We start from the raw sequence: 141,795 nt of genomic DNA on the forward strand, positions 1-141,795 counted from the left end.
TCTGGCTGAATTCATGGTGACCTTGAGCTTATGACCTTCCTTCTATAGTCTCCCAGCTGCCGGGATTACAGACCTATGTCATATGATGTCATCATGACGTCCTCATGCTTCATAAAACATTTCTGAAAGAACAGGAAAGAGACTTGGACAGCAGACATAGCGAAGCTGTGCTTTCTGAGGCACAACTGCTGTCACCAGAAAAGCCAGACACTCAGAGCTGGCTTGAAGAATGGTGTGACTAATCGTGAGCCAGCCACTCTAGCTAAGTGACATCTCTCCTCTCCTCCCTCTCCCCACCTCTCTCTGAAGAAGACAGGGACTCAGAGAGGGCCCTGCTCCGGGAAGGAGATTTGGCATCAGTCTTTTCTTTTTGGTTTTGGCTTTTCAAAACAGGGCTTCTCTGTGTAGCCTTGGCTGTCCTGGACTCATTCAGTAGACCAGGCTGGCCTCGAACTCAGAGATCTGCCTGCCTCTGCCTCCCAAGGGCTGGGATCACAGGCGTGTGCCACCACGCCTGGCTGGCATCAGTCTTATAAGAGAAGCTACCAAAGAGAAACAAGAGTCACAGAGATGCCAAGGACAGAAGGCTTGGGAGCACCTACAGCATACTCACATTCTAAAAGGAACATAACAAATAATTACTGAGTGTCAGCTCTACACAGTAATTGGCAATTTTGAAGCTTGCCTGTGTCGGACTTTAGTCCTCATTCTAATAATTACATGCCATTTTCCTGAGAGCTGAAAGAGACTGGCACTCCATCCGGACCTAGTGTTTTAATGTCAACCTCTTCATAGGGTTGTTTGGTACTAATAGTTAAGACATAAGTGAGCTAGCATGGACCAGAAGCGCTATGAGCCGGTAACCATGGCAACTGCAAAAGGTGATTCTGTGTATGGATCACAGGCTGTGGGACACACATGAGATTGGGAAGGTAGGATTGGCGTGTGTGAATCCATGGTACTTGCCTAAAAAACATGAAGCCTTGGGTTCAATCTGCAAAACTGAGGGGGGGGGAAGGAAAAAAATTAGGAAGACAACCAGGCATGCGTGTCACACCACACACTGATGATCTGAGTAGCCCCAACAGCTAGCCATGAAGCAAAGTCCCATTCATAGTCACATTCCAGAGTTTTAAGGTGACAGAAAGTGGGAGCAGGTCATGAGAGGTAGAGCTGTGGTCAGCATTCTGGTTTTTGCTGGGAGTCTCATATGTAGGAATGAAAAAAAGAGGCATAGAAAGAAAGGCACGCAACTCATGGGACTTACAGTTTAGAAGCACTTCATGGCGCTGGCCTCAGTGTTCACAGCCACTGTGACACCATCTGGTACAGAGCGACTTGATGGGAGGAGAAGAACAGTCTGACTTACCAAGGAGCTATTTTTGATATTTTCAGGAAGTCATCACTCAGTCATGGAGGTCCCCTGAGAACCAACAGAGACCTTGCTTGGACTGCATTAAGTTACAGTTCCAACAACTTTACAGGAAGAAAGGCTGTTCAGTTTGACTCATGGTTTCAGAGAGTTATAGTCCACCACAGCTGGAACAGGTGGAAAAGTCAGTGAGGCAACACAACCCTCGGCAGTCCACAGCCTGGCAAGACAGGAAACAGAGGGCAGCCATGATGAGCAGCCAGGATCGTCAATCCAGCCCTCATCAGAGGCCTAGTTTCTTCCGCCAAGCCCCGAAACTCCCAGAAATAGCACCACTTGTCAGGGAACAAGGCTTCCCAACACAAACCTGTGGGGACTTTCAGACTCACTAATACAGCTAAGACTCCTGACTCAGGAACAGCGTGTCTCTGGCCTGGAGCTAATTGATGGAAACAGAAGGATAGGGGCCTCGTATTGGGCCCAAGATCCTTCAGTATTTCTTACTAACTTCCCCCAAATAGTGGAGCCCAGCAGCCTCCAAGCCATACCATGCCCAGGCAACCCAGCTCACTGTCTGTCGGCTCTCACGTGTTTGTCCCTGGGTAAGCCTTCCTTGTTCTGTACTTTTCCGGACCAGACATCTTATATGCAAATGTGCACTTGACTAAATTGCATCCTTCTGTGATACAATAGCCTAGAGCTTAAATTTAAAATTACAGTGGTTACTAACAACAAACTTGATATGAACAAAATTCACTTAAGAGGTGCTTTAGAATGGAGAGGAACAAAATGCAAACACCCAGGAGTCTCCATCTTATTTATTTTTTTATTAGCATGAGGAAGCGTCTGAAGAAATAAGTTCTAAAATGCTTCATGAATAGATACGTTGACCAAAGTGAAATGAAAACAAACAGCATAAAACCATCTTTTAGGTCACCCCACGTGACAGTTCAAACCTATTCTCTTCCCTTACGACCCTGTGTACCTTCATCTCCCCTGTCTATTTCTCTGTAGTGATAAGAATATTGTGTAATTCAAATGTTGATTTCTGTACCCCCTCCCCTCCCATATCTGGTTGCAATCCTTGTTCTGAGAATCTCCTGTCTCAATGTTGTGTAAACATTGCTCCTCAGTTGTCTCCTAGTATGCCAATAAGGCAGCTTATAGCCAATCGCTGACCAGGACACAGAATATGGGCAGGACTTCCTGCCATGGAGGGGAGGAGGAGTTAGAAGAGGAAGTAGGGGATTGAGAGGTCCGAAAGACATCAGGAGAGGACCCAAACCAGAGAAAGCTACAAAGTGCAAGTATCTCTGGGATGTATGTTTAGAGGGTTAAGAATATAGTAATAACTTCTATTCTTAAGTCTTATACTTACTTGATCGTAAGTATTATGTTGTAAATCTTATTATTAAACAAATATAAAAGGGTCTCAATTATTTGTGTGACAGCTGGGTTAAGAGAGAAACTGAGAAACAAACACAGTTTTATATAAAAAAAAAACCTGTAGCATTTTGGTACCCAACACGGGGCTGAACTTACACAAATCTAGCCAGAACCTACATAGAATCTAAACTTAAGCAGAAAGCAGCTTCTTAATTCTATTCATTAAAAGAGAAGCTGCAGTTTTAAAGGCAGGAGCTCACAGCAGGAGCCCACCTCTCACACACATACCCCACAGAGCAACAAGGCCTCCAGCAGAAAGACAAAAACTGATGCATATCCCAGGGATGCAGTTTTTTTTAAATGATTTATTTATTTATTTATTTACTTACTTATTATGTATACAGTATTCTGCCTGCATGTACACCTAACACCAGAAGAGGGCACCAGATCTCACTATAGACTGCTGTGAGCCACCATGTGTTTGTTGGGAATTGAACTCAGGAGCCATCTCTCCAGCCCGAGATGCAGTTCTTTTAGGAAGCCTTTACTAAGGAAAAAGAAAAGTGGCTCTTAAACACCAGCAAGCTTCTTAAAGTCAGAGTTTCCTGCCATGGCTGGAAGCTAAACCCCCTTGCAAGGGCTCTTGCTGGCCTGACTTCTGCAGGCCAGAAGAGCAGACACTTATGGACCCAGTAACTTCCCAGAATGGGGGAGGTGTCAAAAAGCATTGAGGGAGGCAGGGAAAAAAAAAAAGCCTCTCTACTTGAAGTAGGAGCCAGAGACAGACTGAGAAGCCTCAAGCATCTGAACTGGCAAGGTCTAGAAGAGTAGCTGGGTCTAAACAGTAAAGTCCTTAGCAAGAGGTTTTAAGATTAAAGAAGATTATTTTCTATGTTGAAAATAGAGGAAGACACATGCAGGGCATGGTAGCGCACACCTTTAATCCCACCACTTGGGAGGCAAAGGCAGGCAGATTGCTGTGAGTTCGAGGCCAGCCTGGTATACAGAGAGAGCTCTAGGACAGCCAGGGCTATTATACAGAGAAACACTGTATTGAAGAAAAAAAAAAAACCAAGCCAATCAAGAGAAGAAGAGGAGAAAGGTGGAGGAGGAGGGGAGGGGGAGGAAGAGGAAAAGAAGAAGAAAATAGAGGACGACACAGACACAATGACAGTGCTTCTGGATTCCATTTGAGTTTGTTGCTCTTAACTTAAAAACTATTTTTTTCTTTTTTAAGATTTATTTATTTATGAAGTACACAGTGTACTTGAATGCATGTACACCTGCAGGCCAGAAGAGGGCAGAAGATCTCATTATAGATGGTTGTGAGCCACCATGTGGTTGCTGGGAATTGAGCTCAGAACCTCTGGAAGAGCAGGCAGTGCTCTTAACCTCTGAGCTATCTCTCCAGCCCAAAAAATTTTTTTTCAGTGATGATTTCAGTTTTGTATACTCTCTTTGGGAAAGATCAGAATAAGACAGACTTGGAGAAAGAAGAAACTAAGAAATTAAATGCTAACTTAAAGACCAGAGAAGAGAGGTTGGAGGAATCTTTGAATCAAAATAGGGAACCTTCAAAAAAAAAAATACAATCTGGAACTTACAATAACACCAAAAGGGGTAGTTCCAGGTAAGTAAATCCACAGAGGCTTGAAGGAACTGCATGACAACCCATTGAAATACTAGATAAGGGCCGGGCGTGGTGGCGCACGCCTTTAATCCCAGCACTCGGGAGGCAGAGGCAGGCGGATCACTGTGAGTTCGAGGCCAGCCTGGTCTACAAAGTGAGTCCAGGACAACCAAGGCTACACAGAGAAACCCTGTCTCAAAAAAAAAAAAAAAAACCAAAAAAAAAAAAAGAAATACTAGATAAAAATGTTTTGCCTATAGGCCAACACAGTCAAATGAGATACTATATGTGTGTGTTGCCAAGGCTCAATTAGGCTCATAAAGGTCTATATGCTGAAGTAGAAATGCAGATCCTGTTGTCAAGGTCATACAATGGCTTATGTACTCCATGTTACAGAGAATAGAGAGCTAAAATATATGCACCATGTCATAGGTTCATATTCAGAAGTTCAATGGACTTTTGCCTTGATTCCTGTATAGCATGATTCTAAGGTTGCACATTCGCTAGAAGTGGACGTGCCTTTGCAAACTGGGGTTGATGGTGCTTCGGAATGTATATCTATTGAAAGACAACAAGTTTTTAGACATTATGTCATGAAACCATTACAGATATAATTTATAACCCTATAGGTAAAACAATTATGAAAAGATCTACAATAATTTTTTAAAAGGTGGTCATAAAACAAAAGGTGAATGTAATATCTTCCCAAAATAGATTAAGTAGTGATTTATTGCGTTTAAGATTCTTAAAATGGGAGAAGTAGCCCACCTGCTAAGATACACTGGAAGTTAGAAAGGACTGCTGAATGAGATGAGCATGTAAAGGCCCTAATTCTAAAACGGAAGGCATGAAATGTGTTGTGCTGGGGAAGGGGTTATACGTATGTTTCTATAGGAGAAGGAAATTTGCGTATTCCATCCAAACTGATGGAAATCAGATTTGACAGGGGAAGACCTCCTGAAGATCTTGGATGCTACCCAAGGAGAGAAGTTAAGAAGACAAAACAGGACAGGTCACATAATCTACTGAGTCCTTCCACATGGGAACAGCTCTGAAACTGGCTGAGACATGAAACTATCTCCAGCCAGGAATTCAGCCAATAAATCTTTGGCTACAAAATCCTCAGGACTTACTATGCCATTCTTTTAAGTGGCATAGATGAAATTTATTTTAAAGTTTGGTTATACAGTCCAACTAACTTTTTTTAAATTTTTTAATTTAATTTTAACTTATGTGCATTGGTGTGAGAGTGTCAGATCTTGGCATTACAGACAGTTGTGAGCTGCCATGTGGGTGCTAGGAATCGAACCCAGGTCCTTTGGAAGAGCAGGCAGTGCTCTTAACCACTGAGCCATCTCTCCAGCCCCCCTAACTTTTTTATATAGAGAAACAAATGTCTTGGCTGCTTGAACAGAGAGCAGAGATGCATCTTTAACTGAACTCTGCTCAGTGCACAGCCCATACATATATTAATGCAAAAATGTATAGAACCTTTGAAAGTTAATATTTTGCAGAACAAGAGGACCAGATACCAAACAAGACAAGTAGCCCAGCTAATCCAACCTCACAGATGGCCTCAATAACTGTTTCCTTGAAAATCTGCATCCGGGACAATTTCAAAATGGCTCTCTAGATTGTCCAGCATCACAGATTGTTTCAGTCAGGACTTCGGTTAAGCCCTGAACTTTCTTAGCATTCAGCAAAAATTATAGCTAGCTTTCGTAGGACTGGACATATCCTAATATTCCTGGGCTCACCAAAAAGAAAAACTATATCGCAAATCAGCAGGAAGCAATTTAAGAGAACTATGCCATTTCCAAGAGGGGCTGGATGCTTTTTCGCTTATGGATGACATATTCATTATTGTTTTAAAGTGGTTGGTTATAAAATAATAGAAAGGTCACAGACTGACAGAAGCATCTGTCAAATATTTGGAGCCAGAAAGTTGAAGATGATGCTCCAATGTTATGGAAGAAGTTTGGGGGAACTGTCCAGGCAGCAAAACATCTCTGTCACTTTTATACTTTTGGAAGCTACTTGCTTGCACTTCCTACATATTAAGGTAATATTTATTCCTTCTTAAGTCTCTGATAGGGTTGAAAGACTAGGTAGTTATAGTCTCACTGTTAAATTATTCAGGATGATAGAAATTAATAGATAGTAGAATACTTTATTCAAAGGTACCAAAAATACAAATGTAAATTTATTTATTTATTTATTTTTGGTTTATCGAGACAGGATTTCTCTGTAACAGTCTTGGTTGTCCTGGACTCTCTTTGTAGACCAGGCTGGCCTTGAACTCACCGAGATCTGCCTGTGTCTGCCTCCCAAGCGCTAGGATTAAAGGTGTGCGCCACCATGCCTGGCTACAAATGTAAATCTTACCTAATAATTTTTGTAATTGTTATTATTACATAACATGTTACTGTAAAAGAAACAGCCTTTTATTAGACTAAAAGGGGGAGATGTTGGCATGAGTTATTGTGTGATTCAAATGCTGATTTCTGTACCCCCGCCCCCATATCTGGTTGCAATCCTTGTTTTGAGAATCTCCTGTCTCAATGTTGTATAAACACTGCTCCCTAATTGTCCCCTGATATGCCAATAAAGCAGCTTACAGCCAATTGCTGCACAGGCAAGAGAATAGGGCTGGACAGGGGATTGAGCCACCCGGGAGGTCCAAAAGACATCGGGGAGAAGAGCTGCATCAGGGAAAACTACAAAGTGCAAGTACCTCTGGGATGTATGCTGGGAGGAAACCAAATTAGCTTAAAGGATTAAGAACAAAGTAATAACTTCTCAATTATTATGTTGTGAATCTTATTAATCAAATGTAAAAGAGTCTCAATTATTTATGTGATAGCCAGGTTAGGAGAGAAATTGAGAAACAAACAGGGGTTTGTAAAGTAACTAACATTTCTCCTTCTGGCTCCTCCTTTGTCTTGGATAGCTAGATACCACAACACCCACTTACCTCTTATAGATACACTTCAGAAGAGATGGGGGGGTGGATAAATCTCTATGCTATGGTACAGTTATGTTTGGTTTCATTCTCAGTTAAAAGCCATTGCCAATTGTAGAGGGATTTAGAAATGTTTTGAGAATAGATGATAAACTCTCAAAGATACATATGTGTGTGAAAGATATATATGTGTGTATATATTTGATAGTATATATATATATATACCAATTAATTCATTTGATCTTGGTACTTCAGATTCAGAAAGTTCAATAAAAAACAAAGAAAGAGCTCCTTAAAAGACTTAAAAGACTTTGACTTAAAAGAAATTGAATTTTATTTAAAAAACAAAGTTTGGAAAGGCCAAGGATGTATTGTTAAGCTCTTTCAAAGGCCATCCTTCTATTTGGATGAGAGAGGAGTCCACGGGAGCCTTCAGGGAGAGGCCCTTGGAACCTGACACTGGTTTGTCAGGCAGGCCATGAAGCAGGTATGCTCCAGGCATGCTATTTTTGTGAGTAGATTCAAACCACAAAGTGATTTAATTTGCAAGTGTACACTACAGTGGGAAACAGCCCTACAGCCAGGCCTCCCACACTAGGCAGGATATGTGGAAGGGACCATAGGGCCCAGACACTGAACATGGGGATCGGGGACAGGCAAACCCCGAGTGAGGGTGTTCCAGCTCCCATTTTAGCCTTCAGCCCACAAGGAAACATGTTGCTGAAGATTAGAAGGTAATTCATGCTTGACATAGGTCTGCCACCGTCGGTAAGAGAATCACTCCCCGCTCCCCCAGCACACTCAACTCAGATGCTATTGTAAGGCCCAGAGCTTCACGGTTATTATGTGCATTGCTTTTTGGGGGTGTCTTTTAGAAGAAACAAAACAAAACAAAAATCCCTCAACACTGCATCCGGCTTTCCGTCTTGGACTTACTGAAGTACAATTCTCCTTTTCCCAATTGCCCAACCACAAACCCAAGGGCCACAGTGTTCTCTGGGGCTCTGTTCTTACTCAATATGTGGATGGCCTTTCCGCGAATCCCACAAAGGAGGCAAACTGCACAGCTGACTCTACTCCTTCACCTCAGAGAGAGCCACGCACAGGCTGTTAATTTGTAAGGAAAGGCGAGATTTGTTCCATAGAGACACCAGGTGCCCCAGAGGTTCCTGGGCAGACTAAAGATGATACAATTGTGGGGGTTCTGCCTCTTAGGGACATTGCAGCAGTTGATCCTAACTTTCTGGAAATTTCTGTGCCGTGAATCTGACTTAACCAAGTCCCGAGTGAGCTGTTGCCTGTGGATCCACGCAAGAATGTGCTTTCTGTTAGCATTAACTGTTCCACAGTGTGTGTTTCTGGGCCTATGTATCACAAACCTTTCAAGGTCCATGTATGTGAGAGATCACACAGAGCCCTTACCATCATAAATACCATCATACTGTTAAAGCCTTCATACAGTCCACAGACAGCAGCTAAGCAGGCACTCACACTGACTTTCAGGTCTGCTTTAAGCTTTATGCCTTCTGTTGCTCACTTAAAAAAAAAAAACACCACCATTGTGGTGGTGCAACAGTTAGTCACAGCACTCTGAATGCAACTCTCTGTGATTTTAAAGGCTGGCTTGGTCTACCCAGTAACTTCCAGGCCAGACAGGGCCACATAGTGAGACCTGTCTCAAACACAACGAAAACCAAACCCCGCACCCCCTCCCACGAACTTTATTTTCTCTCTTAGGAACACTAATAAGACTGTTAAGGTAAAAGCTGTTCCGCTCCACAATGAGCAATAAAATCAGGTTGGCAGATCACCACACTGTTAGGGCAGTAGCTCTGTTAAGTTGGAACGAGGGCAGCCTTGACCAGAATCAAGATTATTAATAAAAAAAAAAAAGGTACAAAGAAAACATCAATTTTTAGAAAAGGATCTTGCTATGTATTCCTAGCTGGCCTGGAACTCATTACCGTAGCCCAGGCTGGCCCTGAATTCTCAGCAATCCCCCTGCCTCTAGTTTCCAAAAGCAGCAACAGCAGGTGTGCACTGCCACATCCAAACACCACGTTGCTATTTGACTTTATCTCGGCAGAGGTTACTAATACAGTCACAGGTGCACTTTGCTCTTTTTCCTAAAGGTTTTCACTCTCTTGAAAAACGTGGGTCATTAAAAGATCGGGGACTCGGCTTTGCTGGAAAAGAGCTCAGATATGGTCAGGCACGTGAAGGAACACTTGCTATCAATCTGAAGCATAAACTCTCCCCCACGCCCACATACAAACTGATGACAGGGTCAGACAAGCAAGTATGCTCTCCGCAGCCAGTGCCCTAGTATCCCCCACCGTGGTTGGCAAAGGAGTGGGAAGGAAAGAGGGGGCTTCCTTTTTTCTGTCAGACTACTCCCCGCTCTGTCAATCATGCTGCTCGCTCTTGCCCCTGGGGTAACTTCCAGGAACAAGCTGGCTAGAGTGAATTGGCAGTGCATTCGCAGGCTCTCTCTGCCTTCCTGCCGTCGGTGAGACCTAGTTCTGCGGAACCCCAGGTGCTCCGCACACACACCGGAGGGGGGAATCTTGCCTTGCAGAAAGGAAAGGGGCTTGCAGTTAGACCCCACGGAAAATATCCACGGAGAAGCTGCGGTCTGGATAGGGGTTGGGCCTGTGATGATGACGTCAGGAGCCGGGCTCTGATAAACCCGAAAACTTCCCTGCCCTTCTGCCTGTCCTCAAACTTGTAGCGGCGAATTTCCCAACAATGAAGGGCAGGGAGAGGTAGAAAGCGGTCCGTTTCAAACTTCTGGGAGTCTACTGAAAAGCTTGCCTTCACCCTATCATCCTCGAAGGTTTTCGGACTGGGCCACACAAATGGGGTTTTTTTTGTTTGTTTGTTTTGTTTTGTTTTGTTTTTTCAGTGTTGGCTGTCGTTTGAGTGACACTCTCAACTCCGTTGCAGGACTTGACAACTCCAGTTTCATCCAGGGCTGAGTCACGAAACTAGCCTTCAAGCCCGGAGAGTCCTGGCTCCTCCTTCCAAGCTCCGCACCCCGGTCCTTTGAACTTGTGGGCACTACTTGCCTTAGAGCCAAACTGAGCGGAGTCAGTCTTTAGACGCCGAAATGTAGTGGCAGTAAGTGGAAACGCTGCTGAGATCCTCTTTTAGTACCCAGAGTAGGGACCCCAGTGGAAAGAGGAGTCCGATAGTTAAAACAAACAAATAAACCAAGCCCTCTTGGAGCTGGAGACCTCCGATGAGCCTAGGGACTCGGCCCTGCGGGCTCGTCCTCAGCCCCGGCGGGCGCAGCGCGCTGCTTCCAGCCAGGATGCCCAGGAGCTCCCGGCTAGTGCTGCCCTTGCCGGCCGCTCCTCGGATTTGTGACGTGCGGCAAGCTGTGGCAGTGACGGGGTCACCACACAAAGCCGGGCGGTCCGGGCGCAGGACCCCAGGCCGAGAGTCCCGACGGGATGGGGAGGGAACAGGGAACGAGGCGGCTCCGGGAGCCCGGGCTCCCCGCAGCATTAAAGTGAGCTCCCAGCCGGCGGCTGGGGGCCGGCGGAGGGCGGGCCGCGATCGCCCGGCGCGCGCTTGGCTGCTGTGGCCTCGCGGGCTGCCCGCGCGCCTGGCCCGGCGGGGGATAGCCACGCCCCATTGGGGGTGGAGCCGCGGCCCCGGGAGGCTCGGCAGCTGGAGACGCCCGGGCCCGGGGCGGGGGCTGTGGCAGCAGCTGCAGCAGCGGCGGCGGCAGCAGCGGCAGGAGCTGCTGCAGCAGCGGCGGAGGCTGCTTCAGGACGCCTTAGGGTCGAGCAGCCGCAGCCCGAGTCGAGAGGCTCTGGGCGGTGCGCCGGGCGCTGCCGGTGTTGCTGCTGCTGCGGACCACCAGCCGCCACCGGAGCCCTCACTGCCGCCGGGGCCCCGGATGCCGTCTACACTGCGGTCGACGCTGCCGGAGAGTGCGCCTCAGCCTGGACGCCGCCCCCGGCCTGGTCTCCACTTCCTCGCCGCACCTTCCATGACAGCTCCCGCTCGAAGATGGCTGCGAAGGGCGCGTACAGCTCCCACCTGAAGGTGGAGAGCGAGATGGAGCGCTGCCGCGCTGAGGGCCACTGGGACCGCATGTTCGAGCTAGTCCGGCATCTGCAGACGCTGGGCATTTCCGGCGGCGGCGGTAGCAACCGGCGAAGCAGCCCGAGCGGCAGGTTCATCTCTCTGGACACGGGTGAGTGAAGGAAGGCAGGTTCGCTGGCAGCAAGCGCGCGAAAGCACCGCCTCCTCCAGGAAGAGCGACTCGACCGACCTTCTCTCCGGAGCCGGCGCTGGGCGCTACCCTCCCGCTTGCCGTGGCAGTTAGGAAAGTCCTTCTGTCCCAAGAGAGAAATCGCGTGCAGATTGGGTGTTTGAATAGGAGAGGAAAAGCACGTGCTCTCTGTCTTTAAGGTCATGTGGGTAACCCTACGGTGAGATGGGGGTTTCCGTAGGTATCAGAGAAGTGCATTGGACCGGACTCTTGCCTCCCTAAACTGCCTAAAGTCCCTCATGCTGAGTTTGTGCCTCTAATTTTCCCCTCAAACTTGACCGCCAAGCTCTGCCCACAGCTGGCTTTGACCGAGGCATGTTGAGCACTGTGTAGGTCGGAAAAGAGGCGGGCGAGCCTCGGTTTCTTCACCAGTGGCGGACACTGGCCCCATCCAGTCCCGGCAGTCTGTGGCTTTAGCAGTAGGGCTGGTTTAGCTGGGCTTCGGCTCTTGTGCTGGGGCGGGGAAAACACCCTACTGGGGCGGAGGGAGAACCCCACCCAGTCTCCAGCCCCAGATCCTGTTTCGGGTGTCTTGCTCTGTGCCTTGAGAGAGGTTCAGAGCCCCCTCCTCCCGCGTACACACTCTCCTTTTTCGAGGCAGAGAGTAAGTTGATATATAAAGAGTTTCCCAAAAACCACCCAGGCCAGGACGCCTCTGTGGGAGAGATGAAATGATTCTAGTAATAGCAATATTGTGCTTACTGTGTGTCAGGCAAGTCCTCAGGACTGAAATCAAGTCCTTACAGCTTCTCCTGTTCGCTGTACTTTATAGGTAACCAACTTTAACATCTAGCCAATAAGTTGTGAAATCTTTTCGGTTGTGCCGTGCTCTCAAAGATGCATTCATGCCCTTGCAGCGCACCCACTGGGGTAGGAGGCAGGATGGTGGGCGCGGGGTAGCGCTCAGAAGAAGGCCAGGGGGCTTCGGAGAAGCGGCAGACCTTGCAACGGACCTGCCCTGCCCCAAGGGCAAACAAAGTGTTTGTTTGCTCAAGGAAAGTCCTGGATGCAGGGATCCCTAGAGGGCCAAGGGCCAAGAGGTCGGGCATGGCAGTGGGGTCAGTTGGCGGAACCCCGACAGACAATTTGCAGCAATCCCCTCCCGCGGGGCTGGTTCAGGTGGGACTGCGAATTGAAGCACACAGGTGTTCGTGTCTGGGGAAGGTGTGGGAATCTGAGGTTGGCTCCACAGAGCAAGGTGCCTGGCGGGACAGGAAGCAGGAAGCAGGACCTCCTTCCATCCGCACGGGGTCTGCTTTTCCTAAGCTGTTCTTTAGAGCTTCCAGCGAGGCCCATCCCTTGGCTAATCAGTATCCCAGGAGGAAAAGGTTCAGGGAGCCAAAAAGGAAAGGGAAGAATGGATTCAAAGGTGGACTTTAAAATCAGATGGCAGGCCTGCTGAGCACATCACGCCCCGTGCAAGTCCTGCCACCTGGGGGAGGCCAACCTGGGCTGTGTCTGTATTGGTGAAATTCTTTCTCAAAAAACCTCCACAAGTAGGGGGACAGAGCTAAGTGGTGGGGTCCCTGGGTCTGATAATCACCGCCAACAGAAAACTTGTAGGGCTTCTCCGATTCTCAATGTGCTCACCCAATGTGAGGTGACAGCGAAGGTAGAATATAAAGCCACGCTTCCCAAACCTGATCGGGCTCACCTTCTAGGGAACACCATTGGGAAACATGGGCACAGCGTCTATTAAGTTCCTATTAATAACCCAGGGAGGAGGGCAGGAGCTTTCGCCTCATCTTTGATGTGAGGAGACACCAAGGTGCAGAGGTCACATAATGGGCACATTGGAAGAGCTTCGGTTCATTCCTGCAAGCTGGCACTCGTGGTAGAGTACGGGCCTGGAGCTTGAGTTGTCTTTCATCAGGAGCTAACCCGTACAGACAGGGAGACTGACCAGTAAAACCAGACGGTCTCCTCCGCTTCGCTCTGTGGGTGATTTCTCTCTCGTTGTTAATCCAGTACACAATCCCAACTACACACACATATACACATGTGTACATGTGCATGTGCACACACACACACACACATACACACACACACACACATACACACACACAGCAACAAGAGGAAATAAAACAATAGTGCTCAGGGCTGCAAGAACGTTTTGGGATTGACTGCTGTTTCTTTTTCTCTGGATTCCATAGTTACTCAGAGAGTAGGAACCTCTTTTGGGAAAATATAGTGTTGGTGCTCATCCCCCTAACTGGAACCTAGGAAGGGGATTTTTTTTGGGGGGAGTGGGGTGGATGTGATGGCGCACACCTTTAGTCTCAGCGCCAGGGAGGAAGATAGAGACAGGCAGGTGGATCTCTATGAGTTCAAAGCCAGCCTGGTCTACATAGTGAGACTGACCAAAAAAAGAAAAAAGGATTTATCTTTTTTGTTTTCTCCTCCCCTCTGTGTTGCCCTGGCTGGCTTAGATTTGCTTTGTAGACCAGGCTGGCCTTGAACTCACAGAGATCCACCTGCCTCTGCCTCCCCAAGTGCTGGGATTAACAGGTGTGCGCAGCTCTGCCTGGCTTTATCTTTAATTATGTGTAAATGTGCATGCGGCTGAGTGTGCCTTAGTGAATGTGCCCACGGAGGCCAGAAGAAGCTGTTGGGTCTCCTAGTTACAGGGGATTGTGAGTTGTTTGACGTGGGTGCTGGGAAGTAAACACTGGGTCCCTGCAAACTCAGCACTATCTCCAGCCTAGAAGATTCTTCAACCCTCACCTGACCTGTCAGACTGTTACAATAGGTGAGTGACCTGGAGGTGACCTAATGTGGAAAAGGGCAGAAGGTACTAAGACTAAGAGAGGGGGGCTGAACCCCAGGGACCCTCATTTTCCAGAGGTCCTGAGGTCCTGCTGTGTCAGAGCTTTCTGTAGAGACTTAGGGTGGCCTCAGAACATAGACCCCAGGAGGTGCAGGGAGTGAGGAGCTGGCTCCTGGGCGGCTTGGTTGAAGGAACAGATGCTGACACAGAACAACCCCAGGCCTTTTTCCTGTCAGAATAGGCGCCTGTGTGTGTTCTTCAAACTCACATCCGGTGTTGAGTTGGTGAGCGTGGAAGAGGGGAAGTTCAGGGCACAGCCTGTGGCTATGAGGTTTGGTCCGTGTGAAAACAAAACTGGCCCGGTATTTTGATTTGATTTTTTAAACAGCTTTTCTCCTTTCTTTCTTTCTTTCTTTCTTTTTTCCTTTGGTTTTTGGTTTTCTGAAATAAGGTTTCTCTGTGTAGCCTTGGCTGTCCTGGACTCACTTTGTAGACCAGGCTGGCCTCGAACCCACAGTGATCTGCCTGCCTCTGCCTCCCCAAGAGCTGGGATTACAGGCGTGCACCACCTTGCCCAGCTCCATTACTTTTATTTTATTTGAAAGGCAGGTGTCCTTGAGCCAGAGCCTTCACGTGGAAGTCAAGAGACCAGCTTGCAAGAAGTCAGTTTTTCTTTCCACCGTTCAGGTTCAGATTGTGAGGCAAGGTGAAAAGTTTTTGCTTTAGCTGCCTGGAGGCCATCCAGTATTTTAATTCTGTTAACACTTCATTAGAAAACATTTACAGAATACTTTAAGAAAAAAAAAGAAGAAGAAAGCATATCTGTTATCAGTCAGCTTCAATGGTTATGAACTAATGAATAATCATTAAAAAATTAACTTCCATTTTCGTGTGTGTGTGTACAACTTGTAGGTGTCAGTTTTCTGCTCCCAACATGTGGGTGCTGGGGATCAGTTTGACAGGCTTGGGGACCAGTGCCTTTACTTGCTAAGCCTTCTTGATGAATCTGGCGAGCAATCTTTTTCAGGCTGTTCCTCAGCCCACTGCCCTCCCATGCTTTACTATTTCAGTATGCATTTATGAAATAAGAACCCATGAAAAGTATAACCACTACACCATAATTGTTGCTCAAACCCACCATCTTTTGGTTTTGTTTTGTTTTTTTTTTTTTCAGCTGAGTGGTTTGTTTCTTCAAGCGGGAAGATTGCCTTAAACATAGCTGCAGTTTAAGTGTCTGAGGCAGGGTAGTCTCCCTTACCTCTCCTCCCAAAGCCCATGCTTGGAAGGCTTCAGTCACTGCTAGCCTTTGGGGACAGAAGCCACAGAAATTCCTTTGCCAATTTGATGTGGAGGAGGGACAGGGCTGACTTGACCCACACTTCCTACCTTCAAATGGGCGCGTGGGTTTTCCAAATCAAAGGCTGGACAGAAGAGACGATGGGACCTGCCCCTTGAGAGCTCAAGAGGCCTGAGAGGAAAGTAGCTGCCACAGGCCTTCAGAGGAGGTCAGAAGTCAGGGGAGGAGATGTGATGGCCACGCAGGGAAACCTGCTTGCCTCTGCTAATTGCAGGTGCTGGGTGGGGCTGCCATGGGGCTGACTAGAAGACTTCTTCATAGCCCTGACAAGAGAGGCTGAATCCTCTGGCCCAGGCCTGGACAGGGGTGTGCTTATCCACCCAGACTCTTAACAACTGAACATTTAGGTCTTGGAATTCCCAGGTGCCCTTTAGTTTCATAGATTCATCAGTGGAGAACAGTGGGGGGGGGCAGGGGCGGAGTAAGAAGGAGGGGGATTGAACAAAGGAAATAAAATGATGGTCTGCTAAACCAACAGATTTGGTAGAGGGATATTGGGAGGGAGGAAGCCACCCTGAGAGGGACCGGAAGGAAGAGTAGGCAGGCAGCCAGAGGGGTTGGAGGTGTGACTCTGGTAGAAGCTTCTTGAGGATCAACCCTTAGCACCACACACAAAAGCAGTGCTGCCCACCCTTGCAGTGAAGGGAGAGCCGCTCACCCTGCTGTGGGGCTTACTGCTAGCTTTCCCCTTCATCGCAGACTGTAGACCATTTCTGAAACTATCAGAGGCCAGCAAGGTAGCTCAGGGGCTAAAGGTGCTTGCTGGCAAGCCTGCCAACCTAGGGTCCATCCTGTACCCACATGGTGAGAGGTGAGAATCAATAGACTCCTTACAGAGTGACCTTTGACCTCTAGAAGCCAGACATGGCCACTGGGGCACCCTGGCCCATGAGTAACACGTCAGTGTCAGTGTTTACATCTTGTTTTCTTTCCTTATCAAGAGCTCTGCTGTGAGAGAGATGCAGGAGAGGTATTCTTGTCTGCCTGGGTTGCAGTTGTTACCGCTCTTGGTCACTGCCCTAACAAGGTCACTAACCTTCATGACCTGTGATACGGGACTGCTATCTACCTTTCGTGGCTGTGAAGGTTAAATAAGACTACGTAATAAAATGCCTGGCACTTAGTAGGCCCACTACAAATATCAGTGTCACCTTCACAGTTCTGGTCCCTTGGAGCTTAGAGCAGTGCTCGTCAAACAGACTTCAGAGAAGGGAGAGGTTTTGGTTAAGTCTCTTCACCTGCTCTGATGCTTACTTACCCAAGAAAGGAAGGAAGGAAGGAAGGAAGGAAGGAAGGAAGGAAGGAAGGAAGGAAGGAAGAATATAGTTCTGCTTGCTCTTTCAGATTTTTTTTTTTAAAGCATCCGACTCAGCCAGCTCAACAGTGCTTTGTCTAGTATCCACACGTGCACTTAGTCTTCATGCACGTGGAGGAGGTGCCACAAGCCAAAACCTGCCCTGGTGCACACCACCCTGGCAGCATGGGTTCAGAGGGCGCTCAAGGAGCAAAGCAAGTTTCTTTTGGCATGAAAAGTAACTGGATGGTGTGGGGGCGGGGATGGGCAGGAGCTCTGGGAGGGCTAGGTAAACCCAACAAGCCTCCTGACACGTGGCCACTCAAGGGGCGAAGGGGCGGGACCCTGTGACCCTCCCACTGGAGGAGCCTTGGGAGGGACACTGGTCCCTAGTGCTGTCTTGGAACCCTGCTGTGGGTTTTACAAAGCAGAACCCTGAGCTAGAAACACAGCTCTGGGGAGAGCTGGTGGCGATGCATCCATCCCAGACATCCGCCTCTTTTCCCAGCTGAGATTTGGAAATGAAGGTCACTTTGCAGGCCTGGGTTGGTTTACATTTTATTTTTGAGCAGGTAGCATATTCATGTAGTTCAAACCTATATTGCCAAAGTACAAGAGTGGAAAGGCCTGCTGTGTTTCCAGCCTGTTCGGAGGGGTGTGTGGAGGGGATGGGGGTGGGGGGTGTGTGTGTGGCGTGTGTGTGCATGTGTGTGTCTCTGTGTGTATCTGTCTGTCTGTGTCTGTGTGTGTCCTCTGTCACGTGCATGAAGAAACATAATGGTTTATGACTGCAGGCACCATGGTGCACACTGCTTTTTTTCCTTCCTGCCTTCTCTTTTTCTTATATGCAACAAGGTCTCAGAAAGTAGCCCCAGCTGGTCTGAAACTGACTATTTTGATTAGGCTAGCCTGGACCTTGCAGAGATCTGATTCTGCCATTGGGGTTAAAGGGGTGTCACTACCATGACCAGCTGCTCACTCTGCTTCCTTCCTTCCTTCCTTCCTTCCTTCCTTCCTTCCTTCCAAGACAGGGGCTCACCATGTCACTCTGGCAGGTCTTGACCAGGGTGGTCTGTCTGTCTCTTCCTCTCTCTGCTTTGTTACCAATTTAACTTGAAGTTCCTTCCACAGCTACACATACAGAGCATCCTCAGCCCATTTTGTGGCTGCAGGGTGTCCCTCCTCGTGCACATACGGATATTTTTTTCTAGTATAAGTGTTGCTGAGTGAGGAATTAGAAGGTTGGTTTACACATGTGCAAGACCATCTGTAGGATGTTGCCAAGTAGCCCCTTCTAGAAGCTTTCTTCAACTTACCCGCCGTCACGGGATGAGAGTTTGAAAGGGGGCGCTTTTATAGGCAAGCCTTCCAAATGTTCATTTTCAAAATCCGGATCTTGGTAGCAAAGGGTCTGATGATGCTTCCTCAGGGCAAACCATCCCAGGCCTGTGTGGCTGTGGGGCCTGCTCCTGTTGTTAGGGAGGGAGCACCCTCCCTCTCGGGAGGAGTGCAGTGTAGGGGACCTGGCCCCAAGACTGAACAGAAACAGCTGCAAGGAGCGAGGAGCATTGTGAAAAGATGGGGCTACGTCAATTCTGTAGTATCCTAGAGATAGCTCTGTTGGCTTCCTCTCGGGGGAGCTAGGGTGTCCCACTCACCAGACATAGGCACTCTGCTGACTAGTTCCTCATAGGGTGATGAGGCAGGCGGTGAGGGCAGCCAGCGGAGTCTGTTAGACTTTAAGCTCTGCACACCAGACGCTTGCCTTCCCTGCAAGGTGGTGGTGGTGGTGGTGGTGGTGGTGGTGGTGGTGTCCCTCTGCCGCAGGTAGCAGGAATGTGGTAGTGACAAGGTTGGGATGTCATTGTGGTAGGGGGGGCACAATCAAGTAGTCTAAAGCTACTTGCCAGGTTATGAGGTTTGCAAATGAGCTCCTGTATGTGAGAGAACACTTGAAAAATAAAAGTGCTGGACAGAATCAGTGACTTGCCTTGTGACCCAAGAAACCATACATGAAACATCCACTCTTTGCTCTGACTCCTATGTCCCTCTGAGCCACACTAAGATGGACTCTGTCTCAAAAAACAAAAAACAAACAAAGATAGGACAAACACTAAGATGGACTCCCTCTCAAAAACCAAAAATACAAAGATGGAACAAATCGATTACACATGACCTTAGAAACTAGGAGGGTGTGAAATGGGCCATTGAGCCACACAATACAGTTTTCCTCTTTCATGGTTTGGCTGGGCGGTTTTATGTTTTTTGTTTTTTATTGTTTTTGGTTTTTCGAGACAGGGTTTCTCTTGTAGTCCTGGCTGTCCTGGGCTTGCTTTGTAGACCTGGCTGACCTCAAACTCACAGAGATCCATCCACCTGCCTCTGCCTCCCGAGTGCCGGGATTAAGACATGGGCCACCCAGCAGCAATTTCCCTTTTTAGGTGGGTTCTTGCTCCGTCACCCAGACTAGCTTAGAATTCCCTTCAGTCCTCAATGACTACTTATGTTTATGAAAATACATCCTTATCTTCTCAGACTTGAGCTGTTCGTGGGCTGCGTAGGGGCAGCTCTGGGCCCAGGATGGTAGGGCCCATACCATGTGTGTGTTCAAGGAGTCACGGGGTCCTCACCCTGTTTTTCAGATGATTTTGGGAAACTGCTGCTGGCGGAAGCTCTTCTGGAGCAGTGCTTGAAGGATAACCATGACAAAATAAAAGACTCCATCCCTTTGCTGGAGAAGAATGAGCACAGGCTGACAGAAGCCAGAGACCACCTGAGTAGCATCCTTAACAACGGGAAGCTGCCGGTGAGTCTCCAGGTTATCTCAGCTCCCCCCCCAAGGGTGGGGCGCAGCTGGCCTCTCCGGGCCCGCAGATGGATTCTTGTGTATCCCACGGGAGCTCTGATGGATGAGGAGACAGAGGTGGGGAAGGTAGTCCTGAGCTGCCTCCTCCTCTGATCCTGGCCCTGCGGTCTGGGTGATCCCTCAAGTCCAGCTAGCTCAGTTCTGAGGCGATCAGTCTGCCATCCGCTGGGCTCCGGAAGCGCAGCATCTCAATGATAATGTCTTTAGCCCCACTTGTGTGACCTGGGAGAGGCGACCACTAAACAAATGTGGCTCCATCTGCTGTGACATCTCACGGTCTGGTGGCCCCTGCTACTTCTTGGTGCAGATGCCTGAAGGACTGGAATGGGATGAAGGTTAGAGGAGAGCATCCACAGGCTCCACGCTCAGAGTGAAGTAGCTTCCTCTGTTCTTCCTTACGGGGCATCTCTGTGAACTCTTGGGACATAGGGGCAGACACACAGGTGGCTAAGAATCTGCACAGCAGGGGTGTCTTTATCTTAAGCTAAGGGATTCCTGTAGGCACCCTTCCCCTTGGCCAAGATGTGTGATTCTGACTGGTTAGGATGACGGATCGAAAAGACTTCAAATTCAGAGCCAGAGTAGCTGACTTTTTATTTTTTAAATAAATGCTTTTTTTTAATGTGCATTGGTATGAGAGTGTCAGATCCCTTGGAATTGGAGTTACAGACAGTTGTGAGCTGCCACGTGGGTGCTGGAAATTGAACCCCGGTCCTTCCGAAGAGCAGACAGTGCTCTTAGCCACTAAACCATCTCACCAGCCCATGACTCTTAATGTTACCAAGTGAAGACATTAGAAAAGCCACACTATTGCAGTGGGAAAATACGGTTACCTTTGCTCCATGAGAGAGAAAGACACTTTCACCATATGGTCCTTTGTGTCTCCCTCCCCCTCCCCCCAACTAATGGATTTCCTGTTGTAAACGGTCCTTAGTCCACTGGGATCTACCAGTGGCCACACCCATTCATCGTGCCCTGAATGTGCCCTTTCACCCTCACCTGTTCACGGTCTGTGTTTATTATACTTTTCTCAGGGGCAGTCCAGAGCTGTGTTCCCTTACCCTCTTGGTGTCTGTCCTTAGCCTGCTGGGATGGGAGGCAGGGATTGGGTGTTTTTATCTCTCCTTCATCCACAAGGAAGATGGAGCTGAGTATGGAGGACGTGAGCCTGTAGCTTGAGACCATGACATGGAATGGCAAAGGCCCCACACAGCTCGCAAGCACTGTGCGCTGGATCCCTCTGGCGGGGTCTTGCCTGTGGCCCTGACTGAGGAAGTAGGTGGCTGATTGGAGGAAGTTAGCCAATGGTGTTAAAGGTGGTCGGAGAGAGCAGGAGAGCTGTGTATGGGCCTCTGTGAGGCATTGTGGGAACTTCACAGAAGGGAGCTTCCTGGGGCCTAGGGAGGCTTCCAGGAAAAGGTGGGGCTGAGGGAACAGGTGACGGTCTGGCCAGGCATAGGGACCAGTTCTGAGGGAGGGATAATTCTCCAAGGCCAGGGAGTAGTGGGCAGGAGAAGGGAAGGATGGCTTCCCTGGGGCTTGGCCTGGCCTCACCGTTTCTCTTACTTGGCCGCTTAGAAGGCAGATGATGAGAGTGGTGGAAGCTCCCTCTGAGATCACAGAACCTTGACCTAGCTACTCACTTGCAGACTGGGAAATTACCTCCAGCTAGTGGGAGTGGCTAGGGTTGGAACCAGAACTTCTCTTCACCTCCAGGGAGCTTTACAGTCGGCTGCTCTGTGCCCTCACCCAAGGGCAAAGGCCAGAGCCTGGCTTGATAGGCCTGCTGTGCACAAGGCTACAGCGAGAGCCCTCCAGAGCTAGGCGGCTGAGGGGGTGGGTGGTGGTGGTGGTGAAACCTTAAAGTAAAATAGACACACTCCCTTGGCTAGAGCTCAGGGCTGCTGCCCAGCCTGTTTAGCTCTGCCTCCCTTGGGCAGCAGTACTGGTGATTTGCTAAGGGACCTGGGCCAGGGCCAGGCAGGAGCAGCTGAGCTCCTAAGGAGGCTGTGAGAGACCTGAGTGGGTGGAGATGAGAGCAGGGTTTGGATTAGGTATTTGGGGCCTCCCTGGGGCTCTGCATTTAACCCTACTTCTGATGGGGCCAGTGACCCAGCAGGCCCTCCCCTCCTGCCCTCTGTCCTGCAAGGCTAATGTGGCTGCTCCCCCTTGCAAAAGTCCTGCTGCAGGGGTGTGGGTGTCAGCTTCAGGGTGAGCTTTTTCTAAAGCCTTTCACCTCATTTCTTTAATTTCCCCTAACACACACACACACACACACACTATATACACATACACTATACATACACATAAAATATGTATAAAATAAATTTTGGACTCTATAAAATTTGGCTCACTCCCTTTCTCCAAGTATTCAGAATCAGTGCTGATTTGGGGGTGTCAGCCTGCCTCAGAGCCTCATGAAGGCTTCAGGAGAGAGAGAAGACAGGGCGCAACCCTACAGCTCCCTGAAGTCACGGCAAGAAGCAATGAGAGACATCCTAAGCCTTTCGCTCAGAGCCACGGTAGAGGCTGTGGGTGCAGCGATGGAGGCGGTGGAGCACAGGCATCATGGAAGACTTCCTGGAGGAGGAGCGAGAGTTTCGAGCAGGGTCCTAGGCAAATCATGGCTTATGGCTCAGTCGGAGAGGGATGGGAACTTCGGAGCGAGAGCCTGCTAACGCATCTTTGTCCTTTCAGCCACAGTACATGTGTGAGGCCATGCTGATCCTGGGCAAGCTGCATTATGTGGAGGGCTCCTACCGGGACGCCGTCAGCATGTATGCCCGGGCTGGGATCGATGACATATCCGTGGAAAACAAGCCCCTGTACCAGATGCGGTTGCTTGCAGAGGCGTTCGTCATCAAAGGTATTTGTGCACAACTCTTTGCCCCCACCCACTCTGGTCTCAGGTGTCTAGAACGGCATGGCATCACAGGGCAGGGAGCAGCGTGTTGGCGGTGGGGCCTGCGAGGCAGTGTCCAGATAGAAACCCCAGGCCACGGCTACACAGTGCTGTTCGGGGAGCCTGCACAGGGCAGCCTGGTGCTCAACGGACAGTGGGCTCAGGTTCCGTCACCTGGGTTTTGTTGACAACTAGTTATCAAACTGGATGCCCGTGGGCAAACTGCCTCTTCACCTTTCTTGGCTTCAGTTGACTTCTTTGTAAAAGGAGGTTGGGATGCCAGCCCTTCAAGGCTTCTCATGACCAGCTGCGCTGTATAACCAGGGCAAGCGAACCTTAGCGGGTGTGCCCGCTCTTGTCGGGCCTGCTCTACTGACTGACACTGCTAGGATCAATCTGTTACTCCCCAGCTGTGGGGGGCCCCTGTTGTGAGGAGAGAGGGGGCTGCTGAGATCCAGTGATGTGGATGACTTCCTGTCCTTGAGGAGTTCCCAACTCTCCCGAGACAAAGAATGCTTTAGAAGAAACTCAGAGGGACAGGGTCAGTGAGAAAAATTTCATGAAGGGGACTGTTTTCCAGTTGTGTTGATAAGTGCGCACAGAGAGAGAGAGAGAGAGAGAGAGAGAGAGAGAGAGAGAGGAGAGAGCTGTTTGAACATCTCTCTATTCCAGTAAAATCAACCCTCAGAGAAAAGTCTGGAAAAGCCACCTGTACTCGGATTGCGATTGGGTGCCCGGCCCTGGTAGAGGAGGTGGTACTCCACACTAGTAAATTGAGGCCTGGAGAAGAAATGCCCCTTGCACAAACGTACCCATTTGAAGCGAGGAACAGAACCCCCACTGTGTGGTGCTGGCACTGGAAAATGTGTGTGTTCCCTCCCTCTCTTAACACAGACACAGTCCTCTGTGGGCTGAGGTCCTCAAAGAGTGACAGTGACACCTGGGGAGGACCTGTGTCTGGCAGGCTGGGTCCTGACGTCCCTGAGTCCCCTCCCTATCAAGTCCACATTGCCAACCAAGTCAGTTTCCCTGGACAGGTGCCCACCTGGTAGGGTCCTCCTCTGCTTCCTCACCTCCCTCTACCCGTGGCGCAGGCCAGTCTTGGGAAGTGCTCATTTTTCAGGGCTCAGCTCTTTGGGGTCTCTGGGATATCTTGAGCTGAATGTCTTCTTTGGGGGGTTCCTTTTCAGTCCTCTCTCCTGTCAGCCTTGCTCAGTACATATTATTCTCTGTGTCCTGCTCTCCGCTCTCTCCAGCATGCCTCCAGCTGGTGGTCAGAGGTCCTGCCAGGGAGGTAAGGATCCGGCATTGCTCGTGCGTGGGCTGCTCGGCTGCAGGCTGTGCTGGCTCCCCCATCCCTCAGTGAGTGCACGTGTCCCACCCCAGCCTGTCACCTGACTCCTCTCTGCTTGTCCTCCCTGTCCTGTTGCAGTGACCATACCTGCTGCTTGGCATGCTGGGGTTTGCCTGAGCCTGAGTGTGCTTGAGGCTGCGCGCAAGGCATCGGTATGTGCATGCTCTGACTTAACTGCGTCAGTGGGATCTGGTGGGCTTCTTCCTTCACCCAGAGGGCACAAAAGGAGATGGGGGACAGTTGGTTTTGGGACTGGCTTCAGGTGAGAGCATGAGGGTAGTGACAGCAGGAGCCCCGAGCTCACAGAATAATGAAATAATAGCTGTTATAGCCTCACCTGAACCTGCAGACCCCTGAGTTAGTATTCTCTTCTTCCTATGTTACATATGAGGAGCTGAGGTTGCAGCAGGTAGCTCCTGCCTGAGCTCATAGCACGGGATTTGAACCTCTGGCTTAGTACTCAGAATTGTAAGTGGAAAGGAGTTACACCAGATCCCTGTGTTATAGATAAAACAAAACAAAACAAAACTGAGGCTTGTGGAAGGGAAGCCATTTACCCAGAATATTACTTAGCTTCTGTTGTGACTGGCATCCTCCATGTTCCAGGAGCCTCTAAAATTCTGCCTCTTTCTGCTTCAGGGTGACCTCTGAACAAGCCAGCCTGGTCCAGTTCCAGCGTTTCCTGATGTCAGGCTATAGCTTTCTTCTTTTTCCTTTGTGTGTGTGTGTGTGTGTGTGTGTGTGTGTGTGTGAGAGAGAGAGAGAGAGAGAGAGAGAGAGAGAGAGAGATGCGTGTATGTGGGTCGTCATCCCGCATGTATGTGGGGCTCTGAAGTTGATGTTGAGGCTCACCCTCAATTGCTCCTGCCTTATTCCTGGACGCAGAGGCACTTATGTGGGTTCTAGAGATCCAAACATTGGTCTTTGTGTTTGCACGGCAAGTCCTTCAACCACTGCAAATACCTCCCCAGCCCTAGACTTCACCTTGAAGCCCCTTTGGCAGTGGCGGTTCCGTTTGGTGCTACCCCGTGTACCCCTAGCTAAGAGGGAGAGGACAGAGCTGCTGTGTTAGTGGGAGCCTCAGCCTGGGAGACTTGATGGGGCCAAATGTGAGCTGCTGTTCTTTTCCTGGGGGGCAGGACAGGTTTCTGGTCCCTCCTTTCCCGTCTTCAAAGATGAGAGAGCATACCTAGCTAATCCTCTTTCCCTTTAGGGCAGAGGGACTTGCCAAGTGACCCTCAGAGCATCCCATAAGCACGTGAGCTACACTTCCTTCTCACACTGGGGCTCTTGTTCCCAGGGAGGCAGAGATGCTGACTTTAAACCTCAACTGGGAACATCGAGAGAGGGGTGGTTGTAATAGTTCTTGTTTCTGTTGTTTAAAGATCAGCATGTATGACACATACGTGTCTATAGGACACAGTACATGACCATTCGACTTCTCTAAGGGTAAAAAGAAGCGTTGTTCACGTCCGGCTCATTCAGAAACGAGAGGACCGGCAAGATGACCTTTTGTTTGGTGGTATTTCCAGTGGGTTGGGGCTCTTGCTGTCAGTCAGGCAAGAGGTCTTCCTCACTGTTCTGTTGCTGTGCAGAGACCCCATGGCCAAGGCCACTCTTAATAAAAGAAAGCATCTACCTGAGGACCTGCTTACAGTTGCAGAGACTTGTCAGCACAGTGGGGGAATATAGTAGCAGGCAGGTATGGTGCTGGAAAAGTAGCTAAGAGCTACATTGTTACCCACAAGTACAGAGAGAGGGGGGGGAGGGAGGGAGGAGGAGGGGGGAGGGGAGGGGAGAGGAAAGGAGAGGAGAGGAGAGAGAGAAACTGGGCCCAGCTTTGAAACCTCTAAGCCCACCCCCCAGTAACACACTTCCTCCAACAAGGCCACACCTTCTAATCCTTCTAATCCTACAAAAGAGTTCCGCTTCCTGGTGACCGGGATTTACATGTCTGAACCTATGGGTGCCAGGCTCGTTCACACCGCCACAGCTGGTGACCTGAGTTTAGTCCCTGGGGACTCACAAGGTGAAAGGGGAGAACTATCTTCTGAAAGTCGTTCTCACTGTGTATAAAGAAGCCAAGAAAAAAAACAAAACAAAACAAGGGGTTGAGAGATGGCTCAGAGGTTAAGAGTACTGCTTGCTCTTCCAGAGGTCCAGAGTTCAATTCCCAGCAACCACATGGTGGCTCACAACCATCTATAATGTCATCTAATGCCCTCTTTTGGCATGCATTAGTATGTATATGCATTAATAAATAAATCTTTTTAAAAAAACAGAAATACATTTCCTCCACTAAAATAGAAAAGTAAAACACCTCCGTGAGAAGACTTGCCATTTCTGGGTTCTGTCCCTTTGCTCTCTCTTGAGTCCATTGTCCTTGCTGGTCATACCCTTTTTCTTTTTAACTTTGTGCACAAACCCCAACATTGCATTTGAACAGGTTGGTAATCCCCGCACAAGCACCTCCCTGGGCTTATTCAGTTTATAGCGTCTCTTCTCCGCCAAGCTCACTTGGAACCTTCTGCAGTGTGTTCACCCTGATCTGTCCACTCCGTGCCCTCTTTCCTTCAGGGGTCTGGCCTCTAGTCTTGTTTCTTGAGGTCTCTGACCCACATCCCACTGAGAAAATATCACCTGCCAGCAGTTCATTAAGCTGGCACCTGTTAGTGATGCCAAGGGGGTGAACAGCTGCGTCTGTTCCCTCGTGGGGACAGTGAGCAGGTGAGCTAAGCCTGTCTTGTGTGCTGTGGCTCCAGGGGGAAGGAAGAATTGTCAGTCTGGTGGCATGAGCTCCCTGGTGCCATTCCTGCCTGTCCAATCTTTGGTTTGGTATGTCTTAGCATCACTGAAGTCTGCTGTTTCTAAAACAAACAAAAACAAGAAGTAGAAAGCCCCAGAGAAGGCTGGTCTGAGCTCTGACCTCAGGCCTGTTTCACGGGAAACGCTGTCCTGGCTCTCAGCCCTCTGGACATTTGAGGGGGCAGTTTGTAAAGAATGGCCTTCCTTCTGCCCACTGGACAGCTCCCTTCTTATGGCCTTATAGTCTAAACAGGTGGAGTTCTTATGTGCATCTTTGGGGTTCTGGTTTTGTGGCTCCCTAGGACTCTTGGTTATTGGCCTCTGGCAACTGGCATAGGATCCAGTGACGAGAAACCCTGGGCCACCGACTGTTCTTTAAGTCCTTGGGTCTATTTCAGGGCCCAGCACTTACAACCTCATGGGGAGAAAGCATCTGGGGGAAGGTTCTCGTCCATCTGGTGCAGTCCAGGGGTGCAATTCCCTTACCTGCTTGGTAGGGATGACTTCTCACAGAGAGGTTATAGGGGCTGCTACCAAAGGAGGTGAAAGGCACAGAAGGCAGGGCTCTGGAGCCCAGGCTGCAATGGCTCCTCCCACGCCACACTTGAAACAGCCCAGCTCTCTCTGACTCCAGCTGCGGTGGGGCCTTATGTTTAAGGAGTACCAGTACATTTGAGCCACTGTGGGAGAGGGAGGTGACAGGTCCTGCCTGACTGTAGAGCCTTTGCCAGTGAGCTAGCAAAGTGACCTCAACCCAGGGAAGTGGGGGGATGCCTCGCTGGGAAGTAGGGGAGGAAGGAACCACACCTCCTCGGAGCTCAGTGGCTGAGTCTTGGAGGGGTGAGACAAATGGGTGGGAGCCAGGTGTCCCACGGAGAGGGCATTGGGAGCAGAGGGCTGGCAGGGAGGCTCAGGTATCTTGGTTGGTGTCCTAGAGTTTTGGCCCAAGGTTGCCCTGCCATAAAGTCTTCCATAGTCCGTGTTCCCTTCACGAGTCTGAGTGCCATACCTCTGTGGGCCTCTGGTAACAAGCTGCCCTCTTTCCTGTGGGTCTAAGCCCTGGGGTTTTAACCAGCCCTATGATGCTTCAAGGCCTGGTCTCAACCTCTTGGGCCTGCGGTGTTTTGGCACCAGGATGCTACTATCATCTAACTCAGAGGGCCATTTGGCCTCCTTCCCTCTCTTCAGGCCTGTCACCTTCCATTTCTGTGGTCCATTCAGCATGAGGATGACATAGAGACCCCTGCTTCCCCAGGCCTTCGTTCTCCATGAGCCTTCCAGGCCTCACCTGTTGCTTCCTAATTTGAGCATCACCGGTGCTCCATCCATGGTGGGACTGGGGATGGGGGTGAAGGACCTTCAGGACCAGCGCTGCCTCTGTGTTTCAACCGAGCTGGCTCCATTTCTCCCTGAAGCTTTAGGTGTGGCGATGGTGGTTGTTTCTGTTCGCTTTCTGCCCACGTGATCCTAAGATTTTCTGTTCTCCTCAGGGATTGTATGGCTTATTAAGCTTGTTAAAAAATAAAAGAACACCAGCGGCTCCCGGGAGCGTATCTAGTTTTTGTTTTGCTGTATTTTGCCCTGGTATGGCAGGAATTAGGTGTGTTGGCTCTGGCATCTTTCCCAAGGTGTAGGCTGCCTGGCTTGTGGGGAGGCGCTGCTGCTGCTGCTGCCGTGGCCCCAGGCTGTGGGCCCCAGAGTTAAGAGGCTGGCTTCTAGTGAGAGAGGAGGCTAAGGCTGGGCGTGTTCGCTGCCTGGCCACCAAGTGTGCACTACATGCCAACTGGGGTGAGAGACACCAAACAGGCTCAAGACGCATCTTCTACTGGCTGCAGTAGTGAAGGCAAGATGGCATTGGTGTGAGGGTGTTAGCTCTTGGAGTTACATACAGTTGTGAGCTGCCATGTGGGTGCTGGGAATTGAACCTGGGCCCTTTGGAAGAGCAGTCAGTACTCTTAACCGTTAAGCATCTCTCCAGCTTCTTTCCCCCATAAACATTTTGAGATGTGTCCTTCTAGTCACTTTTCCTTACAGACTTATCTGGACATTTGGAAAGTGAAAATAATTCCATAAGCTATGCTTTGACACCCGTTGTAAAGAGCTAAAGTTTTACAAGGCCCAGGGGTGCTTAGCTGCAGTCTCAGCAGCTGGGGAGGCTGAAGCAGGCAGGAGCTTTGCAAATTTGGGCATCACAGAGGACCTGTCTGAAATTATTTCAAAAATGTTTTATGACGGCCTGGAGAGACTTAGAAGAATTTGGTGCAGAAGACCTCGGTTCTGCTCCAAACATTCACATGGTGGTTCACAGCCACCTGTAACTCTCCAGTCCCAGGTGATCTGATGTCCTCTCCTGGTGTCCACAGGCATGCATGCAGGCAAATCATTCATATACATAAAATAAAAATAATAAATATTTTTTAAAAAATAACATTAGGGCTGGGAATGTAACTCAATTGGCAGAATGTTTACTGTATAAGACGCACCCGGTTTTTAGAGCAGTAAAACAAGAAAAACAGTAAAAACGGCAATTGGATCATAAGGTGCATCCCAACCCCCCCCCTCAATTTGTGGGGAGAAGTGCATCTTATGGTCTGAAAATACAGTACTTAACACATACGAAGGCTTGGGTGTGTTCCCCAGCACCACAGAAGACTGGGTGTGTGGCACATGCTTCTAACCCCAGCCCTTGGAAGGTGAAACCAGGTGGCCCAGAAGCTTGTGGTCATCCTTGAGGCTAGCCTAGCCGACATGAGACCAAAAGACAATATAATAATTGTTAAAACATACACACAAATACACATGGCAGTTTGTGTATTTAGTGGTAGAGTCAGGCTTAGCAAGACCATGGGTTTAATCCCCAATATCAAATACACAGATATAATATCATAACAATTCTAAGATCTGAGCATGGCGGAGCTTTTGAGATGTCAGCATTTGGGTAGGAGAGGGAAGAGGATCAGGGGAGGACCAGGGGCTCAAGGCCATCCACAGCTGCATAGCAAGTTGGGGTACAGACACCTTGTCTCAAAACAAAACACAACAACAACAATAGCAAAAACCCCAATGAAAAATTAAGCATGCACTTCAGCCCTGGTTAGACAGTGTTGTGCAACCAGCCTCTAGAACTGCTTTTCTTATAAAACTGAAACCTGTGTTCACTAGGCAGTACCTTCCTCTTTTCTTCCCCTACCCTGGGTGACCATCCTTTTATTTTTTATTTCTATGAGCTTGAATTCGCTTACTTAGAATTACATAGTGTTATCTTTTTTCTGGCTGATAATGTTGTATAATTATTCCCCTTCGGACTGTTATAAATAATAGCGCTGCGAGTCTGTACATACAAAAACCTCTGCAGGACCCAGATTTCTGTTCAGTTCTTATGAATCTGTTCATAGCGGCAGATCATGTGCTCCTGGAGCTTGGAACGTTACTTGCTAACTAGCTGTGCCGTACTGTTTCCATTTGCTCTTCTCACAGTTGCCCACTTTGGAGTGTGATCTGTGACAACCGTTGCCACCAGACCTTTAGGTTAAAGAATGAATTGTGTTTCTTTTTCCCTCCCCCTGACACTCAGGGTGCCCAGGCTTGGTAAACCCAAGATCAAACATCTTTGGGTCATCTTTCACTGGAGGGTGGGTGAGTGGAGAGTGCTACAGTTTTGGAAAGGGAGTTTCCTAGCAGAGGAACCCTCTGGGCTCCATCTGTGTATCCCGGGCCCCAGGCTTGAAGGGCAGGCCTTGTTGGAAGACCTGCTGCAGTGATGTGCTGAGGCAGCTTGCGTAGAAGGAGCCGGGATCAGCCTGGTGCTGAGCCCAGGGATGGACCTGAGACACACAGAGCCCAGGAGTTCCTTTGAAAGGGGCCTTTCCCTGGCTTGTTGATTTGTGTGTTTTCACAGGAAGTCCCCATCTGCCGGTGTGACACAGGAAGCAGTGCCTGGCACTTCCTGGGAGCTATTGACTTCCTGGTCAGACCACAGGGTTGGTGCACAACCACCAGGAACCTCGGAGGCGGGCTCGAGAGCTGCATGTCTCCACTTGGACCTAGTGCTGAGCCCTGTTTGGCTGCTTGTGCAGAAGGACTCAGCCATAGGGGAGAACTGTCAGGGCTGGTGTCAGCTTCCAAACGCTGTGGGCAGGAAGTGGGCCTTCTGAGCAGTTAGATCCAAGGACGTCGGTCTCTGGGAATCTTCTTGGTTTTCATGATATTGAAAGTTATCTTACAGGGTCTGGAGAGAGATGGCTCAGTGGTTAAGAGCACAGACTGCTCTTCCAGAGGGTCTAGGTTCAATTCCCAGGACCCACATGGTGGTTCACAAGCATCTGTAACTCTAGTCCCAGGGGAGTCGACACCCTCTCTGGCTTCTCTGGACACGAGGCACACACATGATGTACAGGCATACATGTAGGCCAACCACCCACACACATAAAATTAAAATAAACTGAAAAAAGTTATCTTACAGAGGATCACCTCAATGAATATATCTGCTTGACTTCCATCTTTTGTTTCTTTTTAAAAAGACATCATCTCGATGTTTTCAAATAAAATTTCCTATTTGTGAGGGCATGCGGGTCGTAAATGTATAATTTGATGGTTTGCATTAGTGTGACTACCTACATAGCCAGCGTAGAAGCAGAGCATTCGCTCTGCCCTCACCCTTCCCAGCTGACGCTCACCACTTACCCCAGGGGACCCCTGATCCTCCTTCACTAGTATAGTGAACGCCAGAGAAGTGAAATTGTATGGTATGCACCTTCTGACAGACTGCTTCATTTGAATAGGATAATTTCTTTTTTAAAGATTTATTTATTCATCGCTTCTCGGCCTTTTGGCTAAGATCAAGTGTAGTATCTGTTCTTATCAGTTTAATACCTGATACGTCCTCTATCTGAGGACAGTATATTAAATGGATTTTTGGAAGTCTGAGTTGGAATAGGAGCTTGCTCCGTCCACTCCACGAATCGACCTGGTATTGCAGTATCCCCAGGAATGGTGCACCCCCTCGGAGGGGGGGGGCGATTTATTGATTCCGTATGCGTTGGTGTTTTACCTGCGTGTATGTCTGTGTGAAGGTGTCAGATCCCCTGGAACTGGAGTTAGACAGTTGGAGCTGCTGTGTGGGTGCTGGGATTTGAACCTGGGTTCTTTGGAAGAGCAGCCAGTGTTCTTAACTACTTGAGCCATCTGTGCAGCCCTGAATATTGTAATTTCTAAGAAATCAGTCTGAATATTGCATGTATCCATGTGTGTATGTTTGTGTGCATGTGTGCATGTGTGCATTTCATGTTCTGCAGATGCATGTGCATGCCAGAGGACAGTGTTGGGTCTTATTCCTCAGAAACTATCTACCGTTTTTTTGAGACTGGGGCTGGAACTCATAAATAGGCTTGGCTGGCTGAGAAGAAAGCCTCAGGGATGTGCCATAGTTTGTTAGTTAGTTCTTCAGTGAGTGTTGTTTTTTTTTTGTGTTTTGTTTTGTCTTGTTTTGTTTTTTAATGGAGGAGGAGCCTCTCCATGCAGGCATGCCTGACTTTGCTGGCTTCTGTTTGTTTGTTTCCACATACTTTCTAAACAACGGGCTTTGAGCTGCCACTGGGCTGGAAAGATCAATCAGAAACAGCTTGGTGACCATACAGGGTGAGGCATGGGGCTGGAGACTTAGAGCCTTGGTAGAGCTCTGCCTAGGATGTGCCAGTCTGCGGTCCACTGCAGAACCACCCAAACAAGCAGACACAAACGGGAAATGCAGTTAGCATTCTCTGCTGAGTCAGAGGGAAGGGAACTTAATGCTGGGAGAAGGGATTAGCTAGCTTTCTTCCTCATTGCTGAGAGAGATCCTTGACAAAAGCAACTCACAGGAAGAAAGGGTTTACTTCAGCTTAAGGCTGGAGCAGAAATCCCTTGACGGTCTCAGCCAGGAAACAAGAGTGACTACTGTTCCGTAACCTCAGCCCATAGAATGGCCCTGACCACATTTGTGGGGGGTGAGGGGGTGGGGGTGGGGTGGGGTGGGTGGGGTGTGAGGTCTTCCTACCTCAGTTTACCCAGTCTAGAAAGTCCTTTTTACAGATGTGCTCAGAGGCCAGGATGATGTCATCAACTTGTCCGTCTATACTAAACACCACAGATGTCTCAGGGAGGAGGTAGGTCCTGCTTTGAGCTTACTAGGAACAAACTGGCTTGTAATTCTTGTGAAAGCACGGTGGCCGGCTCTGGCTGGTAGCACAGGAAAAGTGGAGGCCCCACACCAGTGTCCTCAGTTCACCTTTGCAGGAGCCAGACCATGGGAGACTTGAGCCAGCAGCCTGACCCAGAAGTGTACAGAAGGGAGTCCACTACAGCATGTCTCCGGGGACCTTAGGACAGCCACCTTTGGAGCAGATCCACTCTATCTCTTGGAGTTGGCCATGACCTGTCACCTGTAACTAGTCCTCTGGGCTGGTTTGGACAGTTTTGGTTTTGTCCCTCTTTCTTGCATGGTGACAGGCAGCACACCTGAGGAGGAAGGTCTGGACCAGCTAGGGAAGAGGCCGTGGAGCCTGGCTTTGCCTTCTTGTTCATCCCTCCTCCCTGGGCCTCCAGAATGAGGAGCCTCCCGCTCTCCGTAGCAGTGAGGCATTTGGCAGGCACCACGGTGACACTCAGTTTTGAGCCGTGGCCTTCACATTCTTTGCCACCTTCCCCCAGGCTGAGGTTCCCAGCCTTTGGACATGGTCACACCCCAGCCTGGCAAGAGAGCAAGGTCACACCGAATCTGTATGTGTTAATATCTAGCCAAGAAAAACAGTGCTAATTCCTTCCCTTGTGTTTGCAGAGCACTTTGTCCTCTGTCAACCACGGTTGGGTTTCTTTTTCCACCCAGACAGCCTGTGCTTGTCTGGTACCTACTGTGTGCCAGGTAGGGGACAGTTGAACACCATTAAGCCGGTGCTAGAAGGTGCTTATCACTAACTTAGGAAATCATATGAAACACGAATATAAGAAATAGTGAGGCAGGAGGCACATAAGTCAGGGCTGAGAGGAGAGGACAGCGGGTTTGCCTGGAAGGACCGCAGGGTAGCGGAGACATTCAGTGGGTCAGAAGGTGATCCGTAACGTCCCAGGCTTGTGGTGAAATCGACGTGGGAAGAACAACTCAGGCCCACGTCAAGATGGATGAACCAGGCAGGGTAAGAAAAGAGGTTGGAGAGGTGACCCTGATGGGTCTTGGAGGGTGTGGTGTGAAGTGTAGACCTTCTCTGTAGCGGGAAGACCTCTGGGGACTTTGGGAAGGTCCCCTTGGGAGCAGTGTGCAGTGCGGGTTAGTGCCAAGTGAGACCTCAGGTAGCGGGCCACTGCGGCCTGCAGAGGGGTGGGGCTTAGAGGACCGTGTTCCCAGCCCACTCCTTAAATAAGGTGTCTTCGGCCGCATCTTTTATACATAGGTGATGTGGGACACACAGGTGAGACGCACATTGGTTCTGCCCATTGGGAAACCCTAGTCCCAAGGGCAGCATTCTCTAGTCAAGTCTGTGTTAGCTGCAAGTAACAGAAATAGTTCAACAAACTGACCTTGACAAAGCGAAGAGAGGAAGGAAGGGAGGGAGGGAGGGAGGGAGGGAGGAAGGAAGGAGAAGGAAGGAAGGAAGGGAGAAAAAGAATGCTCATACTTGAACATTTCCTGTAGGTAGAGCTTCAGAGAAAGCAGCACACTGTGTTTGGAACCTGCACTTACTTTCCTGTCATGTCTGGTTACTGTTCCGTGTGGACTTTCCCTCTCCTCCACCGCCAGTTTGTCCGACAATGCTTTTCCTTCTCTGTCTTTGGCAGATAGATTTATTAACTTCTGTTTGGCCCTTGGAGCTATATGCCTATTAATTTATATACATTCTAACTGTGGTAAAGATACAATATAAAATTTGATCATTTTAATGTATGCAGTTGAGAAGTGTCGTTTATATTCCGTCTGTGTAGATGTTATTTTCGTTTGGTTGGTTTGGGTTTGTTTTTTTTTTTTCCTTGAGATGAGGTCTCAGTAAGTTGACGCGGGCCGCCCTCAGACTTATGGCCTCAGCCTCCTAAGTGCTAGGATTATAAGCATGTGTCACCAAGTCTAGCTAGCCATTAAAAACATTTTTTTAAGATTTATTTATTAGCCGGGCAGTGGTGGCACACGCCTTTAATCCCAGCACTCGGGAGGCAGAGGCAAGTGGATCGCTGTGAGTTCGAGGCCAGCCTGGTCTACAGAGTGACTCCAGGACAGCCAAGGCTACAAAGAGAAACCCTGTCTCAAAAAAAAAAAAAGATTTATTTATTATTTTATGTGTATGAATGTTTTGCCTGCATGTATGTCTACGAACCACATGCATGCCTGATGCCCACTGAGGTAAAAAGAGGGCATGTGATCCATCCCCTGGGACCGGAGTTATAGAAGGTTGTGAGACACCATGACGGTGTGTTAGGAGTGGAACCTCAGCTGACTGGACGAGCAACGAATGTTCTGAGCTGCTGAGCCAGCTCTCCAGCCCTAGGCCGCTTTTCCTCTAGCATTTCAGGCTAGCCTCTGGCACACCCTTAACAATGCCAGAGAGCTGAGGAGCAACCATGGTACTGATTTCTATGGGATCACATTGGGCTGTGTTCTCCTACCCCTAACCTGTCACCATGTCTTCATGCTGAGACCGTGGAGGGGTTGTCAGAGGAAACGTGGAATGCTGCTGCCAAAAGATAGGACCAGAGTAGCAGATGTCCGCTACAAGCAGATAGCTTGTCAGCACAGATAACTCCCCGGAAGTGGACAATAGGCTCCACAGGACTGATTTTTGTACTGCAAGGATGGGCAAGGTTGGCACAGTAGGACTCAGCACGTGGGGCCTCAGAGCCTTGTCTTGGGTCATTGCTTGCTCCGGCTGCTGCTAACACCACCGTTGCTTCAGCTCGCCCTCTTCCATGGACCCCAGCCTCCCCCTGACTGCTCCATACCATGTGTTCCCTCAAATGCACCCCACCCTGTGTCCATGGGGAAGGGCCTGGGGTCCAGGCCTAAGCAGGGCAGGTCTGAGGGTCTCTTGTTTTTCCTGCAGGCCTCTCCCTGGACCGCCTGCCCAACTCCATTGCCTCCCACATCCGCCTGACTGAGCGGGAGGAGGAGGTGGTTGCCTGTTTTGAGAGGGCCTCCTGGGTGGCTCAGGTGTTCCTGCAGGAACTGGAGAAGGTGAGCTGGGAATAGGGGTCGTGTGCAAATAGCTGCTCTCTCACATGAGCGCAAAGCATCTCCGTCCTCCCTCCCTCCCGGAGCTTAGAAGAAGGCACCTCCTCTTCCCGATACTCATTTGGTTAGAAAACTCAGTATGGTTCCCTGATTCTGTTTAGGGGCTCTTTACCACAAGAGGAGACTTTGAATAAGCGAGTGGGTCCTGTCACCTGTGAGGGAGCAGGAGCCCCCACGGTGAGCTGGGCTTGTGTCTGTTCCGCTTGGTCACTCCTGATAGCAGCCCTGGAACAGGGGTGTCAGGTGCAGTCTTGTGTAGCAAGTGAGGTTCAGAGAGATCAAGCCTTGGCGTCTTGGACAGCACGGGGTCAGCACGGGCACCTTGGGAGCATTTCACTGAGCATCCAGGGAAGATGGGCCATGGTGCCCATTCTTGAAGCCTTTCAGAGGTGGACACAGGGGAAGCCAGCAGGGTCTGAGTGAGTTCACCACAGTCCCCACCTCCCTATGGTGGGCCTGGTCACAAGGTGCCCAGCCAGGGCACCTTGTGGGGGATCTCAGCTCCCCCCTGTATAGTACAGTGCAGCCTCTGGGTGCTTCCCAGGCGTTCTGTCACTTAACCCTCTCACTGCAGGATGAAACAGATGCAGCTGCTATCCCCATTTTTTTTTTCAGATGAAAAAAAGAGTTTAGAAGTTTATACAGCCTCTGAGCTCATGTAGTAAATGCGGAGCATTGGTAGGCACGTCAGGGCATTGGTGCCCAAGCAGAAATTCTGCAATGTAGATATCCAGTCCATGTTAGCTGGAAGGCTCCTTAGCAGTATGAGTTAGAATTGGCACATGAGGAGGGGGCAGGTGGATGAGCGTCCAGGAGACAGCTGACCGGCTTCTGCTGTGGAGTCAGAATCAGCTGCCAGCTGTTCTCACAATGGGATCTTGCAGTGCAGTTCACCTTGGGCCGGCCACGTCCTCAGTCAAGGGACTTTTGACCTTGGTGCTATTGCCATGAGGGCCACCCTAGTGTCGTGTGGTGTTGGCAGCGTTGCTGTTCTGTACCTGGGACATCAGAAGCTCACGCCCCGACCTAGTACAACCAGGTGTTCTGTAAGGGCTGGGCCACCCCTTTGGGGGGTGCCACTGCCCTGGAGCCTCTCAGCTTGGTTGGATATCAAGAAAGGGGGTAGGGGGTCGGGGAGAGGCTGCAGTCATGACTCGGGACCCTTCTTCTGGCAGAGGCTGCTTAGAGGGTCATTTGGATCGTGGGCAGCCAGCTACATCAGGACCTCTTTCATAGACTTCGTGTCACTCACTGTTCAATGTAAGAGGTAGGCCAGGCGCAGGGGCGCACGCCTGCAGTCCCAGCACTCAAGAGGCAGAGGCAGGCGGATCGCTGAGAGTTTGAGGCCAGCCTGGTCTGTAAAGTGAGTCCTGGACAGCCAAGGCTACACAGAGAGACCCTGTGTCAAAAAACAAAAACAAAACAAAACAAAAAAAAAAACCAAAGCATATATAAAGAGTACCTGATCCAGCCAGGCCCCCTCTAAGGACCCCGTAGATGACCACTCTCCCGTGCTCTTTTCTTCTCAGACCTCAAACAACAGCGCATCAAGACACCTGAAAGTCAGCCCCTCAGTTGACTATGAACTCACTTACTTCTTGGAAGCCGCCCTCCAGAGTGCGTACGTGAAGAACCTGAAGAAAGGGTAGGTGGCTGTTGGCCCAGCAAGACGGAGTGTGTGCGCATCGCATGTGCACTCTCCTAGAGGATTGCATAGGCTGGCTTGGGTCATGCCTTGTCAGATGGTGCGCCTTCAGGAGGCCTCTAAAGCCCCTACGCCAACTTCGGTGTGATGAGTTCTGTAACATGTAACTTCGTTCTTTTCACTTAACTGGTGTTGGAGTAAATAATTCTTCTCAAAGCAAACCACATCTATGATGAAAGGTGGGGTTCCCCCCCCTCCCCGACTTACAACGAGTTCAGTAGGGGGTGTCCCTTCAAATTTAGTTCAATAGGCTCAGAGCCATAGGCCTCTCTGGATGCCACTCACAAAGAGCAAGTGCCAGGTCACCCACAACTGTCCCACTTGGCTGCAAACCACAGCTCCCATGATGTTCAGGTCCAGTGACTTGCTAGAGCAGACCACAGGCCCAGGAGCGTCCCGTTTTCCAGACTCCCAGCTCCACACGGTGACCCAGAGGAGGAGATGCACGAGACGGCCTGGAGGCTCCGCCCTCCGTGTGTCCCGCAGCCCCAAAGCTCCCCAGATCCTGCTGGTCAGAGCAGCATGCTGACAGGCTCACTTACAGTTGATAACCCACAATGCCGTGAGGCAGGCATAGCCCTCCCCGCTATTTCGCAAGCGGAGGGAAACCGGTTTGGAGCGCTTGGGGACTTGCCCGTGGCCACGCAGGCTCTGGCGGCAGAGTGTGGATGCCCTCCCAAGGGTGGTGGCTCCAGAGCTTTCTGTCCTGGTGGCCTACCGGGCATGAGGAGTATGAAGGGCTAAACTGCTTCTGCCTGGGACTCCTTTATCCTGCTGAGGAATTTGTGCACACCTTCCTCTCAGCACGCCCAGCATAAAGAGTGGGAGGGGAGAGAGGCAGACATAGGTCCTCCCAGGGCCCAGGCCACAAGCTTGCCTACATCCATCTCAGCTACTTCTACCTCCCAGGCGTGGCCCTCCCAAGCCAAGCTCCAGATCTGGGAGGGGCCTCCACTTGCTTTTATTGCAGGCATTGAGGACAGAGTCCAGAGGCACCCTACATCCCGAAAGGGATGTGGCTCTTACGGTTCAGGGATACACTCGGATGGAAACACTTGACCCCTGCTGTGCTGGAGGACCAAGGCACGCCACCCACACACCAAGTACTGCCTACAAGCGGGGTTCCAGATCCAGGAAGGCCCAGAGAACTTTACAGCATTTGCCGCCTTCTAAAGGTCCACCACCTGCTCTGTTTGGTCTCCTGTGAGAGAGTCTGTGTCTTTCGACTCACTGTCTCCTAAGCTTTGTTTGGCCAGAAGCCTCTCCTGGAGATAGGCTTTTCCTAATTCCTGGAGTCTCTAGCTAAAACCTGCAGCTCCCAGTTGCAGGCCACACACACAGGTCATTGCATGTCTGTGTCCTGGGCTGACTTGAGGAGTGAGGGTCTCAGCTACATTGCCCTCCCCCACCAAAAGTGGGCGGGCGACTCTGTGAGACAGAAAGGTGGCTGGGCCTATGAGGCTCACAGCCACAAGCAGCGTGTACTTTAGTGTTTTGTTGTTTTTAAAGGGGGGGGGGATAAATCCGTACCTGAATGCATTGGAAAGCATGTAGACAACAGACCTCACAGTGGCCCTGGTGATCCTCCAGGGCAGGGGTCACAGGTTGTCTCTGTAAAGGGTCAGTGAGGGGCTGAAGATTAAAGCAGGTCACCAGCGGCCACTGGCTTTGACCAGTCCTGCCTATGTAATGCCCTCCAGAAAACCCACCACCCTTGGGAGCCAAGCCACATTCTGTGGCCAGAGCTTGTGTGGCCGTGAGCATGTCCCCTCTCTAAACCTGTTTCCCTCGTTTGTGAAATAGCGGGGAGGGCCATGCCTGCCTCATGGCATTGTGGGTTATCACCCATAAGTGAGCGCCTGCCAGAATGCTGGTGTGACAACTGCTTAGAATAGCAAAACCAGGAACACTGTCAGCTATTTTTAGTATTTTTTTTCCCCCACCCAGTTCATGGTTGGATAGGCTGCTGGCCTGGATATAAATTTTACATCTTTAATTTTTCTTATTTTAGTCTTTATTTAGTACAAGGCCAGGCAGTGTCAGTGTCCCCATTTGACACAGACATGTGGGTCTGAAGGTCCAGAAAGCCCAGGCAGTACACTACTCAGTGTGGAACTGCTCACAGCCCTGGGCTCCCCAGGCCACCTGTGGGGCCGCCTATCCCTACATCTGTTTTTATTCTGGGGGTTGAGGGTGAGGGCATTTTCAGTTGCTGGTTGTCAGTTTCAGAGACAGCGGTGTAACAGTCTGGTTCCTGTTTTTACGAGAGGGGGGGGACAGGGGAGAGGGGACTGTGGTGTGGGTCTGCCATTGTCCCAGCCTTGCTGGACCTGGGATCCTTCCCCTCAGCAGCCTCTTCAGTTACTAGTTAGAAGCTGTCAAGGGCAGAAGAAGAAGACACCACCTTCAGCTCCCGCCTCAGAGCTTTGAGGGAAGATCAGGGGTCATTTGTGTAAGGCTGTCAGCCCCTCATGAAACCCATCCATCCATCCACCTATCCATCCGTCCATCCGTCCATCCGTCCATCCATCCATCCATCCACCCACCCATCCATCCACCCATCCATCCATCCATCCATCCATCCATTGTCTCTCTGCAGATCTGAGTGGTTGGAAACTGGTATTTACCATCTTTTTTTTTTTCCTCATTTTTCTTCCTTCCTTCCTTCTTTCCTTCCTTCCTTCCTTTCTTTTTTGAGGTGGTGGTAGTGTTTCAAGACCGAGTCTCACTCTGTAGCCCTGGCTGTCCTGTAACTCCACAGGCGTGCGCCCCTACACCCAGCTTTATTTACCATCTCTGCTTTATAGAAAACTGCACTGACCCCTGCTGTAGAGATTAGGAGTCAACATGAGCCTGCACGACACAAGTGGAAGTGAGGATGTTCTTCTACATGGAAGCCTTGTGCCTGGTGCAATACAATTTGTAGGGTAGGGGAAGTTCTAATTAGTATTCTCTCCCCAACCCCTCACTTAGTGAATAGTCTTTATAATAATTTGAGCTACTTGACCACATGCTACATTTCTGGCAAGCATTTATTAAGGACTTTGCTTGCATATTTCAGTCCTTCCAACAGCTCTCTGATGTAGACCATAGTTAACATCACTATTTTTCATATCAGAAACCGAGGCACAAGAGAACAGAAGTAACTTGTCTTGGCTGGAGCCAAGATGACACATGCGGGGTCTGGCTGGTATTTGGAGCTGGCCTTCCTTATTGAACTGTTTATGCAGCTGAGGCTGGTCTTGAACTCCTGATCTTTCCACCTCCACATTCCAAGTGCCTGGCATTACAGGTGTGTGCCACCGCAGCTGTTTTTTGTGGACTGGGCTGGAACCCACCGTTCCCTGCATGCTGAATGAGTACGCAGCCAGCCGAGCTGCATGCGCAGCCCCTGGATGGCCGCCACTCTTACCGACGGGCTACACTGCTCACAGCAAGTCCTCTTCTTACGACCTCACCCCACCCTCCAAATGCCTGCGGCTTAGCGGTGGTTTCCCAGAGCCTGTTCATGCTTGGCTGATGTTGTGGCCAGGCTCCAGATGTGGAAAGTCAGTGGGCGCTAGAAAAAAAAAAAATCACAAGGGGACTGGAGGCAGAGGCTGCTCCGTGACCCTGTGTGACTTCCTTTACTCTCTCGCTTTACTCCCTCTGCTCTTGGTCCTCCGTGTGTCACCCAGGGACTGGGAGGGGCCAGCGAGAGGAAATGGATAGATCTGCTCTGTCTGGGAAGGGGTTGCTGTTACCATCCCCCCCACCACCACCCCACCCCACCCCACACCATGATGCCCTCTCCTCGCCCTGACTCTACAAGTGGGTAAAGCATCAAGGACAGCCAGAAAAGCAGTTGTTGGTTATCAGGCCTGGAGGTACGCCTCTGAAGAAGGTCAAGTGGCCCTACTTTACTCCAGAGGGACGGGACCTTGAATCAGTAGAGACTCAACCCCACCCACCAAGACTCTGGAACAGGTTTGAGGGCTCTTGAACCCCACCCCTTTCTGAGGTTTGGGGTGTTGGAAAGGCATGCCGGCCATCTCAGTGGCAAAGGACTGTGCCCTGGCTTGGTATTCAGAGCTCACGAATGGGTCTTCAGTGTACTAACTTGGATCCTCCTGCCCCTCTGTGACTCAGTCACACGCTCAGAGGATGGCCCTGGCTGCAGGCCTCCCTCCTCCCTTCTGTACCCCAGCTGCCTGTTTGCTTCCATCTGTGTTCTGCATACTCAAGCAGGAAACATGTGAGGGAGAGCATGAGGTGCCCCCAGTGGGCAGAGGCATTAACTTGCCCACTCTCCCTCTGAAAGGGCAAGTCAGTTCCGGTGCTTTTCTGATCCACGTAAAACTCGGCTCCCCTCCCTTCGTCTCTTTTGCCCCTGAAGCACACATTTCAGGCCTAGAAGCCAAGACACTGGCTCCACCCTAGCCACATAAAGAGGGATGGAAATTAATCATCTCCGGCCAAGTAAACAGCCTAAGACTTTAAAGTCTGGGCAAGAGTAGAAGTCCCCAGGACACATGGCAGCCTCTTAGCCGTCTCTCCATTCCCTGTGGCTCCTTGCAGGCTTAGTCGTGGCCTCTGGATTTACACGCATTCAAGGCAGAAGCTACAGTGCTCTGGGCCCACCTGGGTTACAATTTATTTCTTGGAACCCTGTTCTTATACTAGTAGTCATGTTCGCTCACTGTGTGACAGGCAGAAGGGTGTGGCCCTTCTGTGTAGTCCTGTGAAGGAGGAACAGACACAGTCCCCATTTTACCAAGGAAAAGAGGAGGAAAGGAACTTGTCGCAGGCCACAGGCAATTAGGTCGCAGAGCCTTGGAAGCTGGTGTGTCCGAGTCCATCCAACCCTGCACCTCTAAGCCTTCACTCTTTACGTAATCCCAGCCCAGCACACCCTGCCCACTGTGCCCTTTGTAATTGCACAGTGTTGTCCTTTGGTCAGAGTTGTATCCTTCTTGGGGAATTACCAGTTCTAATATGTCCTTAAACTAATGTATTAGTCTCTTTAACCCCAAGTTTCTCTGCCTTAACGCTGTGTGTGTCTTTTGGGGACTGTGTGGGACGTATAAGGTTTTGTCAACACCTCTGGCCTTTACCTATTAGATGCCTGAAGCAACCCACCCCCCACCCCGCCAAAAATGGCAACCAAAAGTATATCCACAGGCACTGGTGAATGCTGGGGTGGGAGGGCAGGCAACCCCCAGTTGAGAACCATTGTTTTAGTTAAAATACTAGACCATTGTCTTAGCCTAAAGGGCAGCCGTTCTGGGGTGAGGGTAGCTGGCTTACTTAAGTTAAGGCCCTGACATCGAGTTCTTGGGATGGTAAGAAAAAACCTTTTCCGTGGGTAGGTGGTTTCCAGACCAGTGGAGGAACAGGACTGGTCCTGAGACAGCCCAGGTACCACCCAGCCGCTCATCCCCAAAGAGCCCCCCAGTACCCGCTAATCTCCTAGGTGTTCACCCGTGCCCTGTGGTTGGACCCGTGAACGGGTTCAGGCTGGGCCAAAGAAGCAGGAGTGGGCTGGGTGGACTCTAGAGGTGGCTGAGGTGTGTGGGGTTGGAGCCAGCGGTGGCCCTGCTCTGAAGCCACAGCTCTCTGTGGCTGAGTCCTGGGGGGCGGAGCCTCTGCTAGAACGGGGGCGGGGCCAGACCAAGCAGCCCCCACTGGTCCCCACAAACCCTCACCTCAGCAGAACCTACCCCACCTCTGCCCCTGCCCTTGCTGCCCCCTGCCCAGTCAAGGATTTGATATCATACCCGAGACTGGTCTTGTCCACTGCACGAAGTGGGTGGCATTCCCTTGATCCCCCGCAGTTTCCCCCCTGTTCTGTTTCCAGACGCCTGGATCTCTTTCATTCTAGCTAAGTCTGAGGCGGATGCCCAGTTACTCATGTGTCTGAGTGGGATTCACTTTTTCCAGGGGCTTGCCCTGTTGACTTAGCAGCTGGTTCCTCTAAATGGCGCCTGCCCTTTGTGTCATGATATTGTTCCTAACTGAACTCAGAGAGCCGTAGCATTTAAAAAAAAAAAAAAAAAAAAAAAAAAAAAAGCCCCTGAGGTCCTTCACTTCTCCTCTGAGCCACTAGAGGGCAGGCATGGATTCCAGTTAGAGCCTGTCCCCAGGCGGTTCTGTGGCAGCTGGGCCACCAGCAGGGGGCACCTTTCGGAATGTTGGAGGTAGGAGGCTGGACTCAGAATCCTGCCTGCAGAGGCGGCGCCTCGGGAAGGAACTTGTGTCTGCTAGGAGCAGTCCGAGCCAGGGGTGAGGCAACCGAGGACTGAGAGGCCGGCAGGGGCACAACACACTGTGAGCCAGGAAGCCGGTGCCCCCATCAGTGCTCAGAGCACAGCAGGGCTGAGAACCCCAGGCATCGGAGCATCTGCGCTCTTCACCCATCACAGGCAAGGGGACATTTCTCTGGGTTGTTGTGTCGTCCCCCCCCCCCACACACACACACACTTCCCGTGCCTAGAGCTGGCAGAACCCATTTTGTGTCCAGGGATGGTGTGAATTTGAGCCGCGTGGGCTGTATGCCTTATAATGCATTGTTTAATTACTAAGGCAACATGTACTTTACACAGCCGCCCCCCCAAACAAGAGAGAATAGAGTGCTTTCCAAAGGAGGCACCTCACTTCCAACCCTGGATAGGTGGCTCCTTTAGTAATCAATCAATCAACCAACCAACCAATCCCCTCCCCCAAAGTTACCCTACCTTGTCTGCCAGGTGCTAAGCGTCACTTTAGATTATTTGCAGACATGCTGTCTTGTTCAGAGGCCACATGCATACATGTATCTGCAGGCCTGGGGGGAGGGGCGACAAGACTATTCCCACTGGGGTTCGGAGACCAGGAGAGCTTACCATCGAAGGCTGTGCTGTGTCTCCCCGCTCGCTCGATGTCGGTGCTCTGCTCTCTGGGAACAAGAAAACTTCTCAAGGCCCAGCCCTATTTGTTGTGTGTGCCCACTTGCTCACCTTCCCCGGCTTGTTGGACAAGGAAGCGAGCTCTGCATCCACCATCCCTCTTTCATGCTCAGGTGGAGATGTTTGCTTTGGAGGCAGATGATTTGGATCTCGGGGGAAAACGAGCCACTGGATGATGGTTGAACTTCACCTGACCCTTGTCCTCCAGTGGTTGGGGTCTGCCACAGGGGCACACTCCTCAGGGCACTTGACTGGGAATCTCTCATGTACAGTGCCAGCTCTCGAGTGGGGACTTGTAGTGAGGCTTGCATGTTCCACTATCCTCTCAATAAGGAGTTCGTTCTATCTAACTAAACATTTTATTTCAAATCACAATAAGCACCTGCTGTGTGCAAAAACACCTTTGCTAAGTTCCCAGGAAATCAGGAGCATGGTCAGTTTAGCAGAATGCAAGGCCATGGATGGGACGGCCAAGCACTCTTGTTCCCCAGCGACCGTCACTTGCCGCAGCTGGCCAGGTACTTAGCGTGCAGAAGTCACTTTGTAGTGACAAGGTGAACTGCGTCCCAGGAGCCCCGGAGCTCAGCTGGCCAGGAGGGGCAAGTGCGAGTGCACAGGTGAGCGGACAGAGGTTGTCTTTCTCCAGGGTCTCAGGGCTGAAAGTGCTGGGTGTCAGCCTGTTGGCAGAAAGACGGGCACCTGCCAGGCTTTAGGTTCCCATTGGAAGGGGTTGGGGTGGGAGTATTGTTCTTAGTTACATTCGCTGGTGTTGGGAGGGATTGGAGGGCCACCTAAATGCTTGGCCAGTGCTGAGTTACAGCCAATCACACATGGTAATTCATTTCTTTTTTTAAAGAGATAGATAGATAGATAGATAGATAGATAGATGACAGGGTTTCTCTGTGTAGCTCTGGCTGTCCTGGAACTCACTCTGTAGACCAGGCTGACCTCGAACTCATTTCCACCTGCCTCTGCCTCCTGAGGGCTAGGATTAAAGGTGTGTGCCACCATGCCTGGCCACAGAAGTTTTTGCTTTTTGTTGTTGTTGTTTTTGGTTTTTTGAGATAGGGTTTCTCTGTGTAGCCTTGGCTGTCCAGGACTCGAGACCAGGCTGGCCTTGAACTCACAGCGATCCGCCTGCCTCTGCCTCCCAGAGTGCTGGGATTAAAGGTGGCATTGAGTACATCATGCATTCTGCTTGGATTTGGGTGATGGAGCCTCGTGAGTGAGAAATTTTGAAGACTGAACACAGTCAGGGGCTTTGGAAAATATGTAGTACTGCAACACACACACACACACACACACACACACACACACACACACACACACACACACACACACACACCACCCTGCCTCTTGGCCAGTTGGACCTGACTTTACTTGGAATAACCGGCTTCCTGCCTTCTCTCCATGCAGCCTCTTTCTGGGCCAGGGTTTGTTGGAGGCTGTGTTTGGATATTGTTAAAAGTGAGCAGCTTGGCTCAGAAAGGTCAGCAGGAGAGACCAGAACAAAGAGATCTTTCAAGCTGGCTTCTCACGGGGCAGCCAGAGTGGCTGGGGAAAGCCCCAGCTCCGCCTGGCACAGGCAGCTGCAGGTCGGGCTAGGATTGCTCAGGCTGTGCCCACCTGCACCATTTGAGGGACCCCCACCTAGGCATTTCTTAGAGGGGCAAGCTGAGGCAGGGGACACTGTCAACATGGCAGAGCAAGGCAACCTAGGCTAGGATCCCAAATCTCCCTGTGTGGCCCTGGCCACTGTAACCTCTTGTATGGATTGTTTCTCTAAAAGCAGTCAATAAAAATTGGGATTTACTCAAAACATGCCTGAGGGTGATGATTTATGTTGCAAATGAATTCCCAGGAACCTATTCAGATGCCGGGATCTCTTACAGATCTTAAAATTACTTGAAAGACAAGCAAGCAAACAAAAAAACGGTTGGGATACAGGATTGTGTATTGAATGCAGCCTTAGTTCCTTATATGTGTCCTGGGAGTGGCCGGTGCCTGGTCATCAGTACCCCTTCTCCAGCTTCCAGGAGCAGCCTGTCTGCTGGTCTGGTGGTGACAGAGGGGACAGGCCCTCCTGTGGCAAGGAAGAAGATGCACTAGGCACTCTTGGTTTCCTGCCTCCTGGTAGCAGCCTAAGCCAGGCTGCCAGGGAAGAGTCTGGCAGGTCACCCACAGAGTGGAAAATCACCCGAGGCCCCAGGAGTCGCCTGCCTCCTCTGGGCCGCAGGGCCCTAGGCAGCCCCCGGGACCAGCCTGCCTCAGCCTGTGGACCCAGGTGGCAGGGTGCTAATGTCCTCTTTGCTGAGAGCTCCTTTATCTGTCTTTACTGTCTCTCCTCAAGATGGCCTTCATCCATCTACTGGGGAGTCTGCTTGTCCTGCTGGGGGCTAGAGCTGGTAGGCGACAGCTGTGAAGCTAGGGCCTATTTGTCTAGCGCCTCTGCCTTCTACTAGTGATTTACCTCCCGAGCGGTCACGTAAAGTATAATGAAATTTACAATGGCCACACGCTGCCTTCTGAAACCTGGCTTCTCTGACAAGGATGACACTGGGGGACCATCTGTGCCAGTAGTTCTCAAACTTGAATGTCCCCTGGAAAGAACTGGGGCTTTTTATCAAAGCCAGATCCCCACCCGAGTTTTCCATTGTGGATTGGAATGGGGCCTCAGAACTTTTCTTTCTTTTTGAAAAATATTTTTAAATAATGCCTTGAGAATTTCATACCCAAATCCAATGTATTTTGACCTTGCTCTCCTCCTCTCTCCCTAACCCCTCTGGGGTCCACACACCTCCCTAACCCACTCCCTGCTTCCTGCCCTTTTATTCCTTTTATAATCAGCCCACTGAGTTGAGTTTGTATTGAATATATACTCCTGGGTGTGAGGCCGTCCAGGGGACCGTGGTTGACCAAACCAGGAGCCACACCCTTACGGAAAACTGGCTCTCCCTTCACCAGGATCCATGGGTTGTCAGTCACTCCTCAGTTAGGGGTGGGGCTCTGGGCTCCTCCCCTTTCCGTGCCAGGCGTTGACTGGCTCCATCTTGTGCTGTGTGGCAGTCACAGCTACTGTGAGGGCATGGTGCAGAGGTCCTGTCATGTCTGGTCCTCCCTGACTTCCGGCTCTGAGAGTCTTTCTGTTTCCTCACTGCAATGGTTGCTGAGTTTTCCTGTGGGGTAGGGTGGGATGGCACGGCATAGAGCCTGCATTTCTTTTTTCTTTTTAAAAGATTTCTTTTAAATCTTATGTATATGTGTGTTTTGCTTGCATTTCTGTATACTATATGTTTACCTATGGAGGCCAAAGGAGGAAGTTGGATACCCCGGAACTGGAGCTGTGGATGGTTGTGAGCCCCTGAGGATGCTGGGAACCAAACCTGGGTCCTCTGCAGGAGGAAATGCTCTTTAACCACTGAGCCATCCTTCCAGCTCCTGAACTTTCATTTCTAACAAGCTCCTGGGACTCTGCTGGTCCAGGGTCTGACTGTACTCTGAAGAGCTTTGTCCTGAGTCACCGTTTCCTTGCGTGTAGGCTGAGCACCTTTAGTGACAAGCATGGTAGAATTAAGTAATGCACACACCAGCTTGTAAAAAACACATCTTTGTTTAAAAATAATTCTGCACTTAATATACTTTGAGAAACAAAACTCCACTAGCACAACTAACCCATGTTTTGTTTTGTTTATTTATTTATTTATTTTTATTTTATTTATTGTTTATGAGTGGTTTATCTACAGAAGAGGCATTAGATGACATTATAGATGGCTGTGAGCCACCATGTGGTTGCTGGGAATTGAACTCAGGACCTCTGAAAGAGCAGGTGGTGCTCTTAACCACTGAGCCATCTCTCCAGCCCTGTTTTTTTTTTTTAATTATAGTAAGATATTTGTTAGGTACAATTAAAGAAGATCAAATCAACAATAGTGTTACATAAATAATACTGCTGCTGATGGGCTAGTAGTAGGATTTGAGAATGTGGCATCCAACAAGCAGTGTGGAGACACTGAGCTGAGCATGAGGCCAGGCGCCACAGAGGGAAGCTTGCTTCCCCGACACAGGACAGAGGCAGCAGCACTGAGCCTTGAACAGTCTACCCACCCGGAGCCTGAGGTTCCATGCCTGCTATATGCCGTGTCCTCTGTGTACTGACCGACCTCACTCACTCCGGGTCTCTTTGTCTGCATTCTTAGGCTTACAGACAAAGGTCTGCCTTTCTAACCTTGGGAGCTTGTGTGGTTTTTTTTTAGCCTCCAAAGCATCCCTGAAGGCAAAAGAGTTGATCTGCACAGTCTTGGCACAGCGTAGCCTACCTACGCTGTTGTTAGGGTCTCCCTCCCCCCACTCATCAGTCCCAGGCCTTGAGGGTCCTGGACTTACAATTCTGCCTTTCATCTCACCTATTGAAAGTGGTCAAAGAAAACTCAAGCAGACGAGGCCGCCCATCAGGTGCTGGGTTATGAGGGTATCTGTGCAGCTTGGCTAGCAACAATCCCACCTTTGCTGTCCTCCAGGAACATCGTGAAAGGCATGAGGGAGCTCCGGGAGATTCTGAGGACAGTGGAGACCAAAGCAACACAAAACTTCAAAGTGGTAACGTGGCTGTTGGCTGTGGTTGGTTTATGCAGAGGCCATTTGGGTGGGAGACAACACTGGCCCTTGCAGGAGGCCCATGACCTAGAGATGTCACAAGAATGCCTATGGCCACCTCTTCTGCTCTCAGCAGACATTATTAATTGATCCCAGAGTACTTTCCCCATCGAGCCTGGGAAAGCGCCCTCTTTATCTCATCTTCTTCACCAGGGCAATGGAGATGAATGGCTCCTAGCATTAGAACAGAGTTGAAATCTACCGCCATCCCTTGCATGAGCAAAATTGCCCTAATGAGGTGTGGTATTGCTCGCTTCATTATGATCTTAATGTCACTGATCAGCTGGGTGTAATGGCACACCTTTTATACCGGCACTCAGGGCGGCAGAGGCAGGTGGATCTCTGCGAGTTCAAGGCCAGCCTGGTCTACAGAGTGAGTTCCAGGACAGCCGGGGATGTTAACACAGAGAACCCCTGTCTTGAAAACAACAAAGTAAATAAACAAACAAATAAATAAATAAAGTAAATAAATGTCATTGACTCTCATGTCTTTCATATCCCAAGTGAGGTCTGTGTTCTTAGACCCTGGTCCCTCCAAAATCAGAGCCATAGCTGTTTTTATTATTCTCAGTTGTTTATTATTCTGACTAGAATTTTGGGTCAACTGCCAGTCCCTAGAAGGCATCTGATAGGAAGTCTCCTGTACCTGTGGCCTCCAGCCTTCTCTCATGTCTGGAAGAGACTGCAGGGTCCTCAGTGGCTAGAGGCAGGAGAGAAAAGAGAAAAAACAAACAAAACAAACAAACAAACAAACAAAAAACTGGGGTAGAGCTATGCAAAGTCATCTATAGGAAAGGTGGGGAGCTTCAGTGCTAGAGGGGCTGAGAAGTGAGGGGCTTGGGAACGGAGCTGTGGGGACCTCCAGAGGCCAGCACAGCACGCACTGGGTGTTTTTTGTTTTTGTTTTTGTTTTTGTTTTTGTTTTGTTTTTTGCTAGTTGAGGAACAGGGCCTCCAAGTTTGAGCCTAGCCTGTGTCTTTCCCTCTCTGTCAGATGGCGGCCAGGCACCTGGCAGGGGTCCTGTTGCATTCGCTGAGTGAGGAATGCTACTGGAGCCCCCTGTCCCACCCTCTGCCCGAGTTCATGAGCAAGGAGGAAAATTCTTTCGTCACCCAGACCCTTCGGAAACCTCACCTCTATGAAGGAGACAAGTGAGTGCCACCTGCCCCCCTGTACCATGGTGGTCCTGCCATGTGCACAGGCCGTTGTTTTCCACCTGGGGCCCTTCACTGTACCCTCTACCCTGCACAGTACCGGGCAGACATTTTAGAGACTAAGGAAAGGTGGCCTCTGGTGGGGTTGTGGGAGAATTCCTCCTGGACCCTGGAAGCCACACCTTTGGAGGTTTCCTGACACATCCCTTTGATGTGCCAGTTGAAGGTGGAGTCTATAGTCACCAGCAGGGCCTCCTACTCCACCTCAGGCCTGGGATGGAGGGGCCGTTTCTTCTGCAGGATAGCAGCAGCCTTTGAGGTTCAGAATTCCTGGGCTTGCTAGGAGCTGCCCTTGGTATTGGATGCCGGTGAATTATGCAAGAGAGGGTCACCTTACCAGCTGATGTTGACTCAGGGCTGGCAAGAGAGGATTGCCTGGGGGCCAGAGGTGTGTGCCCGGTGGTGTGGGCTGGGCCACAGCCAGGGATGTTGTTGTTGTTTTCCAGCCTCTACTGCCCCAAAGACAACATAGAGGAGGCCCTGCTGCTGCTGCTCATCAGCGAGTCCATGGTAAGCTCCAGGCGCTGCTGACCTCAGGGGCTGGGGTCATGGATGGAGAGTGATGGGGTAGGCACAGGCTATGGTCCAGCTCTGCCTCCGGGATGCCCTGAAGGTGTCACACACACACACACACACACACACACACACACACACACACACACACACTGCAGGTCTGGCTCATCACTGGCTTTGGCCACACTAGCTGTTGGTCACACTAGCCGTGCTGGGCTGTGCTGAGAGACCTAGTGTCTGTCCCCAGGTGGGTAGAGGACCAAGTGCATGTTCATCCCTCTTCTGAGATTGCAAAAAAATGATTCTCACAAGTCAGCAGTTTGCACTGAGCAGCCAGCCACGTGCTGGGTGCCGGGACCCACATAGTGAGCTGTAGGGGAGGGAGCTTTTTGGGGCACAAGACATGGATTCGGGGTCCAGCGCTGCACTCGTTAGCTGAGGGCCAGGGTCATTCAGTCTTTTCTATCTTCCGTTTTCTCTTCATAAGACAGTAGCTAGCTCAGAGGCAAGTGGACAGAACGCACGTTCTTGCAGCAGCTGATTATCTGCCTTGTGTGTGGCCCTGCTGTAGAAGCCAGGGATGCAGGGATGCAGGGATGCAGCAGCAAAACAGAGGCAAGAAGCCCCTGCCTCATGCAGTTCGCACATTAGTAAAGTGGTGAGCGATCCCAGTGCCCAGGCTATCCCAGCGCACCTGCATACTATGGACAAGTAAGGTGGTGGAGACCCACTTCCCATGCCCTGGTGCATGCATCCGTGCCCATGGTGACCAGAGTGTTCAGCCGTGCTTTCAGAGAGCTTTGGATGCTCCTTGAAGGAGAGCGTGGTGCAGTCAGGTAGCCCTGCAGATGTGAGATGCAGGATGGATTTCTCGCTCCAAGGGAGGAACGTGGGTCACAGAAGTCCACACAGCTGGGGCCACTGCTGCCGGTGCTGTTGAGCTGGGGTGTGGCGGCAGGGGCCGGGGGCAGGGTGGGGGTGGCGCAGGCTGAGAGACAAGTATCTTAGATGGCCCGTCTGGGAAGTAGAGGGCCACACAGTGATCACCAGTGTTTCTTTGCCTGTCCATATGGATGATGCCAGGGCTTGTCCAGGGCATTTGTGTGAGCTGCCTCTGGCTGCACAGGTGAAGAAGGAGACCGGATGGCAAGGCCAGGAGGCTGTCCTTCCTTAGCCAGGCTAGGCCATTCTAGATCTGAACATTGCTGGGTAAAGGGTATCTAGAACTCAGTACCAGCTGACCAGACACTGCTATAAAAAATATCCTGGGTGCATTCTTGTTCTTGCTTCAGAGGAAGGGACACCTAGAGGCTTAGCCAGATTCAGATGCGGAAGTGCCCAGTGTCAGATTTGCTTGCGGGGACATGGAAATGACTTCTTTCTCTGAACACAGACTGAATCTCAGTTTTAATTTTAGATTTTTTTTTTTTTTAAACAAGACAGTTTCTCTGTATAGCCCTGACTGTCCTGGAACTCACTCTTGTAGACCAGGCTGGCCTAGAACTCACAGAGATCCACCTGCCCCTGCCTCCTGAGTGCTGGGATTAAAGGCGTGTGCCCGCAACACCAGCCTTAAGTTTTAGAATCTTGATGTCGAACTTTTGGAACCACCTCCACTCAGCCCTTGCATCACCTATACCCTCCTGTGGGACTGCACGGGGATCGCCTGTCTCTGGAGATGTGGGCACATGTCACCCATGTGTGACAGTAAAAGGTAGCTGCAAGGTCCTGTCTCTGCTAGGGACCAAGGTGGCACCTCACACATTATGCAAAATCATATGAAATTGCATATTTTCAACTATTTATGGCTTACAAAAATGAGGGTTGGGGATGCCCCTCTGTTGGCAGGGTACTTGTCCAGGGTACCTAGAGCCGTGGGTTTGCTCGGCAGCATGACGTGAAAACTAGTTTGTGTCTATAATCTCAGCTCTCAGAAGGCGGATTCAGGAAGGGCAGGAGGACCAGATGTTCAAGGCCATTGTCAGCTAAAAGAGGAAGGTTTGGTACCAGCCTGAGCTATCTGAGATCCTGTCTCCAAAAAAACAGAAGGAAAGAAAAGAGAGGAACACCAATAGTTTTGTGTAGTTCAAATTGATACTGTTGTGGCCCCATTTTACAGATGAGGAAGTAAGGGAAGGGTGCAGGATGGGTAAGTATCTTGGCCAAGGTCACATAATAACAAGCTTTGTTTTCATGACTTGAACCCCGTCCGTCTCACTGACTAGTTTCTACAAGCACAAGCCCCAGAAATGGGTGCTTTTGAAAATAAAACACACAAGTCTTGGGAGAGTCTGTTAGCCGGCCCAGGCCAGAGTCACTGTCATCTGTCTCCTCAGAAGACACTGAGGTGGTTGCTGGTTTTAATTGCCAGCTTGACCCAGCAGAGAGTCACCTGGGAAGGGGTGACTCTCAGTGAGAGAGCCATCCAGCTCGATTTGGCCTGAGGGAGTGTTGGGGATTATATTAGTCCCTGCTAGGGGGAACTGCAACCCGCAACTGTGAGGGAAAATAAGCCTGTACTCACCCCGACCCCCTTCTCTGTTGGAACCCACATGCCAGTGTGTCAGTGGTCCCCAACCTGTGGGGAGAGACCCCTCTGGGGACTGCATATGAGCTATCCTTCGTATCGGATATTTGCATTATGATTGTACATCACTCTATGAAGTAGCCGCGAAATAATTTTATGCTTGAGGGGGGGGGCGCCACATCATGAAGGTCTGTAGATCAGGCTGGTCTTGAACTCACGGAGATCCACCTCTTGCTGCCACTAAAGGTCAGGGTTAGCCCGGCCAGCCCCTCTCTTAAGTCTCTGTCGTCACTCCCTACGACTACCACCTGTGTTACGACTTCTTGTGGATCAGAGCCCAGGGCCAGAGCTCAGGTGACTCCTTAAGGTTATTGACACCAGTGACCCAGATACCTTACTCAAAGCAGAGAATGGCCTCTTTCTGGAATGTGGCCCCTCCCGGCACCTGTGAATTTCCCTGAATTGACCTTTCTCCAAGCAGCTCTTTTTGCCTCGAGAGTAGCCCTCTGGCCTGCCCAGGAGTTGCGGGGCTCCAGCTGGCTAGCCAAGTATGGCCCTGGGAAATTCTTTGTAGCGTGCTGTGTAGAAAGGCTGCACGGTCTGGTTTAGATGGTTGCTAGGAGGAGGTACCTCCTTGGGTTGGCTGGTTTATTTCTTCTTGCCCACGCCAACCCCAGCAGACATTTGGCAATGAGGGAGTTGGGGAGGAGAAGTCGGCTGCAGACAGCCTTAGCGTCCCATCTCCAGAATCCGTCTCCCTCACTGCAGAGCTGGCCAGAGATCAAACTAGCCTTTCTCCTCACACTCCTCCCCTCCAGCCACCTGCCTTTCGTTTTCTTTTGTCTCGCTATGTATGTAGCTTTGGCTGGCTGGGAACTCATTTTATAGACCAGGCGGGCATTGAACTCACAGAAATCTACCTGCCTCTGCCCTCCTGCATGCTGGGATTAAAAAGCATGCGCCACCATGCCCAGCACATTCTTTTTTTTTTTTTTTAACTTGTTTATTTTATTGAATGTTGTGTATGTGGGCCCACACACACTGTAGTGTGATTGCAGGGGTCAGAGGACAACTTGGGGGAGTCAGGTCTCTTTCCCTGCTTGAGTCGTGGGGGTGCAAATAAATCAGTCATCACACTTACCCTCCTGAGCCATCTTGCCGTGTAACTCCTCCGGTGACACTGCTGACTAGCCAGAAGGTGAAGTGAACTATTGCTTGTGTCACGTGCTGCCCTGACCCCTCAGCTCACTCTAAGGTTCCATGAACTTTAAACGGGGCCCCTGTGTGCCTGAGGGACTGTCCCCATCTCTTAGCTTCTGGCTCGTTCTGGCTGTAGATGACGGGCTTAGGGGGAAACCTCCAGAGCAGCAGCTGGCAGCCTTGCCTGGGACTTTGCAGCATCTCTTAGACTGACTGCGGTAAAAGCCACTCCTGTAGTGCCAGCCCAGGTCATGGTCCACCATTGCTCCCCACCTCCAGGACGGCCAGAGCAGCGACCTGGCAGAGGTATTTGTGGGTTTGTGAGGGCTGCAGCCCCACTTTTATAAGGTCTACGTGCATGTCTGGGGCTGGCGTACGGCTTTTGTTATATGCTAACCCGTGTCATAAGATGAGGGAGCCGCCATGTCTTCTCAGGTAAATAGAAGTCACCAATGTCTTCCCAGTAACATAAGGGATTTGATTTATAACTGCTTGAAGATTTGTGTTTTGGACCCAGTTTTGTGTCTTTAGGGGTAAAAGAGCATTTCACATTGTGCTTGCTTACATCTGTACATCTACCAGGCTACCTAGCAGTCACTCGTCCATGAATACACACACACACACACACACACACACACACGCATGCGTGCACACGCACATACAGACACACACACACAAACACACAGACACACACGCATACACGCACATAGACGCACACACGTGCACATACACACACAATCACATACAGACACGTACACACACACACCTGTCCGTCTACTCCCCCATCATCTACCCAACAATCTATTCACGTTCTCAGTACTATTTGTTACTTCATCTTTTTTGAGCAGCTGGGCTGGGCTGGGCCGTGCTCACCGCTGCAAATAAAATGCAGTTTAAAGTCCTTATCCCCAGTGCACACCCACCTGGAGCTGGGAGTGCTAAAGCCAGCTGAGTCTTTGGTTCTGTTTTTTGTTGAGCTGGGAGAGAATTCACTGCTTCTGTGGTCTGTGTGCCTGGCCCCTGGCTGTGTCCTCGTTAGTGATAGCTGAGCAAGAGTCCTCTCTCCCTGTTTTCTCATGTGAAGATGGAGTTAATGAGGCCTCCGTGGAAGGCGTTTGGGTGGATTAAGTAAGAAAATGAACAGAAAGCTGTCTCCTTGGGTCATTCAGTGAGTGCTTTTGTCCTGGGATCGAGCAAGGCTTGATTCTGACTTAGCTGCCCTTGAAAGCATGTAGGTTTTAATCAAGTTGGGAAATTGGGGGCATTGGTCTGTTGGTTTAAAGAAAGGGGCTTCCTAGGCATGGTTCCATCTGGGACTCAGCACATGAGACACGCGGTTATCCTAGCTTTTGGCACCTGGTTTGCTCGAACGAGAGGCCTTGCTCTGCAGAAGGTTGCCAGCTCGGAGCCTGTGGTTCAGCACCCGTGACAGGAAGACTGTGGCATCTGCCACAGGAACTGTGTCGCCGGGTAGATGAAGCCTGTCACAGAGCACAGTAGCTCTTGGCTCTGTGGACTGGAAGCTCAAGAGCTGGTGGTAATTACGTCTGCCAAGTGGGGGGCACCAGCAGGAGCCAAACACAGCAGAGTCCTCGGGGGGGGGCATCACTGGGTGACTCTGTGAAGCCTCTGAACTGGGCTTCGGGCATCTTACTGCAGGAACCCATTCTTTGCAAGGTGATGGCACCTCAGACTTTACTGGGGAGACCCTGCCTGCGTTTTGCTGGGGTGCCTCCTTCAGCAAAGCCAGCCCAAGGTCCCCGATAGTATCAGTCAAGACTACTGGACATTTTCCCTGAGGAACCTGGAATCAGGGAAGGAGCGGGGTGTGTGTGTGTGTGTGTGTGTGTGTGAAATCAGAATATTGGGGTTTCAGTAGGGTCCCTGCCCTCTGTGTGTGTCGTCGGTTTACTCGGCCTCCCTCCATCTTCTATAAAATAGGATGAGAGTAGGCAAGAGGGCTGTGCGATGCGATGACCAGACGCCAGTGAGAACGTGTTCCATCTCCCCCACCTAGATGGGAGCTCTGTCTGGGTCCAGGATTAGGAGGAGGCCTGGGCTGGCAAGAGGTGAAAGTCAGAGCTGGCTGAGCCGTAGCCAGTAGACCTGGGGAGCTGCTGCTGCTGAGGTAGTCTGCCTGGTGTTGGGGAACCGTCAGGGCCTGGACTGGCTCTTGGGTGGTCATCTTCAGGGTCATAGTCCTCCGCTGGGAAGGTTATACTTGCTCCACTGCCTCAGGTTCATGGACCAGAAAAATTGGTGGGTGTGAGAGTGGAATGCAAGGCCTACCCCTAGAGGGGGTGCCTCAACACAAATTATGCCTGCCTGAGGAAGTGAGGATTCCTGGATTTGTCTTGGGGACATTTGTCCAAAGAGCAGTGGTGGGTCCTGCTTGGGGTGTAGCTGTTTGATGATGGGAATGTGGCAGCCCGAAAGCTCTAGTCTAGAAGGTTGTCCCAGGGGGATGGGGAGGTGGGGGGGGGCGCACATCACGCACAAGGGTGAGGAACAGGGACACCACTGCTTGACTGAAATAAGGACCAAGCATCCCCCAGCTGGCACCAAGGCTGGGTGTGGGAGTTAGCAGGGTGACCAGGGAAAACCCAGGGAGAATACTCACCTTTATTATCCCAAGCGCAGCACAGAGGATGGTGGGCGCAAAGCTGCTCGGGAGCTGTGTGTTTACCGTAACAAGTGCGTTCGAGTTACTGCATTGGATCTGGAAGTCGTCATTGGACCTGACGCCTTCCTCATGGAAACTCATGGAATCTGAGGCCATGCACACAGACAGGAAAGGGAAAGAATGTGGTGGCTGGAACCAACTCTAGGCAGGTCCCTCCCGAAGCCTGGGGGGCCTGGGGGGCCTGTGAAGGGCAGTGAAGCCGGAGGAAGAGGGCCAGGGAGGGCTGGGGGTGCTTCCGGGGAGGGAATCTCAAGCCTCCTTGTGGTGCCCCCACCTCTGAGGTTTGCTCTGCCTCCTGCGTCACACATGAACTTATGCTCCTTAGTGGCTCCTAGCTATCGCCTAGGACTTCCTTTTTTTCTGCTCCAGTTTCCCTGACCCTACCCTGTAACCATGGTTACATACACAGGCACTCCCTAGCAACCAACACTGGCCCAGCGTGTGTGTGTGTGTGTGTGTGTGTGTGTGTGTGTGTGTGTGTGTGTGTGTGTGTTTAACCCTGCCCCAAAGCCATGGTAACAGCTGGGCAGACCCCTGCGTCTGGCTGTCCCCTGGGAACCATGTTCTGCTCTTACAGTAAAGCTGTAAGGACTCCTAAGAGGGTGCCCTCACTGCAGTCTGCCTGTTTGAGGGCCAGGTCATCTGGAGGACTTGCCCTGTCTCATGCTTCATCTGCCCTGATAACACGCACTTCTGGAAACCGCCCCCCGCCCCCCCCCACACCCTCACTAGACACACCCAGAGGCCTGTGCTCTCAGAGGGCAAGTTCCAGAGTAGACAAGGAATTTCTGTGCCAGCCCAGAGTAGTCTCCCCGGGTACTGCTTGCTCCACCATGGATTTATGAAGTTCTATGTTCCAGGAGCTCAGTCTAGAAATGATATGTCCTGTCAGGAAGAGTGATGAGCCAGCCAACGCTGCCAGGGCCAGGGTGTGCGCCATTGAGGCAAAGGGGAGGGTCGGCTATAGGAAAGCAGCCATCTGAGCTGGGAGCTGCCAGCAGGCTGACCAAGGAACGCCTAAGTGACCAGACTGAGCCTTCAAAGTAGATGACAGCCAGAGAAGGAGTTTCACCGTCACCCTGAGGGCAGTAGTGACAGCACGCGCCTCACAAGCTCCCCGCCCCACCCCGCCCCACCCCCACCCCACCCCCACACGGCTTCTGTGCAGTCCTTGAACATGCCTGGCAAGGCTCCCTCCTGAATCTCTCTTCTTCCTCTCCGCATTCTCTTCCCACTGCTGCCTGGAGGAGCCCGCTCCCCCCACGGTCCCCACTGGGTGCCTGGAGGTGGGGGAGCGGGGAGGGACGCTGCCAGAGATGAGCACAGGTTGCGTTGTTCGCACAGGGCTGTGTGGGCGGGTTTCACCGGGAGCGAGCGGGATTTCTTGGCACTTTTCCCTTCCTTGAACTGTTTGCAGTTCCTGGCTACATTTACCAGGTTGGCTAATTGATCTTTCTGAGGATTTCCTGCCATCCCGGGTACCCTCTCCTGAGCCATCTGTGTTTCTTGAAGAGGACGAACACAGATCGCTGTCGTGGCTGAAGGGACAGCTGTCCAGGTCCGTGGGTGCCAGTCTTGTCTTCCTGCCTCAGATGCCTCTTAAGGTGTTAGTTCTTTGGGACTAGGAGGTCTGTTAGCTTCTAGGAGCCTCTAGGGGGACCTTCAAGGCATGGGGTTTCTGTCCCCTCACCCACTGGCCCATGGGAGCTTCAGCCCCTTGCCTGCAGGAGGGTGTGTGGCTCTGTGTGGAAAGAGGCAGTGAGGCCTGGTGGGCAGGGTGGGCCTTGGATCTAGTGGGATAGCAAGGTTTTGGGTTCCGCCTGGCAGGCCAGCCCTTGGTTGACAGCCTCTGGGGGAGCATAGCAGGCTCAGACAAGGAGAGTGATGCCAGACAAAGACACCCTTCCTTGCCTGAAGGAGAAGGACCCGAGGAGGATGCTGGGAATTGTCAGCCGGAATGTGGGGGCAGATCTCAGCCTTGCCGAGCACAGTCATGGAGCGCATGCTAGCCATTTCAGACCCCAGGATGTCCCTGTGCTATTGCCGCTCAGAGGGCCCCATGACTATTGTGACTTGTTAGCTGCTCCCTAGATCATGGAAGAAGAGTGACCATTAATGAGGGAAGATATTAGTGATAGCATGTCGGAAGCAAAGCAGGGTGCTGAACGTTGCTACATTCAGATGAAAGGCGTGCGGCTGTAGCGCTGTCCCCTCAACATCTCTGTAGATTTGAATTCTTACAGAGGTCCCAAATAGGCACTAGGGCCTTGGCCTTAGGATGGCCTCTCTCCCACCTAGGCCAAGGGGTTTCTGCCTTTGGAGAGAGCAGTGTAGACATAGGGGAGGCCGTGTCCGAGAGCTTGGTCAGCCGGTTGGCCTGGGGGCAGCAGTGAAATGCGACCTCGAGTGGGTTTGCAAGATGGGCCTGTCCTCACCATCTCTCCCAAACCACACTTCACCACAGGCAACTCGGGACGTGGTGCTGAGCCGGGCCCCAGAGCAGGCCGAGGACCGGAAAGTGAGCTTGCAGAACGCTTCAGCCATCTATGACCTCCTGAGCATCACACTCGGCAGGCGCGGCCAGTACGTCATGCTCTCCGAGGTAGGCTCAGCTGCTCCACCTCCCTCACTTCCTAGGATTTGGGTATTTCGTAAAAGGAATCATAGCTGGGCGGCGGTGGCACACGCCTTTAATCCCAGCATTCTGGAGGCAAAGCAGGCGGATCTCTGTGAGTTCGAGGCCAGGGTGGTCTGTAGTCTGTAGACTGAGTTGAGGACAGCCAGGGCTACACAGAGAAATCGTGTCTTGAAAAACCAACATAAATAAGTTTATTAATTAGAAAAATAAAAGGGAGCTGGAGAGATGGCTCAGAGGTTAAGGGCACTGGCTGCTCTTCCAGAGGTCCTGAGTTCAATTCCCAGCAACCACATGGTGGCTCACAACCATCTATAAGGAGATCTGGTGCCCTCTTCTGGCCTACAGGTGTACATGTAGATAGGGCACTCATAAACATAAAATAAATAAATAAAATATTTTTAAAAATAATAAAAGGAATCAGATGAGGTGACTATTGGTCCTTCCTCACTTGCCATTTTCTTCTCAGGCTGGCTTGCCTCTTACTAGCCCTGTGACCTTGGCAAAGTCACCTTCTCCTGCCTCAGTCACAGACTCATGATCTGTGCAATAGGGGTAATTAGAGATCTTACCTTAGTGTTGGCTAGGTCTAGGGTTAGGATGAGTAAATGAGTTGATACATGGAAAAAGCTGAGAGCCCTACCATGTCCCATGATGGTAAACACTAGTTGTTATTTTTACTTCACACGCCTGATTTCATTTGCACGTCAAGATAGCCCTATGAAATCGTTTATTATGGAAATGGGACCACAGAGGGCAATACAACTGTTGTGTAACGTTACGCTGCATGCATGGCGGGGACTGGATTGCCCCTGTGTTTCTAGCACGAACTGAAGGCAGAAACTTGGGTAGTGGTTATCCTGAAAAGGACTGGGGTGACTCGGGCAAGAGGGCCACTGGTGGGGCAGTGCTGACATCTTCTTCCTCCCCAGTGCCTAGAACGAGCCATGAAGTGTGCATTTGGAGAATTTCACCTTTGGTACCAAGTGGCCCTCTCCATGGTGGCTTGTGGGAAGGTAAGGCCCAGCCAGGGTTGTGGAGTCTCTGGTCCCTCCCGGAGGCAAAGAGCTGTAGTCTCCCAGAGTTAGGGGCTGGAGAAGTCAGGGTTGACTGAGATGACACTGAAGGTGGCTGGGGAAGGCCCTGTATTCATGTGCCTAGTGGCTGTGAGTGCATCCATGTGGCAGGTACTGGGTTTGGATACCTCTGTCTTCCTGTGGTCCAGCACAAGAGCATCGCAGCACTTCCGTTGCCATGGCTCCAGGAGAGGGGGACACTGGTCCTGCCCCTGAATAGCTGTGAGTGGGGAATGTGCCCAGTAGAGACCCTGTAAGGTGAGGTGGAGCAGCAACCACCTACAAGGGGATCTGGAGGGGAAACTGTGAGGGATGTAGTTAGAGGTACCCGGGTGGGGACAGGAGAAGCGACTGCTCAGAGCATGCGGCAGCAAGTCAGGCATTCGCCCTCCATCTGCCCGGCCCCTTCGCCAGCACCCCTGATTTTCACTCAGATCAGAACTACACTTATGTAAGCCTCTATTTTAAGCAGCGACACGAAAGGAAAACCTTTCCGGGAGCTGGGGGCTGAGGGAGATGGGGCTGAGGATGCTAAGAATGCAGGAAATAAGGTGGCATGAGCTTGCAGATGGGTCCAAGAGCTGTAAATACCCAGGGCCCTTTCATGGGGCTGAGGGAATCCCTCGCCCCCTGGCCCATCTGTGCCACATTCCATTTCTAGCTCCACAGCCGTCTCTGAGGAGGGCCCTCCCAATGTACCAGCGCCGCCTCCACAGATGGAGGAGTGCCAGCAAGCCCTGGGTCGCTGCAGTAAGACAGGCCAGGGCCTGGCAGGGAGGGGGAGGAGGACCAGGTGCTGCGGTTTTGTCAGACTGTTGGCAGGCCAGGGAGAGGCTGCAGAGCACAGCCAAAGTCGGTGAGAGTCTCCTTGGGCAACCTCTGCCGGGCATCTGCCTTCCCAGCCCTTCTCTATCACATGGGGCATCTTCCAGAGCATCTTTGAAGTCACAGCAAAACCTACAGGCTGTGCTCAGCAGGGTGCTGTCAGAGTTCAAGGAGAACCCAGAAGTCCAACAGGGCTGGCCCTGCAGCATGAGAGGAGACACTCCCAAGGAGCAGGCAGTGGAGAGCTGGGAAGACAGCAGAGCTCCAGGCGGAGGGCAAACGTGAACCGAGGGGAGGGGCCCAAAAGATGAACCAGCAGACCGTGTATAGGACTTGAAGGCACCAGCCTGCCTAGGTGCTAACAGTAGGCTGGGGGCTGCGGCTGGCTTGTGTGGCTCTTGTGCACACAGCAGCATTGAGTACCTTCTTCCTGCCTCCCTCAAACAGGAAACACCTTCAGCCTTAGAGTAGCAGAGAAGAAGAAGGGCCTAGAACAGGGCATTGTTCTGTGGATTTTATGGATTTTATTTTAAAGCTACCCCCTTAAAACAAAACGAGACAAAACCAAACCAAAACAAAACAGAAAACAGAAAAACTATGCCTGGAAATAAGCTTTAATTTCGAGGGCCTCCCTGGAGGCTCAGGAAAGGACACCGCTGCTGTGGGGGTCTTTCACCTTCTGGACCAAAAGAGGCCCAACAGCCAGGTGTCCTTCTGGCCTCTGGAAAGCTCCTTCGTGCTCCATCAAGGTGGACATAGGGAGTTGGAGTGGTTAGTGACTTCCTTATATGTGAGGCTCCACCCACTCATGCACTCAGTGTACTGGGAGATTGTTCTAGAAGGCATTCTCCAACCCCCCCCCCCCCCTGGGAATCCTGCATTGCCAAAACCATCCTCTTGACTGTCCTAGCAATCCTCAAAGGAGTACATGGCCAGAGCCTGCCTTTGCTGAGCCTAAGGTGGGAATCCAGGTCCTGTACTTTCCAGAAGGTGGGGCCGGGCAGATATAAATGTGCCTGGCGTTTCACCCCACAGGGATAACGGATGAGTTCTGTGGCATGATTTAGGTCGTTCCCTCTCTTGGTCTCCATGCGGCTGTTGCATTGGCTGCGTTGCTAGGTAACCAGCATGGGGGGGGGCACGGGAAAGAAGCCGGCTGCTCCTACTGCTGGGTCCTCAGATGGCTCCTTAAATAGCAGTGTTTTTTGGTCTGTGTGGGGGTGGGGCGGGGAGGGGGGGTGGGAAGGAGTGGGTGGACTAGAGAATCCTGTGTCTCCAGCATGCAAAGGTCCGCAGTCGAAAGGGACGCCTGGGAGAAGGCTGAGGCTTGCAGGGCGTATGGATCAAGGGACAGTGGCATTCCCAGGAGAGGGTCTCCGAGGAGGTGGGCCCTGGCAGCTCTCACATGGCCCCCCTTGCTGCACTCCACAGGCCTGTCATTTCCTGGCCCTGGCTTTATGCTTATCCTGGCCTCGTGTATCCTTAGAGAGATGGTGGGTGCTGGCATTTGTCTTCCCTGCTGCCTCGCCGCCTGTGACCTCTATCTTCTTAGTTGACTCCACCACCTCAGCCCAGTTACCTAGCCCAGAGGAAGCCTGCATGAAGATACCTACAGTTAGTCTCATTGGTCTGGTTTCCGTTACTTGTAATGAAACAACCGAAGAATTTATACTGAGTAGAAGCACATTTGCCTCATAGTTTTAGAGACCAAGGACGGGGTGCCAACGTTGACCACCTCGAGGTGGATGACGTGACAGGAGTGGATGCAGGCGGGAGAAACTGTGTAGCCAGGCAGGAAGCCAGATGGGAAAGTGCAAGCCTTATTCATTTTATGCCAGTCCCTTGCAAGAGCTATGAGAACAAACTCTGGTCCTTTCAGGGCACACCCAGTGACCGTTAACCATCTCCCACTAGACCCCATCTCTTCGCTGTTCACTAATCAGGGCTAAGCACCCTCAGGATGAGCCCCTAGCACATGCACTCTTGTGTTCTCTTGGAGAACACAAGCAAAAATGTGTGTGAGGCACAGCTCAGTCACAGCCCCAGGAAATCTGTCACACAGGGTGGAACAGCGTTCTTCCATAGATGGTGGGGAACAGAGAGGTAACTCGGGGGCGGGGGATCCACACGTTCCAGTCATATCCTACCCCAGGCAGATGAGCCTGCCAGAACCCTCCTCTTCTTAGTGGCACCCCCAGAATTGCTAAGGAAGAAGACAGCTAAGTTTAACTGAGGAGCCCAGCCCGGCATGGTAAATTGTCCTAGTCACACACATACACCTGAGGGTCACAGGTGCTTAGGATATTCCATACCAGGACAGTTACTGTCGACTTTTCCTCAGAAGACATTGGATTCAGAAAGCAGAAGGTTCCAGACCATGGAGGGCTGGACACGCGCATACGCACACTCATACACGCACCCACACCCTCTCTCCAGGAACCCAGCTTCCTCTGGCCAAGGCCATTCGTTGCCACACACACCACATAGGGTAGTGTTTAAGAGTTAGGCCCAGGCTATGTTCAGACCCTTTCCTGGTCACTTACGGGCTATGTGGCTTTTGAACAAGCGGCTTGTCTGCTCAGCTCTTGTCTCAGTTGTAATGCTGCCTGACTGGTGGGGATGTTGTGAAAAATCCAACACACCCATAGAGAAATGAGCAAATCTTCTGTAAGGGTCAGGCACTGGTCAGTTTCAACTGACTGTTAGTAGCCAGTCAGCCTCAACCATCCCACTTGATGTGGGGGCGGCGGCAGCCATAGACAGTGTATAAATGAATAGGTACGGCTGGGTTCCAATTAGACCTTATGTATAAAACCGGACAGTGGGCTGGATTCAGCCTCTAGGCTCTTTTGGCAGCCCCTGACTTAGAAAACTGCCTGGCACATGACAAGATCTGGAGTATTATCTGTCATTCCCAACTGGCGTGGGTGACATGCATGTCTGAACCTGGATGCCTTTCCCTTCTGACCCTCCCTGCCCCTCCTCAGCAAATCCTGGTTGAGTCCTGTGGGACCTCAGCTTCCTGTCTGGAGGGTCTCCCTGGCCCTCCCATCGTCTCGCCTTCTTCTCAGCCTTTGTCCATCCGTCTATGGGTTTAGAGGCCCCGCCTGTCTCGCGGCTCTCTCTGGTTCTCGTCTGAATCCTCTCTGTCTGTCATCACGTTAGCTGTGGGTCACATCACTCATGGTCACTGTCCTCCAAAGGAGGGAAACAAGGTTCAGAGGGGGCCTCACCTGCAGAGTATCGCCTGGACCCTCCCGCTGCACCCCCTTCCTGGTTCTTAGAAGGAAAGGAGGACAGAGCAAGGGCTGTTGGGAGAACTAACCCTGAGGGCATAGGGCACCCCAGACTGTAGAGACCTAGGGTGGCCAGTGACTCTGTCCCGTGCTCTTGCTTCTGCAGTCAGCCTACGCCGTGTCGCTGCTACGTGAGTGCATGAAGTTGCAGCCCTCGGACCCCACGGTACCCCTGATGGCTGCCAAGGTCTGCATTGGGTCCCTGCACTGGGTGAGTGACCTGTGGGGGTAGGGCAGGCGGAGCCCAGATTCAGGTAACCTCCTGGGGAAGACTCCAACAAGTGGGAGCGAGGTGGGGGTGTTTGCAGTAGGGGAGGGGGACCCACTCACCTCCATCTTAACAGCATGGGCCCCAGTTGGGATGCTTTCTGATGGTGGCTCAACTTTTCAATGTGAACCTCTGGGGAGCAGTGAGGGTGCTAGGTAAGACTGAGACTCGCCCATTAGAATAGAGGCCTCCCGATGACGTCATAGTTAATAGAGAACCGGAGGGGTCGAAGTCAGGCCTAGCCTGAGACCAAATAAAGATGCCCTCCTTGTGGCCCCTTCTTTGTTCTTATGCACCCCCACCCCAGACTTCGGGCTCCTGCTGTCTTACTGCTCCCCACTCTCTGCTGAGACAGCTGTTAGGAGACAGTAGTTTAGAGGTAATTTTCTCCTCAGCTGATAACCTTTGCTGGTGCTCATGAAGGTATCCCCAAAAGGTCAGCAGCTTGAATCAGTGAGAAAAGGCCCTGGAGCCCTGAGCCCCAGACCTCTGATGGGCTCAGACCCAGGCACTGGACCGTAGGGGGCACTGTACTAACATGTGCTCTAACTGGTACCTATATCCAGTTAGTCTCCCCTTTCCTTGGTCCCAGTCGGCCGCCCCGTGTCAGGGAGAGCCCTTTTTCTGTACCCCGAGTGACACAACAAGTTCCTTACCCCTCTCATTGTCATCTTGTACCCCACATGCCCTCTCCAGCAGGCTAAGTAGCCCTTGTTCCTTCCTCTGCGTTCTAGATCCAAAGTAAGAGCTCACTCTGCTGTAGGGCGCATGCTGCCGCAGGCTGCACAGTCCCAGACCAGACCCTTGCAGCAAAGGGTGCTGGGAGCTGAAGGTGCATGGGGCTCAGTCCCCAGCCCCCAGCTCAGACTACTTATTCCAGGGCTTCTGAGAGGGAACCTTGGGCTCATCGCTCAGATGAAGCCCAAAATACCCATGTCTCTAGGAGCAGGGCTGGGGAGGGCATATGTGCTCCCCCGGGCTGCCAGCTCCAAGGAGCTGTGAGTCCACCCAGCCAATGGCGCCCTTGCCAGGAAGCCCTAAATTTAGGTCTTCCCACCACGGAGAAGCTGTTTCCCTCCGCAGCATAATTACAGTGATTATGTGCATTCAGATTACATGGTAATAAAATTAGGATCAAATCAGTCCAAATTGAAATCAGATGAGTTAGGAGCAAAGTAATCAATGACAACATAAATAGAAAGGCCCAGAAGGAAGCTTAAATGTGGAGGCTTGTCACCAGAAAATGGCGAAGGTGGGCTGTTACCAGGGACCAAGAGCGATTTGAGTGTCGGCTGGTCAGAGTTTGGTGGGGAGGGCAGACACAGGTGAGAGCAGAGCTATCCAGGGAAGTAGGGATGATGGTGAGCTGCAGGCAGCCTTGCGGACTTGGATGCTTCCCCTAGAGACACCCCGCCCCCCCCCCCCTCTCTCCATTTCTTAAAGTCAGTTTTCCTTTTTTAAAAATCTCTGACATTGGGGCTGGAGAGATGGCTCAGAGGTTAAGAGCACTGGCTGCTCTTCCAAAGGTCCTGAGTTCAATTCCCAGCAACCAAACAATGGCTCACAGCCATCTATAATGAGACCTGGTATCCTCATCTGGTGTGCAGACAGAACACTGTATACAAAATAAATAAATACATAAATAAATCTTTAAAATTAAACACCTTGTCCTAACAAGGGGTTCCTCCTTTTAATTAAAAACAAAAAACCAAAAAACTCTGCCGTTGTCTGTGCACCATGTATGCAATGCCCACAAAGGCCACAAAGGGGCGTCAGATCCTCTGGGACTGGAGTTACAGATGGTTGTGAACCACCATATAGGTGCTGGCAACCCACCCCAGGTCCTCTTTCTAGAAGAGGACCTAACTGCCGAGCCATCTTCTCAGGCCCACCTAAGTCTGGCTTGAACTGGCAGTGTGGTCCTCGGCTTCTCCAGGGCAGAGCTCTGGTGTTTCCTGAGGCCAGTGAGTGACGGGGGTGCATGCCCCTGCTCCCCTCCCTGAGGAGCTCCATCTTGTCACTGTGAGCTTTGTCTAGTGTTTGAGAACCTTCTCCACTTCCTTTGCTTTGCTCTCTGGCCACAAGGCAAGTTTGGGGAACAAACAGAAAAGATGATATAGATATTTTCTCAGCTCCCTCCAAACACAGTTAAATTGGTAGAGGCATAGAGGACAGGGCGTGCTCGCATACTGTATACCGCACAGAGAGCGACGTTGAGATAGGACACAGATGAGCTCACTGTGCGTGTGATGTGCTGTAATGTGTCTCTGGTAGGCTCTGTAGCCCTCACGGGAGCAGCACGGGTACTGGAAAGAGCACAGGCTGTGAAGAACAGATAGGGTTCAAGCCTTTTAGTCTACCTACTCATGAGCTTGCGTAACTTTGAGGGAGCGATTCTTTCTGTGTGCTTCAGTCTCCTCATCTGTAATCTGGGAGCTGGCCGTGGGAGATGGTGTGTCTCTGTGTGGCCATTGCAGGGTATACGAGAAATGGTTGCCGTTATTTTTTACTGTGTCTTCAGAATAGTAAGGATATGCCTTTGCTTTCATTTCCAAAGTCCAGGAAGACAGATTACTCACAGAGCGGGAAGAGCACCAGCTCTCCTGCATCCACCTTGCAGAGGTTTGAAAGCACCTATTTACTCCCTGAAGAAAAAAAAATGCACATTTCCCACAGATCAGCTCCTGGCCCTACTGGAAGGGCTCAGGAGAAACTGGAGATCTTTAAACAGAGGCTGCTGCTGCAGAGAGGAAGGGAACAGAGAATTTGAGGCAGGCCTCTTTGCTCAGTGCAGGTGAATGAGGCTTCCCAGAGAAGGAAGGCAGCCCTGAGCCGCAGAAAGTGTGCCAGCTCAGCTCTGAGTCTGCTGTGCAGGGAACCAAATTAGGAAACCCTCAGAGATAGAGGGACTTGGGAAAGCACAGAGTGTTTCCTTACTTACGAAGAACAAAACCAAACCACCAACGGGTTGCCCTATTCGGTGCATCAGTTTGTTTTTGTTTTTGTCAGAGGAGGAAACTAAGAAAGTGCAGAGAGCAGCCGGGGAACCCCTCCGACCTGTCTTGGCTGGAGTCACAGTCCTACCACTTGCTGACTGGCTGACCGTGGCGGTGGGGATGTCACACAAGCTCCCTGTCCCTCATAAGCCCCTGCTGTGATGCTATGACATGGCTGTCAGGCCTTAGACACATAGAAGCAGAAATGACCTTCCCTGGGTGTCCATTGGCAAGATTACCTGGCTGCTTCAAATGAGACAGTATCATAGTGGGGGTGTTAGAAACAACACTAGGAGCCCCTCATCTAGATGTGTTTTGATGAGAAATAAGTCTCGTGCCACAACCTGAACTGGTGGCAGAAACAGCAGCCGCCGGAAGGACCACTGTCTGCTTAGATTTGAGGCCACAGGAGGAAATGCCTAGAGTCTAGACCTGAGGTCCCCACGAGGAGGAGGCTGGCGAGAGTACTTGGGAGAAATAGTGATGGGCAGTTAGGACCATCTGATGGAAACAGCGTTTTCAGATCATGGAATAAAACACTTAAAAAGGAAAAAGACAAAGGGATGGGTTGTAAGAGAACAGGGTGGAAAATGTTCTGGGTCATTGTCACCTGTGCAAGGGTTGATAGTGATGGTGGATGGTCGTTGGTTGCATATGTACCCTAAACCTCAGACGGGATTGGAGAGAGTGGACCTGCACAGTGGACGGGGCAGGACCGCGGGGTGCCGTGTGGCCCGTGTGATCACGGCTTTCCCGTGATGACCAGCCAGGCCCGAGACAAAAGGCAGTCAATACTAGTGTCCTCTGTGTGGATCCCAAAGGCCCTTTGATGCAAATTTTTCAGTGAGAGGATGTGTGGCTACTGTATACACACACACACACACACACACACACACACACACACATGCGTAGTAATTGTGGCATATATGCATGTTTCAGACACTGTGGTCCCCGGCTTTCTGAGAAGGAACTGAGGCCCACAAGATAGCTTTATCATCACACTGTCCCGCCGTCCTGAGCCTGGCTGGGGTCCTCGCACTCCAGAGCCAAGTTCTGAGGCTTCCTGATTGCCACACCTGCTTAGACGAAAGGAGAATAAAACATTTTGTTTTTGTTTAGTTTCCATTTCTGCTGTGGCAACATTCTCCCGTTTGCTAGCTAAAATACCCACGTCTATTAATAGCACGTGTAATTATTGTACTGTACATTAACTTACTTGGAATTAATCCTATTTTTCCTTTATAATTACTGTCGGGAATCCACATTGCAGAAAGCCTGCTTTGTGGGTGGCACCAGAGCTCAAAACAGTGTTGGCCCTGCAGGAACACGGTGCTTTCACGAGTGCCATGAATTTTCTCTTTTTTTTTTTTTTTTTTTGGAGCAGTGGGTACTTGGCTCCATTGGGTTTTAGGGGTTCTGTTTGTTTCCTTTTTTTTTTGCACATGGCTCTTCACAGCCGTGTCCACTGGCGACTGGTCCCATTCATTGCTCCATGGCTAATGGCCTCTGTCTCGGGCAGTTCCACCAGTCCAGAAAGCTGGAGAGTGCAGTCAGATTCACCCCACTCCTGCGGCAGGCATCACCTTAAGTCGGGATAGGAGTAGGGTGGGCACCCTGGGAGCCACCGTGCGTGTGAATCTCACCTCCACTGGACTACCTGTGTGACTCTCTGGCTGGTGGGAAGACCTGTGGTGGGGCGTGGCGCGCCAGCTAGCGGTGTGGAAGTAGTGCAGGAGTGGGAGGGTGAGAGAAGGAAGCAGCCTGGGCTCCGTGGGAGCCGGTGTTCCGGGTGCTATCCAGACAGCTGCTCTTTGCACATAGCAGGTCAGGGGCACCCAGGGGGGTTAGTGGAGACACATGAGAGTGGGCACAGCCTTAGCCCCAGCCCTACACCCCAGCCAGCCTCGCAGCTACGGGTGCCACACGGCCTTGTGCGCCTTCTCCTTGGGTCCCATGTTGTGTGTGTTTATGTGTGTCCACGTGGCCAGTGCCAGTTGGGCCTTTTCCAACTGGAACAGTCCCCTTGCTCCCAGGACAAAAACAGCCCGGGGCCTTTTTCCCCTGAATGTTCAAGCTTGCTGGCTTCCTGCTCAGGAAGGGAGGGAGGGAGAGAGCTCTAGACTAGCCTGTGTGGCGGCCTGCCCTACTCTGCAGGGTTGGCCATGTTCAACAAGGCGGTGTTCCCAAGGCCCAGCACCAGCCCTGGCTCCCCTCTGTCTGCTGAGCAGGCCTAACAGAGACCTCGTGAGGAGGCAGCCACACATCCTGGCCTGCTTTCAGTTCATGCTCTCAGCACTGGAGGCTTCTGGGAGCTGGCTCTCTCAGACAGGGGGAGTGTCTCTCTGAAAGAGGCAGTACCTGTGACCTTGAACACTGGCTCCTTGGAGGGGGACCAGGTCCAGGGAGACACTTCCTGGTAGAGCAAAGAGCTGGATTCTCTGCTTGCTGGTTGTAGGGCCTACAGTTCCAGTATGAGGAACTGTTCTGTTTGGACTTGCGCCTGATGGTGTCCCAGGTTGGTGACTGTTGTCTTGCCTGCCCGGTACAGCAAAGTCCACCCCGGTGACCGCTACCTCTCCTCCTTGCAGCTGGAAGAGGCAGAACACTTTGCCATGGTGGTAATTGGCCTCGGAGAGGAAGCAGGAGAGTTTCTGCCTAAAGGCTACTTGGCCCTGGGTCTCGCCTACAGCCTGCAGGCCACTGACGGTGAGTGCCAGGCCCCAGGACAAGCTGCCTGTGGAGGTTGCGTCAGGCTTCCCGGCTGCCTCCAAGGCACCTCATTCCACTAGTGATCCATCCTTGCTTCTCCCCACGGACACGAGCACTCCTCTGGGATGTGTGCATGCATATACAGTCCCCACCACACACATGTGCATGCACGTGCACACACATGCACATGCGTGCATGCGTGTGCACACACATGCACATGCGTGCATGCACGTGCACACACATGCACATGCGTGCATGCTCTCTCTCTCTCTCTCTCTCTCTCTCTCTCTCTCTCTCTCTCTTTCTCTCTCTTACTTAGACGACCACCAATGTGCCATTCCTCACGTGGGCCCAGGCCTGTCAGGCACGTCCTGGCCAGCCCACCCTGCCGTCTGCCATCAGGCCTCCGCGTGGCTTCCTCACAGGCCTGCCTTTGCCCTCAGCTCGGCAGCAATCCTCTAGGGCCTTTGACAACCTCAAACAAGATAGGCCCTAGTACCTACAGAAGTTTCGAGTCTCTCATCCTCCCTACTGCAAGCCTCGTGCTTTGTTGCCTGCCATTCAGGTTCAGCCCTGGGCCTCCCCATTGAGCAGATGAGCACTGATCTTATGTCCTTGATGTCTGGAGGGGAGGGAATGATGAACCCCACTCAGATTTGCCGGAGTCTCCTGGTACTAGCCCCTGTGTGTAGCCTCGAGGGACCCTTGAAGCCATCTGGGGCAGCCTGGTATTGGCTGTCCTCTGCCCCACACACCCTAAGTCATGGGAGCTGCGGGCACTGGCATCCTTGCTTGGGCTAGTGAGGTGGTCACCAATCCCTTAGTTATAGTGGGCTTCTGTCACGCGGTCCTTCCGTGTCTCGTATCCTGTCACTGGACCCTAAGGTTTGCAAACAGGGCCCTGATAGGCTCCCTCCTGCAGAGTTCCTGTGCCCTGGGCATGGGTCAGGCAGAGGTTTGCACCTTTTTTGTTGTTGTTGTTTTGTTTGTTTTGTTTTGTTTTGTTTTTCAAGACCAGGTTTTTCTGTGTAGCCTTGGCTGTCCGGGACTCACTTTGTAGACCAGGCTGGCCTTGAACTCACAGAGATCCACTTGCCTCTGCCTCCCGAGTGCTGGGATTAAAGCCGTGCGCCACCACAGCCCGGCTTGGTCTGCACTTCTTTAGTGACCCCTCAATCCATCATGTCTCCTGCAGCCACCCTGAAGTCCAAGCAAGATGAACTTCACCGCAAGGCACTGCAGACACTGGAGCGGTGAGGACCCCCTACCTAACCTTTGCTTCTTCACATGCAAAGTAGTAAAATGGGGGCCCCGCAATGAGGGTTCCCACTCTGAAACAGATGCCTCTGTCTCCCTCTTACAGCTAAGGAAACCAAACCACCAAGAGGATACCCAGCAGGCAGGGGTGGGTTGTTGAAGTCCGTGCCCTCAGCAGTGGGCACCAGGGAGCCCTGGAGTGAGCGCAGAGCGGGGTTCAGGCAGCTGGCAGCTCCAAACCCTTGCTCCTGGGGCTCCCAGGCTTCTGCTGGTGTTGTAATACTTGACAGAAGGGAAGAAAAACAGCCTATATGGCATTGGTTCTCAACCTGTGGGTCCTGACCCCTTTGGGGTCACAGGTCAGATGTCCTGCATATCAGATATTTATGTTATGATGCATAACAGTAGCAAAATTACAGTTACGAAGTAGCAATGGATTACTTCCATGGTTGGAAGAACTGTTTTAAGGGCCGCAGCATTAGAAAGGTTGAGAACCATGGTGTCCTCCTAGCCCCCGCCTGACCATATCAGAGTTGCAGGGACCTGCCACCCACAGCCTGGCAGAGATTTCCTGCAGTCAAGGATCTAAGAAGACAATAAAACTCCTTCCTCAGGCCCAGCCTTGCTCAGACCCAGCCCACCTGAGACTCTCTCCCCTGGCCTGACCCATGTGTTCCCTCTACGCCCTGATCCCCCACACTGAAGTGACAGGCTTGTTGGCGGAGGGGGGGGGGGGACAAGGAGGGGAGAGGACCTGGGTAGCAGCCCTTGTGCCACTTTGATTGGAGCATGTGACACATCAGCCTCCCTCTGGGTCAGGTTGTTTTCCAACCAAAAAAGCAAGATATTCTAGCCCTACGTAACAGCTAGGGCTTGCCCACCTCTCCTTACCAGTGTTGCGTTCTGAGGCTTCTGGTCCCTGCGGTTCTCTCGGGCCTGCATCCTCCTGTGGGCAGTGGGCAGTGGGCAGTGGGCAGTGGGCAGTGTGCTTTAGTAGGAGAGCCACAGTCAGGCTGACAGGCCCCATTCATAGATGTTCTTCCCCCATCCCTTCCCTACCCTTCCTTTGAGGTCTGTCACCCTGGAGATGCCCACCCTCCTTCAGCTGTGCCAGTCCCCTCTTGAGCCACTGTCTTCTGCTGTGAGCTGCTTAGGGACCTGTCTGAACCATCATCTGCCATCTGAGAGGGGCTGGCAGGATCTCCCACCACATTGCCCACAGCGCCCAACGCAAGGCTGGCATGCTGCTCGGTGGACAGCAGCCGACTTTTGCCTCTCTGTCCCCCCGCAGAGCCCAGGAGCTGGCACCTGATGACCCCCAGATCATCTTCTACGTCTCCTTGCAGCTGGCCCTCGTGCGACAGGTGTGTGGTCACAGTGCCTAGTCCTCAGACCTGTGGGGCTTCTTAGCCCCTCCATGCAACTGTCTGTCCCTCGGTGCCTTCATCTCCCATGTGAGCATCTTTGTGGGGGGCGCCTTGTGAGGGTTCTGTCAGTGTGCACACACCGCAGCCCACTGAGGCACGCAGGAAGGGGTTATTCTATTCTGCGCCCTGACATTTCTCAGAATATTGCAGTCTCCAGAGAAATGGATAAGTGACCCCAACATCATTTGTTTCTATTCTCCCGCTGCCCAACTTGGGGGGAAGTGTGATTGGCACATGAGCTATTTCTGCATGGGCTTCTGTGTGACCCCAAGGACATCAGTGCAGGCCCTGACCTCTGGGGTTCAGTCAGGTCCTTCTGTCCACCAACTTCCTTTGCCCTCCGAAGACCACCACCACAACCACCCATAGCTCTCCAGGTGGGCCCACCACCTCCCCATAGTCATCCATGAGGTCAGCGTCAGGGGACCCCAACTGTCATGGCGCTCCCTTAAATTAAGCCTTTTAGATGTTCTTTTTATTTCATGCGCCCTGCAGCCCCTAGGCTAGTACTCTGGGCATCTCTGGTGGCCTTGACCTAGTACATGCTGACACTGATACACCCTGACTCCTCAGATCCCCTTTCCTGCCCCTGGGAAACAAGCCAAACTCCAAGCTGCCTGGGAGAAGCCTCAGAGGCCCTGTCTACAGCCAGACACAGTGGGGCAACCTGTAATCCTGACACTTTGATGGCTAAGGCAGGATTCTTAAGCTTGGGGCCAGCTGAGGCTACAGAGTGAGTCCCAGGCCAGTCTGGTATACACTGGAGATGTTGTCTTCAAGAAACCAGGCGAAAGAGAAAAAAGACACACGTTTCTTACACAGGCGAGTGAGGGTAGCCCTGGTACTGCTCCCTTATATCCCATGCAGGGACGTGACCTCATTTCATGCCTGAGAAACTGAGGCCCTCCTGAACTTAGTACCTAGGAATTGGTGGAGCCAGGGGTCTTTGATCCAAAGCCCACCCTGCCCCAGCTAAGACACTCCTGGCCCATTTGGAGACAGGGCCCTTGATCCTTGCCAGGAGGCTGGTCTCCCCATCGTGCCTGACTGGTGAACGACTCAGCTGTTTCCTCTGACCACCGGCAATGGAGCTCTGTCTCCCACCCTTCTCACCCTCCCCGGAAGCCCAGGTTTTCTTGACTTCCCGTTACTGGAAGCTCTTCCTTCTTGCCTTACACCGGGACGCCTAGCCAGGTGGTGCCCATCCAGCCTGTCAGTTTCAGTCTTCCCGCTCCGGCTCCATCCTTCTGCCTCAGCTGTTCTCTACCCAGCGCCCGGGCTGCCCATCTCCCGCTTCCTCTCACACCCCCTCCTCCTCCCTTGTGACTCACTCATTCATCACAAGGCCACCTCCGCCTTGTCGCCACATCCTGATTCCCAGTCATGGCCTAGGCCCTGCTCACTCTGTGCCTTCCCTCTGGGAGCGTCCCTCGGCTTCTGGAACCAGACGGGAGGTTACCCCGAGACCTGCTCTATGCTCTATTTTTAGCCCTCTTGTAAAAGAACCAGGTACTTTGGGTGCTTTTCTTGCCAATTATGTTAACAATTAACCCTTCAGTGGTGCAGTTTGTTTTTTGTTGTTGTTGGTTTTTTTGGTTTTGGTTTTTCAAGACAGGGTTTCTCTGTGTAGCCTTGGCTGTCCTGGACTCCCTTTGTAGACTAGGCTGGCCTCGAACTCACAGCGATCCACCTGCCTCTGCCTCCCTCTTCAATTTTCCACCCATCTTTGATGCATAATGCCTGTCTTCCAAAAGCAATGCTCGCCAGGCCATTGGAGTCTGGTCTCAGTCTCAGGAGGTTGGGGACCTTGGATGCACACTTAAGCTAGTATCCTTACCTATTCGGGTCTTTGTGACCCTACCTCCCCGCTCTTTCTGCCTAAAGCAGGGCTGGCTGCCCTGAGCTGTGATGTTGAGGGATTTGGATCCCCCTACTAGGATAATGGGGTCTGTTGTGGTGCTTCCCTGGGCCTGAGCAGCCGGGGAGAGTCACATGAACTAAGACTGACCTTAGCTGCTTCTTCATGCCCCTAGGCACAAGTCTAGACCTTAGTGTCTAAGGCCAGAAGGAGGCTATGCGATGGGGCTGGCACACTGGGAATGCCCAGCCCCACAGGGAACACATGAGGCTGGCGAGAAGAGTCTGCATAGGTCAGTGAGAGAGCAAATACTTAGCAAGTGATAAGCCCTGGGTTCAATCTCCAGCACTGAATTAAAAAACAAACAAACCTGAATCCTGTTGTGGTCAGTCTAATGTAGAACTGTCAGTGAACACACATCCTCGGAGCAGTAGGAAATGTCCTACAGTTTCTTTGTTTCCGGGTCTTGGGCAGCTTACGTGGGAAACACAGGCTTTGGGAACTCCACTGAGGTGGTTGTTCCTCAGAGCAGCCGCTGGAGGCCTGCCTGACCCTCATCCTGTACACCTTGAGGCAGAGGGAGTGCACACCAGAGTGGTGCCCCTACCTTGCCCTAGGCACCTGCAGGGCAGTGGAGTAGCCGGGGTGCACACACTCCACCCTACCCAGGAGCCAAAACGGTTCCCCAACCTCCCACCGCCGTGGCATGCGTGACGAGGATAACAGCGGAGCCTGGTCTGTCCGTGCTGGGTTGGTGGCTAGCACGTGACCTAACCCTCCTCCTCGCTTCTGGTTCTGTAGTCACAGCCTCCACAGCCATGAGGGTTAGTTAGGTGGCTGAGGGGAAGGCAAGGACCTGGACGAGCATCCCAACAGAAGCAGGGTCTTGCAGTGAGGGCACCATTTACTGAGGCAGCGGGAAGAAGACGCCTCATGCATTCTGGGGAACTGAGCCGAGTTGGACCGCCAGACATCTGAGGAAGGAGATGATGGGCTGGATGCAAGCCATAGCACTCCAAACCTGCAGCTTAAGAGAACCGCCTACACCAGAGGTTCTCAACCTGTGGGTCGCGACCCCCCTCCCACAGGGGTTGCATATTAGTTATTTACGTTATGATTTGTAATGTAGCGAAATTACAGCCATGAAGTAGCAATGAAATAATCTCGTGGTTGGGGGTCATCACAACATGAGGAACCGTATTAAAGGGTCACAGCATTAGGAAGGCTCAGAATCACTGGCCTATATACTGAGCCCCTCACTCACCCAGTGTGGCATTAGCAGACTGTGTGGGCTTAGCAGCCTGTGCTAACCAGAGCTGAAGTGCCAGTCCCTCAGGATGGAGATGGTTGAGCAGACAAGGGCTTAGAAGGTATACAAGCATGCCCAGCGGGACATGGCCTGCCTTCTTAATTCATCTCAGTTAAGGCATAGGCGGAACCGGAGGGAAATGGAATTCCAAGAGGCAGGAGCTCCTCGTCTTTCAAATTCACGAATAAGATGTTGCTTTCTCTAACAGCCTCATAGTCCCCCAAAGACTCTTTCAATTCAATAGCAGGTGGCAGGCAGCCCCAGGTGGGCTGGGAGCAGGAGACTGTCTCGCCTGCCTTTGCTGGAGGAGGAGAAAGTAATGAAGGGCTGCAGGTCTCACTGGACAGTTAAAGTGCTGCAGCAAACACCAGGACGACCCAGCCTGCTTTGAAGGAACCTTGTTTCCATTGGTGACTTTCTAATCAGAATTTCTTTCACTCCTAAATATTTGTGGTAACTTGCCAGACCCTGCCAAAGGTTTGCACACCAGGCCATGCGAGGCCAGTTCACCATGCTCACCGGCCTCTGTGGCGGAGCAGGGCGTGAGTGACGGTACTTGGGAGAGCCGCGTGGAGGCGAGCTGCGTTCCCAGTGATCTCAGGGCCCCTCCTGAGCCTTGTGTGCTCAATACAGCCTCGTCAACAGAGGAGACTATCAGACTTTTCCCAGTCCCAGCTAGGAGCAAGGGTTTAAAGAGGCAGCAGGACCAGGGTGTGTCATCCTCCTTACCGGTCTGGGGGCTCCCAAAGCAATGGAAGACACTGCTGGGTGGTGGTGGCACACGCCTTTAACCCCAGCATTTGGGAGGCAGAGGCAGGCGGATCGCTGTGAGTTCAAGGCCAGCCTGGTTTACAAAGTGAGTCCAGAACAGTTAAGGCTATACAGAGAAACCCTGTCTGGGGAAAAAAAAACAAAAAAAACAAAAACAAAAGCAATGGAAGACACTCACCGTTCACTCAGCACCAGGAAGGGGGAGGCAAAGCCAAGCCATAAGCACCCTGGCAGCAGGCCTGCCCCACCTGAAGGACCACCTGTGGTAGCTTCTCAGCCCACCTGCCTGGAATGCTACCCCACCCCACCCCCACCCTTGCCTCTTTTCCTTATCCTTCCCCTGAGTCAGACTCTGTTGACCTCTGCTAGCAAAGCTCTGGGAAGGGGCAGGCAGCTTCATCCCTTGCCAGGCTCTCTGGGGGTGGGGGGGGATGTTTTATCAGCGTCCTTGCTTCCGGTGCTGCAGGCTCCCTTGAGTTGGGCTGAGCCATTCCATGGCCGGCAGCTGAGTTCAGGCTAAGATCCCTAAGCTCTCGGTCTCTCCTGGCAGATCTCCAGCGCCATGGCACACCTGCAGGAGGCCCTGACGATGTGCGGGGATGACGCCAATGCCCTCCACTTGCTCGCACTGCTCTTCTCTGCTCAGAAGCATTATCAGCATGCCCTGGATGTCATCAACATGGCCATCACTGAGTACCCCGAGAATTTCAAGTAAGTCTCCTGGGGTCACTACTGGGTAGAGGCCTATGGCTGGCTGTGAACACCTCAGCTTGCCGCACGGCCAGCCGGTCCACAGAGGCACCTCCCGGGTAAAGGGACAAGGTGGTATAGGAAAGCACAGAGAGTGCTTGGTGGGAACTAGCGAGCCTGTGCTGCTCCTGCCCCCCCCCCCTTTAGAGGCTGTGGGCCCAAAGGGGAGAGCTGACGGATTGCACGTATGCAACATCGTGCTTCCACCCAACCCTGGAGCCCTGAGGGTACCACTTGGTAAGGCAAGTGACCCAGCCAGCCAAGGATGAAATGGAAAACCCAGTCGGGCTGGTGGAGGGCAGGGGGGCCGTCCTAGCTGCATCTTTATTGGAAGCTAGAGAATAGTTATCTTCCTCCAGGGTAGCCCTGACCCTTCGTGTTCTGCCGCGGTGATCCCAGCTCTCTGGTCCTCCCCGCACATACCCCACTGTTGTGCCGCAGTGATCCCAGCTCTCTGGTCCTCCCCACACATACCCCACTGTTGTGCCGCAGTGATCCCAGCTCTCTGGTCCTCCCCACACATACCCCACTGTTGTGCCGCAGTGATCCCAGCTCTCTGGTCCTCCCCGCACATACCCCACTGTTGTGCCGCAGTGATCCCAGCTCTCTGGTCCTCCCCACACATACCCCACTGTTGTGCCACAGTGATCCCAGCTCTCTGGTCCTCCCCACACATATCCCACTGTTGTGCCGCAGTGATCCCAGCTCTCTGGTCCTCCCTGCACATACCCCACTGTTCTGCTGCAGTGATCCCAGCTCTCTGGTCCTCCCCACACATACCCCACTGTTCTGCCGCAGTGATCCCAGCTCTCTGGTCCTCCCCGCACATACCCCACTGTTGTGCCACAGTGATCCCAGCTCTCTGGTCCTCCCCACACATACCCCACTGTTCTGCCATGGTGATCCCAGCTCTCTGGTCCTCCCTGCACATACCCCACTGTTCTGCTGCAGTGATCCCAGCTCTCTGGTCCTCCCCACACATACCCCACTGTTCTGCTGCAGTGATCCCAGCTCTCTGGTCCTCCCCGCACATACCCCACTGTTGTGCCGCAGTGATCCCAGCTCTCTGGTCCTCCCCACACATACCCCACTGTTGTGCCGCAGTGATCCCAGCTCTCTGGTCCTCCCCGCACATACCCCACTGTTGTGCCGCAGTGATCCCAGCTCTCTGGTCCTCCCCGCACATACCCCACTGTTGTGCCACAGTGATCCCAGCTCTCTGGTCCTCCCCGCACATACCCCACTGTTGTGCCGCAGTGATCCCAGCTCTCTGGTCCTCCCCACACATACCCCACTGTTGTGCCGCAGTGATCCCAGCTCTCTGGTCCTCCCCACACATACCCCACTGTTGTGCCGCAGTGATCCCAGCTCTCTGGTCCTCCCCGCACATACCCCACTGTTGTGCCGCAGTGATCCCAGCTCTCTGGTCCTCCCCACACATACCCCACTGTTGTGCCACAGTGATCCCAGCTCTCTGGTCCTCCCCACACATATCCCACTGTTGTGCCGCAGTGATCCCAGCTCTCTGGTCCTCCCCACACATACCCCACTGTTCTGCTGCAGTGATCCCAGCTCTCTGGTCCTCCCCACACATACCCCACTGTTCTGCTGCAGTGATCCCAGCTCTCTGGTCCTCCCCGCACATACCCCACTGTTGTGCCACAGTGATCCCAGCTCTCTGGTCCTCCCCCACATACCCCACTGTTCTGCCATGGTGATCCCAGCTCTCTGGTCCTCCCTGCACATACCCCACTGTTCTGCTGCAGTGATCCCAGCTCTCTGGTCCTCCCCACACATACCCCACTGTTCTGCTGCAGTGATCCCAGCTCTCTGGTCCTCCCCGCACATACCCCACTGTTGTGCCGCAGTGATCCCAGCTCTCTGGTCCTCCCCACACATACCCCACTGTTGTGCCACAGTGATCCCAGCTCTCTGGTCCTCCCCACACATACCCCACTGTTCTGCCATGGTGATCCCAGCTTCCTGGTCCTCCCCACACATACCCCACTGTTGTGCCACAGTGATCCCAGCTCTCTGGTCCTCCCCACACATACCCCACTGTTGTGCCACAGTGATCCCAGCTCTCTGGTCCTCCCCACACATATCCCACTGTTGTGCCGCAGTGATCCCAGCTCTCTGGTCCTCCCCACACATACCCCACTGTTGTGCCGCAGTGATCCCAGCTCTCTGGTCCTCCCCACACATACCCCACTGTTCTGCTGCAGTGATCCCAGCTCTCTGGTCCTCCCCGCACATACCCCACTGTTGTGCCACAGTGATCCCAGCTCTCTGGTCCTCCCCGCACATACCCCACTGTTGTGCCGCAGTGATCCCAGCTCTCTGGTCCTCCCCACACATACCCCACTGTTGTGCCGCAGTGATCCCAGCTCTCTGGTCCTCCCCACACATACCCCACTGTTGTGCCGCAGTGATCCCAGCTCTCTGGTCCTCCCCGCACATACCCCACTGTTGTGCCGCAGTGATCCCAGCTCTCTGGTCCTCCCCACACATACCCCACTGTTGTGCCACAGTGATCCCAGCTCTCTGGTCCTCCCCACACATATCCCACTGTTGTGCCGCAGTGATCCCAGCTCTCTGGTCCTCCCCACACATACCCCACTGTTCTGCTGCAGTGATCCCAGCTCTCTGGTCCTCCCCACACATACCCCACTGTTCTGCTGCAGTGATCCCAGCTCTCTGGTCCTCCCCGCACATACCCCACTGTTGTGCCACAGTGATCCCAGCTCTCTGGTCCTCCCCCACATACCCCACTGTTCTGCCATGGTGATCCCAGCTCTCTGGTCCTCCCTGCACATACCCCACTGTTCTGCTGCAGTGATCCCAGCTCTCTGGTCCTCCCCACACATACCCCACTGTTCTGCTGCAGTGATCCCAGCTCTCTGGTCCTCCCCGCACATACCCCACTGTTGTGCCACAGTGATCCCAGCTCTCTGGTCCTCCCCACACATACCCCACTGTTGTGCCACAGTGATCCCAGCTCTCTGGTCCTCCCCACACATACCCCACTGTTCTGCCATGGTGATCCCAGCTTCCTGGTCCTCCCCACACATACCCCACTGTTGTGCCACAGTGATCCCAGCTCTCTGGTCCTCCCCACACATACCCCACTGTTGTGCCACAGTGATCCCAGCTCTCTGGTCCTCCCCACACATATCCCACTGTTGTGCCGCAGTGATCCCAGCTCTCTGGTCCTCCCCACACATACCCCACTGTTCTGCTGCAGTGATCCCAGCTCTCTGGTCCTCCCCACACATACCCCACTGTTCTGCTGCAGTGATCCCAGCTCTCTGGTCCTCCCCGCACATACCCCACTGTTGTGCCACAGTGATCCCAGCTCTCTGGTCCTCCCCACACATACCCCTCTGTTCTGCCACGGTGATCCCAGCTCTCTGGTCCTCCCTGCACATACCCCACTGTTCTGCCACGGTGATCCCAGCTCTCTGGTCCTCCCCACACATACCCCACTGTTCTGCATTGGGGTTCCCAGCTGTTTACAGCTGGGTATAAGTAGAGCGCATGCCCTTTTTGATGGTCTGTCCTTGTACTAGACGATTGCCCCAATTCTGAACCTCACTCCAGCCTTGGAGAAATAACTGTTCAGTTCAAAAGACACACTACTCAGGAATTCTAAAACAGAGATACATCAGGTGTGGACAACAGGAATCCCAAATATTATACGGCAATCCTGGTTGGTAATGTTTTGTTTATCTTTAACTTTAAAAAAACTACATTTATATGCGGTGGTACATATGTGCAAGGGCACATGTGTGGAGGTCAGAGGACAACCTAAGGTAGTTATTTCTCTCCTTCTGTCATGTGAGTCCTGGAGATAGAACTCGGGTCTTCACGCTTGGTAGTGAACGGCTTTACCCACTCAGTTATCTCTCTGACATTATACTTGTTATAGATAGTAAAAATCCAGAAAAGAAGAGGCCTCAGGTCTCCAGAATTACCTGTCAGGCAGGTCCTGACTCATTGCTGCTGGTATGCGTGCGTGCGTGCGTGTCCACGTGCCTGCACGTATCTGTGTGTGCCTGTGCATGCGTGTGTATTTACTCTGTCAGTTGTGCTAAGTGAGAAAAGACACGCTCAGAGGAAAAGGCTTCGAACCCTGGGACTTCCTGCCCACTGTCAGGCCTGAGCAGTAGCACTGAAGAGCCAAGATGCAAGGGGCGGATTGCAGTGTTGGATGGTGGGTTAGCCCCAAGTCCTTTCTAAATCAGATCTCCATGGAAACCCAGGTGTGAGGCAGGGCTGCAGCCTTCCACTCCTGGTCTCCCAGTTTGCTCCTCATTGCCTTTCACGGCTTCAGCACTGGCCCGTGGACCTCCCTGGCCTTCTGTGAGAGGCTAAGCACCTTGCTCAGTGTCTGATTGAACCTCAGGCTGTGTGAGGCATACTGGGATCTATCTCTTTATTCCTTTGCTTCCCTGGACCACCCTAGGGTGATGCTTCCTTCCAGTGGCTTCCTTCTCACCTTCCGGCTCTGGCGTGATGGGGCAGCCCCCTGGCTCCCTTGTGGTGTGAGTGAGCCCCACGGCTCTGCCCAGCGGCACTGTCTGTGACGGGTGCCCCATTCTCCCTGAGTGTCCTCACAGGCAGATGGAGAGGCTTTGGCTTGGAGCTTGGTGCCTGCCACTCCTTCCCCACCCCAGGGTGGACGGGAGTGAGAACTTTGTCTAGTTGCGGCCAAAAGGATTGCTTTCAGCAGGTTCTTAGAGGGGCCAAGACCTGCGGAAGGCGGTGATGGTGGAGGTGGGTGTTGGTATAGACTGTGGGGTTTACCACTGTGCAGCCTTCCTGTGCCCACTCCCAGGTGCTTCCGTCTTCCACCCCCTGCCCCCATGTTTGTGTGAAGCTGCCTGTTTCTGCACGCCGAGCCTGAAGGGGGCAGCGTTTGCTCTGGGAACTGCTCCCTTCCATCCATCACTCAGCACTGAGGGGCAGCAGGGCCTCTGGGGTGGAAGACCTTGCTCCCCGTTACTACAGAGCATCCTTTTGCAGAGTACCAGGGAATGCATGTGTTCCACCCCAGGGAGAACTCCCCCGCCCTGCTGCTCAGTTTGCTCAATTGGGTGGATCTATGAGATGGAGAAGTTCTTTGTCACTAGCCGTCAGCTCCCAGACACAGCAGCGCTGCTTTGGTCCGAACTGGCCCTAAAAGGCTACAGAACTAAGCAGAGCAGGGATTCGTGGAATTCAGGCCACCAGAGTATGAGGAAATTAATCTTTTATAGAAAAAAATTATACACATACATGCAAGCTCTATTGAGTGACCAAGTCAATTCTTTCCAAATAAATTAAAACTGTTCCCTACAGATGAAATCCCGGAGGACAAAATACCCATGGATTATCAGGAAGTGTCATTGAGTCCATTACGGGTCAGGGATCACTGAAAAAAAAAATGTCACTGCTTCTCTATCGCCTGCGCGTCCCGTGGCTTCAGCTGCTCTGTGATAGGAACGAGCCATGTGTGGCTCCAGCTGTTGCTAACAGTTAATTAAGCAGCCAGTCCAGTAAATACGGCTCAGCAAAACAGCACAGACCAACCCCCCTTGGGCTGAGCTCATTGTCCCTGACAAAGGGTGTTCTCAGGAGATACTTTAGGCCTACGACACAGGCTGCTCCCACCAAGCACCTTGCAGTGGCTAGCCTGCTGGCTGAGCCTTCTGGAGGCTTTTCCTTTCTGCAGAGCCATCAGTGCAGTGCTCTCAAGAACTGCGTCTGGTAGAGGAAAGATGCCAGCAGCAGGCCAGTGTAGGGGTACCTGCTTTGCATGGGAGAGGCCTAGGCAAAGGAGGAGGAAGCTGAGTGCACCCCATCTTATGAGCCTGTCCTAGTGCGAGAGCCAGTTAGGTCACTGCCCTTGAGTGGCTTCTCTTACCCATGGCCCACACCCCCAATCCCCCCTTACTCCCCTGACCCAACAACATGTTCCTTCGGAAGTTTACGCGAGACCCAAGCTGGAGAAAGTCATGGGCTGATGGACAGCTGGGGCCAAGGCCACAGTGTGGAAGGAAGGCCACAGGCAGTCCCATTGACACACCTGAAGTGTGTCCCGAGTCAGATGCTGAAGGAAGGGGATGCGGGTGAGGCCAGACTAGGCAGTGACACACAGCAGGGCAGACACCATCCAGGTACGCAAAGCAGAACCCCGCTTTTGTGGACTCCATTGATCAGAGATGGCTGCTTCCACCCAGGCACTGTTTAGGCACACAAAGCAGAACCCAGCCTCTGAAAACCATTTTTACTCAGGGATTAGGAAGCAAAGTGGACAGGGTCTTAATGTCCCTGACGTAGGGTGGCCTTTGGTAGTGGAGGGGGGGGTCTTGGTGTCCATGACCTTTGGTAGTGGAGGGGGTCTTGGTGTCCCCTGCTATAGGGGTGGCCTTTGGTTAGCGCTGCTGAGGTTTAAAAAGGCAGAAACATGATGCGGCACAGACTGATGCCTCCTGGGACAGCGTGAACCTGGTGTGGTGGGAACCAGATACCCCAGCGGCTTCCTGAAATCCTAGGGGCTTTTGACTAAGCCCTGGACACATGTGCCAGGCGGCTAGGAGGCCTGAGGCCAGGCAGTCCACAGGCCTCCTGTGAGGAATGTGAGCGTTTTAGCAGGCCCCAGGGTTGCCTTTGTTGGTCCTTCTCATGGCAGAGGCAGCTGTGAAGTGTGACCAGGAGGGACAGGGCACGGGGCGGACAGGAATGGACCACCAATGAGCGTACCTCCTTGAAGCCGTGAGCACTGTAGAGAGATGGTTTTAGGTAACACATTCCTCCAGCTTTAGTCAGGCCCGTGTACTGAAGCTCACCATAGAAACCAAACAAAGTTCCTACGCTAACTGTGGGAGCTTTCCAATAACCACGCTGTCCGTAGCTCCCCCCCTCTTGCCCCCCCCACCAAGCCCTGGCAGCCTGCCAGGCTGACTGTGAGGGCCCAGGGCATACCTGAAGTGCTCCACAGTGGGCAGGGCCACCTACCCACCCCTTATCTGACACAATAGGCATTCCTGAGAGTCCCTGCTGGCCCAGTCCCTAGTCCCAGGAGACTTGGGAAGTCCTGAGGGAAGGTGTGTCCGAGACCCAGAGGCGCTTGCCAGTGTAGCCTAGGAGCAGGATGGCACTCTCCACGAGCTGCTGCTCGCCCCAGATAAACAAATGAACTAACTGCTGCATCCATCTGCCCCCAGGAAACCAGGGCTGTTTTGGAAAATGTTTGAGGTGATATAACAAGGTATTAGCTGGAGCCAGACTGTAGCTAGATCCAGTGGAGGCTGAAGCTGAGCCTCCAGGGCATTTCTCTCAGCTGCCCGCCCCCCCCCCCCCCATTTTTCAGGTTGCATGTGACTTACTTGTGGAGGTGCAGTCCATCACATTGAAAGGATCAGAGTTCTGGAACTCGTGTTAACATTTCTGCCTTAAACCCAGTGTGTTTATTTGATTGTTCTTAATAAGGACTTGTGGTACATCAAAAGGATGCTTAAAATACCAACACTCAGGGAGGAGGTAGGAATCAAAGGTATTAACACAAACATAGTTTATCACTCTGCCGGGTTCATTAAAACACGCTTGGCTGCCACAGTGCGTGGGGACAGCGGCCAGGACTCCCCGGCCACGTGGCTGAGGAAGTGCTAAGCCAGGCATAATCACGGGCACCGTCGGATCCTTCTCCAAGGTCAGCTCCTCCTCTGCTGTTGGGTTGACATTCAGCGTTTCCCCATCCTCGGCTGTCCCGTGGGCACCTCTGTGGCCTCGCTCTGCGGGACCTGAGAGGGCTCTACCCCACACGAGCAGGCCTAGCCTGCCTCTCCAGTGGAAACCTATCGGGTCTTTGAGGGCGAGCACACTGGACGGAGCCGATAGACGTAGACTAACGGTGTACCAGGCTGGTACCCTTGCCCTACCCCATAGCTTCTCGGAGGACAGTCTACCTGAAATGGCAAGGCCCTATGCTGTGCTCAGGTCTGGATACATGGCTAGGGCTTTGCCTGGGCTGTAGTAGAAGGTGGGGAGGCTGGTTGGGTGGGGTCAGCCAGCAGCCAGCACGCTGAGGGCACTTGGTGTGGTGGATCTGCAGGCAGGAGCTCGTGGTGGAGGGGGGCGGGGACTTTGAAGGACCTGAGCTGGAACTTCTGGGCTGTTCCTTTTTAAAGCTTCCAAGAGGGACCCAGTTAAACTCATTACAAGGTGGAGGATCACTGTGAGCCTTCAAGGATTAGGGAACATGGGTCACAGTAATCCCCCACACCAGCGAGAAATCATTAGCTTTAGGCCTAAGAACTGCTAAAAAGGATCCCTTGAGTGTTAAAGATTAGTCTGAGGGAAAGTAATAAACTAGGGGCGGCCCCTCCTCCTTTCAGGGAGTCCATTCCTGGTAGAGGCCCTCAGCGAGCATGTGAGTGTGTAGTCAGCCCTTGGCCCTCAAGGCTTTCCCACAGCCAGTGGTGGGATTTGGAGGGTCTTGGGAGCCCAGCATTGTTTAGCATGACCCTGGCATCCTAGGTCTGGGCTAAGTGGGGAGCTGGAGGAACTGGCTGGTGCTGTGGGTCGGGGAGGGTAGCTCCTCCCTGTCTCCGTGCCTGTCCTGTCATTCCATCCTGAGACAGGGCCCTCCGTGCCTAATCTAGACCTTTATCCCGGCTTCTCAGCCCTCCTGACCTCTCTGGCATCCAAAGTCACTGGCCCCAGCGACCGCCCTGTTCTTGGAGCGTTCGCATTTCAGAGCCCAACTACTTGATACTAATCATCCGTCCATCTGTCCATCCTTCCGTGCCTTACGTGGGTTTGAAAGTCAGAGACCATGGCCCCTTCTCTGCCTACTGCCCCAATAGGGGGTGGAGGCTGGGTGCAAGGCAGGACACTTGCACACCCCAGGAGACCCTCAGACTGGCAGGCCAGAGGAACTCATGGGGACGGAAGCAAGTGAAGGGAGGAAACAGGGAAGGTTTAGGCCTCTCGCAGCCCTGATCCAGCTTAATTGTTTTTGTTTGGCTTTGTTGGTATCATCCTTAAATAAAGCAAGATCTCATGTAGCCTAGCCTGGCCTTGAACTCCTGACCTCCTGCATCTGCCTTCTGAGTGCTGGGTTGTAGGCCTGTGCCGCCACCACACCCACCCACGATTTGACCTTACACCTCTCCCATGAAGTTAATGACAAAGCAAGATAACAGAATACCCAGCAAGGGGCAGCATACGGGTAGAGCCGAGGCCATGACATGCCTGAAGCCGCTGGCCCGTCCCCATGCCTGCGTCCATTCCTGTTCTCCCAGCGGCCCCAGGAGTGACAGCGACTGTTGCCGTTGGCATTTTACAGATGAGGAGCTCAGGTGTCTTAGCCCAGGCTCCCATGCCCAGAAGCCGCAATGCCTGAGCCATCAGAGTCGGCTCAGCTCTCTGAGGCCGCGTTGGGGGACACAGGGAAGCCTTCACGTGGATTCCGCACTGTTACACAGGCTCTGGCCTGAGGAGTTGCGCTTTATCACAGTGTGGCCGCCTCACTCAGAGAACAGCCTGCTTTTTCACTCAATTATATGTTTGCTATAAAAATAGAACTCTTCATTAAAACAGCCCAGCAGGCCATCAGCTAGAATTACTAATTACTGTCCTTTAGACAGATAATGTCCCCTTCTGTACACTTGCCACACCTGCCGCCGTCCTTCGAGGAGCCAGGGAGAGCAAGAAAAGCCTCCCAGGACCTCAAGAGCACAGCGAGGACCAGTGGGGCCAGGAAGAATGGAACGTTCTGGAAGCGTTGCTGAAGCCCTGCTTCCTTCCAGTTGCTCTGGCCCTTGGGGACACCCGCAGCTTTCTAGGCCTTGAGGAACTCTTCCGTGGCAGAGGCCTTCCTCCATTCTGTGCTTTGGCTCAGGTTGGTTTGTTGAGCATGAAGGAAAGGCTCTGGAAGATAAATGCCTAGACAGACCCCAGCCTGCCAGGAGGACGGGTCTGAGAATAACAAATAACAGTTCCCAAGAGGAACTGCTCACAAGCACTGGGCAGCCTAGTGCCATGGCTGCCTCTGCCTTGCTGGTACAGAGACACTGGAGAGGCTGCCGTTCTTGTAGAGAACACAAAACAGGATGGAGAGAAAGTAACCCCCGCCCGTTTGGCAGGAACTAAGCCAAGGCCAGAGTGAGTCCTTTACCTTGTGCATGAGGCGAACAGTTAAGATGTACCTGAGGGAACCAGCACCTGGGACATACTCAAGAGGGCTCAGCTCCTGGACAGCGGCCTTCTGTCTGCACTCAGCTCCCTGCCAGGACCAGGTGCTTGCAAGAGGGTTGTTACAGCCAAAGAGCGTGCTCTCACAGGGGCTGCAGTCTGCCAGACGACAGGCCAGCAACCTCAGGCTCTTTCTAGAGCCTGCAGAGGCAACAGGCCTAGAAATACGTTCTTTTGGGTCTGATAGGATCTCTGCTTCAAGGCAGGAGGCCTGCCCTGAACATCAGGCAGGCCAGACTGGGGACAGCCTGTGAGCTTCCCCGGGGCTTCTCAGCTGCTGCTCGTAGCTCATTGGGGTCCAGCCCTATGGGGAGTATGTGAGTAGGTGATTTCCCTCCTATTTTACAGGTATGGAACGTGTGACATGCTCAACAGAGGCGGGACTTTGGTTCAGTGTCTGTCTCCCAGGCCAGTGTTCATGGTGCAGTTTAAGGACAATGTGATCACAGTTGACCTTCCCTCTTCTGGGGTAGCTTTTGTCAGGGCCAGGCCGATTCTGGTATTCCAGTCCTACAGACATATTTCTGTTACACTCTTTTGCCTCTGACCCCAGAGGTGAAGACTCCTTACCCGCAGTAAGACACCTGCATGTCACACCTAGAACACACACAGAGCACACCTAAGGCTTGTGGCTCTTCCTCAGAGCCTCTAAGATCTCCTTTGTGAGCAGTTTGGAATGGAATTGGCCTGTGAGGTGCCTGCCTGGTGTTGTGAATTTCTCCCACACAGTAGCTATAAGAAGTCAAGTGGCCAGACCCCCCATGCCAAGCACATCCGCTAAGTACCTCTGGGAAGCCAGACACACCTGCTGCCAAGGGATGTGAGCTACAAGACACAAAGATAAATGATGAACTTCCATCTATACCAAGACTGGGCACAGACTTTTCCCCTGAGTATCTGACTGAAAATACTTCATATGAACTTATCTTCATTATTAAACTGTTGAGCAAGAGAGCAGTGGCATGTAATTAAGTGCCAGCCCAACACACGGTCACCTAGTGGGTTCTTGAAGGAAGACCTGGATCTTGGATTCTTAAATTCACTTATTTAAAGACATTTTAGACTCATCTGTGCGGCATGTGATGAGCCTGGAGGTAGGGGAGAGCCAGACCCATCATTCCGCCTTACCTGTCTGTCAGAAGCTCTCCTGGACACACGGGGTTCTGAGGAGGCTATGCCTGTAACTCCAGACAGGATGGCACACCAAGGGCTCTGTCTGAATAGCTGGGCGGAGCCTGGATCTGCACTCTCTGGGCTCCACACAAATGGCTTAGTGGGAAGAACTGGTCCAGTGTGTTTATCCTGTTTGTAGATCCCTGTCGCCACCATTAAGTCTGATACTGGGCTCGACACAGGCCAACCGTGTCACTTCCAGATATACCGAAGACTTATACTGGGAAGAGGTGAATACAGCCGCCTGGAGGTATAGAAGAGGCTGGAGAGTGACATCTGCGCAGGAGTTAGCCAGATGTGACAGCCTCAGCAGAGGCCACACCATGAAACAAATCAGGGAAGGGTGCCAAGGAGCTGTTGACACCAAGTGACCAGCCTACAGTCACGGGGGGAGGGGCCCCAACTGAGAGGCCCTGAGAGATGTGTCTGATGGCATGGCCACCAGGCAGGACAAGCTCTCATGAGGTCCTCCGGCAGTGCCCAGCCACCAGCCGAGGACTTCTCCTCAGGACCCTCAGCTGGAGGCTCACATTCAAGGATGATTGTTGGAGTTCTTCTTGCTCAACCTAAAAAGGATGTGGCTGGCTTGAGAAATTCCACTCCAGGTCACGCGTGTCAGTGGAATGTCAGCCCCTGTGAGGATCCGGCCCACATCGATGGAGGCTGTCCAACCCGCTCAGCTTTCTCTCTCTCTCTCTCTCTCTCTCTCTCTCTCTGTGTCCCAGGCACACAGTGCCTCTGGCCAGTCTTCCAGGACCCAGCCTAGCTCTGATGCAGGGACTTAGGTATGAGCCGGTGGCAGCCATGGGAAGCGGACTCTGACCAAGATGGCTGTCTGTGGAAAATCCCAGAAAGCTGGGGGCTGGTTTGCCCTGGGAGTGGGCCCAGCCTTAGAATTTCTTCACTGCTCTGGCTACCTAGGGGAGGTTGGTCAGATGGAAATGCCCCAACACCCTTTGCCCTAACAGCTGCTGTCTTCCTGCCTGGCCAGCGTTCCTTCACTCTCCCAGACTCCTCCTCCCAACTCTCCCTACCCACCCTGTCCTCAGACACCAGCTCCAGCGAAGCCCCCTTCCTGCCCCCTCCCTTGCACTGGCATCAGATCCCAAACCACAGCACTTGATTCTCATGGCAAGTTGACATTTATAGCACTCTAATTGTTACCTTAAGGCAGAAATTGTGTCTTCTGCTTCATAGTCTCGAAAGCAGAGGCACCACCTAACATCGGCCTGTCGGGCTCTGCGGGGACCTGGGAAAGGAGAAGCAGGCAGCATCCTTTCTCTCCTAAAGCTTCTCCCTTGGGGCTGAGCCCTGGTCAGCCCAGTTGCTGCCCTCGGGGTGGGTCATGAGCTGCAGAAGGGTTGGGGAAAGCGCGGTTTATCATTCAGGCTGAGCTGGACTTGGTGGTGCATTGCATCATGTCATCCCAGAGGCAAGCGGCTTCTCTGTGACTTCAAGCCTAGTCTCCATTGAGAGTTCCAGGTGTGCCAGGATGCCATAGCCACAGCCTGTCTCAAAAGCCAAACCAACCAACCAACCAAAAAAGTTGGTGGAATGCTTCCGTAGCATGTAAGCGGTTCTGAGTTCGGTCCCTAACACCACACAAAGCAGGGCGTCAACATAAAAGCCACAGCTGTCATCTTAATGGGAATAAGGATTCATTCTGGAGCCATGTTGTGTGACCATGTTTCCAGAGCCCAAATTTAAGCTACCCAAAGCTCCATGGTCCATCATGGAAGCCTTTTTTTTTTAAGTTTTTTTACAGTTTTACAGGACAGAGGAAGTCATAAATGAGAGCAAGTTTCAAATGCACTGGCCAGTTCATCAGAGAGGTAGGCACACTGAGATGGGGAAAGCCCTTCTGATGGTCTAAATGCTACCTGATGAAATTCTTAGCTTTTGGATTGGTAGGAACAAGTCTCCTGCTAAGTCAATAGATTCTAAAAAGTTCTTTATCTACTGTCATAAGATGTTAGTTCCAGCATAGATGTGGGCAAGGAACGGCAGCCACAACTTATATTCTAAGATCAGATAAGTGGCCTCTGGACCTGCAACATTCCAGCCTCCCCACAGTTCTGAGACTCATCAGCCAGGCAGGTTCCTTTCAGGGCTGTTTGCTCACAGCCAGATGCAGCCTCTTCGGAAGTTTTTGTTCATGAGGGCGTCTCACACACACACACACACACACACACACACACACACACACACACACACACACACGCCTGTAGTCCCAGCACTTGGTAGACATAGGTGGGACGGCCTCCCTGCTACTTCATGAGAGAGAAAGCCTGTGAAAAATAAGTAACTCCAGGTTAACAGGACGGGAGAGGGCAGCTGCTATATGCAGCAGCACAAAAAGGCATTTTTGAGGATGGGGGGGAAATGTGTGCCTAGAACCCAGAATTTACTAGTGTAAATTCCACTTTCTTATTCTCTGCCAAGGAAGTCATAGTCTAAAAAAGAACCGTGAAAAGCCCAGGGGACGGAGATAGAGGGCTCCGTGCAGAGAAAAGTAAGGCTGGGTCTCCTTGGCTCAGGCTGCAACCTGGGTGCCTCAAGTAGGGCTCACGGCACAGCTCATCTTCCTGGGAGCAGGCCTGTGTGGCCCCATGGGCTTTGCTTTAGCAAAGCAGTTGTCAAGTCTAACGGTCACGCTAATTCTCTCAACAGCGGTGCAGGGGATCAAACCCTCTCGCCTCTTGCCAACCTCTCTGAGAACTAGGCTGTGTGGCCTTGTATGGGTCGACAAGGCTCAGCCATCCACCAGGTAGCTGGTATGCAGTGCATTGCCAGTATGCTGATCCCAGAACACCTGCACACCTGCCATGATACTTCCGTGCTGCCTGGCCCCGTCTTCCGGCACAGTAGAACCTCCCTAACAAGGGGAAGGCTAACACATGACACAGCTGGGCTTCCGGCTCTCCCTGGTCCTTAGTGAACAAGACTGCTTATGATCTGGCTTAAATGCTTTGACCTTCACTTATGTGGCCAGGGTAGTGGTTCAAAGCTGCCTTCTGGCTGTAGGAATGTGGCACAGACAGGCACGCAAGGCAAGACATGTACACATGAGACAAAATAAAAAGGCTGCTTATCATGGCTCTTACTGAGGCTTGATCGTGTGCCTTCTGGGACACAGAAGGATAAATGTTGGCCGTGGGTTAGCAGGATTCAAAGTGTTGCCTAACTGAGCCTGTAAAAGGGGCTGCGCACGCCAGACGGGGCCTGGGCAAGAAGTGACTGCTGTAAGAGGTGGAGAAACTGTAGGTGGTAGGGCAAGCAGAACTGACACCGGCAAATGCTGAAAGGTACCTCATTGGGCTATAAAGATGGGGAGACACTGAGGCACACAGAACAAAAGCTAGCATGTGATGGGTGTGCCTTCTGCGGGCTGGGGCTGTCAGCAGGTGGCATGCAGCACCCCACTGCAGCCCCACCTTCTAGGAAGGCCCCATCTGGGCTGCTGACTGGGGCTCTCCTTCCCTGCAGCCTGATGTTCACCAAGGTGAAGCTGGAACAGGTGCTGAAAGGCCCGGAGGAAGCCCTGGTGACCTGCAGGCAGATGCTGCGACTCTGGCAGGCCCTGTACAACTTCTCTCAGCTGGGGTAAGTGGCTGTCATTGCCCCTTGGGTTGCCCTGGCATTGGCAGGTGGCTGTCGTTGCCCCTTGGGTTGCCCCAGCATTGGCAGGTGGCTGTCGTTGCCCCTTGGGTTGCCCCGGCATTGGCAGGTGGCTGTCATTGCCCCTTGGGTTGCCCCGGCATTGGCAGGTGGCTGTCATTGCCCCTTGGGTTGCCCCGGCATTGGCAGGTGGCTGTCGTTGCCCCTTGGGTTGCCCCGGCATTGGCAGGTGGCTGTCGTTGCCCCTTGGGTTGCCCCGGCATTGGCAGGTGGCTGTCGTTGCCCCTTGGGTTGCCCCGGCATTGGCAGGTGGCTGTCGTTGCCCCTTGGGTTGCCCCGGCATTGGCAGGTGGCTGTCATTGCCCCTTGGGTTGCCCCGGCATTGGCAGGTGGCTGTCGTTGCCCCTTGGGTTGCCCCGGCATTGGCAGGTGGCTGTCGTTGCCCCTTGGGTTGCCCCGGCATTGGCAGGTGGAAGTTGCCACAGTAACCTACAAACCGTGCCTGGCGGTTTGAATGGGACTCAGTGCTCCGGGCTTTATATATCCATAGTTCAGTTTGAGTCCCCCTAGCAGGCTTCTAGAACTCACATAGAGACCAGGTTAGAAGACTGAGCTCAGGTCAGACAGCGGGGGAGCTGTCACTGAGCAAGCACCTGAGGTTCCGCGCTTCTTGCTTTATGCGATACGCCAGCCACTTACATCATCTTCGTCATCAGTCTGCGGCTCAGAGCCTTTATCTAGCCTGGCGTGGTGGTGCACGCCTTTAATCCCAGCACTCGGGGAGGCAGAGGCAGGTGGATCGCTGTGGGTTTGAGGCCAGCCTGGTCTACATAGTGAGTCCAGGACAGCCAAGATTACACAGATAAACCCTGTCTCAAACAAACAAACAGAGCCTTTATCTAGTGTGCCAGTCACTTGCCTATTAAGTGACAGTGCTGGGACTTGAACCCAGACCTCCTGAGTTCCAGGCCAAGGAGCAGGGGGTCTGGGAACCTAGAAGGCCTCAGTACTCCTTAAAGCAGTGGGTCTCAACCTTCGTAATGCTGTGACCCTTTAATACAGTTCCCCATGTTGTGGTGACCCCCCCAAACCATAAAGGTATTTTTGTTGCTACTCCATAGCTGTAATTTCCTACTGTTATGAATCATAGTGTAAATTTCTGTGTCTTCCAATGGTCTTAGGCAACTCCAGTGAAAGGGTTGTTCTACCCGCAAAGGAATCGCGACCCATGGGGTGAGAGCTGCTGCCTTGGGAACCCTCACCTGTAGTGCAGTCAGAGGAGGCCCAGGGAAATAGGGATGGAGTGGAAGGCCTCAGACGGAGGCAGCCCTCCCTTTGCAGGCCACTGGGCCTAGGGGATTCCAGAGCAGGACAAGACTAGAGGGTGGACGCTTCCGGAAAGCCGTGGGTGATGGAGTTTTCACAGCGGGAGAATGGGCGCTGTGAGCCCAAGGCCCATGCTCTGACATAGAGGGCTGTGCTTTCCAGCCCTTCTGGCTGCAGCAGCTAGAACAGGTACGCAGCCTGGCTCCGTTTGCACAGGAGTCACTCTGGAACCTGCTGCTCCTGGCTGGCTGGTGGGTGGGCTGCACAAATGGCCAGTCTAGACAAGGCCCCGCAGAGCAGTAGCATTGACTCAGAGCGGCTGTGCAGCTGCCAGATGTTCTCCCAGGAACAGGGACAGTTGACCTTGCCCTGATGTCCCAAGTCACTACAGAGAGGCTGGTGGGGCTCAGGAGACAGAAAGGGTTTTTCTTTAAAACCTAGACCTGTAAACTGTAATCCGGTGCTTGTTAAAAATCTAATTTGGGGCAATCATAAACTAAGACCACAATCCACAGCCTGAGTTTCTGTTCTTCCCACCTGACCTAGCCAGCCTGCCCCACTCCTACCCAACAGCCCTGGGTTACACCACTGGGCTCGTGTTCTCATCACCCCCAGGCCCTCCCTCAGGAAGCCACGGCCGCCTAGCCACCACACAATACTTTTGATGAGTTACTCAGCTTGACTCTCCCCGACTGGCGCGTGGTTCTTCAAAGTAAGATGCTGCGTGTTTGTTAGCCTTACGTGCATGCAGCACGGTCCCCCCACCCAAGATGGGCTGTTTCTATGCTTTAGAGAGGATCTCTCATGGGAAAAGAGAAGTGTAGGATGGGTGCCTGGATGGGAGGGAGCACTAAAGCCAGCTCCTGTCAGGTGTCAGTCAGAGGAAGAGGCCCTTGAGCGAAGTCATGTAGAGAAGAAGGAGTAGGACATAAGTTTAGCCTCATGTCCCTGCGTTGGCTCTCCACTCAGGTGCCTCCCAGAATTAAGGGGGGAAAAAGTCTTAGCCACTGTTCTGTTGCTGTGCGGAGACACCATGACCAAGGCAAGTCTGTAAGGGCTTCTTTGCAGTTTCAGAGGCTTAACCCATTATCAGCATGGTAGGGAGCATGGCGACAGACAGGGAGGAAGGCATGGTGCTGAAGAAGTTACCAGAGCTACATCCTCATCCGCAAGCAGAAAGAGGTGGGGGGGGGGGGGCGGGGCGGGGATGGAGACAGAGACAGAGATTAAGCCCAGTTCCCATGACACACTTCCTCAATCAAGGGGCCACGCCTCCTAACCCTTCTAATCTTTTCAAATAGTGCCACTCCCTGGTGACTGGCATTTCAAATATATGAGTGTATGGGGACTCTTCTTATTCAAACTACCTCAGTGGCAAAGGAAGGGAACCATCATGACCTGCTGTGTTTGGACAGAGAGTTTCCTTTGGACCTCACCTAAAATGACTGAGCAACTACAAACCAAGTCCAGGTCAATGTGAACCTGCGTTAGGACAACAAAGATACCCTGGACTGTGGGACCATCTCCTGTGGAGCCAACATGTTAGTTTATCTCCAAAGGGAAGATCCCCCTCCCCCGGCCACCCTTTCTATAGTGGCTCCCCTGAGTTTCCCCAGCCCTTGCCGGGTACCATTGGCTTCCTTGGCAGTGGGAAGGGGTTGGCCAAGAGTGTAACAGCATCTGCCTCTCACATCCTTTCTAATCTGAGATCCTTTGGGAGGAGGGTACTTGACAGTCTGAGGACTCCATTGCAGAAGGTAGCAACTGGACCTTCCACCAGGCTGTCCTTAGGAGCCAGCCTGAACAGTCCCTGTGCCTGGTGGTAGAGGTCTTACCTTCAGAGAGGGCATGGGCACTATAGAGGGTGTCCATGTCTGCCTGAGTGGTACGGGACCCATGCTGGACTGTCTGTGCGTCCTCCTGCGTGTCTCCAGCCTTCCCTGCCATTCTGCCTTGGTTCCCCTGAGCTCAGCTTCAGAAGCCGCTGAGATGAGGTTCTCTCGTGCTCCCTGCTGAGATGCCCCATCTCGCCTACCTTTGCCTTCCAGGGGCCTGGAAAGGGATGGCAGCTTCGAAGGCCTCACAGTGAAGAAGCAGAATGGCATTCACCTGACTCTGCCAGATGCCCACGACGCAGACTCTGGTAAGATCAGGAGTGGTCTTGGCTCTGGGTGGGGCTGCCCAGTTGGCCCACAGATGGGGCAATAGAAGAAAGTTTCTACCTCCTAGACACAGTGAAGAGGTAGGAGAATGGGCCGGAAGGCTGTTCTGGGCAGAGACTGCCTGCCCCTTAGACCAAACCCAGAGGTCAGAACCTTCCCAGTGTCTGACTTGAGGGCCAAGCAGAAAGGACTGGGCTCACCTCGGTTCAGTCCGAAGCCCAAGCTTTGACTCTTGGCTGGAAAAACTCATCCTGAAGACCAAGGCTCATGAAATTCAAATGAGTTCAGGAATTACAAACATACACCTTTAAGGCAAGGGCCTGCTTCAAGCAGAACGCATTCCTCAAAGGCACAAGAGAAATGAGTCACAGAGCGTAAGTGTGAGTGGAGCCGGACTTGGAGAAACTGCACTTTTATCCCCCACTTCCGGGATGTGAGTCACGCTGTCCTTTGCTGTTGGAGAGGTGGAGTGGACTGCACTAGCCAAACCCCACACTTGACCCCAGAGACACAGTGCAAGGGTGCTCGGCTGCTGAGGAAACCATCGTGCCCCAGGCATGGCATGGTGGGGGGCGAGCAGTTAAACAGAGAATTGCATCCAGACATGTTCTTGTCTGTAAACCGATGTCATCTGCGGTTTGCCCTGAGTTTATTGGAGCCTTTATTGCCTCTGAGGAAGAGAAAGTGCTCGTGTTTCACCTGCTTGGGAACTTTAAATGTCAGCAGCTTATATATCCCTGGCAGGGCCCACGGCAGCCACGAGCACAGCAGGAAGGGTTCTCTGGAGGCACTGGTTAGCCGTGAGCTATTGTCCAAGGCTTCACAGCTTCCAGTGGGTGGGGTCTTAATATATAAGAAACAGAAATGGCAGAAAGAGAAAGAAGAAATCATCCCTCAACTTCCCACCTGAGGGAAGGAGCGTAGGAATTCTTGGCATGTCCATATTTAGTTTTGTTTTTCTTTTCTTTTCTTTTGGTTTTTTTTTCTTTTTCTTTTTGAGACAAGGTTTCTCTGTGTAGTCATGACTGTCCTAGACTCCCTTTGTAGACCAGGCTGGCCTCGAACTCACAGCAATCCACCTGCCTCTGCCTCCGGAGTGCTGGGATTAAAGGCGTGCGCCATCATGCCCGGGCTGTATTTAGTTGTCATAATGAGTGTTCTGTGCCGAGCTGTTCTGCATATGTCGGCAGAATGTGCACACCTGGATGTCCAGGACCGCATGAGCATGCAGTGGTAATGTCTCCGGAGCCTTCTACCTCCACTTATTTTTAATCAGCCCTTACTGTTGAACATTGTGGTAACTTTCTGTCTCCCATATTAAAGTCAGGAGTCAAATGAGCATCTCTGCTACATGTATGATCATAATTCTCAGTGCGATTTTTACCAAATTGCCCCTTAAAAAGCTCTGCTTCCCAACTGTGGAGAAGAGTGGGGCAGAAGGCCTCCGGGGCTTGGGGGCGTCTGCCCTGGATGCTCTGTCTGGATGCTGGACAGTGACCGCCCCTAGGCCAGCAGCATGTGGCGTCCTGACTTCCTCTCAACCCTGTGCCCTCTTGCTGTGCAGGCTCTCGGCGGGCGTCATCTATCGCAGCCTCGAGGCTGGAGGAGGCCATGTCAGAGCTAACCATAACAACCTCAGTCCTAAAGCAAGGCCCGATGCAGCTGTGGACCACCCTGGAACAGATCTGGCTCCAGGCTGGTGAGTGTCCCCACCTGATCCTGCTGGGGAGTCCATCAGAGACGCTCATCTGCGTGGCTGAAGCCATCAGATGCCCCCCGGAGCCTTGCCCTGTCACTGAGGATGAAGGTGGGGAGGTGGGGATTTCTGATGAAGCTTACAGGGTTTCTCTGTGTAGACTTGGCTATTCTGGACTGCCTTTATAGACCAGGCTGGCCTCAAACTCAGAGATCTGCCTGCCTCTACCTCCCGAGTGCTGGGATTAAAGGCATGAGCCACCACCTCTGGCTAGGTTTATACTCTTAAGTTCTATAGTTCAAGCTGTTTTCCAACTCTCTTTCTTCCCTTTCCTCTTCACGCCCCCCATCCTAACCTCAGAGAAAATTTGCTCAGATATGGGGGGTCTTGTCCTGGTGCCCCCAGGATCTTCGGGGTGGAGACACATATTCAGAAGAACAAAGCCACCCACCTGCCTGTCTTTGTTGTTTCCTTCTTCAGGAGAGGTTATGTGAGTAAAAAAAGGCCATACTGTCATCCAGGTGACATACCTTTTGATCACCAGCCAGAGCTGTTCCCACAGGCAAATGAGTGCCGGAGAGATAGGTTTCCTGGAAGCCCTGGCTTCAGTCAGTCAGGTTGGAGTCCTGTGCAGGCCAACAGCTGGCTAGTGCTGGTCTGAAGTGGCTCATTCCGCAGATAGTACATGGCTTCTGTAGCCGTCTTTTGGGGTCATAGTGGCCCAGAGGCTGTGAAGCACCCACAGACAGTGTGCTTGCCTCTGAAATGCCAAAGAATAACTCACTGGAAAGTGTTTGGCAACTGGCTGTGAGGTGGTGGGTAACAGGGAAAAGAAAACCAAGGCTAAGGATGAACAGTAGAATAAAATATCTTTGGCAGACTAGAGGAAGATGAGAGACTTGAACTTATACCAAGCTGCCCTGCCTTTGGTCCAAAACTGCCACAGACTGAGCCCCAGGGCACTGTTTCCTCTGGGTTAGTCTCACCTTCCTCCATGTTCTCACAGGGGTGGGTTGTGCCCCAAGGAGGAAGTAGAAAGTAGAAATCAATAGACAGTAGATAGTCAGCTCCCTGGATAGGTGGTCTTTGACAAATCGGAGTTAGGATGCTCATTAATGAGAACCCAAGCTTGCTCGTGGTATGCTTTTCACATATGGAGACATTAGTATGTAGCCTACACCACTTTTCTTGTCCTGGACTCTGAATGTGGGATGGGGGATTGGACCAAGATTTACAGAAAGCCTAAACATGACAGCACTGTAATAATGCAAACCTTGACCCACTTAGCATCTCAGGATTCCTCAGGATGCTTGGGGAGCTAGGAGTTGGCTGCACAGTCAGGAAATGAATACTAAAGGACATATAAACATATGATAAACAGATGCTTCTGGTCACTTCGGAGAGCTGTGGTGCCTCCAACAGGCACAGCAGCCTGAGGCAGAAAACTACACCCACGCTGTGGTAGGCACCAGCCCCAAGAACTGCACCCGTGGCCCCTAGGCCTTATGTTTTACTGATGTGTCTTGGATTTATACTGGGATGTGTGGTTACAGATCCAAAACCATGGTGTCTTATACAAGGGAGAAGCCTATTTCACAATCCAGATGCGATGGCCTCAGGAGATGCCCTGCATCTCTAGGGTATTGCTCTATGTGGTCCTCGGTGGCCCCTTGCAACATCCACATTCTGAGGCACAAGATAAACATGTCCCTCTTCCCGCAAGGACGTACCGCAGGATTTGCACACAGCGCCTCACACCATGACTCATGCTGGGCCTTCATTGGCTGACTGCCCCAACTGCATAGAGCTCTGGCGTTAACTCTGCATTGTCCCTATGCTTTACCTATGCATGAGATCTGTCGTTCCAGAAGAAGCAGGAAATAGACCGATGTACAGCTTTCATAGCCAAGAAGGGAGTGAGAGAATGTGTCCCAATATTATGAGCATGTTGGGACCCATTTGTATCCTCTGTCCCCTGGCTGCCATCTTCACCAGCATCTACCCGGTACCTGTTGGAGGAAAAGCTGCCAGGACCAGGTCACCAAGGCTATGACTTCTCCCCAAACTGCCCCACCTGACCAAGGCTAAGCATGTAGTGATCAGCGTGCCCCCAACCTCACTCCACCCCCAACACTAATGCTAATGATCCTGAAAGATGCTCTAAATGTACCGGAAAGAAAAGGGCCCTTCATCACTTCTGAACGAGCTAATCCCCTACGTTTGGCTAGGGATAAATTGAAGCCCAGTCCGGTCAATAAGTCCCACTGTGAAACAACTCTGGCAGGGAAGTCATGTCCTCGCTCTCCCAGGCTTTTTCTTTGTTCTCCCTCAAGTCCCAAGCTCAGGAAGAGTTTGCACTGAAGCTGTCGGTAGAGATCTTGCTTCCTGGGCGGTGGGTCTGTGAGAATGGCAATGCTGCTACCAGACCCAGGGGTGGTCCAGAATCTTCCTTGTGGAGAGGTCCTTGCGAGAAACACACACACACACACACACACACACACACACACACACACACACACACACACACACACACACACCATACCTTCTTCTCAATCTCTGTGAGCTTACAGCATACCCGAAGCAAGGCGTATGGACAGGGACGCAGAGACTTGCCCAGAGCTGGAGCACCCCGGGTGTGTGTGTCTGAATTGACTCTTAGGAGGGGCCCCGCCCTGAGAGCACAGGCTGGAAAGGGGCCACAAAAGAGCTGGCATTCCCAAGCTTTCCTGCCTCTATACACCCCTTTATTCTTCATTCTTTGCCTGCCTTCCTTGGCACTCTGCCAGGCTCCCAACCTGCTTGCCCCTCCATGCCTTGGACTTCCTCCCTTGCTCTAGCATTTTCCCCCTCCCTCCTGCTACAATCAGGACCCATGGGCCTGGTACCCCCAAGCCACCCACACCCTTACTTTCCCACCCCTGCCATGCTCTCTGGGACTCAGTGCTGGAGGGGCTAGCTCTTCTTTGGAGGTTCTCTGTGACCCTGTGACCTTTCTCTCCCCTACTCTGCATTTCCTGTTCTCCCTACCTCTATTGTGAGCATCCATACCCTTGAGGGCCTGCTTCACGGAGAGCCATGCTTACCTCCTCTGAGATGATAAAACTGCCCTCACTTGGGCTGCCAAGGCCAGCCAGGGAAGATTCCTTTTAGAGCAGTGGTTCTTAACCTTGTGACCCTTTAATACAGTTCTTCAGTTATGGTGACCCCCAACCATTAAATTATTTCATTGCTGTTGTATAACTGTAATCTTGGAGCTCACGGGTTGAGGACTGCAGTTTTAGAGCTAATCCATTTATCTCCTGTCCCCCAAGCCCTGCACAGCTCCCCACTCCCCATTTCGAGGTCCTGGAAGGCACCCCCTGCTTCTCAGCGTAGGGCCAGTCTGAGGACAAGACCCTCCCTGTTGCACAAGACTGTGAAAATGAACTTAGCCCGCAGCCTGCGGCCTAGAGCCCCGGTTCTGGCAGGGCTCTGGGCACAGGGTTAAACCAGGATGTCTCCGAGAAGAAGAATAAAAGCAGCTCTTGCAAAGCTCCAGGGAACAGATGTTTTCCACTCATACCCTGTGGAGAGAGAGAGAGAGAGCACAGAGGGGAGGGAGCAGGGTAGTGAGGGAACCTGTGAGCCACAGGGAAGAAAATCAGACACAGGCTGAGGAGGAGGTCTAGAAGTGGGCAGGGAGGAGACCAGAGAGGAAAGGAGCTGGGACAGGGATAAGCTTCAACACTCAGCAAGAGCCAGGCTTTGCTAGCTGCCTCCAGACAAAGGCAACCGATCGCGCTGAGCACTAATCTAACCACAGCCAAGGGCACACATGGGTGTGGGCCTGGCGGGCCTGGCAGCCAGGCCTGGAGGAAGAGGATCCAGGGAGAGGTGGGCACCATGCCACCAGGCTGCTGCTGCTGTTCCTGCAGCCGTGGTTGGCTGGCTGGGTAAGAACACCATGTTTGGTAAAGCAGCAAGCAGTAGCCGAGGCACCTGCTGGCTACACTGCGCTTCTGAAACGTGGTGCACAGAAGCCCCCAGACTGGCTGTTTTCAACTCAGGCCTTGCCTAGGAGGCTGGACCTGTGTGTGAGGGGCTGTTCACAGCATGGCCAAAGCCCTCAGGAGACCTGCCTCTCTAACTCTGTGTCACCTGGCTGATGAGACCCATCGGAGAGCAGACAGGGAGTGTTCCTTGTGTGTGTGGCTTCTCAACTGGGCCCTGGGCCTCAGAAAGCCCCAGGGTCCCCAGCACTCTCCGTAATTGAAATCTGTTGATATGAACACACTGAGGCACACCCAAGGCAGGGACCAGGGACCAGTCTCCTGGGGGCTTGGAGGACAGGGCAGCAAGTTGTAAACAGCTTAATGAGCCATGACAGCACCAAATGGGCCCATCCTGGCAGAGGCAGGGTGGGGGTGGGGATCTGCTAAGTGAGGTCCAGGCATTGAGAGCCTGACCCTGAGTCCTCAGAGCACAACACACGTGTGTGGTGCCGGGCGTCCACCCTGCACCAAGCGTCTGCCAGAGCAGGACCTGGGCTTCCCTTCTCTCTGCCTGCTCAAGGGTGGACTCTTGTAAGAATGCCTTCCTGGCCACACTGGCGCTGACCTGTAGCACCCAGTGGTACCTGTCATTTCACTGCCCTGGGCCTGTCAAATGCTTTAGTGGCTTGGCGGCCATCCTCAACCTTCCTTACGGGTGGACGGGACATTTAGTCAGGGTTCGCCACGTCACTGACCACTGGCCAGCCCCGCCCTATGAGGCCCTGGCTCAGAGCCCCCCTCTCCTAGTGTGACTCTGCCTCTAAGGATAGGACCCTTGAATGTCTGCCTGTCTCTCTGACCATAACACGGGAGTTTGGTTCCTCTGGTTTTCTTCCTCAGAAACTTCTCGGCTTCTTATCACCATTAGAAGAACGTGATCCAAAAGCTCTCTGTGATATTTTGGGATGAGGCAAGCTGCTTGGATTACACAGTGAACTTTAGGTAGCATTCCTGCTAAGAAGCCCCTGCTGCCGTGTACTTCAGCCAAGGCCTTCCCTGGGCTTCCTTCCTGATAGGCAGAGGGATGCCTCAGTGAAGTGTGTCCACCTCTTCCTGGGAGTTTCCATTGGAAATGTCTGTTACCTTCCCCACCCCAGACAAGCTCTGAACTGGCGTAACCTCCTCAGCGTTCAGCCCCGTGCTAGGAAAAGCTCTTGGCAGAGCCACAAGCCAGGCTCTGCTGGCCTCCCGCGCCCCCCATCTGTGTCGCCACCCTTCTGTGACTTCCGCATGGGCACCAGCTCCGGGAGGGGGCACCCGAGCTCTGGGGGCTGATTGGAGAGAAAGGCAGAGTGGGCCAGCGAGCAGCATTTCTAAAAGTGTCTGTGGTGGGCGAGCGCGCCTGTGCAGTGTGGGGCTGAAATGCGCACTTCTGTGGGTTGCCTGGAGATGGGAGAAACTGCACCTTTCCCCATAGATCTGCATCTTGGGAGAATCTGATACTGCCAAAAGCTCTGTGTGTGTGTGTGTGTGTGTGTGTGTGTGTGTGTGTGTGTGCGCGCGCGCGTGCGTGTGCGTGTGCGTGTGTGTGTGTGTGTGTGTGTGTGTGTGTGTGTGTGTCAGCTTCAGAGTGAGGCTGTGTGGGGAGGGGAGGCCAGGCCTGCAGTCCTTTCTCCAAGAGGCCCTGGAGCAAGGCCCTCCCCTCCTCAGCTTAGTTGTTCAGAGCGGAGATTCTAACTGCGCATGCCTCCCTCCAAGACTACTCGTCAGAACTAATGGGATGAAATGGCTTGTGAATAGATGGAGTAGCTTGTCCCCAGTCGGCCTCCTTAAATGCTGCTGGTGGCCATGTCCCTGTTACCACCTGGTTTACACGTTGGCTTTGTGCGCCTCATCAGAGGCCCCAGAGCTCTCTGCCTCCATCTTTCCCAGTACCTCACTCCCTCTTGGGCTCCAAGCACACTCCCACCTCACCCTGAGCACGCCAGGGCCTAGTGAACCCATCCGCTAATCTGCTTGGAGACCGAGAGACCAGAGAAGCAATGAACAGACGCAGTAGACAAGTGTCAAGACACGGAAGCAAGCATCCAAGCCTGGGCCACACCATTCCCAGACAGCCTGACACAAACCCTGCTCCGCCATTTCCTCCTGCCGCAGTTCCGCGGGTTCTAAAGTGGGCTAGTGAAAGCCCTTTATCCCGGGTTTCTGTGGCTCAGGCATGCGGCCTGGGGCCCGCTGCCTTTGCCTTGCCACCGCTCACACTGCCCTCGCCCCCTCTGTTTTCACAGCTGAGCTGTTCATGGAGCAGAGACACCTCAAGGAAGCCGGCTTCTGTATCCAGGAGGCTGCTGGCCTCTTCCCCACCTCTCACTCGGTGCTCTACATGCGGGGCCGGCTGGCTGAGGGGAAGGGCAACTTAGAAGAGGCCAAGCAGCTGTACCAGGAGGCGCTCACGGTGAACCCAGATGGTGTGTGCATCATGCACAGCCTGGTGAGTCACCCTCCCCGCCCCACGACTCCCTTCCCATCCCCCGCTCCCTCCCTCTTTGTGCCAGCACCTTGCTCCTGCTGCTGCTGTTGCTTCCAGGCTCCTCTAGGTAGTGGCTTCCTGCCAGCTCCGCTGCGAGAGACATCTATGTGTGTCTTGTAGGTGAGCTGGTCTCCTTCCATCCAAGTCTTCATTGATGGGGGAGAAAAATCTAGAAGGGTTAGTTGGCATCTTTTTGTGTGTGACTTCCATGTGCTGCTGTGAAGTTCGGTGTGTCATCTACTCCTCAAGAGTCCATGGCCACTTACCTTACCCTGGGAGCTAGTCCAGACTCTTGGCAGTTCCCATGATGCCTGGTATGAGGGTCCCCAGGCTCTCCCGATCACTTCCACTCCAGGGGAGCTCTGTCTCCTTGGGCCCACTCAAGGGTCTCAAGAGTGAGCCACATCCAGTCTGCCATGAGTATGTGTTGAGAGTGGCCCCTGGGTCGGAAAAGTGGTCACCGGACCCCAGTTCTGGGACATGGACACAGGACTTGGGTACCAAGGGCACAGCGACACACACCCATGCTGAGGAGCACTTCATCACGGGTAGGTGAGCCGCTGTCTCTGAGCCTGGATTTTGTTGATCCGTCCAGTGACACGAGCCTGTGGTCTGGGGAGCGTTACTGTGTTTCTTCCGGAGTGCAGACATCAGGGCAAGTGGCATAGCACGGAAGTAAACCCCTCTGCAGGGGCAGTGGACTCGGAAGCACCACCCAGGAGCCCACAGTTAGTGAGGCCCTGTTGAGGCCTAGGCTCAGTCGGATGCCCCTCACCTCGGGAGCGGCTTTCACAGATTCCCTCACACCTAGGGCGGGACTGTTCCGTACGGACAGAGGGTTCCCGATGCCAGAAGGGAACTTATTTATCTCTTGACAAGAAGCCACAGGAGCTGGGTCTCAGGCTGGGTTTAAGGAGTTTATGCACACATTGAGGAGTCACTTGCTAGAACGGGAAACCCAGCTCCAGGGACAGGCTGGGCCAAGACGTCCTTATAGCCTTACTAACCCCACTATTTCCTGAAAACAGAACCAAGCAGAGTTCCTGTGCGGTCGGCTCTTGCTTCTGCTACCAGGGTTCTCCTTAGGCTGCATGAATTTTGAGCCCCAGCTTAAAAAAAAAAAACAAAACAACAACCAAAAAAAAAAAAAACCAAAGGCCACAACATCACACAGCCCCGTCCCTTTCGTCCTGTGGTCAGCCCAGCTAGTGTTTGGTTTTCCACAAGGCACATTCCCCTTCCTCCTCCATTTCAGCCGTTAGCTTCGCTGGTTAATGCCTCAATGTAGAAAGCTTGTCCAGAAAACTTGATGATTGAGGAGGGCTGGGCTGGCATCATTCATGGATCTGAGCCTACAGCTTCAAACCCCCCCCCTCCCCAAGCCCAACAAAATCCAATAACAAGTACAATTTTGAAGTAACAGCGTACCATTTTTCATTTATGCTTATTATTGTTTGTAGCTATTTCCTTGAAATTGAAGCAGTTTCCAACCATGGGTTTCCATGGCAACCGAATAGCTGTCCAGAGTAGCTCCCTGCAGATGTTACTGAAATGGTCCCTTTTCTCTTCCTGGGGTGCCTTGCTGATTTAATGAAACTGGAGCGAGTCAGAGCCAGGTCTGCCCACTGTCAGTTCCCAGCAAGCAGAGGGGCAGTCGGCTCCTGCGTGGGCAGCCCATCCGCTTTCCACAGGCTTTGTCCCTGCCAGCATCCCACACATATGCATAAAGAATAGCAAATCGCAAGCCTGGAGGAGATTTACTAAGCATATTTTCCTAACGACGTGTGAATGCTTTAGCATGTTGATCACCAGTGCGCCCCTCATCTGAATGTCTTCCTTGTGCTGGCCTGCGACTCGGGACATCTGGCCTCTCATCCTGGCTCTGGCTTTGCTTTACTTGGGTGACAGGAAAAGAGTTAACTTCTGTGTTCTCAATGTCCCCTTTTATAAGGGGGATAGTAGCTGTGCCTAGACTATATAGTGTTTTCTAATCAAATGAGGGCATGTGCATGAAAGTCTACAGTGAAATGGGAAAGGAGGCAAGACAGCATCCAGACCCCTTCACTGGCAGGCATCAGTAATCAATAATAGCACTCCAGTCCCCCTTCACTGGCAGACATCGGTAATCAATCATAGCACTCCCACATGCGTAAATGCAGCTCGGGACCTTTTAAACTGTGATCTACCACAATGGAAAATGCTTCCAGTAGGTTATGTGGGCTTGGTATCCATACCAAGAATTCACTGTGAAGCCGTCCGTAGAGAAGGAGAGGGATGTCGTTTTGTGTACCCTGGCATAGATCCACCCTCGGAGAAGAAGATAGGTGGGTATCCGTCCCCACCATAAAGCCATTGCCAAGGCAGGTTCCTAGGGAAGGCTTCCCGGCTACACAGCACCACTGAACCTTTGTGAACACAACCACCTGTGTGCAGTAGGCACAAAACAGAGCTATCCTATCCCGAGGGATCTCAGCCACTTACAAGCCTGGGCTGGAAAATTCTTCTGAAGCCAGGGGTAAGTCCCCTCCCTGGGTCTGGAGAGAGGAGGATGGGTTATCCCAGGGTGCTGTGGAGGAGCCAGGATTAACCCTGCAGCCAGAGGGTGGGACTGGCAAACCCCAGGAGGAGAAGCTCCCCGGGAGCGGGAGGCTGCAAAGCTTCCTAACAGGAACAGGTGCTCTGCTGCCCTGTTCTGCCATCCACCCTCCCTGGATGTGATGGCTGAGCTCTTCCTGGCTCTAAATCTGCCCTCCATGCAAGTTGGGGTTTTGCACTAGATAAGGCCAAAAAAAAAAAAAAAAGTACTGCTTCTCTTGCAGTTCTGTGCCAGGAAAAAAAACAAAACAAAAAAAACCCAAAACAACCACACACGTGCACACAACAACAAATCCTCTACGGTGCTCACAGCAGAGTAAGCTGATCCATAACCTCTCAGTCCGAGAAGCTGTCCCCTGTGCCACACTTGGTAGTTTCTGCATGGAAATCAAAACGTAGGCATCTCTGCCAGGCAGTCTTCGCCTCCCTCTGCCACCTGGAAGCCCTTGCAGCCGAGTACCTGGGCTTCAGGGTGTTGGCAGAGGGATGTGGTGGAGAAGCCTGACACTGTCCCATGGAGCATGAGAGAAGCTGGGTCTTCACCAGCATCGGAGCATTGCTCTCCAGGGAGGGCGGGAAGGACCCCAGGCTCCCATCCTGTCAGAGAGCTTCTCAGCAGCGCAGGGCATCTCCAATGGAGAAGGATAACAGGAGCCGAGATGGTGGCCAGTGGGTGCTCCCAGGAGGGTGTTCCTATGTTGGCACCTGAACAAGGAGGGTCATTGGTTGTTTGCAAGGCTAAGGCTGAGGTTTGACCCCCACTTCCCAGTATCATGGGGGTGGGGAGTGACTTCTCCATCTTTCTGAGCTGTTGCCAGTCATCCCCACCCCCCACCAAACAAAAGGCAAATGAACAACAGAAGAAGCAAACAGTGGTGAACGAATGAGGGCTCAGGGAAATGGATCCATCTCAGGGACAGCCTGGAGCTCCCACCTCAGTGGTCCTCCACAGAAAACTTAACAGCGTTAGGCGAGAAGACAGAGGAGTAGGACCTTGAATCTCTAGGGACAGCAGATTTGGGGAAAACCGATGGGAAACTAGTCGGGGGGCAACGGCTCATTAGTGGACACTGCTGTGTACATCCCGTGGTCCTGGGGCCCCTAAGAACCTGAAATTGTTTTCTGTAGCCAACCTTTGTCCCTCTGGTCGAGGTGAAAGAGCTTTGGAAATGTATTTGCTTTTAGGCAAATAGGCAGGAGGCAGAGGGTTCCTTGTGTCTGCGTAGTTAGGAATAGTGTATCCTGCCGCCATTCAGCTCCACTAAAGACTCAGGCTCCAGCCACAGATGGGCCCACCTTGGCTTGCCTGAGGAGTGCTTCACTGTCTGCTCCAAAGGCAGCTTGAGGCCCTCGGCACTGAGCCGGTGCGGTGTGTTCATGCCCATGAAAGGTGTGTGTTTGTGGGTAGCACCTCCTGTGCAACTCCCAGGGATGGATGCCAGCGGCGACTGTCTGCTCTCTTATTGGGGATGAGCTGCAGGTCCCCATCCCTCCCTCCCCCACCCCCACCCAGAACCTTTCCTCCTTGGGCACCGCAGCCACAGTGGGGAACCCTCTGTAGCAGCTTTGGCTCACAGTCGAATTCCCAAGATGCAGTTTCTGAGGTTATCTCTTTTTCCCCATGCCCTGGGAAGGCTGTCGCCACCTCTTTCTCCCTGCTCGCAGAATGGCCTCAACTATTCTCCTGCATCGATCCACTTACATGGTACACAGCAACCGCACCAGGGATCACAGGTGGCTATGGCCCCAGACACATCTTTGCACGCCTCCCACCCCCCCCTCCACCCCCCACCCCCCGCCACCTCCTACCTATACTACTGAGGACTGAGTTCTGGGTGGAGGCCCCTCAGGTGCTCCTGGGGTCTCGTAGGACTGGTGTCTGATGCCAGAGAAGAGGATTTGGTTACAGTGGACTGTGTTGCGTCTCCACCCAGGCTTCCCAGTCCTGGAGCGGTGCTACTAAGATTCTAGGGGTGACAAACCAGCCTTGGCACCCAGAAGTTACGGGAGAGCTTAGGCGTTGTGGTATACTGCATGAACTAGATTTCCCCCCTGGGTAAAGGGGAATATTTGGGCCCTTGTGACTTGAAAGCGTGTTTTCAGGCTCAGACGAGTGCGCTGAAAGCTGTGGACATGCGTTGGCATAAGGTACCTTTGTCACCAGTCCGTCTCATAGTGGCAAGCAGGCTGAGCTGAAGTCCTACCTTCTGCCAGGTTGACTTCTGTTGGACCACGTCATATCAGTGTGAGGGGAAGGGGCTTGTATGAATTGCCTTATAGTTCCAGAGAGAGCTGGTGGTCGTAGGGAGCTGAGGAGGCATGGAGGAAGAGGAAGGCCGAGACAGAGAGGTCAGAACTGCCTTTGGGACTGCTCAGCCCAGTAAAGGAGCTAGCTCAGAGAGAGCTGGCCTGAAGTGAAGCATGGCCTCAGGTCCCCCTGACCTGCACTTGAGGTCTTGCTCACTGTTTAGCCTTGGCCAAGGTTCCTTTGCCTTTCAGAGGCTCAGTGTTCCTGTCTGCGAAATGGGCATGTCTATGCCAAGTTTATAGGGCTGCTGTTAGGATGAGGTTAAATCACTGTGCAGCGTTGCAGGCCGGCGGCTGAGGTTGTGGGTAGCTCCTGGGCCATGTTCAGCTGCTCTTGGTTTGCAGATGGGAAGTGGGCGTCCTGAACCAAGCACAGAGGCGCCTTGCATTCAATCCACTCACCAAGTCCCCCACAAAGCAGCCAGGCTTGGGGAGTGAGGGGGCCCAGACACACCCCCTGACCCATCTGCGTCTGCTGTGTGTGTCCTGAATCTCAGGGGCCAAAGAGGCTTCAAGCCTGCCCCTTAGCTGAGCTGCAGTGGATGGAGAAGTGCAGGCAGCTGGGAAAGCTGGGAGACCAGCAGTCCTAACCCTCGGGGCAAGACTACAGAGGGTGCACCTAGGGCAGCTGTGGAGCGAAGCTTCTGTCTGGCAGACAAGTTCATGTGGTAGGACTATCTCGACCATTTGACCCCCCAGGAGGTGACTTGTGACTTCCTCTCCACCTCTCCCTGGAGGCGTGCTCCCTGTGACACACAGAAGAGGATGCATCCTGGGTGCTCCCTAGGCGGCAGGGCAAGGTGCTACCATTCTAGGGTTCAGAATCTGCCCCCTCCAACCACACCCAGCTCGCCTGGCCAGGCACAGGTTTAGATCAGGTGGCAGTTGAGCACAGCTGTCTTGATTAGCTTCCAAACCCATTTGATCACAAAGGAATGAGAAAGCCTGCTTGCTGGAGGGTGCCACAGGGTGCAGCACTTAGCCTCCTTGTCCAATAACCACCCATTCCTCAAGCGGCCATTTGTCACTCTGCTAAAGCTCGGCCTCCTACTATACCTTGGGGGCTTAGGTGGGCCCCCAGAGGATGAGTCAAGCCCAGAGGTGGGGCTGGCAGAGGCTTCTGTTTCCTGGCCCTCTATAAGCCAGAGTCGCCAGAGGTCACCCGCCTCTGGGCAGTGTACTGCTTTTGTCCTCTTAGCCCAGGGCCCCCTCTGAAGATAGATAACGCCAGCCAATCAGGGAGGCCGGCTGCATCTCTTGACCATCACACTGCACCCCAGAGACCCAGGAGAGAAAGGAATGGGCGGGCGAGGGTTCGGCAGCACAAAGGCGACAGCCACCAGCTACCATGGAAGACCCTCCTCGGCTGGCTCCCAGTGAATCTGGGTGCCTTCTCAGCAGGGTCTTCTGGGAGAGACCCCGGGCTGGTATGTCAACGGGGCACTAGGTGGATCCGGAAGGATTTGTGTTTTCTGCCTCCAACGGGGAAGCAGAACTGGCCTGTGCCTCTAGCAACGGGTTCTAGAAGGGGTGTGTGACTTGAAGGGTATGTCCCCATTCTGCTTGGACAGGTTGAAGGTGACACACCTAGGTAGAGCTGGAGGCAGCACTGGCCTGGAAGCATGCGGTCTCCCCAAGTGTGCCTGAAGGAGAGTGTGCCAGGGCATGGCCTCCTCCTCGCCGCTGCCCCATTGCCTCCCAACAGGGCCTCTGGGGACCTGCCCGTCACCCCCCCCACACACACACACACACACCCCAGCAGCCTCCCAGCTGATTCCCAGCTTCCCAGCTGGAAAGGCTGTTACAGAATCCCAGCAATGTGCCTGGAGCTCAGAAAGAAAATTCCCAAAATAACTTCTAAAAATACTTTGGGGCAGGGCGGGGAGGAGCGCACAGCCTGGCCCACAGCTGGCCCAGCATTGAGCATTACTTCCCCGGGCAGGCTCCCTGAAAGATGGTAAGGCCCCCACCCAGCCCTGCCTGGCCTTCCAGCTGGCCTGAGCCTCTAGGTGACAGCATGGGGCACTGAATTAATGGGGTGAGGTAGTGTTAAATGGCAGAGCACAGGAAAAGGCTATGAAAAGGATCCTGCCTTTTCATACCAAGCTATAGCCTCAAATCTACCTGTGTGATGCAACAGAAATTCTAACTCCTAACAGGAAGTGCCCCACACCCCTCCTCAGCCAGGCACAGCCCCCCCAGACTAGTTGTCTTGGGGACCCCTTGTGCCAGGTGTCCTTGCTGTGTGTCCAGGTCCCTCCCACCCGTTGAGTCACTGCCCAGCTTAGAACAGAAAGGCTGGCGGGAAAATGGCGCTCTGTCATCCAGGAGCACAGGCCAGCGAAGGTCCACAGAAGCCCCACGGCAACCCGGTGTGATGTGGGGCTGCTGTCTCTTGAGGCTTCCTGAGCTCAGGAAAGGCTTCCTGGGGGAGCAGAGCCCTGAAAGATGGGTGCCCCCACCCAGCCCAGGGGAAAAGGACCTAGAGGTAGGGATTTCTGGAGGCTTTTGATGTAGTCCTGCCCCTCTCAGAAGCCCCAGGCACGCCTGTTTCTGCTTCCCAAGTGTGCCTCGAGGCTACCGTGTTCCATGGTCACTGATAACTTTTACGTGGGCTACCACACCCCTGTGAACTGGCAGTCCATTCAGGGCAACATGGTGAAGGGTCAGAAGGTTAAGGGCCTCATCGCAGGATAGACGCATCCCAGCTGATGAGGGAAAGGCAGGGAGGGACAGGGGGACTACGTGGGGACATGTGGATGGAACCGAGGTGCCAGTTCTGTGTTCCCACCATCTCCGTGGTGACCTGCTCTCACAGCCTGCGAAGTGCCAGGAGGGTGCTGATGGACCCTGGGGCAGCGCCAGGCTGGGGACAGCAGGTGACACCTTGCATCTTGCTGTGCTTGGGTCCGGCCCAGTTGTCAGGCAGCAAACAGCACTGAGTTGCTACCAAACACAAATGCCGCTGGTGTCAGGGGCAGGTGGCCACAGATCCTGTTACAAGCCCTGGGCCTCCAGGCCTTAACCTGACCCCAGCCTGGCCTGGTGTCTTCTTTCAGGTTCTAAGGTCAGCATGGTGGGCCAGGGGGACCTGAGCCAGCCCCACTGCACAGCTCTTCCTGTCACCTCCCAGCCTCTAGAGATGTGGACACTGCTGACCTCTCCCTGCCCCACACCCTCCGTGCTCCTCCTAGAGAGGCTGTCATCTGTCAGATGCCTACCATGGGTCTGGCTGCTTCTCAGAATCCATCCTTTTCTCAACAGCCCTGTGAGGAAGGACTCTCCCATTTCCTAGTTTGTGGATAAGGACATCACAGCTGAGAGATCTGTGACCGTTTGCTGGGGTCACAGTATATGTCAGTGGCAGAGCAGGATTCAACCCAGCTAGGCCTTCCGGCTGCTAAGCCCTGAACTTTGTCCTCTAAGTTAGACACACTTTCAGCCTCTGGACGCATCTGGCTCCTTCCCAAATGCCTACACCTCTCTTTGTCTCTCTGTCTCTGTCTCCCTGTCTGTTTGTCTGTCTGTCTGTCTGTCTGTCTCCCAGCCCCCCCCCCCTTTTTTTTATCGTAGGTCCAAAAAAGTAGGCCTCCTACTCACTAGCAAAATGGTGTCCCACTGAGCTATACTCCCCAGCTCTCTTTTTATTTTGATATGGGTTCACTAAGTTTCCCAGAGTAGGTTTGAATTCTGTTGCCTAGGCGAGAATTGCTGTCCTCCTGCCTCAGCCTCCCAAATGGCTGGAACGACAGGTTGACACCACCAGGCCCAGCTAGAGGTCAGGGGGTTCTTGAACTCCCCTTCAGTGGACTCTTCTTGCCAATAAAACTTCCTGTGGAAGAAAGAGCCAGAAAGAGAGCTCAGAGAAGCAAGTAGGCCCACTGTCTCCTACAGGCCCTGCTGGCCGCCTCTGTTCCTCCGCTGCTCCTGTGGACAGCATTCACAAGCTTCAGATCTCCCATTTTTGGTACCTCATTTTGGCGTCTGGCAGCTAGAATTTCCTTCCCTCCAGCCTGTGGGCCCTGCTCCAACTGTGAGCTTCTTAGGTCCTGCCCCAGCCATGTGGGCAGAACAGCATCGCCTGAGCACTGCTGGCCAGACAGACACTGCCCTGGTTCTGGTAACCCTGAGTCAGCACAGCTGTGTGTATCTGGTCAGAGCCCTGTGGTAAGCTAACCCTGCCCCCACCCGCTGTTGGCTGTGTCTACTCTTAAAGAGCCATAGGAGGGTGCCAACCTGGAAGTCAGCTGTGCCACCCTGCTTTCTGGGCCCAGGACCTCCAGCCGGCACCTCTGGAGATAGAGCCTTTCCCAGCCTTCCTAAACACCATCTTTCCTGCCTAATTGGTCCCGTTCCAAGCTCTCTTAGGACTTTATGAAGTCAGCCATGTACATCTTTCCTGGTGCGTCTCCATAGCAACCGAGGGCCCAACTCTAGGGAGCTTGGGGAGGAGGAAAATAATTCAGCTAAAAATGTACATGGCCATCAGTGGGCGGGCTGCAAAGAGGGGGATTCAAGTACAGAGACAGCTCCCCGCCCCCACTCTGGTCCCCTGCCTACCTAGGAAGTCAGAGTTGGAACAAGAAAGAGGGCCCACCTCTCAGCAACTTGGGATGCCTTCACAGCTTGACAAGATCAGTAGTGTGGTGTAGAGCAGCCTTTTTTTGGGAGACCAGAAGCCTTCCCTGTGCCCCCACCCTGTCCCTTATCCCCAGGGTGGGGGAGAAAGGGATGTTCAAAGAGGCCAGTTTCACTTCCCACCTTCCCTTGTTGACAATTCCTGGCACGTCCTCTAGTTCTCTTGCGACAGTCCTCTGAGCTAACCTGTGAGGCCTCCTGACCTGGGCACCCAGACTCTCTCACCCTGGAGCCCTTTCTAGCTCCTTCACTCAGCAGCTGCTCTCTACCTGGGCCCCTCACCTGCCAGGCCTGGCTCTCAGGACCCAGCAGTCCCTGGGAAGACAGGCTGCTCGTGCTCTTGGGGTAAGGGGCAGCGCCTTACTGCAGGCATGAGCTGTCTTGGACAGCTTTGCTTCCACTGACTTGTTTCAGCTGTGCCATCCCAGATGGCCATGCTGTGGTCATTTCCATTTTCTTTTTTTTTCTCCCCCATTTGTTGAAGAGTAAATGGAGGGCCGAGAATTCCCGACATGGAGCTACTCAAGATCAGGCCTAGACTTGAAGGCCTGTGTTTTGAAGATAAGAGAACCTAGTTCCTACAGGGCTGAAGCAGGGCTTGGGTGGGGACAGATAGGTTTTGCATGTTTAAAGGGCATGGCCATTCGTCTGTGGCCAAGCGAGGCCTAGGGCCTCTCTGGCTGGTGGCCAGGAGCAAGCTGCTGCTCTTCTGCCCCTGGTTGCTAAGCTCCCCATACCCCAGCTGCCCAATTAACCCTGTCCTGTGCCTCTATTTATTTTTATTTTTATTTTTATTTTTTAGGGTCTGATGCTGAGTCAGCTGGGCCACAAGAACCTGGCCCAGAAGGTGCTGCGGGATGCCGTGGAGAGGCAGAGCACCTGCCATGAGGCGTGGCAGGGCCTGGGTGAGGTGCTGCAGGACCAAGGCCAGAACGAGGCTGCTGTGGACTGCTTTCTCACTGCCCTGGAGCTGGAGGCCAGCAGCCCCGTGCTCCCCTTTTCCATCATCCCCAGAGAGCTCTGAGCCTCTGCAGCAGACACAGGCTGCCCAGTGTGGGCAGCAGGCAGAGAGCGCGGAAGGACAGCTGCATTCAGGCGCGGGGCCTCAGGGAATAGATGACTAGTGAACACTTTCACAGGCTGCGATGGCCAGTTCACCCCCACCCCTACCCCCCTGCAGGGCCTCCTGGGCCTGAGCTGGGTGGACAAGATTTGCATCCAAAGCAAATGGCTTGCTCCCCAGAGGAAGTGGACACTGTGTTGCAGAGCAAATGGGGCCCCTATAGGTGAAAGGTGTGTCTAGGACACTAGTCCCACCCTCAGCTTCCCTGACCCCTGGATTTCCTGGTTTGGGGATGAACCGAACTTGAGCTGGTGTACCATAGACATGAGCTTGCCAGCTGCCCTCTAGCTGGGCCAGGCTTTTCCTGGATGCTTTTCTCGGGGCCGTGGGGGATGAACTGGCTCAAGTCTAAGCGGCTTTGCAGAGCTGTGACTAGACGTGCTGATAACCTCGGATGCATTGCCCTACCTGATCTCAGGGCAGTACAGGCTTGAAGCCTTGTCCGGGACATTCACAGCTTGAGGTCCCAGACACGGGAGGACAGTGGACTCCTTGGGGGGTTTCTCTCAGACTGAGTTAATGCTGTTGGTGCCTGCTGTTGCCTCTTTGGAGAGGTTTCCTGTGTGCATTCTCTGTACCATCAAGTGCCTTTGGGCCTCATGTCAGGCCAGGCCCCTAAACATGGTCCCTACGTCTTCCATTTCCCTGGAAACATGCACCAGCCAGTAGGCTCCATGGGCCCTGTGCCGGTGGCCTCTAGAGCAGGCCTTGGAATATAAAACAAGGTTCTGACCTAGCCATTTTTAGTGCCTTAGTTGCACAGTCCTTAAAGGTTTTCCATACAGTGCAGGTCCCTCTCAGGTGACATCAAAGTGACCATTTATAGGACTCACCCCAGTGTATCCCATCAGCCACAGCCCAGTTTTCATCTTGGGCTTTGTTGAGTGACCTAAAGCTCCCCTGCCCAGATCCCCACAGAGATGGAGAAGGACCCTGACCTGCCTCACCTTTCTGTGCCCGTGTCCTCTGGCCAGGGTCCAGGTAGCCGGGCAGATGTCCCTCACTGGCTCTTTAGCCATCCACTCTACTTTTGAAACTCCCCCTCGGACAGCCATTCTCCCAGGGTCTAGCAGAGAGTTCCTTTCTGTCTGCCCCCCACACTCTGGTTGGAAGCTTCTTTGGGTTCACCTTGTTTTCACTGAGAGCAGCCCCAGTTTACCATGGTGGCCACAGCTTCTCCTTGGGGCCTAGCTCAATGCTGTCCTGGCTTAGTACAGTTATCCTTATGTCCCACAGAGAGCTGGTGTCACCAGGCCGTAGCCCCAGGCCAAAGGGAGGGTATTCAGTCCTTGGTCTCTGTGTATAAGTGTATATAAATATAGATATATATATATATGCTAGTGATCTATATTTTTATGGAATTCTGTTAGAGTAAAAAATAAGCAGATACTATTGGTATACCTTGAAGAAATGGTCAGTCTTGGCGGTGGGAAAGGCACCAAATGCATTCTAACTAAGCATCCCCTCTTTGGAGGCCATGGGAGACAAGCCCAGTGCCTGACGGTGACTTTGGAAATTGAATAAAAGACCCTTGGAGAGGAAATAGGACTGTTTGAAGCAGTGTGTTCCTTTACCTGACACTCGTGCACAGAGCAGTGACACAGGCCCTGGAGAGGAAGGCCGTGTCAGAGGAGAAGGCTGGAAGGCAGGAGCTGGGGCCTGGGAGGGTGAGGAGGAGAGAAGAGACCAGTCTCCAAGAAGGTTGAGCCTTGTTGGGTGAGCAGTGAGGCTAGGGGTCAGGGCCAGGGCTTGGGGATACTAGGAGGAGGTAAAGGGGGCTGGGCAAGTGTTGAAGGGTCAGGCAGGGGAAACCCACTGAATCCTGCCATTGCCTGACACCACCACCCCCAACCTCCACCCTATTGCAGTCCATAGGCCATGTCCACAAGCCCTCTTCAGAGAACATGGAAGCCGGCTTCTTATTTAAACCCATTGTTTCCTGCATAACAGCTTAAGTCTGGGGAGAGATGTGGGGCTACCTTGAGCTCTCCCTCACTCTGGCCCTCTAGCCCACCCACCATTTTCTAAGTAAGGCAACACACACACACACACACACACACACACACACACACACACACACACACTTCTGAATTAACTGAATCTGTAGAAACAAATATGAACAGAATCTCAGCTGCCACCTACCCCCCAACTTTCTTTGGGTACCAAAGTGCTCGTTGTTGAAAACGCCCCCTGGCGTGGCCCTCAGATATCACTACGCAAGTGTTTCTTGGCCTTCGGAAGACCCCCATTTGCCCACTCCACCTGCTAACTCTCCCTCACCTTTGCCTGAGCAGCCTTGAAGCCAGCCCCTCAGTCCTGAACAAAGGATTCTGGGAGCCTAGAGGGTGCCTGCAAAGTCTCTTGCTCCCCGTGGTCAGGGATCCTCTGAAACTGTCAGCAAGTGCTTTCAGTTGCAAAGAACAGAGCTTCACTGGAGGTAGTGCAACTGGCAAGAATTGCTCCAGGAGCCCTAAGGTCAGGGGCTTTAAACCAGGGATCTGGGGCTAACGCAGCCATGACCTTCCTCTTTTCATGGTAGAGGCAGGACGGTACCCCTGTAGTCACTAGCTGAGCTGGAACTGCTCGCTGGCCTCTGCTGGTTGTGTGGCCTTGAGCAAGTTGCCTCTTGGTACCTGTTTTCTCATCTGCAAAGTAACAGTGGACAGTACCTGTTTTGTGGATTAGGATTACATAAGAAGAACGTTTTGAGGCCTCTGACCACTACACACTGGCCTTCAGCCTTACCCTCCCCGGCCCTACCAGTGACGGCACTGTGCCACATGACGGATGATTCTTGAGCAGAAAGACCCAAGTGGTCCCACCTGTTGTGTGGGTCATTGCCTTCCCTTGGAGATGTGGTAGGGGCCTCTCTCTGAGGTCTTGCCTTGAGGTGAAAGTGACAATGACAATTCTGCACATCCGTGCCTAGCACTTGGTCACTTATGTGACACTGGACTCAGTCAACTGTTGGTCACTCCCCTGGTAGTCCACAGCCATCATGGTAGGGGGAAGCTCTGTCCCCAAGAAGAAGACCATGTCTTACCCACAATGCCTGGTGGATAACAGGGCTGGAGACCTCAAGGTCTGTGCTCTGTCCTCTGCCACCCTTTAAGGACACAAGAGCTCAGGGGCTCTGGAGATGGAGGCACAGGCAACTTCTTACTGCCATGGCAGAATGCAAACGGGCTCCCAGACACCGGCACCACGGGAATCTTCTCTGACCGTGTCCTGGGGAAGACCACACCAGTCCAGGGGCCATGCGTACCTAGAAGCCACTGGACCACTGCCAGAGTCCCAAGACTGGCTGGCAAGAAGAAGACTGGATGGGAGCTCCATGCCACCCGTCACCCAGCCCCTCTGAAGCCAGAATGTTGGTTCCTTAAGGAAGGGGCTGTGGATTCCCCCAAAAATAATGGAGCTTAGAAGATGCCGGGAAGCTGGGCATATGAATAGAGTATGGGAACCGTGTGTTGGGCTATGGGACACCAGAACCCTGCTGTCCAGCTGACCGGATGGACCATTGTGGGTCCAGGCTGGTCCACAGCCTGGCAGGGGGACTGGGCATACATGCACACGGGGCAACCTATCCGGGTGCAGAGAGTCATCTCCCTCTTCCTCTCCATCACTTGGCGTTTCCCTCTCTCAAATACGTCTTAGGCTTTGGCAAGCAGCCATTCACCACCTTTTCAAGATCACATGCTTGGTCGGGAACCATTTGGGGTTAAGTATGTGTAAAGACTCTGCCCTATACTCTTCCACACTGTGGTGTGTCTTCCAAACTGAAATGTCTGCTGTCTGTCTTACCTTTGGTCTAATGCTCCCAGCTAGTCCTTTATCTTTCCTCCAAATAACAAGGATACCAAGACCATTCAGTAGGGGAAGGACAGACCTCCTAACAAGGCTGGGAAAACTGGGCATCCATATGCAAATGAATGAAGTTGGACTCTTACCTAAAACCATACTCAAAATAAATAAAAATAAATCAAAGACCTAAATGTAAGACATAAAATGTTCTTTACAAATCCTAGAAGAAAACACGGGGGTGGGGGTGGGGGTGTGTGAGGGGAAACCCCACATATTCTGATGACTTCCTGGGTGTGGCAACAAAGGCACAGGCAACAGGAAAAGAAACTATTTCATGAATATTTAAAATCTCATGTAGAGGGCTAGGTGGTAGTAGCGTACACCTTTAATCCTAGCACTTGGGAGGCAGAGGCAGGCAGATCTCTATGAGCTCAAGGCCAGTCTGGTCTACAGAACAAGTTCCAGGACAGCTAGGGCTACACAGAGAAACCTGCGTCAAAAAAACGAACAAACTTTTAAAAAATTAAAATAAATAAATTATATATATATGAAGACATTGTCAATAGTGTAAAGAAGCACCTCATAAAATAGGAGAAAATATTTGTAAACTGTGTCTCTTTCTATTAAGATGCTACAATCCAGGTCCTGAGGAGATAGGGAAGTGGTCCACCACGTGCCTGGGATGTGTAAGACCTCGGGGCCAGATTATGAAAGGCCTAAAACAAAGCCTAAAAACAAAACACACAGCCTGCTCTAAAAACAGGCAGGGCCTTCTCCAGAGTTCTCCACAAGATACGCTAATGCCCAATAAGCTCACGAGAAGATACCCAACATCACTAATGAGTAGAGGGGTGACAATCACAACTCTAAGGTCCCACCTCACGCCCACTAGGATGGCTACTCCCAAAGCCGGAAATCGTTTTGCTGAGGAGATGACAAACCGTAAACCCTTATGTACTCCTGGTGGGAACGTAAAATGGTTCTGCCACTGTTGAAAACAGTATGGTAGAGCCTAAAAAACAAAAAAACAAACAAACAAACAAAAAAAGCAAAAACCAAAACCAAAAAAACCCCTAAAAATAGGACTACTCTACAGTCTTCAGTTCTACTGGGATTCTCCCAAAGAATTGAAAGTCAAGTCCCAAAGGTATTATCCGTTTGTGTTCACAGAAGCTAAGCCATGGAAGGCATGCCAAGTGTCCACTGACAGATGACTGGGTAAGCTAAGGAGACACGCACATACACCCACACACTCACACATATATACACGCTCACACACACATACACACATTGCCATAAGTGACATCCAGCACATTACAGATGAGGCTGGACAGGGCTGGTCACTCAGACGACCTGTGGTCCTTACCATCAATGTCTGTGCCTGCTACATAGCCACTGGAGCAGAAAGAGTTATGCCTGTGGGTCCAGAGAACAGTGACAGGACTGGGATGGGAAAGTGAAAAAGAGGCCAGGCTGTCCACATCACAGCTGTGACTTTTGACATCCTCTGCTTAACGAAGAGGAAACTTCACACGGACATAGCAGGAGGCCATTTGCAGCCAAGAAGACATATTCTCTCTGGTTGGAGCCAAATTTGCAGAGCAGCTGGAGGAGGAGGTAGAGGAGGAGAGAGCTGCTCAGGGGACCCAGGGCAAGGGCTGAGGGAAGCCAGTGTCACAGCTAATGGGGAGGGGAGGGAACCCTGGAGCATCCCTGAGGAATTGAAGATGGAGTCGGGGCCAGCCGCTCCAGGGACGTCCGTAGTCCCTTAGATCTGTGTTGCCGTGGAAAGCTTTCTAAGTCAGGCTTTCAGACATGCCATTTATGGAGAGGGCGTTCTTAGCTGCCAAGTGTCAATGTCCCAACCTCAATACTTTTTTAGTCAGGGTTTTTCTGTGTTGCCCTGGGTGGGACTCGCGCTCCGGAACAGGTTAGCCTTGAACTAAGAGATCCATCCACTCCTGAGTGTGTCTTGTTGGCTTTTGTTTTTCATCAAGCTCAATGTCAAACCAGGTCTAACCATTCTCTTTCCCCATCTTGAAATTATCACACAGGACCTTTGGCCCGTTTGAAGACTAAAACAGGACTCCTGGGTGTGGTGGTGGTGCACGCCTTTAAGCCCAGCACTTGGAAGGCACAGGCAGGTAGATCTCTGAGCTGAAGGCCAGCCTGGTGTACAAAGTAAGTTCCAGGACAGACAGGGCTACACACACACAGAGAACTCCTGTGTTGAAAAACTATTAAAAACAAAAAACAAAACAAAGACCTTGAGCCTTTCTGCTCTGTCACTGTGTTCTGATCAAAGGAGGCACAAAAAAAAAAGAAAAAAAAAAAAGAAAAGAAAGAAAGAAAGGAAAAGAAAAAAAAAAAACCTTGTCGTTCTACATGCCTGGGATGGTTTTGTAGGTGGGAGGGAGTCTCCGCCCCAGCGGTGAAGACAGGAATAGTACATGTTATAAGGGCTTCTAAGTTCAGAGAGGGGATGTGCCCTTTTCACTTTTTAAGTATAACAAAGCAAAACATTTTTTAGTTTTATTCATCTTTGCCAAACTCTGGGCCATTCGTCCTCTCCGAGCCCCGTTGCTGGACCTATCTGGTGACCCCCTGCCCTGCCTCCCACGCCCTCTCTCCCCCTTCACTTTTGCAGGGCCACACTTCCTCTGCCTCCCCCTCAGCAAATCCCAGATGGTGGTCCTTGGCCCTGACTGGCTTCCCCATTCCCCGCTGCTCGTCTCAGCCTCCTGGGTCCCTTGAGTACTAGGCAGTCTTCCCATTTGCGTGTCTCGGGGCTTGGCTCTGCTGCCTCCTCCCTCCACTGAACACATGTGGCAGGTCACAGTCCTCTTCTGGACACCAGCAGTGAGCTGGCATGCTTCGAAGACTAGAGTTGGTCTTCACATTAGAGATGTCACCTGCATGAGGATGGTCTTGGAGCCTCAGACCCTGGGGATCTCTTGGAGCTTCATGGCACGGCTTCCTGGACTCCTTTTCAGGCCAGGTTTCCCTGACTACCCTGCCAAATTCAATCCCATGATCCTTCATCTCTGTTCCAAGACCCTTAACCAGGTACAGCACCCAGCACATAGCAGATACTCAAGATTTCCATTGGCTAGGAGTCAGAAATGTAGCCATGGCCACCTAATGGGGACATGTAGGTTTTGCTACTGCATGCAAACATAAAGCTAGACGCCATATGTTATAAGGTGTGTGTATGTGTGTGTGTGTGTGTGTGTGTGTGTGTGTGTGTGTGTGTGTAAGCTCAATTTTCTTAACCAATATATTTTTTATGAACTTATTAACCAAGCATACGTCACTTATAACCCGACTAACCAAAACAATAGGAAAAGAGGATTAAAGAACAGAATAACAACAACAAAAAGAACATAGTAATAAAACCGTAAGGATATCAGTTCCGATGAACAATTCTCCTGGTATAATCAGCAGGATTTCTTCTGCTGGAACTTGAAGTAACCAGAACCCAGAACCGAAGCCTTCCCTCGAGCAGTTCTCTCTAGGAGCGTCTCTAAGTGAAGCGAAGAACAGCCAAAACTATCGGAAGTCTCCAACAGCCCCGCCTCCAGTTCTGGGCTCATTTACATATCTCCTCCCAGAGTCTGTTCATGGGATCTTTTCAGCTGGCAACAATCAAGCTCCTACATGAGGTGGTTGGTCTTCTGGTGTATTAACCTCACCTGTTCTCTCACAAGACCATTCTGATCCCACACTTGGGATCATAAAAAACAGGTTTATCTCTCCTTCATATCTGTGTATATGTGCCATACCTATGTAATTGGTATGGCTTATGCTTCTAGAGCCATGGTGAACAGAACATGAGATTAAATCAAGCACAAGAAAACGATGCAGTCAAGAGTGAGCATGAGAAGCCTGGGTTGCTATGGCTACAACAGTATACTGGGGTGGTTGTGTACGTCTGTGGCGTTTATGCATGTGTGAGTGCAAGACACACTGGCCCATGCCTGCATATGAGGCCGTAGGTTAACTTTGAGAGGCTTCTCCATCATTCTCCACACTGTGTGTTGAGACAGAGCTTATCACTGAATCTGGAGGTTGCTATTTCAGCTAGCCTAACTGTGGCTAGTGAGCCCCGGACCTGCCTGTCTCTGCCCCAGCACTAGGGTTATGTGCATACCGCCTTGCTCAGCTTTTAGTGGGCTCTAGCACATCAGCCTACTGAGCCTATCCCATAATATATTGTTTTACTGTGGACTTCCTGTTTTGTTTTCTTTTTATAAGTAAAAGGCATACACTCCAAACTAATGATAAATGAACCAGGATATGGTTTGGTGGTAAAACACATGCTTATCATACATAAGGCCTCATGTGTGGCTCCCAACACGCACACGCACATACATGGGTTAAATGAGGGGGCAAAGCCATAGAGCAATAATTAATATATATTAATCTATGATCAAGCATTTTGCTCTGCACAATAGCTATAATGTACCTCTGGCTAAAATCCCTTCCTGAGGAAGACATAATGTCTCCTTCTCCCCTCCTAAAGGTCCCAGTGACAAACTAAGGTACAAGTCTAAAGTTTTCTCTGGGAAACCTAAGAGTTTTCCAGGCTCACTTAAAGAGTGATAGGTGAGTATTTATGGGGAAAAGGAGTGTGGGTGGCCTTAAAACAGTCACACCGGAAGGTCTGCCACCAGATGCATAGATAGGGACTTCCTAGTCTTTCCCAGCCTAAGCTCACTGAGGCCATGTACCATTAGGACAGAGCGCATAGTTCATTTGGGTAGCATGGCTGAGAACCCTTCACCAGGCCCCTCCTTCTGAGGGAACACCAACAGTCAACACAGGTGGTGACAGTTTGGCTGGGAGAATTGTCCTGTAGAGCAGTGTCACCATGTTTGCACAGTACAGTCCATATCAGTGTCACCACAAACTGTACTACAATGTCATTGGGCAATAGAGGTTTTTCTTCTCTTCTGTATTCTCCAGATACCACGGTCATACGTGCATCTATCACTGACCAGGATGTGCTCTGTTGTGTGACTGTCTACATGGTTGGGTCATATTGTTCTTTTCAGGAAGCTGAAAAAGCGAAGGCACTACCTTTGGGAGCCTGTCAACTCTACCTGTGGCTTGATGCAATGACCCATAGAAGTCTTCAAGAGGGTCTAGAGGTCTTCCAACATCTGTGTGACGCATCTCGAGAAACCAAGGCCATACGTCACCTACCCTGGACATGCTGGCCATGCACACTGCTACAAGGCACAGCCTGGGCTGGTCTCTGGGACAGCTGTACTCTTGGATTAAGCAGAGCGACTGACTGTTCAGACTAGGACCATGCAGGATGGTCACCCAGGTGACTGCTCTTGTTCTGTGTGGCTGTTGGCTCTGTTTCTTAACAATTAAACTTTATTATACAACACAACTAGCTTACACAAAAGGGGAAAAAGGTTAAAGGGAAACGAGTGAACATTCTGGTATCTGTTCCACAGGACTGGTCCTCAGGTGTCTCTGGCCTGTGTGCTGGTCCAGCCTGTTTGCTGATCCTCTTCCTGATCCACGATCCACATGCTCTCAAGCCCGGGTCTGACCCTGCTGCCCCTCTCTCCTCTCTGCCAGCCTGTCTCTCACGTGCAAGGGGCGGTCTCCTCCTCCCACTGAGGGTTGATGAGAAACACAATAGTCCAGGTGGAGTCCCCAGGTCCGCTTCCTGAATTCCAGGCCCAGGATGGCTCCACCCAGTCTATCTCAAGGTTAATCTCAGGGAGTATCCATGGTGTGTCCAAGGGCAAAGCCCGCCAAGACCGCTTTCACCTGTGACAAAGCTTACAGTCCTTTCCACAGTGGGCGGCGCCCCTGCAAGAAGCAGGCAAGACCATTTTCTAAACTTAAGAACTTGCTCAAACGCAATATTGGCACCAATAATGTTTTATTTTAAAAACCAATTGTGTTATTGAAGAAGAGGCTGTGTTCTCTACCCATTTTGGCGATGGTTGGGGACTGCTTAGGGAACTGTCTAGAAGCTGTGTATGCTCCTGGACCTGGTGTTTTCTGAAATAGACAGGGAAAAAAAATGGAGTCTGATGAGATGGACACTCTAAGTGCCTGTGTCCAGCTGCCGGATAAGCTATGGCTGACCCATTCCCTGAGATAAGGAGAGGGGCTTGGGAGCTGAAAGGGCTCCTTTTGGGAGTCACCTTGGGGCTGGGAGGTGCCCAGACAAGGGCAGGAAAGCCAATGACCTCTGACACGTGCCGCGAGCGAGGGCACGGTGACTCACTTCTGCTACTTTGAAGCATGATTTCTCCTAGTGGCACCAGGCCAGGCAGTTCCTGTCACAGCAGGTGCCACCTTCCCCCTGACTCCTGCCCCTCGTCTACCAGCAAGTGGCTGGAGAGACTGGATTCTGCAGTTACAAGTCTAAGCCAAAAGGCCAAGCTGTGGGCTGGAGAGATGGCTCAGAGGTTAAGGGCACTGACTGCTCCTCCAGATGTGCTGAGTTCAATTCCCAGCAACCACATGGTGGCTCATAACCATCTATAGTGTGATCTGATACCCTCTTCTGGTCTGCAGGTGCACATGCAGGCAGAATACCGTATACATAATAAATAAGTAAGTAAGTAAATAAATAAATAAATAAATAAAAAGGCCAAGCTGCTTCCCTCGTTCCCATTGTGAGCAGAATGAGAAAATGGAGTCTGTCCCGGCCCCTCTGTGGACTCCATGAGTGCTCATAATTAGTGTCTTTCAATTGTGTATATGTTTGTGCATATACACATGTAGCTCTGGTTGTGAGCCTCCTGACATGGGTCCTCTGAAAGAACACCCAGGGCCCTTAACCTGAGCCATCATTCTAGCCTGACTGCTTTTTTTGGTTTGGTTTGGTTTTTTTTGTTTTTGTTTTTGTTTTTTGTTTTCTAGACAGAGTTTCTTGGTGTAGCCTTGGCTGTCCTGGAACTCACTGTATAAATCAGGATGGCCTTGAACTCACAGAGATCTGCCTGCCTCTGCCTCTGCTGGGATTAAAGGCGACACCATGGCCGGCTTTGTTGAAATTCTTGAACAAAATGTTTTGTTGAGTGTTTAGTCAAAGTCTCTCTTTAAAGCAGAAATGAGTCCTCTTTCCTCAGACTGAGACTTCACCTCTTGGTCACTGCTTCCCAGGTTGGGGATCACACATATTCCTGAAAACCAAGAGAATATCTCGGGCCTCTTGAAAGAGCGTCAGTGTAGTGGCTAAGGGCAGGGGTCTCTGGGCATGGTGGCACACACTTGCTGTCCTAGCACTTAGGAGGAAGCAGGAAGATCATGACTTCATGACCAAACTGGGCTGTACAGACAGACCATGTCTTTAAAAGCAATGAGGAGGAAAGCTTAGCAAGGACTTGCTGTGCAACCATGGGGCCTAGGGTTAGATCCCAGCACCATGGAGCTGGGTAATCATGGCCTTGAACGTGTTTGTTCAAGCCCCCAGAAACAGAGGGACTGCTGGGCCATGCTGGCTGCCCTCTTAGCTGAAAAAAGGGAGCTCTGTATCCAGAAAGAGACACGGCTTCAAAGAAAATGATAGAAACAGACATCCAATGTCCTCTTCTGACCTACACACAGGCTCGCACACACTTGCATGCACACACCAAACATCCTCTTCTGACTTAAACACATGCATGCATATACACATGTATGCACAGAGAGAGAGAGAGAGGGAAAGAGAGAGGGAGAGAGAGAGGGAGAGAGAGAGAGAGAAGGAGGAGGTAGAGGAGGAGAAGAAGAAAGAAGAAGAATGAGGAGGAAGAGGAGGAGGAGGAGGCAGAGACAATTATGACAAGGGTTTCAGAATCCAACAGGCACCCAGTATGGCCCCAGGCCACCGATTTGTACAGTGGCATTGCCTGGTAGAGGAGTGTAAGCCTTGCCAAATCAGACAGTCCCCTGTCCAGTCAGCAACCACCGTCGTTCACTGTTGTCACTCTGGGTCATGCCTGCCCTTCCTTGCTGTTCCTTCTCGCTCTCCCGGAGGCGGTCGGTGGAAGCAGCATCACCCGGAGCATGGAACAGAGCAGGCACCCCGGTAGATGACATCAGTTGCCTACAAAAGCTGCTCTTAAAGGCAGGATGTTTGCTTGGCCAAAAGCAAAGGGGCAGCCTGGAAATCTAATCAGGTCCTGGCCACACGTCAAGGGAAGCAGAAGCCTTTATTAGTGTTATTAATGGGCATGCGACATGAGTGGGCAGGCCCTGGCCAGCCTTCAGAACAAGAGATGGGGGGTTGGCGCACACACACAAAACCACCCCTCCAAAGGCTGACGGTTGTGCCTCCGTCACTTTGAGAACTACCCAGTAGGATCGTCCAGCCCTAATGTCGCCATCACTAGGTGACCTGGAAATTTTCTCCTAAGAGAAAGTAACAACCCCAGCCCCCAGCCTCTACTTAGTGGACACAGCACTTGTAGTAATTTTCTCAGTTTTCTTAAGGCTTGGTTATCATGATTCCGTTTTGAGAAAGGTCTGTGCTAGAGACCCAGTCAGAGGTCTGATTCGGGTAGTGCTGATGAACATCTTCCAGCGCTTGTCTGTCTGTCTGGAACTGCATTGGCTGGGTGTCCCCATCACCCCTCCAAATAAACGTCCCTCCGCCAGTTGCACAGCCCAGCCACTCTGCAGCTGACATTCTGAGGGCGACAGCCCTTCCCTTAGGGTCACCTACACAGCCCAAGTTTCACTTGTCCATAGTGAGAGATAGGGCACAGCCAGCACATAGGCCCCTCTCCTCAGCCTGAAGTATACCTAAGTAAAGAATTAGGTCAGGCTGGTAAAGGGTGCCTGTGGGCAGTTGCTGCTGTTGGACTCCTCCAGCCGGAAGAGGAAGAGGTCCCCATGGATAGCTGTGTAGCTCATCCCAATCTTTCAGATCAACCATTGGCTAAGCCTGACTGGGTCCTCCGTACAGATGGGAGTTCTCTGCATATACAGAGGAAATCTGACAGGCAGGGTGTCCAATAGCCACTGACTCCGAGGACCAATACCTAGAAACCACAGCACTCCCTTAGCAAAGCTGGTGGCTCTCACTCGGGCTCTAGAACTGTCCCAAGGAAACAATGAATGAGTTCATCCTCACACAGACTCCCAAAGTCCCTGCCTCGCCTTCCACGCCCACGCTGCCACTGGGAAGCAGAGAGGCCTCCCACGTGCTGCTGAGACCCCTGCAAAATATTCCCGGGATGCTCTCAGGCTGCTGGATGACATCCTTTTACCCACCCAAGTGGCTGTGATCCACAGTCCAGAGTGGGAATGACCCAGTGGCGAAGGGAACTAGGACAGCCTGCTCTAAGGCAAAAAGGGCCACACCAGGACATCTAGAATGCCCCATCCCAGGGTAAGAGTCCTGGCTGCCTCTCAAGGGACCCAAGTATCCCTCAGAGGAAGTGGCCTTTGCTTCTAAGACCATGTCATCTAGACCCTGGAGGATGGTGGCTAACATCCAACGACCAAGCGTTGTTGCCAACACCCTCCAGAGGAAAACACACTTATTTTGAGAGGAAGAAAAAAGATGTTTCTAAGGACAAGGCTTAAGAGAGACAATCTAGCCAGGTGTGGCAGCACAAGCCTATAATCCTAGTACTCAGGAGGCAGAAGCGGGCTTTCCCATGAGAAGCAGAAACGGCCACCGGGGTCATTACGGTGTTACTTTCTGAAATGATTCCCAGGCTTGGGCTACCTAAGACCTCCAGCGTGACAGTGGGCCTGCTTCGGGGACAGAGGTAACTCAGTCTACACTGTGTGTGGCCACCTCAGTCTTCTGGAAAGATTTAAAAAAAAAAAAAGAGGCTATAATGATCTCCTAACGTAGTGGTTCTCAACCTATGGATTAAGAGCTCTTTGGGGAGCCAGGCATGGTGGCGCACGCATTTATCCCAGCACTCGGGGGGCAGAGGCAGGTGGATCACTGTAAGTTCAAGGCCAGCCTGGTCTACAAAGCAAGTCCAAGACAGCCAAGGCTACACATAGAAACTCTTGTCTCAAAAAACAAAAAAACAAAAAAAAAAAAAAAAAAACAAAAAAAAAAAAAAGAAAGAAAGAAAGAAAAAGAGAAAGAAAGAAAGAAAAAAAGAGCTCTTTGGGGTTGAATGTCAGATGTCCTACATGTATTTATGTTACCATTCATAAGAGTCGCAAAATTACAATATGAGGTAGCAACCAAATAACTTTATAGCTGGGGTCACCACAACACGGGGAACTGTACTAAAGGGTCATAGCATTGGGAAGGTTGAGAACCATTGTAAAGAGACACCTAAAAAAAAAAAATTTAGAAGTCTCAGTGTCCCTGGGTCACACTGCTGCCCCCTGGCCCTGCTCAGACTTAGGAATGAACCTAGTCACCCAGGCCTCAAAGAGGACCCCCGCCGTTTGACACTCGGTTGCATGTGTGTGTTTCTCACCCTCAATAAAAGCCTCTCATCAGCTAAAGAAAAAAAATTTTAATTTCTTTTATATGTTTGTCTCCATGTATGTCTGTGCCCCCTGTGTATGACTAGTGTCTGAGGAGGCTGGACAAGGGTGTCACATGTCCTGAAACTGAGTAACAGGTGGTTGTGAACCACTGTGTGAAAGCTGGGAACCTGGGTCCTTTGGAAGAGCAGTTTCACTTCTAACCATAAAGCCATTTCTCCTTCAGTATATATATACACATATATACATAATACATACATTTACAGACATACACACACACATCAAGCTGGGATCCATCCCCCTCTGCCTCCTAAGTGCTAGGAGGATTGAAGTCCTGCACCACCATGCCCAGCTCAAAAATGGAAAACTCCATTTCCTGGTGATGGTCCTATCTACTTTAGTAACCATCTTTCGATTTCAACCTTTCACTTCCTAGGCTTCCAGAAGCCACGTGCACATGCCCAAATGGCAGTTCTGGTGGCTGGCACCAGCCCCTGGCTGCTCACATCAGTGTCGGTCCGTTAGCGCCATCCCTGTTTGATGCAGCTACAGCCTCGGGGGGGCCAGGGTGTCTGTCCTAAGTCAGAAGCTTCCCGACACGGCTACTCCGAGTGGTCGCTGCACCAACGTACAACTCAGAGCACTGCAGCATGTTGTACAGGCTCCGCCTCCACACGCCCTGACCCCAGCCCGCACGTGTGGGGTCCCCAGACCTACCCCCTCCACAGGCGTGACTCGTAGAATACTTACTGAGCAGATAGGCAGGAATCGGGGAACCTTAGACCGAAAGCAAGACGTAACAGAGCCTGTTGGAGGTGGCCTCAAGTTATAGTCACCTGGTCCAGGGCCCTCATGCTGAAAAACATTGAAAGGGGCGCAGGGACATTTCATTTTCACCGACGTCTGGTGTATTTTAAGGCATCATTTGCCTTCGACACAAATATATCAATCAATGAGGTGATAGAAATGTCCAGATCTGGGCTTGCAAAGTCTCATATGGGTGTGACCGAAAAGCATAAGAAACTGGAGTGTGCTGGCTGCCTTAGCTACCCCAGGTATGACCATGAGAGGACAGAAAGAGACAGAGTGACCTGGGGGAGGTGTCTTAGTTAGGCATTCTATTGCTGCGGCGAAACACCGTGACCGAAACACCTTGGGGGAGGAAAAGGGTTTAACTGGCTTACACGTCCACCATTGGAGGAAGTCAGGACAGGAACTCAAACAGGGCAGGAACCTGGAGGCAGGAACTGATGCAGAGGCCATGGAGGAGTGCTGCCTATTGGATTGCTCCCCATGGCTTGCTCAGCTTGGTTTCTTATAGAGCCCAGGACCATCAGCCCAAGGATGGCACCCTCTCCCATCAATTACTAATTAAGAAGATGCCTAATAGGCCTGCCTAAAATCCCATTTTTTAATTGAGGTTCCCTCCTTTCAGATGACTCTAGCTTGTGTCGAGCCGACGTAAACCAGGCAGCACAGGCCATCTCCTTGCTGCTGCTGCAGGCTCCTGTGCCTGGCTCAGCACCTCTTCATCCACACGCCTGCCCTGCTTGTTGATCTGATGGTGAGAGGTGAGTTGCCGAGTTGGTTTGTTAGCTTTAGAAAGCAAACTGACTCTTTCCTATGAGGGTGATTATCTGTTGAGTGAGTCTGGAAAAGTAGTCCCAGCAACTCACTGAGGCAAGCACACCGATACTGGATAAACATGCATGGTAATTAAAACAAACAAACAAACAAACAAACCCAGCAAACACTCAGTAGGAAAATGAACAGAAGACAGTTTGCAAAGGAGGAAATGCAAATAACCACCCAGAAAACACATTCGTAACCAGATGACTTCCAGCTAAGACATAACTGGGATTCTTCTCAAACACAAAAGAGGGCTGCAGGGCTGGTGGTGTCCAGGGGCAGACAACACTCATATCGTTTGTGGTCTACAAAAAAAGAACTGAGAAGGAAGAGTGGGTGGGCAGAAGTGAGGAGGGAGGGAAACAGAGGACCAGTGGACGAACAAGCCCCAGCACTGCTCAAGGATGGAGGACGAACAAGCATGGCACAGCTCAGGGATGGAGGACGAACAAGCATGGCACAGCTCAGGGATGTGGCAGAAGTGGCATTTGGCTGCAGTTTCTGAAATAGCTTTAAAACGCACATGCCGGCTCAGAGGTGGGAGAAAAGGGTGGTTGGAGAGGGTGTGGGACCCCAGGGCAGAAATAGGCAGTCCTGAGCCCCAGTGAGCCAGGGAGACGGGGACAACCGAACACCACACTGGATAATGCTGTCATGGCAAAAACCCTTTTTCTCTTTTTCTAATAATTCACCCTCTTCCCCTCTCTCTCATTTTCAAATAGCTACTAGTACTCATTGCCTCAAGGGTGGAGCAGGATAAAAACCAGAAATGATTCTTTCTGGCAGAATGTCTTGGCTCTGCTCCTAAAACAAATGGGAGGAATGGATTGAAGACGGGAGAGAAAGTGGAGAAAAATGTCCAGAAGCTAATCGCTGTTGAACGGGCAACAAAGGAGCCCCTGTGTATGCGGCTTCACGTGTCTGGGTGTACTGTCTTGTTTTGGTTTTGTGGTCCTGCGGATCAAACCCAGGGCCTGTGCTACTAGGCAAGCACTCCGCCACTGGCCTATACCCCAAACCTATAAGCCTGGATTTCACAGCATGACGTTAAAAACAGAATCAAGGAGCTGGGTGGATGGCTCAGCTGTTAAGCGTGCCTACTGTGAAGAGGAGAAGGAGGAGGAGGAGGAGGAAGAGGAGGAGGAGGAACAGGAGGAGGAAGGAGAAGAGGAGGAGGAGGAACAGGAAGAGGAAGGGGAGGAGGAGAAGGAGGAGGAAGGGGAGGAGGTGAAAACAGTGAGGAGGTGAAAACAGTAAGAAAAAACCTTTGTACTGCTCTTGCAGAAGATGCAGATTGGATTCCCGCGTCAACACAGGGGCTAAGAACTGCCTGTAGTTCCAGTTGCAGGGGATTTGATGCCCTCTTCTGCTCGCTGAGGGCATCTGCACTCACATGTGCATAGATACACGCACATACATACACAACTGTTAAAAGATGAAAATAAATCTCTTAGAAAAATGTCTATTCTTTTGACCTAACCATTTCACTTTTAGGCATTCATCCTAAGAAAGAATTGGGTTAAAAAATACATACATACAAACATATATATATATACACACCCAAAAATATCCACAATGACATTGCTTCCAAAAGTAAAAACTTGGAAATAAACTTAAGTGACCAGTGATGTGCTCCTGGTTAAGTAATTTGATTGAGTTTTGCTATGACTATAAGATGGCTTTTTTGGTTGTTTTGTTTTCAAGACAGGACTTGGCTATGTGGCCCCTGCTTGTTCCAAACTGACAGCCCTGTGCTGGCCGCTGAGGGGCAAGCTCAGAGCGTGGGCTCCCATGTCCAGCATGGCAACTTTGAGTTCAAGGCCAGCCCGGGTTACATAGTGAGGCCCTGTCTCAAAAAGCAAAAAAAACAAAAAAAAAACAAAAAAAAACAACAACAACAAAAAAAAAAACGAAAGCAAACGATAAATAAACGGGATGACAAAAATGCATAATGGGACCTGGAATGAGTTGTCCCGGTGTGTTCACAGATGGACTATCTCCAGGTGGTGGCATGTTCACTTAAAAGTAACATTTTTTTCCATCATGATATATATTTCCTATTCTTTCTACAGTGAACAAAATCACTCTCAAAATAGGAAAAATATAGCGAGTATATAGATAAGTGAGTATGGAGATTGGATAAAGAAGGAGAGATCAGAAGTAAGAGATGACTCAGTACAAGGTCAGAATGCAGGTCTGCCGGGGTGGGCCCCAGGGGTTTCTCAGAACAAGAGCCCAGACCCCAGATCCTCAAGGGATGTAAGAGCAAGGCTCCCGTGCAGCTGCTGGGTGTGCCAGCAATGCAATTAGGGCGGGTACTCTCGCTTATTCTGTCCTGCGGGCTGCCTGTTCTTAATGGCCAGGAACACGTCTGATCGCAGATAGGCAGGTGACAGACGCCTCGTTTCATCACAGCAGGGACAAAAGGACCAATGTCTCAAACTGACGTGCACACACGGGACAGAAGTCATCTTAAAGGAGAAGGCCTCTGCATGGTGTCAGCTCTACCTGCACCTGTATTGAGGGACCGTGAACGAAGAAGTGACAGCCATGAGAAGTGGGCAGACACAATGGAGACTTTCAAGCCAGGTGGGTAGCTGGCCAAAGATGTCGCTGAGCGTGGCTTGCATTCTTCACTGAGAGCCCCAGCTTTGGCATGAACAGAAACGCTGTGTCCTGTCCACTCTTCCCTAAGCCTAAGTGATGTTTCTCCCCTGAGTTCCCAAGTCAGGAGTCCCTTGGGAGTCTGAGCATCAAGCCTGATGAAGCGCTGATGTGTTCCTGTCTCCACCCAGCATCTGCCCTGCATGGGTGGTCACCTGACTCTTAGGGAGCAAGACATGAAACAGGAAGAAATTACTGCCCCATGTGAGAGACGGTGCTAACGTTAGTGCTAACGTTAGGGAGGTAGATGTAGTCCCAGAAACATATTCCAAAGCCACAGGGATGCCATGGAAAACCATAACTGTACTGGGTGAGGCTGGTCCTACAACAGTCAGAAAGTAGCTACTGTAGGGGCCCCCGGAGCAGCCTCATTGGAGGTCAGCAAGGGTGGGCAGGTAGCTAGAGACTTGGCATTTCTTGACCTACTTCAGTGAGGAGGCTTTCAAAGCAATTGCTTGCCCTGTGTCCCACCCTTCTAACGTTGAGATTTCTGACCCTCCCTCTGCTGAGGATCACTAGGTAGATCACTGGATCGTGGAAGGTGATGTGGGCAGGAAGGTGATGTGGGCAGGGAGGTGTGTGGCTCAGCAGCAGAGGTCAGCCCTTCTCGCACACTCAGAAGAAATGGTCCCTAACTCTTGCTTTTGGTAGGGCTGTGCTCTGATATCTCTGAGTTTCCCAAATCTGACCCCACCCCTACTCCCGAGGAATGTCTTAAATGTCTTTCTCTATGATGAAACACCATGACCAAAGCAGGTTGGGGAGGAAAGACTTTATTCGTCTTACACTCAGCTTACACAGTTCATCACCAAGGGAAGCCTAGACAGGAACTCAGGCAGGGCAGGAACCGGGAGGCAGGAGCCGATGCAGAGCATGGAGGGTGCTGCTCCCATGACCTGCTCAACCTGCTTTCTTACAGACCCCAGGACCACCAGCCCACCACCCACACGGGCTGGGCTCTCCCCCATCAATCACTAATTAGGAAAATGCCCTCCAGCTGGATCTTATTTTCTCAACTGAGGTTTCCTGCTTTCAGATGACTCCAGCTTGCGTCAAGTTGATATAAAACTAGGCAGCGCAAATATGCTATTGACAGAATTGCCACCTGGCTTGAATCCCAGAACTTGGGGCCACCAGAAACCACAGGAAACTTTTCGTGATGTGCATCACTCAGTAGGTGGGTGGTGGGTGGGGGGCAGGTTGACTTCCAGCCCCTCCCTCCTGATGATCACAGGATGGGCTTCCCCATGGGTTGCTAAGGAGGGTAGCTTTTACCAAAGGGAGCTGTGGGGGTTCCACAGATGAGTGAACTATGATCCGCACTGAGCTCAGAGTAGTTTATGCATGGGGGAAGGGCACAGGCAGAACTGAGCACATCAGCATGATTGAAGCTCCAGCACAGGGCTAGGTGCTGAGGGAGGGTCCAGCTCCAAGTCAAGCTCTGGGCAGTGCTGGAAACTGGGCTGTAGCATGAAAGTAAAGGCAGGAGCTTCATCTTGCTGCTGGACGCTCAGCACCCAGGGCTTCCGGGTTGTTTTTTTTTCCCCCTGGAGTGCTCAGACCTCTGGCTTGACACAGCAATGACCCTGTAGCCCGAGTGTCTCCAAGTACACGGCTCCTCCAGCTAAGAGGATGTGACAACTGGACCTGCCTGCAGAGGCTCCTTGGGAGCAATAAGAAGAGCAGCGGTGTCCAGTGCCTGGAGCCTGTGTGGCAGCAGAACGCACCGCCCCAGCCTGTTCTGTCGAGGAGTGTCCCGTCCCTAAACTTACATGGCCAGTGGATTCGTGTCGTGCTTGATTGTGTTGAACGGTGCATGCCACCTCCACCGACACCTCAACCCTTTATAAGTTCTATGAGTTGTGAATTCCCAGGACCTCTCAATATGACTTTACCGGGACACAGGGTCTAATTCAAATTGAGACTTGTCATCACAATGAGTGCATGTCCAGTGTGTCTGGTGTTCCCTTTGCTTTAAAAAGGGGACATTTGTCCACCATACAACAAGGAAATTTGCTCAGCTATGTTCATAGCAGCTTTATTTGTAATAGCCAGACTCTGGAAACAACCTAGATGTCCCTCAACCGAAGAATAGATAAAGAAACTGTGGTACATTTACACAATAGAATACTACTCAGCTATTAAAAACAAGGAAATCAGCCGGGCGTGGTGGCACATGCCTTTAATCCCAGCACTCGGGAGGCAGAGGCAGGCAGATCGCTGTGAGTTCGAGGCCAGCCTGGTCTACAAAGTGAGTCCAGGACAGCCAAGGCTAACACAGAGAGACCCTGTCTCGAAAAACAAAAAAACAAAGACAAAAAAACAACAACAGCAACAAAAAACAAAACAAAGAAATCTTGAAATTTGCAGGCAAATGGATGGAACTAGAAATGATCATCCTGAATGAGGTAACCCAGGCCCAGAAAGACACACATGGTATATATTCAGTTATAAGTGGATATTAGCCCAACATAGATGTCCTCTGAGAGACTCCACCCAGTGGGGGGATTGGGACAGATGCTGGGACTCGCTGCTGGACTCCCAGTGGTGCATTGAGAGTGATGTGGAAGAATGGGGAAATGGAAGGACCTACAGGGTTCAGGAGCCCGACAAGGAGACCATCAAGGCCAGGGGAACTGGACCCAGGGTCGGGGACTGCACAAACTGTTGCACCAACCAAGGACAATGTATGCAGTAAACCTATACCCCCTGTTTGTATCTGACACATTCTCCACCATTGTGTGGAGAGCAGGGACTGCCACTGACATGAACTCTGGTGCCCCCCCCCCCATTTGATCACTTCCCCTTGGTGAGAAGGAGAAGCAGGCTACCCAAATGAGACCTGATAGGCTGTGGTCAGATGGTGGGGGAGGAGGACCCTTTCTGTCAGGGGTCTAGGGGTGGGGAATGGGGCAGAAGAGGGAGGGAGGGAGGGTGGGAATAGGAAGATAAGAGTGAGGGGATAACAATTGGAATGTAATCTGAATAAATTATCATTTTAAAAAGGGGTACATTTGGCTGCGTGTGGTGGTGCACGCTTTTAATCCGAGCACTCAAGAGGCAGAGGCAGGCATATCTCTGAGTTTGAGGCTAGCCTGGTCTACAGATCCAGTTCTAGGACAGCCAGGGCTACACTGAGAAACCCTGTCTTCAAAAACAAAACAAAACAAAACAAAACAAACCCAAACAACAATAACAAAAACCACTGCTATTTCTGTTAGAAGAACCAGATCCTAGTTGACAAGGAAGACACACATTTTTTTTCATGGCTTATATTTCAGTGGGGAACATATATGTAGGTGCTACTTTTTTTTTTTTTTTTAATTCTACCTCTCAAGAATTCTTTCAAACTGAGCAGTGGTGGCGCACGCCTTTAATCTTAGCACTCACGAGGCAGAGGCAGGTGGATCTCTGAGTTTGAGGCCAGCCTGGTCTACAGAGTGAGCTCCAGGGCAGGATGCACAAAGAAATCCTATCTTTGGAGAGAAACAAACAAACAAAAACTCTTCCAGAATCGCCACTCTGTCTTTATTGTTATCAGCCTCATTCGTGATGTGCTCTCTCATCCTAGGGCTTTCTTCTTCTTCCTCTTCTATCATATTATCCTCTGCACTGGGGGGGGGGGGCAGGTCATACACTTTCTCCAACTCTTTGTCAACAGTGCTTCTAGTTTGAGTTCATCCAGGAATCCGTCATTCTTGACATCATGTAATTTGAAAACGTCTTGGGGCTGAAGTCATTAGGGTCCAATCCACCAGTCTCTCCCAAACCTCTTTTCCTGAAACATTATATTCATTCCTTTGTACCCCGCTGTCTCCTCTACCACATTAGAACCCAGATTTTCCATTATTCCAAGCCCTACGTTGGGCGCCACTTGTTGTGCATATATTTAACTCTATTTAGGGTCCCTTGTGCCTCTCTCTCCCTTCTCCACCCCAACCCCTCCTAACAGCTTTCAACACCTCAACACCAGGTAGGAGAGAGAGTAGGTTAGTGGGGGCGGAGCTCTCTTTAGCTACTACTTCTAGCTGGTTAGGCTCGTCGAGTTCTTTGGGGCAATTCAAATTTCAGTGTCAGGATACCCGGCAAACAGCAAACTAACAAATGCGAAACCAGCAGCCTTCTTCTTTCTCCATCCTCTCCTCAAAGTGTTCTCTCAAAGCTTCCGTCTGGGAGCGTTTCCTCGAAGCATCCCCCCCCTCTGCTTCTCTCTCTCTCTCTCTCTCTCTCTCTCTCTCTCTCTCTCTCCTTCTCTCCCTCTCTACTCTCAGAGTCCTCAGAATTCTACTGACTGCAGCTGGCACAGACCACGCCCCTCTCTGAGCCCCATGCGGCAGGCATCAGCTGTGGACAAACTAAAAGCAGCTCCATATCCCACACTTGGGATTATGACAAAAAACCTGTTTGCAGAACATAAGTGAGTTTTTAAAGAAACCAAAACTTCTACTGCACATATTATATATAAAATATATGTCATCCAAAGGGATGGATGCGGTGTAAGAAAACCCATTGGTGTGGTCCCAGGGTCCGCAGGAATCCCCTAGAAGAGCTACATCCAGGCTGGGATGGACAGAAGGAAGAAGAGGCCTTTGCAAGGCAGACAGCTGGAGGAAGGGTTGACGCAGGAAGCAGTGACAGGGAGGGTCAGGCAGGCAAAGGGACAGGCCTAGAGGACAGCCTAGAGGAGGCAAACTGTTCGTTTCAACTCTATAGGGATAATTGCTGCATTGAAAAAGTTAAAAAAAAAAATGGTAACCTGCCTGCGCTGATGTAACTCATGGAAAGTTAAAAAAAAAAAAAACAGGTGGTTGGCAGGGCCAGCAGGGCTCACTCTGTGCAAGCTGACAGGTGGGCTCTCTGATCCATGTGCTGCCCCAGTGGTCGGTGCTGCTGCATATGTGAAATCTCAGCCAAACAAAGCTAAATAGTTAAATCCCCACACCGTCACTCTAGCCTGCTGTGTGCAAAGTATTACTGTGAGGGATTCTGGGAGATAGTAAAAGCATTAGTGTAGGCACGTTGACCACAGGGTGCTGCGATGTAATTGCAAGGATGAGACTGGTTCAGTCAAAGTAATAGAGCAAGAATTAAAGAGCAGCAACAAAGCAAGCTGTGGCCGACAAGGAACAGAGAGTTAGGGAGACGGCTAAGGGGTTAGCGCTCTTGCCATATAATCATGAGGACCAGAGGTCAGATTCCCGCGCCCCCCCCACCCCCTCCCCCCCCCCCCCCCCCGATTCCAAGTAAATGCCGAGTGGCTGTGGCAGCCTGCCTGGCATCTAGGGGATCCCCCACAAGAAGCTGGCTGGTGAGAGCGCTAGCCAGAGACACTGCGATTGAGAGACCCTGCCTCAGTGAACAAGGTGAAAGAAGGGCTAAGCAAGATTCTCGTCAGGAGCCTCAGACACCCACCCTTGCATACATGCATACACACGTAAACATGTGCACTCACACATGCAAGCACACACACACACACACACACACACACACACACACACATGAAAATGGGGGAAGGGAGACAGAACAATTAAAAAGAACTAAGTGACAGACGCCATCATGAGCAGTTTGTAGGAAGAGGCCACGGAGGGGGGGTGGGACACACAGCACACTCAGTGGAACAGGAGTCTAAGGCTGAAGAAAGCAGAATACACACAGACAGGGAGAGAAGAGCACAGGAGAGAAAGCTACACGTCAACCAAGCAGACACTAGTGTCAGAGGGCGGACTGGGGCACCCCCGGGCTGATGTGCAAGAAGAAAATCTGAATCATTTTCATCAATCTCCACAGGCCGCCTATGCCCCGAGCCAACAAACTGAGGATGAAAACGACTGCTTCAGATGTGTCCGTACTGGACAGGCTGTCACTGCTTAGGCAGCATCGCCACTGTGTGAGGTGTCACGGGAATCTGGAGATGATTCTCAGTATGTGGGAGGCTGCCTGCAAGTGACGTGCAAACACCGTGTTATTTTATACAAAGAACTAAGCATCCAGGGGGTTTCATGTCTAAGGCACTCCAGGAGCTAATGCCTCATGGATAGAAAGAATAAATGTACTATATGATAAAATTTGATTATCTTAGCTAAAAGTTTAAGATAAATTAGATCATATAAATACTAAGAAAAATAAAAATAAAGTAGCAAACGTTTTTGGTTTTGTTTGTTTGTTTGTTTGGTTTTTGGTTTTTCATGGCAGGTTTCCCTGGCTGTCCTGGAACTCACTCTGTAAGACCAGGCTGTCCTCCAACTCAGAGATCCACCTGCCTCTGCCTTGTGAGTGCTGGGATTAAAGACGTGTGCCACCATTCCCGGTTTCACTTTTTGTTTTATTTTATTTTTGGTCAGAAAAATTCTAATATGAGACAGACAGCCAAATCTTATCTGTAGCAACCAACTTGACTTTGCTAAAACTCACTTTCATGGCATCATCTTTTCTCAGAAAGTAGATGCATGTCATGTCTCAGGTGAGAAGACTTCACCAAGACACACAATGATAGACACAGGGTATGCTCCTGTCAGAAAAGACAGCGAGGGAGCCAGCTGCCTGCGCCCTCAGGGTTGAGAGCCAACAGTCTCTCTGCTACTCCCTGTGTGCTTATGAACACTGAGGAAGGTGTTCACAATGGATGGCAGGTGTGTAAACAGCTTAACGTCACCATGCATTTCCAGTCTCTGCCAGTCTGGCACTTTGAAGTCTTCTCTGCAGGCAGATGGTGTTGGGGGTTGGTCTGGTGCTGTGTGTTCAAATGCAAAAGGCTGGCCCCCAAGATCTGGCTGCTATCCAGAGGGACGCATTCTCAACACGTACACCAAATGATGTTGGGTAAACCCTGTTCCCCCATTTAAAATTGGGTTGGTTAATAAAGTTGCTAAAAGCCTGTAAATGGGCAGAAGAAATGTAGGCGGAGCTTAGGTTCCTGGGCTTGGGGCCGGATGGGGACCACAAGGCAGGAGAGAGGAGGAGAGAAGCTGGAGAGAAGAAAGTCACTATGGGGCAGTACGGCCATGAGGGCTGGCCTGATGGAACAGGAGCAGCCCAGGCAGGAACAATTATGGCAAGTAACTTGGGGTGTGTAG

The 141,795-nt window shown here is 51.9% G+C and overlaps 2 protein-coding genes across 3 annotated transcripts in view; one reads left to right on the forward strand and one right to left on the reverse strand.

Moving 5' to 3' along the window:
- Positions 1–11,054: 11,054 nt before the first annotated feature.
- Positions 11,055–117,749, forward strand: TTC7A (tetratricopeptide repeat domain 7A). The gene is made up of 20 exons (XM_084791914.1): positions 11,055–11,557; positions 19,696–19,859; positions 22,617–22,785; positions 36,043–36,173; positions 37,760–37,875; positions 49,376–49,454; positions 50,505–50,662; positions 51,172–51,235; positions 60,113–60,250; positions 61,216–61,299; positions 65,587–65,691; positions 71,333–71,450; positions 72,649–72,706; positions 74,002–74,074; positions 78,626–78,786; positions 93,724–93,840; positions 97,230–97,324; positions 98,908–99,042; positions 105,299–105,501; positions 115,883–117,749. Exons 1-20 carry the CDS (start codon positions 11,371–11,373, stop codon positions 116,102–116,104), a joined length of 2,577 nt encoding a protein of 858 aa, XP_084648040.1. The 5' UTR covers positions 11,055–11,370; the 3' UTR covers positions 116,105–117,749.
- An 8,154-nt stretch (positions 117,750–125,903) lies between these two features.
- The window catches only part of STPG4 (sperm-tail PG-rich repeat containing 4), a 45,544-nt gene continuing 29,652 nt past the window's right edge, over positions 125,904–141,795 (reverse strand). For both annotated transcript variants that reach the window (XM_084791929.1, XM_084791928.1), the window contains 2 exons: positions 131,180–131,284; positions 125,904–126,034 (listed from right to left, as the gene is read on the reverse strand). In XM_084791929.1, coding sequence (XP_084648055.1) covers positions 125,918–126,034; positions 131,180–131,284 — 222 coding nt within the window. In that variant the 3' untranslated portion in view covers positions 125,904–125,917. The remainder of the gene's footprint in view (positions 126,035–131,179; positions 131,285–141,795) is intronic.

This window comes from Acomys minous, assembly GCF_964271855.1.
Source record: "Acomys minous genome assembly, chromosome: 8".
Classification (NCBI taxonomy): Eukaryota; Metazoa; Chordata; class Mammalia; order Rodentia; family Muridae; genus Acomys; species Acomys minous.

Coding starts and splice junctions, on each gene's coding strand:
- TTC7A (XM_084791914.1), top strand. CDS start 11,371: ATGGCTGCGAAGGGCGCGTACAGCTCCCACCTGAAGGTGGAGAGCGAG. Junction 49,455..50,504: donor CAACACAAAACTTCAAAGTG/GTAACGTGGCTG, acceptor CCTCTCTGTCAG/ATGGCGGCCAGGCACCTGGC. Junction 93,841..97,229: donor TACAACTTCTCTCAGCTGGG/GTAAGTGGCTGT, acceptor TTTGCCTTCCAG/GGGCCTGGAAAGGGATGGCA.